This window comes from Tiliqua scincoides, chromosome 8 (genome assembly GCF_035046505.1).
Source record: "Tiliqua scincoides isolate rTilSci1 chromosome 8, rTilSci1.hap2, whole genome shotgun sequence".
Classification (NCBI taxonomy): domain Eukaryota; kingdom Metazoa; phylum Chordata; class Lepidosauria; order Squamata; family Scincidae; genus Tiliqua; species Tiliqua scincoides.
Genome location: NC_089828.1, coordinates 19878765 through 20022943, shown reverse-complemented (window position 1 = coordinate 20022943; position 144179 = coordinate 19878765). Strand labels below are relative to the sequence as shown.

At 43.8% G+C, this 144179-nt stretch overlaps 3 protein-coding genes across 4 annotated transcripts; 1 reads left to right on the top strand and 2 right to left on the bottom strand.

The window, feature by feature from the left end:
• The first annotated feature begins 7988 nt into the window (after nucleotides 1-7988).
• On the top strand, nucleotides 7989-48935 carry NRG4 (neuregulin 4). Its single transcript, XM_066635470.1, has 8 exons — nucleotides 7989-8052; nucleotides 9813-9933; nucleotides 23970-24032; nucleotides 27287-27352; nucleotides 34320-34413; nucleotides 45102-45251; nucleotides 47068-47147; nucleotides 48910-48935. Exons 4-8 carry the CDS (start codon nucleotides 27343-27345, stop codon nucleotides 48933-48935), a joined length of 360 nt encoding a protein of 119 aa, XP_066491567.1. The 5' UTR covers nucleotides 7989-8052; nucleotides 9813-9933; nucleotides 23970-24032; nucleotides 27287-27342.
• A 4708-nt stretch (nucleotides 48936-53643) lies between these two features.
• Nucleotides 53644-70391, bottom strand: FBXO22 (F-box protein 22). Its single transcript, XM_066636244.1, has 7 exons — nucleotides 70155-70391; nucleotides 66422-66554; nucleotides 65165-65258; nucleotides 64778-64873; nucleotides 61042-61206; nucleotides 58154-58319; nucleotides 53644-54790 (listed from the first exon to the last, which is right to left on the bottom strand). The coding sequence occupies exons 1-7, from the start codon at nucleotides 70250-70252 to the stop codon at nucleotides 54364-54366; spliced, it is 1179 nt and encodes a 392-aa protein (XP_066492341.1). The 5' UTR covers nucleotides 70253-70391; the 3' UTR covers nucleotides 53644-54363.
• A 3931-nt stretch (nucleotides 70392-74322) lies between these two features.
• UBE2Q2 (ubiquitin conjugating enzyme E2 Q2) lies at nucleotides 74323-113774 on the bottom strand. 2 transcript variants are annotated; one of them, XM_066635083.1, is made up of 13 exons: nucleotides 113364-113774; nucleotides 100356-100460; nucleotides 97145-97249; nucleotides 96443-96499; nucleotides 95424-95558; nucleotides 94403-94487; nucleotides 88058-88118; nucleotides 87139-87229; nucleotides 86832-86890; nucleotides 80942-80990; nucleotides 77498-77593; nucleotides 76952-77027; nucleotides 74323-76012 (listed from the first exon to the last, which is right to left on the bottom strand). In XM_066635083.1, the coding sequence occupies exons 1-13, from the start codon at nucleotides 113538-113540 to the stop codon at nucleotides 75981-75983; spliced, it is 1128 nt and encodes a 375-aa protein (XP_066491180.1). In that variant the 5' UTR covers nucleotides 113541-113774; the 3' UTR covers nucleotides 74323-75980. The 2 variants fall into 2 exon arrangements, with proteins under 2 accessions (XP_066491180.1, XP_066491181.1); XM_066635084.1 differs by having other exon boundaries at nucleotides 76961-77027.
• Between the last annotated feature and the right edge of the window lie 30405 nt (nucleotides 113775-144179).

Sequence of the window (144179 nt, the reverse complement as noted above, 5' to 3'; positions counted from 1 at the left end):
GCTGGTGGCCATCAGTGCCTCAAGTGTTAGTTCCAAACACTTTGAGCCTAAGAGCACTGGTGGCTCAGTGGTTAAACTGTAGATTTGTGAAGCTAGAGGCTTGGGGTTCAAATCCCACTGAAGAATAATTTTTTTTTTTTTTAAGGTGGGAAGGTGCTCCATGGCTGCAAAATATAAAGGTTGGTTGCTAGTTGCCAAAAGGGGGGTCAGTTGAGGCTGCAAAACTCCTCAAAGTTCAGTCCCAGGCAGGCTCTTTTTTGAACGTTTTTTTTTTTAAGTCCCAGGTAGGACTTGACCCACAGCCTCCAGCAGGGGGCTCACTCCAGGAGCTTAACTGTGGGTTAAGTCCTAACTGGAATTTAAAAAAAAAAAAAAGGTCAAAAAAGAGCCTGCCTGGGACTGAACTTTGAGTTTTGCAGTCTCAACTGGCCCCCCTTTTGGTAACTAGCAACCAACCTTTATATTTTGCAGCCATGGAGCACCTTGAACCACCAAGAGAAGCCCATTGCTTGCAATGAATAAAGCTTGAAAACCACAATTTTAAGTCTGCTGAGATTGTTCTTGAACCCTGATTCGCCGTGCAGCAGTGCCAGCCACATGCCAGAGCTGGCCCAGCGTGAGCCTGCGCTGGACCAGTGCCGCTGGGAGGCAGTCACCCAGACCACTGGTTAGTGGTGAGGTGAATGGGGGTATGGGGGGAGGCAGGGAGGAGGTGTTCTGGAGTGGGGGGGGGGAGGTGGGAGAGGGCGGGAGGGAAGCATGGCATGGGAGGGAGTGGGGCAGGAGGAGTGTGGGACTGAGTACAGTGGAGCTCAGCTGCACTGGATCCTGAGCCCCATGTCAGGCTGTGCAGCTTGACATGGGACTCTGATTCTGTGCTGGCTCAAGAGCCGCTGCAGAATCAAGTAGCCCCATTGCAGGGCTACTTCCCTTACCAGTGGGAAGGGGATGAAAGTCTCCTTCCCTGAGGAGCTGCTGCTGCCCAGTTGCATGTTGGATGTCATGGTAGCCATTTTGGTGGCATGGCAGCCCCACACTCTGGGTAGCTCAGGATTGGGCTGTCAATCAGTTAGGCTGCTATCATGGTTGCCTTCCATACAAAAAGGAAGGGCAGCTGGCTTCTAATGAAAAACAGGCAGAGAGCCTGCATCAGCAAGCTCTGGGGAGGCACCAGGCAGGACTGCCTCAGTCATGTGTGGATGCAATCATGGCTACCTTCCAATGAAAAAAAAGGCAAGGTGTCTGTGTCAGCGACTGCTGGAGAGGTAGCAGGCAGAGTTCATATACAGCATCATTCCATATACAGAAAATAGAAAGGATAGCAGCAGGGAGCCTGAGAAGGCAAGCCAGCCGCTATATAGTGCACTGGAGAGGCAGCTATTGAGCTGCCACAGGGAGGGGGCATGTTTTCTATCCTCATTTTCCCCCAGCTCAAGGGGGGGGGGAAGAGAGATCCTTGGCAGGGGCTAGAGCTAAAAATCTTGTAAAAGTAAACCTCCTGCCCCAGAAGAGGGCTGAATAACCTTTTTGCTTTCTGTTAGAGTTTTTCATTTTGTTCCCCCCCCCCCAGCAGTTTTGCTTTTTAAAATCCTTTTTTATTTGGCCTGTATTTTTATGTTTTATATCTTTTTAAAAATTGTATATTATTGGTTGCAAGCTGCCTTGAGCATCTTAGTTTTTAAGAAGGTCGAATGTAGATCTTTTAAACAAACAAACAAACAAAATAAGACCTGTAGTATGAGACATGGAGCAGCAAATTGGGAACCAGTGAATGTTTTCTGTTGTTTTTGCAATGGAAATATAATGTAGATAAGGCACTGTGTTCTTTATGAATCAGGTTCTGTCGAATAGGACTCTGGGAATTTGATAATGAAGACTTCCTCACCTGGCAAAATGTTTTGTGTAATTCAGAACTTTGCCTGTGCCTTCCCCAGAAACTGTTGCACAAATACACGCATGCAGCTCTTTGGGAGTTTTTTGCAAAGTGCTCCACAGGTAGTATTGTGAAACCACCTTTCCAAACCCAAAATGAGACACTCATTCCATGTTATCTTACCATATGCTCCCCGCTTCCTCTTTTTTCCCCTCCCCCTGCATGATCTTAATGTGGATTTATTTTCCCCTGCATATGGGTTCTTTAGACCATGGACACTTTTGGGTTTTTTTGTTGTTGTTGCTGTTGTTTTGTAAAAAAAAAAAGCATCTGTACATTATTTTTCTTACAGAAAGGGGGACAAGTTTAAAATCTGCTCTGGTCTGTTCAACAACAGGTGGAAGTTTGTGATACGGAAGTTTGGTGGCAACATCATTTCAGGGTCACCGAGCTCTACACGTCCCCAGCCTTGGACCTCACTACACGTCACTGTGCCTCTGCAGCTGTGCCTCCCCAGCCTTGGACCTCACTACACATCACTGGGATACAGTGGGTGCCCCATTGGCACCACTACACTGCCGCATAGGGAGTTAGGATGGTAAGTAAATGTGCATACTTCCTATACATTATGTCTCCTACATATGTATTGGTTCAGTTTCAGCAGTCTCTACAGGTATTAAAATGTACATAGTTCAAAAGAGCCAACTCTTCTCAGCCCAGCACTATCACACCTGTGTAGAAGCATCACAAAGGGTGTACTATGCCTGTGAGAATGCACCTAGTCAATTCTCCATAAGTCAGGGAACCAGTATATTCAGTGTATTCAAAAGCCTGTCTGTAGTTTTTTGTTTTTTTTTCCATTTTACCATCTGATGATCCGCCATGGCCTTCCCTGGTCTAACATTAGCTGTCCCCTCTAATGGCATCTCTTTTCCATACTTTAGAAGATGACGGCATTAGGTGTTGGTGATAATACCTGAAGAATGATTGCAGATAGAGATGAATGTACTAGGCAAGGCACAAGTTATTTAGAAAGATTTATTGTAGATAGCAAGAGTGAGATTGGTAATATTCATTTTTTTAAGCAAGAGCAGCAGTTATGGAAGAATAGTTTTCCAAGTATTGCTAAGTATCCCTGGAAATTTATCCTCAAAGACGACCCTTGGCGTTCTTCTCAAAGCTGTTGGATGCAGTAGCTGGGGGGTGGCCCCAATGCCTGAAGGCAGTTGCACTCGAAACTCTGATGATAAAAGAAGCTCTCAAGCTGCTACCAGGACCAAGCGTGACAGTAATATCACCCCATGCCTTGCTAAAGACATGAAAGGACTGTACCACCTGTCAAACAATCACATATAGCAGGTGCAGATTTTGTTGGTGGAGAATGAAGAGATACAACTTAAAAACAGGGGTTCACCTGAATCCTGCCACTCTCCTGCCTGAAACAAAGGAACCAACTGAACATGATTGTTTAGAGGCTATAGACTTTCAAGAAAATCTGGGAGAGGGTTTACTTTACACCAAGAGCCAATCCCAAACCCTGATGAAATTCTGTACCGTAATGGCTCGAGTTTTGTCAAAGAAAGTGTAACAAAGGATATACTGTAGTGGATCTACATGGGCAGAGTTAGAAGAGGGGGGAGACTCCCTTCTTTGTCAGTGCAAGCTGTGAAGGTCATGGCAAAGACTAAAGTCCCGAAGGAAGCAAAAAGGAAACTTGTTAACATTTTTTTTTGAACAGCAAATATATGTATGGGGACTCTTAAAGAGACATCTGACCAAGATCACCCAAGAGACTTCATTAAAGTGGCCATGTAGTATTTACATGCACAGGCACTGAGGTAAGATATCTTAGCATATTTGGCATCAAGGACAGTTAGGCACACTGTTACCAAAAAGGCGGTTTTGTTTAGGGGAATTATTTATATTAGCCTTCTGGAAACTTTTGGGACCATAGGCTGGATACAAGACAGCGTAGAGCAAAGAAATCTCTTGTTTAGCTTAATGAGACTGGGAGAAAGGTAACTTTCAATCAAAGGATTATATTTTTATTGCAAAAATACACAAAGGTAAAACATAATACACATAGAGAATCGATAAGTATAGATTTCTAGTACTGGTCTGGTGTACCTAACTAGTGGTGGATGCGTGTGCTATGTATTTTGGGGTGCATCCGAAAAAGAATCAGAAATGGACAGAAAGTAGGGAGGTATTATAGGGGTTCCTTAATCTGCTAAACCCAGTTGCTGACTAAAGATGGGGGAGCAGGGAGGAATAGGTAGGGAAGAAGGGGGGGAGTTTAGAAGCAACGATATATTTACCTGTCCGGGGGGGGGGGAAGAGTTGGAGGAAGAGTCTGGCCACTCCGGCCGGTGGGCAGTCAGAGAGAGACCGCATGTGCTCTGAGTTCTCTCTTATAAGATTTGTCTTGGACTTGGAAGTTGATCTAAACTGACCGGAAGTATCCCAGAGCTGTGGGCATGCTCAGTAACACACAATGGTACACGTGGAGTATGTAAAGAAAAGGTGGAAGAGTCCAGAACTCAGTTATCAGCAAAACTTGGCTCTGGGGGAGGGGGAGTAGCTTACTTCCTGTTGCTACAGGATTTGAGGCTGGAGGTGGCTTAATGGCTGTAATTTAGTTAACAATAGGTGGTAGACTTTGCTGCCAAAGTCCTCCTCCTTTAAGGTGTTTGCATATTCAGTGATTGACTTAAGCAATAAAGACATTTCCAGTGTCTCTGGAGAAAATGAGTCTTCCCAGACTGACAATCAACATGAGAGATGAGTGAGCTTAAGATTTGACTCCCTTTGTGGCCTGAAAGAGAAGTTTTAGGCCTGCATTTTAGTCCAAAATACATAACTAGATATAAAAACACAACTTGGAAGGGAAAAAGGGGATTTTCACGTAACACACCTGCGCAGTTGGGCACACTCAACTGCCCTTGAAAATATGTTGGGGCATTGAACTCTGTGCCTGTGAGTAGCAGAATGCTATGAAGGAGAATCTTATCTAGGAATGTGTTTGCAGTTAAGCTAGAACTAGCTAGTAGGCAGCAAGGTAGCATCCTTTGTGGAAATTTCCCTACTACGTAACCTTATATCATGTGTTTTGAGACTTAATAAAAAGCTGGGTCCGGAGCTGGGAGACTTCACTTCTCCCTTGATTTCATTCTTGCTCCTGCTTCCAGCACTTTCAACCTCTCTGAAACCTGTGTCTGTTGTCTAATTCTTGCTATGGCTTCTCTGCAACATCAAAGCAGCATCTTAAGCTGCTCCCAAGTAGCACCAAAATGCTACATGGCCACATGCTCTTCCAATTTCATTGATCAGGCTAAGAGCTAGCTGGGGGGGGGGGGGGATGGATAAAACTGAGCCCTTTGAATTGGTATGAGACACCTTGGCCCCTGGCAGGGATTATGACTCTGGGACAGTGAGAGGCAAGAAATGTACAACTGATAAAATGTGTGCAGAGTCTCTCCCATGTATTATTTTCACTTTTCAGTTATGTCGCAGACACTCGACCCTCGCCATTGGAGTCCCCCATTCATCCTGTTCTGCCTGGAAACTGGGTCCTGGTGAGAAAGTGATGAGCCTTTTCAAGCCAGGTGGGACAGTCCATACCAGGTGCTGCTGACAACCCACACAGCCATCAAGATTGGAGAGAAGCAGAAGCTGATACATCATTCTCGTGTGAAGGTGGTTCCACCTTGAGAATTGTACAGTTACCAGGGGGAGAGACCAAGGCAATCAGGATGGACTCAAGTTGTCCTTTAAAAGAAACCTTTGGGTGGAGATAAGTGGGAATCAATGTGAGGGTGTTGGAGTGATTGAAATATAATACTAGTATTTACAGTGAGGTGATTGCATAGAACCCATCAACGGTTTAGACATTTAGTGGGTCAAAAGGTTCAAAGATACCTATACCCAGGGCTTTTTTTGTAATAGAACGCACCTGCCCCCACCTTTTTTCCCTGCCTGCACCACCCCACCCCCTTTTTCCCTCCTCCCTGCCTCCACCTTTTTTCCCTGCCTGCACCACCCCACCCTGCACTGCTGGCTAGGGAGGGATTCAAACCTCCAACCTTGTGTTCCACAGCCCAGCACTCTCTCCATTGGGCTATAGGAAAGCCTATTGCCAAAGTGTTCAGAACTAATATATAAGGTCTTGAGCCCAACTGGTGGCCATCAGTGCCTCAAGTATTAGTTCCAAACACTTTGAGCCAGGTAGGACTTAACCCACAGTTAAGCTCCTGGAGTGAGCCCCCTGCTGGAGGCTGTGGGTTAAGTCCTACCTGGGATTTAAAAAAAAAAAAAAAGGTCAAAAAAGAACCTGCCTGGGACTGAACTTTGAGGAGTTTTGCAGCCTCAACTGGCTGCCCTTTTAGCAACTGGCAACCAATCTTTATATTTTGCAGCCATGGAGCACCTCCCCACCAAAAAAGAAAATTTATTCCTCATAGGGATTTGAACCACTAGCCTCTGGCTCCACAGACCAACACTTTAACAATTGAGCCACCAGTGCTCTTAGGCTCAAAGTGTTTGGAACTAATACTTGAGGCACTGATGGCCACCAGCTGGGCTCAAGACCTTATATATTAGTTTTGAACACTTTAACTATAGGCTTTCCTATAGCCCAATGGAGCACCTCCCCACCTAAAAAAATGGGGTGTTTCACTCCAGCTGTGGCAGGAGTGCTTTTGCTATCAGGGAGCTCACACGGGATGGACGTGTGTGTGTGTAGTTATTTACTACATCTAGTTGTATCTTATTACTTATTTCTCCAATAAATGGTTTAAAAATAAATAAGTTGTTAGTTCCTGCACCTTTTTTTTTTTTTACAAAAAAAGCACTGCCTATACCTGATCCCAAAGCCCCACTAGTAAGATTCTTATGCACCAAGACAAATCCCTCCTTTGCCTGGGTCCTGCATCATCCAAAGTATTGTGCCCATTATACTGACTGTCCACCACCCAAGCTGAAGGGTACATAAACTGGGCAAATGTAAACGTGGTGCCAATTGGCCAGAGCAACTCCTTGCTTTTTCTAGTACAACACTGACCACCTCCCAGACCACTTTCTTTCTCAGGTAATCTGTGAAGTTTACCTGTATTAGTCTGTGAACTGCACAAAATGATTAAGGAAGGAGTTTGAGCTTCCCTGACAAGGTGAGAGATTGTGGCTGTGTTTGCTCCTAACGGTGATTAATAACCTTAACAAGGGTTGTAGGTTTCCATCCCATTCTATCTCCTAAACTGGAGTCCTACAGGTCATTGTTAACAAACTGGCACATTGGGGGGCAAATGTGAACAGTTGTTGGCTATGCACTCATAGACAGTGATCCCACCATGAGCCAGAAGCATATGTTCAATATTCTGGTCTACAATGGATAAAGGGATGGTGAAAATTTCTTACAAAAGGTAGTCCAAAGAACCAACACTTTTTCAGTTTTTGCCAGTTACAAAGAAAGGTATTGTAGTGTCCCCTCTGATACCAGCATCCATCTCAGTAAGAATATAAAAATCATATTACTCACTTTGCTTTCCTTCAACAAAGGGAAACCCTCAGCTTACAGTTCCAGTAGGCAGAGATGCCAGGACAATACTGTGACCTTCTCCAACCCACACCCCCTTCCTGCCTCAGGTGTTCCTTATATCTCTGAGGGCCCTATTGCCTTCCAGTGGCTGCAGCTGTGCAGCACACGCTGCTGGATGCCCAGGCCTTAAAGGGGCCACTGCTGACACCACATCTACCTTCTTGCCAGATCTTCCAGGATTCCAATAAAGTAAGTCCCATTCTAGTCAATGGTGCTAACTCCCAGGAAAGCATGGAGAAGATTGTAGCCTAAATCTCATGCCCTTGCATCCAGACACAGCGCAGGGCAAAGGTGACCCATTCGCGTTAAAACAAAATCGCGTTGAGACAAATCAACCGCGTTGAGACAAATTTATTAATAAATTTTATTAAAATAAAATAATATAAGCATTGGCAGCATGATGTTCTATCTGCAGGACAGTGATTTAAGATAAACAGCTGAGTTATTTAATCTGTGCTTCCGGCCAGCCCTGCGGAGGCGTGGCTAGCATCTTGAGGCATCTGGAGGAGAGAAGTGGCCATATCTGCTTTCCTCAGCTGCACATGCTTGTCTCCTAAATTGCTGCTTTTCTTCGGCTGTGAATGAGGTGGGTGGGGCAGCGTGAGATGTGGAGGGTGCATGCTTTCCCCATCAGAAAAAGGGTCTCCCCAGTCCCCAAGCAGCAGCCATTAATTTTAAAAATATATATGAAAGGCAAAAACCCCACCATGATTTCTCCAAACAGAAATGTTTCTCCCTGCCCCGCCACAGCAATACCTTGTAATAATTAGCATGTTCCACAGTAGAAGAAATAGCATCCTCCCCACCCCACCAGTACAAGTAGAAATCTCTCCCTATCTTCCTTGTAGCTTGTCTTGACCAGCCCTGCTCTCCATGTGCTCTGGATGGGGGGAGGGTGACTAGAGATCCTAACTTCCAAGGAGTTATGTTTTACTCTACATCCGCGAGCTCTCTCTCTCCCTCTCCCCCATCCCTGCCAGAAGCACCACGCCCTCTTTTGTCCTGTGCATGAAAAAAAGTTGCCAAAAGGACTTCAAATCATCCCTAAGTGACGCCAGACTAGACAAAAAGAGGACAGGTTTGGAAAAAATTCTAAGGGGGGGGCAAACTGCTGGCTGGGGGCGGTGAAACCCCCCTGGTCCCACCTAGATTGCGTTGGTGGCTGCAATTCTACTCGCACTTTCCTGGGAGTAAGCCCCATTGACTCAAATGGGACTTACTTCTGAGTAGACCTACATAGGCTGGGTCTGTCAGCTTAACCAACAATTAACCCCTGCTAATTGGGTAAGAGGCACTCTTTCAAGTGGGTGTTCCTCTTTTTAGCAGGGGGAGAGTAACTGGCCCACCTCACCCTAGCACTGTCTGTTCTGGTGGCTGTCTGCTGGTGTTCTTTTTGCATCTTTTTAGATTGTGAGCCCTTTTGGGACAGGGAGCCATTATTTATTTGATTTTTCTCTGTAAACCGCTTTGTGAACTTTTAGTTGAAAAGCGGTATATAAATACTGTTAATAATTAATAATCTTCACCATTCTCTTTTCCCTCCCCCTTCAAAAAAAAAAGCCACTCTTGATGGCTTTGTCTCCAAAAATTGATTAAAAAATAAAAATACCCATTCCCTTTCAGCCACCCCCCTTTTTCCTCTTGCCTCCTTTTGGGGGGGGGGTACTGACTGGTTTCCGTGGCTCCCCGGGGAGCCACAGCTCACAGCTTGGGAACCACTGGCAATGGCTATGCTTGTGACTGCTGATTTAATAACTTGTGGTTTTATTTTTTGCTATATTTATATGCATGGATTGCTGTGCAGTTTTGGGCTGTACACTAGTTTGGGTGTTGTATAAGCAAAAGGCAGCTTACTATTTTTAATAAATAAACCTGCTTCATAACATTGTTCGAAGGATTAGAAGGGGGAGGGGCAGGATGAGGAGAGATCCATGTATGCCTCTCTGAGCTCCTTAGAGAAAAGATGGGATTAAAAATGGAATAAAGTAAGAATTGTCAAAGGGGTTAAAGGCCCAATCAGAGTGAGCATGATCCACTCCTAACTGGTAATGAACAGGCAAAGCATGATAAACAGCATAACAATGACTTCCTCTGGTGAGCTAGGGGTTCCAGCTTCTGTTCACTCCAAGTCTGATAACGTCAAATCTGTATATGAATTCCAAGTAGCAGCTTCATACTGGAGTCTCCCTTTGTAATGTCACAAAGCCCCTACTGGCAGAACTTCATAGAGTTCTGTACGTGGGGCCAGGGGCATTTAGGGGGATGAAAGATCACAAAGGGCCTTTCTCTAATGAAAGGTTACAGATTCTCCAAAAATAAGTCTATTTACTTTCCTGTTCTTCTCAGATTTCCTCCTCCCACCCACTCCGGCAAAGTGGTTCAGGAAAAGAAGTTGAACAGGCAGACATGTGGGACATGATCCAATCAGTGAAGAAGGCCAATTCTATGCTTGGGATCATTAGGAAAGGTATTGAGAACAAAACGGTTAATATTATAATGCCGTTGTACAAATCTATGGTAAGGCCACACCTGGAGTATTCTGTCCAGTTCTGGTCGCCGCATCTCAAAAAGGACATAGTGGAAAAGGAAAAGGTGCAAAAGAGAGCGACTAAGATGATTACGGGGCTGGCGCACCTTCCTTACGAGGAAAGGCTACGGCATTTGGGCCTCTTCAGCCTAGAAAAGAGACGCCTGAGGGGGGACATGATTGAGACATACAAAATTATGCAGGGGATGGACAGAGTGGATAGGGAGATGTTCTTTACACTCTCACATAACACCAGAACCGGGGACATCCACTAAAATTGAGTGTTGGGAGAGTTAGAACAGACAAGAGAAAATATTTCTTTACTCAGCGTGTGGTTGGTCTGTGGAACTCCTTGCCACAGGATGTGGTGACGGCATCTGGCCTGGACGCCTTTAAAAGGGGATTGGACAAGCTTCTGGAGGAAAAATCCATTGCGGGTTACAAGCCATGATGTGTATGTGCAACCTCCTGATTTTAGAAATGGGCTATGTCAGAATGCCAGATGCAAGGGAGGGCACCAGGATGAGGTCTCTTGTTATCTGGTGTGCTCCCTGGGGCATTTGGTGGGCCGCTGTGAGATACAGAAAGCTGGACTAGATGGGCCTATGGGCTGATCCAGTGGGGCTGTTCTTATGTTTTATTTTTATTATCCATTTTTAGACCACTTTTCCAAGAGATCTAAGTGATTTACAAGAAAAATTAAAACTAGAATAAACTACCATAACATATATTAAAACATCCATAATAACTAAAATAGTATTAAAACCAGTAGAAACAGCACAAATTGAAGCAGCCTCAAAATCAGGAGATTCTTGCCAAATAAAAAAGCTTTTAGCTTCTTCCTAGAAGCCACACATGTGACACCTGTACAGATCTCTCTGGGAAAGAACCTTAACACCTCCTCCCTGCCTCTTCTCCATGCCCCCCCAGACCTCTGTGTCGACCCACACAAACTTACCCTGCTGGGCCTAGATCCAGCATGGGAAGGCCAGTGCCACTCCTTGTGCTGGGTTCCCCGACTCTAAAGATGGCACAAATGTGCCCTACAGCATGTTTGCTACACCCCTGGGTCACTTGTGCTGGCTTAATCTGGAGGTTAGGATTATGCTGTGCATCAATTAAAGTTTCTTTTTTGTTATAAAAGTAAATGTGTATATTTACATATAAGTGAAACATTAGCTTTTTTTTAAAGCCTATTTTACTATTTTTTGATGGTGTGTGCCTATGTTGCAGGTGAGGCCATCTTACAAGAGGCATTCCCTCCTATGTGTCCTATGTGCCTACGTAAGGCAGTGTCCCCATTTTGATAAGTACTTAAAGTGTCCAAAGAGATGCGGTTTGTTTTCAGAAAGAAACAGGAAAAAGAACTGCTTATCTGATTGTGTGGTTTTTACTCAGTCCTCCTACTCCTAGGTTTTACAACTTATCATTTCTGCTCTTTGGTTTGAAAAGTGATAACAATCCCTTGACAAAGAAAAATGGCTTGCATGTGGTTGGGGACTGTGTGTAGGAGAAAGGCATTCTCTCTCTCACTCTAGTAAAACCTGACTGTAATCAGTTAATGTAATCTTGTTGTTAACAATGTACCTCCTTGCACAGGGAAAAAATGCCTTGTGGATCGTTTTCTGTGTAGGTATAGTTACCAGAGTAGCATCCAAGGAAAACAAAACCAGAGAAAATAATAGAGTCACCAACTTCTAAGAACTACAAAGTTTTATCACTGTATTTTACAGCTTCTCCTTGCTAGCTGTTGCATCAGGCTGAGCACAACCGAAAGGGGATAATACCAGCAGTTGCAGCAATAATAATCTTGGAGTGGACTTGGCATCAGTAGCAATATCGACTGGGTAGAGATCAAAAGATCAGTAGTCAATCATCCACCAAGCAAACCACCCACCCATGTGCAGGACATATGGACTGTAGCACACAAGAGCTTATTCTGAAACAGATATGTCAGTCTTTAAGGTGCATAAGAATTTTATTGTTTTTGCTGCAATGGATTAACATAGCTACCTGTCAGGCAGTGGCATACAAAGAAGGTTGCGGGGGGGGGGGCAGCCCTGGGTGCCAAACTACGGGGAGCGTATCTGAGAGGCTGCATCAAGATGGCAGCAGGGTTGAGCCTGGCTGCGGGTAGCCACAAGAGAATTGGTCTGATTTTATTTACAAAGTCATATATAAATATACATATAACAGAGTTTGCGTGTGCTTGTGCATGTATGTGTGTCTGTATTTTATTTTATTTCAAAATGGTCATCCTCTGCACTTTAACCATTCCTTTCATGTCATGACTGTTACTGTTTGGTCCTGGATGGATGCCAAAAATTTATGGGCCCCAGGTGCCAAAAGACTGCCCCCGAAGTCCTCTGAATCTGTGCAGGTCCCTTCCCTGGCTACTCTCATAGCAGATGGAGTCAAGATCAAGCTGCCCTGTCACCCCAACTCAAGGTCCAGAGTGGGTGAGGAATTCCTTACCCACTCCTTACAACATTCCTTACAACATTCCCCGTGTGAATTGGCACTAAATCTGCACATGAAGAGTGGGAGAAGTTCCTTGCTGAGTTGCCCTCCATTGAATAAATATATATATCCTTCATATATATATATGAAGGAGATTAAAACAAGTAGTTAGCCAAGCTGACAGGGGAGGGGGGATTGTTTCCTTATAGCAAATATGTATTTGCTATTTAAAAGACTTCTCCTCTCCATTTCAATTTGCAAGTTGGTTCACAACATGATTTTAAAAAACACTGCCAATACACATAAAAATGATTAAAACAAACAGCAATAGAAAGACCGTGGCAGCCAAAATGCAAACCAGTCATACAAAATAGAGTCAAGGGGTCTTAAACCCTATTAACATTTGCATAAATAAGTGTTTTAAACCTGTGACTGACACCATCAAGGAGGGTGCAAAACAAATTGTTGGTAGGAGGACATTCCATAGCCTAGGCACCATGAGGAGCCCTCCTGGCATTTGGGTTGCTGCACCAGATGCTGCCCTCTCTTACTGAAGGCTAGCTGCACTCCTCTTGCTGCTCCCTAGATTCAAAAAGGAAGAGGAAGAATGGTGTGGAAAAGAGGAGAGTGGTGGGCTAGAGCAGGGGTGCCCAAACCCTAGCCCTGGGGCCATTTGTGGCCCTCACGGATTCCCAATCCAGCCCTCAGGGAGCCCCCAGTCTCCAATGAGCCTCTGGCCCTCTGGAGCCTTGCTGGAGCCCGCACTGGCCTGATGCAACTGCTCTCAGCTCTCAGTCAACGGTTTGACCTCTCGCTTGAGCAGGATGAGGACTCCCTCCACTGCTTGCTGTTTCACATCTGTGATGCAGCAGCAGCAGCAAAGGAAAGGCTGGCCTTGCTTTATTGCAAGACCTTCATTCAATCATATAAGTGCCATCTCTAATATATTCATTTGTTTAAATTTATTCAAATTTGAAATATAAATTAATTCTTTATTTTCCCGGCCCTGGACACAGTGGCAGAGAGATGATGTGGCCCTCCTGCCAAAAAATTTGAACACCCCTGGGCTAGAGCATCATACACTGTGGTCCATTACTGTCCTCCACACTTCCCCTTCTGCTCCCTTCTCCACTTCCTTTTTGAATCTAAGGAATGGGAGGAAAGAGGAGCAGCAGCAGCTGAGGAAGAGGTGAGTGAGTGAAGGGAGAGAAGCACTGTCGCTTGTAGCTGAGCCGGCTACATGGATGCCTAGTCCTGGAAGGTTTGGGCACCCAAAGGCCTTCAGTAGAGAAGGAGGACCATTCCAGACTCCCAAGCACTAGAATAAAAACACATCCTTCATACATTTCTTTTTATTAATGTTATTTGTTTCCACAACTGACCTAGGGAGATTTCTTTTCCAAGTTTTTTTGTTTTGTTTTTACAGTTAGGCACCTGCTTCTGATCTAGAACCTCAATATATACCACTATACAAAGAGTGAACCACTATATAAAGAGTAGTGGTTGCTTGTGATTTTGCCGGAACCCCTAAGCGCTGCCGTTTAGGGCAGTTCAGATTATGTCCTGCAGACAGACTCGCAGCACAATCCGATGCATATTTACTCAGAAGTAAATCTCAGTAAGTTCAGTTGAATATATTCCCAGGTGTGCGTGTATAGGGTTGTAGCCATGAGTCCCCGCTACTGCAGCTTTGCCTTAAAGCGCTTTTGTCATGGCATGTGCAATGATTTTTTGAACAGAACCGCAAGCACCTTGAAGGCAAGAATTCTTTTTATGTCAAGGTTAGAGTGAAATGAAGCACTGTAAGATGAACACTTTTCCTAAGGGGATAGAAGTGTTTACCTTGTTGGTCTACCCCCCTCATCCCTCTTCTTACAGTGCTTTCTTCCACTAGCTTAGCACAAGGTCTCATTGGATCATGAAATCCAACTCTTATGGATGGCTTTTTTGGACAAAAATAGAGTGCAGCTGTTATTGGTTGTGGGAGATCCTTACATATTTTTTTCCTCCCAATACTTTCTCAGGTGTTTTTTTTTTTTTTGTGGTGGTGGTTTTAGCACAAGGCCTATCATAAGAACTGGCTCTCCACATGGGCAATCCTATACTCAAATTGAGACTGCAATCCTAGGAACACTTTCCTGGGAGCAGTAGCATAGCTAGAGGGGATGCAAAGCATTAGGTTTTGAAGGGAGCCTCACCACATCCTGCAACCGGCCCCTCCCCCTCCACTTCACAGCCATTCTGGACCTCTAGAGCAAAACAGAGGTGTATGCTCTGTTTTGCTCTCATGGCCTGAAATGGCTCCGAAGGAGAGGGGCCACTTGCATGGTGCAGTGAGGCTTCCTGCAAAGCTTAGTGCTTTGCACCCCCTCTAGCTACGCTACTGCTTGGGAGTAAGACTCATTGAACACAATGAGACATCTGAGAAACCACACATAGGATTGTGCTATAAGCCCCCAACTTAGCTAAACTTGCTTAACCATAGAATGTGTCATATGTTAGTCTAGCTCACAGTGGGGGGAGCAAAAAGGAGCTATAAAAACCCCAGGGAGGTGCAACTCTGTCAACCCCCTCCCCAGTGGTCAACCACTGGCAACCGCTTCCTTCAGCCATATAAACGAAAAGGACCTGCATATTGAATGGAAGGAAGGAGAACTCCTGTGTATGGGACATCTTGCACCAAAACATGAACTCTTGACTAGAATGGATTTGGAAGGGCTACAAACAGGCAGACTAGGAGAACATGAGCCAGTCAGAAAGAGCACTGCTTGGACCAATCATTGGCTTGCATGTGACAGGTTGTGCTTCGCCATCTAGACACACACACACACACACCCCACGCTCATTTGCGTCATTGCTGACCCTGCTACTTATCAATGAGTGTAGCCATTATCATGCTCCCCTCCTCAACTGACTGCCTCATTCAACACGGCCACTATGAATAGGCTGGTTGTGAGCGGTGAGAATCCTGTCCCCTCCCCATGTATGCTGGAGCCTCTGAAGTCAGAGAGTGGGAACAACGCAGGCCCTGAACTTAATAGTAGAGTACTTCTTCCTCTGCACCCTGAGGTCAATTGAAGTGAGAAATAACTAGGACAGGGAGTAGGGATCCCTAATACTAGCATCTATAACAGGGGTGTCAAACTCATTTCATACAGAGGGCCGAAGTTAGCATTAAGGGCTTCTGCTGAGGACCGGAAGTAATGTCATTAAGCAGAAAGTGACATCATTAAGCAGCTAATGGCCAGAAATCAGACCTTGTTCTCATACAGAAACTTATTAACTGCAAATGACAGAAGAGAAAATACACAAATCTTGATCACATTTCAAGATTTGGGAAAGCCCAATTTTCATGTTGGTTGCCATTTCAGTGGTAACACCTCAGCAGCTGAGAGCCTGAGGGCCAAATAAAAAGCTTCTGGGGGCCACATCCAGCCCCCAGGCCTTATGTTTGACACCCCTGATCTATAAGAATGTAGTCAAAGTCTTTATTGGGCAGCATCAGGGAGGAGAATTCTGAAAAGTCAAGTGTTAGGGTCAAAGTTCTTTTCCCATATACATTCTGAGGACAGCAGGCAGTATGTGCAAAGTGCTTTCTTGGTGTGCAAAATGCCCTTTCCCATAGTTCCCATCACCTACATTCTCTTTTGCTTGAATTGTGGGTGCACAATGTGAGGACAGAGAGGTGTAGCCCCATACCGTGCACCCTATCACCTGAGTTTTGGTCTCTGTGGCAGGGGTTCAAGTACATGAGGGCGAGAGTGCTGTGAATGGCTGCAGAGTTTGGTCTCTATCCTATGTTCTGTCATGTCGGGGTAGAAGGAGTAGGGGATATTGGGAGTTTTGTGTGGGTTTTCTTTTTTGCTCTCCATTTATTTCTTTTGCCAGCTCCAGTGTTGACCGGTGTTGGGGGAGTATAGGCAACTGCCATCTTTGTTTACCCCTAATACAATGCACTGATCTTCACAGTTGTGTCATGAGAAGTGTTGGGGACAGACATATCTCATTATAGGCAAACAAAAATTATAGGAACCAGCAGTGGCATAGCAAGCGGGGAGCAGGGGACTGTCCCAGGTACCAGGCTGGAAAGGGTGCTGCATGAGGGCCAGTCAAAATGGTGGCAGCAGGTACCCTTCTTTAGTGCCCTTCCTTGGTGACTCTGCCAAGCTTGGAGTGGTCACTTCTACATTCCAGAGCTTCTTTGCCAAACCTAGATGTGATGGCTTGATATCACGTGATGCCACAATGTCACCGCCTTGGACTTTGCAGCCCCTTGCGACACCACTGGGAAGCAGTAGTGCAGTTGCCAAAGAATTTTCCAGGCTACTGCAAAAGTAAGGCACCACAAGCAGTTGGGGGGGGGGGGGAATTACTACATCAGCAGTGGTAACAACAGTAATTTGGAACATGCAGCGACTGTACTGGTGACTGCCATCTTTTTTCATCAGGTCATCAGTGCTTGTTGGCTCTGAGTCCTAGTTGGCGGCACTTGGATGCTGATTTTGGGACCCACTTTTAAAATCCCAATTTATGTTGTGCTAAGTCATAATGCTGCTACTATGAAGAACTTTATCAGTCTCCAGAATTGCTTTTACTAGCCACCTGGAGATTGATACTGATTCCTGGAGACTCCAGATCAACCCTGGAGGGTTGGCAACCCCATTTGATGGACCTATGATCCGGTCAAAGTGGGCTTTTCTTATACAGTATTCTTAAAGACAGACCAGGGACAGACTGCACTTGCTCCCGGTGTGGAAGGGATTGTCACTCCCGGATTGGCCTTTTCAGCCACACTGGACGCTGTGCCAGAACCACCTTTCAGAGCGCGATACCATAGTCTTTCGAGACTGAAGGTTGCCAATACAAAAAAAAAATTCTTAAAAATAAACTATCATGTGATTACATAGAATGGTGAAGTCAAAGAAGGACCGGTCAGAAAAGATTTAATTCCAAAGGGAAAAGAAGAGGATAGATTTGGCTAAGAGGGTAAGCTCATTATTATTTTTCAGCTCTAGAAACCCAGGCATTTAAGGAGAAGAATATGCCGCAGTGAAAACTAGAAGCCATGGTGAGGGCTAAGAAATAAATTCTGTTTTATTCCTGCTTTATCAACACAAATGCAATCCTGGCTCCAATTCTTCACTCCTTGCCTAAATATTTACACTAGTCCAATTTGCTGACTTTGAGTCTGGGCTACCTGCCTGGCTGTGTTTGTTTAGCAGCTAGTTGAATCTGGGAGCCCTGTGCTAATACAAAGAGCAGAGCCTTAGCTAGCAATTCTTGTGCCCTCAGCCAACCTCAACTTTGGCATCCAAGAAACTGTTTTCCAGGTTTTTTAGCAACAGACAGTATGCCAGTTCTGTAAGATGCTGCCTGGAAATCTTACAAGCAACCCAAAGGACACCGCACACACATAAGACTGGGGTCATTCTATTAAGTAAACCAAAACTAATAGATACTAATAGATGACTGCCTCATAGGCAGCTACTAATTGAAACCTAGCTGAAGTTGCACATAGAGCACAATCCTAATGTTGCATTAGACAACATTGCACTGGCCCAGGAGTGTTGCAAATGTGCCATAAAGCATGTTCACGCCCCTTCTAGAGGCCCATGGACACCAGATCCTCGGCTAGAGGGGGTAAGTTTGTGTAGGCTCAGGCAAGCTGGTGCCGGGGGTGGGACAGGATGGTGGGAGGGTGTTCCGAGGATGGGGAGAGAGGTTTCTGGTTGGGGGGGTGGCCCGAGAGGCAGATTGGGCCCGGGAGGGGAGTAGGACTGGCTGCGGCAGTGCAGGCCAAATCCTGATCCCTTTTCCTGGCCTGATTGGCCTTACATGGGCTGCTCTGTTTCGTGCCAGTGATTTTGCTGGCACAGATCCAAGTATCCCCATAGGGATTGCTGGAGTGCTACACGGGGTAAGGGGGAAAATATCCCTTTACCCCAAGTTGCCCTCCTACCAGCACCTGCATTGTGCTGGATACACCACAGGCCATTTGGCCTGCCTGTTCCAGTGCAGGTTAGGATTAGGCTGCCCGGCCCATTCAATATCCAGTACATAACAAGTTCCATTAAAGAGCCCTTTCAGAGCACTAGGCCATATGTAATTTCTCTTTTTTTTTATTTGCTGACTTTAATGGGTCTTTCTCAGAGGAAGTGCACTGGTGGGGGAAAGGATAGAACAAAAGGGTGCCCCAGAGAAACCTTTAGGACTCCCTTTACTATCTCAATTGATGTGTCACAGCATTTTTTTTTTACGACAGGGGCTCCGAGTACAGTGATATCATTTTGCAAACAAAGTGAGTCATCCTGCTGTTTCTAGATAGAGAGATTATTTCCTACACTATGTAACAAAATGTTTCTCTGAAACAATCAGTTGCTGCTAGAGATTCAGCGATGTATGCATTTTTTTCACATTGGTTCAGCTTGCCTGTTTGTAATGCAAAACGGCATGCTCTCCTTTGTGTGTGAGCGGTTTCCATGGCTGCACATGCAAAATGCAAGTGGCTTGAAGGATGGGGAAGAGATCAGGTTTTTCCTCCCCCAGTGCAAACAGTTGATTGTATGTCGAATTCTGGAAGATGCTGGAACAAATTTAATTCAAAATAGTGCCGTGAGAATGTTTAAAAATAAACCTTCAGATATGTTGCCTTAGCCCGTCAGGAAGCTCGGGGCCCAATCCTATCCAACTTGCCAGCACCGGTGTAGCCGCAATGCAGCCCCGATGCAGGGTAATGTTCCCTTACCTTGAGGAGGCCTCTGTGACTGCTGCCCCACCACAGGATGCAGTGCACACCCCATTGGCACGGCTTCACTGGCACTGGAAAATTGGATAGGATTGGGCCTTCAGTCTGTAACTATTTGCAAAATAATGAAAAACATATCTCCAGGATAGGTCTGGCCAAAGGTCTTCTGGCCCCAAATGATGCCCCCCCCACCTCCTACTCCATGGATTGGAAAAGGAAAAGGGGGACAGAGTGAAAGAGGAAGTGTGGAGAAGAAAAGTGTGGTGGGCTAGGGCAGTGGTCTTCAACCTTTTCGTGCCAGGACCCCAATCAATCAATTAAGTGTGAGACTGGGGATCCACCATTGGTTCCATCCCCCTCTGGGGACTTTATCTGTCCACTCTCTGGAGATGTTGGTTCACTTTGAGGTAGTTCAAAGTGCCTTAGAAATTAACTTAACAACTCTAGCAGCAACTATTACCCTGCACATACCTGATCTCGGAAGCTAAGCAGGGTCAGGCCTGGTTAGTACTTGGATGGGAGACCGCTTGGGAATACCAGGTGCTGTAGGCTTATACCATAGTCTTTCAAGACTGAAGGTTGCCAACCATTTATCTGGTATGAATGGGTTTTATGGAGTGGGTGCACTGTGTCTCTGTTACACTGTCTTCACAACAGAAGACTAACCTTAAAGACTAACCAATATATATCAGCATAACCCTTTCTAGACAACAGACTGCTTCATAAAATGCATCTGATGGTGGACTGTAGTCCACAAAGCTGATGCTGGAATAAAATGGCTAGTCTGTAAGGTGCATAAGACTCTTTGTTGTTTTTGCCACAAAAGACTATCCCTTTGGAAATGGAGGTCTAAGGCAGGGGTGTCAAACATAAGGCCCGGGAGCCAGATGCGGCCCCCAGAAGCTTTTTATTTGGCCCTCAGGCTCTCAGCTGCTGAGGTGTTACAGCTGAAATGGCAGCACACATGAAAATTGGGCTTTCCCAAATCTTGAAATATGATCAAGATTTGCATACTTTCTTTTCTGTCATTAGCAGTTAATAAGTTTCTATATGAGAACAAGATCTGATTTCTGGCCATTAGCTGCTTAATGATGTCACTTTCTGCTTAATGACATCACTTCCGGTCCTCAGCAGAAGCCCTTAATGCTAACTTTGGCCCTCTGTATGAAACGAGTCTGACACCCCTAGTCTAAGACCTTCATTTACATGTTTTGTTGGTCCTTTTTGGTCCTTGGTCCACTCTGAGGTGCTGTTTAGATTTGGGACACCAACCATACCTCTCACCTCCAAAATGAGAGACAAAAATTTTCTGGGTAAGGGATAGTCAGGGACAATATGGGATGCCAACATCTTCCAGCATGGGATACCAACTTGGATTTGATTCAAAATAGTGCATGTGAGAATGTTTAAAAATGAGCTTTCAGATACGTCAGGAAACCAACTATAAGTATTTATGAAATAATGAAAAACAGCCACTCCTTCAAATGGAGGTGGTGATGATAAGTGAATTTCTACTGGAGAAACTTTCTCTAAAAAGATAATTCTATAGTACGGGTCACCTCAGAATATGCCCTACTTTGAATCCTAAATGATGTCTGTTCATTAGGTCAACTGAGGCTAGGGTCTAACCCACCATTCTCCTCTACACTTCCTCTCTGTTCCATTGCCCTCTTCCTTTTTAACCCAGGGAGCAGTGGAGGGAAGAGCAGCAGCAGAGATGCCAACAAGCAGATAACCACATGGGGGCATCATTGGGTGCAGCGAGACGGGGTAGCATTTGGCCCACTGCCTCAAGGCATTGGAGGGTTTGGGGCCAGTCTTGGATTCTATAGATGGCCCCCAAACCATTTTGTAGGGAGAGGCACCACTACCTGAACTGGACCAGGAAGGAAATGAGTAGCCAGCTCAGATGCCATTGTACAGGTGGTATATATACCCTCGCCATAGTTACCAGCATAGCTAGATTAACAGGGGGGGAGGGGAGAGGGAGAGCTAAGGATTTTGCAAGGCTGAGAAACAGATAAAATATCAGGTTAATCATATCAGGGATACCCCTGATAACTAGGGACACCTGAGAGCTACAGTGAATATGAATCAAGCCAGCCTAATTGTGTAAATAAGCCCTCAGAGAGGTTATGGTTTCAGCTGCAGGCAGAAAATAGTCTAAGCAATGAAGCGACATGTTGCATAAAGGTTTCAGTTAGGCTTAGGTTAAGTACTTTCACCCATATGCCTAAAAACAGTGAGGCTGCAGGCACTGAAATTATGTAATTTTTGACTAGCTGAGCAAAGTTGGTTCTGATGGGAGAGATCATCCTTGTCATTTTGGAAGAGACCATCCTTGTCATGAATTCTGAAACCACAGAGAAGAAAAATCTGGATGTATGTTACAAAAATGAGATACAGTATTTGGAAGTGGATGTTTTATTTAAAACTGTCAAACTGCATGCCTCTGTATTAGGTCTGAGTCTGTTTCCTCCTGATTCTCCATACCTTGCCCTCCATTCAATGATTTCAGTTACAGTTTTTAAAAATGTAGGTTAATACGTAATTTAGTATAATTTCTGATTATATAGAAATTATAATTATCCATAATTACCCTTCTAACTGGGCAAAAAGGCATTTTTTCAAGAGGTGTTCCTCTTACATTTCTCAAGGGGAGAGAGAGTAAGGGCCCAATCCTATCCAATGCAGCCCCGTGATAAGAGAACAAACATTCCCTTACCTTGAGGAGGTGTCCATGACTTCCTCACTACCACAGGATACAGTGCCCACCTTCCCACCCAGCACAAAACTGATGTGTGAACAAAGGAACCCAGTCCAGACTACTGCACAAATATAGCCCCTGGTGACCACATTTCTCTGCTCATTTTGAGGGATGAGGCCGTTTCATGCATACAAGGGATGAGTGTAAGGTGCTTCCTTCTCCTAAGTGAATAGATAGGTCTGTCAGGGCTGGCCATCCACAAGGCCAGTTGAGATGTTTGCTTCATGTGGTGGGCAGCGGGCATCTGCCTCCATCTGCCCAAATGTCTCCACCATTCCTGCTCCCTAAATTTGAGAAGGAAGAGACAATGGAGTAGATAGAGGAACTGCAGGGAAAGTCTAGTCCACCAGTCCTCCACACTTCCTCTTCAGCTGTATTCCCCTCTTTTGAAGTCTAGGAAGTCTGAGATGGCAGAGATGGCAACTGTTGCGCCATCAGTTAATGGAGACAGTGTTATTTGGCAGTGCGTCAGGTGGAATCTGGGCTAGACCTGGCTTGTGCAACCATGGGAGATTCATGATTTGTTTTGTTTAATTATTGAGAGCCGCATCCAAAAGTGTTCATTAGAGTTGCTATGACCCAATATCGTTCTTTTGGTAAATCTCATTCTATGAGAAAAAAAACTGAGAAATCTCCATGACCATGTTGACACAATGAAGCAAGGTACAGGAGTGTACCTTCTGTACTTTTATTCTGCATTAGGACTATTTTTTTTTTCTAATCTCCACCCCCTCAAAACAAAATACCTCCCTTTAAAGCAGTGGTTCTCCAACTTTTAGCACCAGGACATACTTTTTAGAATGAGAATTTGTCAGGACCCACTGGAAGTGATGAAATGATCAGAAGTGACATCATCAAGCAGAAAATTTTTTAACGATCCTAGGCTGCAATCCTACCCACACTTACCCAGGTGTAATTCCCATTTACTATCATTGTTAAAGCATATACATAGTAACCTGTTAAAAGTACAGAGCTGTAACATTTCTGCAAATGCAGTCACATACCATGGTAGCATCAAGTCTAATAGATTAAAAATAAAATATTGAAATGAATGGGGCTCACCTAGTGGGTCCCAACCCACAGTTTGAGAAACACTGATTTAAAGTATAGGTCTCTGGATTTGAATAGCTCCTCTCTGAAAAATGCAACAAACAGCTGTCAAAGAGAGACTTCTTTGTCACGCAAATAACACTTAAGCAACAGGTTTCCCTGAGGGTGGCTGCATTGATTTATTCAAATCACATGTGGGAATGAGTCTGAAATATAGGTGCATGTGCATAGATCTAATCAACTTTTGAGCAGGAGCCCATTTGAAATGTAGGTCATGGAAACACCATGCATTACTGGAAAGAGTATTTCACTGTAACTTTCTGGTATTCTCTTTTGCAAAGTAAGAGCAAGCATCTGCTTCATCAGGGTGGAAACAATTAAGCCGATATTAAATCCACATTTGTAACCAGAGAGCTGCTCTTGGCTTCGTCTGTTTATGTTGCTATTTGGGAGCTGCTTTGAAGTTCACTCAAATGTCACTGATGCGGCATTTTCACTTTACGATCAAAGCCTTGTTAGAGTGACATGTGTGCCATTCTGTGAGAACAAAGGGGCGTTTCTCCTGGCCCATACTTGGCCTCTGTGTACACTTTTGTTTATGTCTCAACCTCACCCACGTTGTACTAGGCAATCATATAAATCTTCAGCTTTATGCATTAGGTACATAATGCCAGACCTTTGCCGCTGAATAAGCACAGCCTTACCTGAAGTGCACAATTTTAAAAACATCTCTCTATATATATTTATATGTATTTGTGCGAGCCGTTGGGGATTTTAGCACTCAGGTAAGCCACTTATAGTTTGCTTTTTATTGATGCTGCTTACTCTGTTCAACTATATTTCCTTAAGTGCCTTTAAAATTAGTAGAGTATACAGGTGTGGAAGGGAGCCATAGAGATAAAGCCTTGATTGCACTACTATGTAGTCAGTTGTCATTTCATGTTTTTGTTGCAGTATCAGGACACGAAAAGAAGCAGTAAAGAAGCAGAGCTTTCATTGTCTGATTCTCTTTATCCGGTAAGTATAGCTCTCTTTCCCCTTATGAAGTAGTGTGCTATATCATGTTTAGAATGAAGGGGAGGGGGATAGATACAGACATGATCTCTTGTGCAAATGTAAAAAGTATTTCAAATGACAAATGGGCTAGTCCAACTGCGTCATTCAAAATTCTATGCTGTGCAGGTAGGTTTAGAACCAGGATGCAGATCAGGTATCCATTTCCTGCAATAAAAAAGGATACCTATTGTGGTTTGGCTCAAAGGCTTCTTTGCAAACATTACTGTACAAGAATGAAATGCTAAACTTTTAAAAGAAAAAAAGAAAATAACCTCAGGGATTAGTAACAGTCATATTTATTAGGTCAGTAATTCATCTAATTCAAAATATTGTTCAGCAGGAGATAAAGGCAGGTATTTAAAAAAAAACTCATCTTATAATTATCGGGTTTCTAACAAGGATTATAAGATATATTTTTTGGGGCCCAATCCTGTCCAACTTTCCAGCACCAATACATCTACAATGTAGTCCTGAGTTAAGGGAACAAATATTCCCTGGCTCCTGGGGAACTGAGCATGCTTAGTTCACTTAAAGTGTTTTTTTTTGGGGGGGGAGGGGAACTTGCTAGGGAGCCCTGCTAATATATAAAAAACCACAAAAAGAAACTGAGACACAACTGACATTTCCAAGATGGCCATTGTTGGGGGCATATTCAGTCCTTATCAGGCTGTTTGGTGGAGGAGACCTAAACTGTTTATTTACAAACTCACTGACTTCTGCATATCTAGGAAGCCGGCTAAGTATGTAGAAACTTCTTCCTTATTTTAGGGTAGCCCTTTTTTGCTTCCAGCCTACTCGACAGACTGGGATGGTTTATTTTCATTCCTCCTGCAAACATGGGTAAAATAGGATAGGATTTTTTGCAAATTAATTCAGTTCACAGAATATGAACTTGAAGCTCCCCAGTGACATTCACTGATTTCCTGATTTTTATCTATTTTTGGGAATTTTGGTGCAGAACCTATTCACAGCTCATTACCAATGCCTCCCTCAACTTTTTCGAGGAATATGGTCTCCTGTACAAGTTGCATTATGGGAGATAATACTTTGTGCTTCCCTTATGATGTAAATATTGTGGGAACGCAAAGGGACTTCATGCAAACATTCCAATGTGGCTACAAAAAACGACAATTTCTTAATGTCCACAGACTACATTATATGGTAAACTGACACAGTACATATGAGCCCTTGACGGCAGTGATTACATTTACAAGTGTGCTGGGAAAGGTTTTTTGAGGCTAGGCTACCTCCCTGGGTTTATTGAGGGCCATTTCTGAGATGGATTTTGCCTGCAGATCTGTTGTATTTGTACTAAAAATAGCAGGAAACTAGTTGAAGCATCATTAGAAGTTATGTGTGGCAAAGGTCAGGTTGCATAGTTTTGAGTGGTTAAAGTACTCAGTAGTGATTTGTGGAAGAGCATCTCTCTGAAGCAAGTTTTTTTTTTTTTTGTTCTTGGAAAACTGAGAAACATTTTCTTCAAATTTGCACCAAAAAAATAGGTCTGAACTGAACCCAATAACAATATTATGCTCCCCTCTGCCATTCTCCCTATATATATGTAAAATGACAAGAGAGCAGTGTATATAAAAAATTTTAAGAGTTTTGCAAATAGATTACTTGTATCCATAGCAAACAATAAGCCAACCATATCTTTATACCTACCATAAAACTGTTTGAGTTTATGTCATCATGAGCCATTTTGGTGTGGCCCTAAATCTTCTCTTCATTCTCAAATTCGCAATTCACTTTCATTGGAGGTCAGTCTAATAGCTGACCTCCAAATAATGAGTGTGATACAGCTTGGCAAAACAGACTGAAGAATGGGCACAAATAATTATTAGACCATAATTAGATTGCCATTCCCACAAAATGTTTGCATGGATGCTTCATATGAATAAGATCCTTATCAACAGGGATGTATACTAATAGGAAGTTAGAGTGCTTGAAGATGGAGTTGCTTTGTGTGCTCCATTGGGGGGTGGAAAGGTGGGGTAAAAATTCATCATCATCATCATCATCATCATCATCATCATCATCATCATCATCATTTTTCATCACAGAAACTTTGGCACTCTCTGTGCCAACCACTGTTAACTCAAATGGCAAACCAGTGATTAACAGGATCAGTATGGTGGCACAGTCCAAAAGGTTGACTGTTCTGGAAAAATCTTGTGATACTCAGTTATGGTTTACATTATCCCCTTCACCTCATCTTCCAGTTTAGCACCATAGCACTGAATGAACAATGTGGGGGGGGGGACTGCAGTCCAAGGGGATGCAACCAAGGGATACCTCAGTTTGCAGATTAGCGGTTGGATGGTTCGGAGAACAAGCCTCCAAGGAGCCTCAGCATCTTGAGCCTGGCAATTCCTCCTTTACTTCCTAATTTGAGGCTGGCAAACTATAGTGTTTCAATTCTTCCAATCAAATCAAATCCTGAATTTCACTGAGGCTCCTGAGGACCAGCCCAAACCATGGTTTTTTCTAGTTCAGACGAATGGCAAACCATGGTTTACTTCCAAGAAAAAGGAAAAAAATGGCCGCATGCAAGGGGAGGTGCGAGCGCACAAGCTCAAGGCTCAATGGAGACTGCTTTGGTAATGCATCCAGCACTTGTCATTATAGAAAGGTGTTTTGAACTAGATCTTGTAATTTGATCCATGTTAGTAAATGACCCTGTTACTGAACTGCAAGAAGATGTTTATTTCAGAATATGCTTGTTCTTTTTTTTTATTATAGTTTTTTCAAATTTGTTTTTACACTTTGTAATTGGAAAATCAAATGAAGACATTGCGGAGTAGGGGGAAGTTTCTTGAAGGTTTGTTCTTTGTAGTGCCAAACAAGCCTTTGTAGGCTTGGCTTTATATCATTGCTAGCCCAGTGAGTTCCCCCCAGTGATTTCCTTAAGTATCTTCTCTGTAGTTTTGGGTGCTTGCATTTTTAGAATTTTCTGAATATAGCAATTCTGCCCGGACAAAAGAAACAGAAAAATCAGGTGAATATTTTACAAATCTACCATTGATTTACAAGGGCTACCAGTGGTTACCATATGTAGCAATGTTGAGCAGGAGCTGTCGATCTTAATTGACTCTATGGATAGAAGATAATGGATATGAGGCGGACTTATTTGATGCATAGCTGAAAATCATCCAAAAAATTTGTTTAATTAGGCAGAAGACATTGGATTATAATAAGGTTTTTTTTGTCTTCAGGGCAGTTTTCGAAGAATAACCTGTGACCAAGAAGAACAAATTGTTGTCAGAATAATATGCGAACAGGTAATTTCATGAAGGTTTTTTTAATTCTAATATTAGCACACAACACCTTGGAATTATGTACATGTGTACGCATTTGAATGTTCAGTGGTTTAATTGCCTTTAAGTGGCTGGTCAGAATCGATACTGGTAAATCAATTGTCTTAACATTTATATTGTGCTTTAGGGTGCAATCCTAACCCTAACCCCTTATGTCAGTGCTTTCCAGCACTGGCATAGCGGTACCAAAGGGACATGTGCTGCATCCTGCAGTTGGGTGTCACTCATGGAGGCCTCCTCAAAGTAAGGGAATGTTTGTTTCCTTACCTCAGAGCTGCATTGCCCTTATGTCAGTGCTGGAAAGCACTGACATAAGGGGTTAGGATTGTGCCCTTAGAGTGTTAAAGGCACTCCACATAAATGGTTTCAACATAGGCCCAAGACATAGGCCCCTGGGAATACACCAGGTTCCACACACCCCCTTACACAGTAGTGCAGAAGCCACAACCTATTCTGTTCTTCCTTCTCCACCTACTGTCTGGATCTGAAAAAGAAGAGAGGATCAGACCAGAAAAGGAAGTATGGAGGAGAGGAAGTACTCTAGTCTATTGCCCTCCTCTCATCTGCTGTACTCCACACTTCCTCTTCTGCTCCATTTCGCTTCGTTTCATCTTGAGGAGTGGGAGGAAGAACAGCTGCACTACCAGGTAAGAGGTGTGGCATTTGGTGCACTGTCTGAGGCCCAAGAGGGTCTTGGGCTGGAGGAGGAGGAGATGCAGTGGTGGGGATGGGTCGACAAACAGTAGTTGGCTTCTCCCCATCAACCTGTCAATGGAGGTGAGCAATTCCGGCAGCCTCGTGGATAAGCCAGCTCTGCATGTTTATGTCTGTCTGTCTGTCTGTCTGTCTGTCTGTCTGTCTCTCTCTCTCTCTCTCTCTCTCTCTGTGTGTGTGTTTTGTAATCCTTGCATCAGTGTTCTCATTTAATTTAGAATGTAATGGTTCATCCTGATCACTGCAGTTGAAAGATGAAATAAAAATAAATACATAAATACAAAAGGAGTTCCACACAAAATGTTATGTCATTCTATGGCATCTCTCCAACCTTAATTCTCACCTCCCCCAGTTAAAGGCTCAAGCAGCCAGTTCCTTCCCAATTGTTTCATAGAACATTCCATGGCACTGGCGACCACTGAGCATGTCCAATCTGCTTGGGGGTGGGGGCGAGCTACCTTTCTTTATGTGCTTCTGCATAGTGAGATGTCCCATATGTAGAAACCACTACCTTATTTTGAAAGTGATCGCATTTTGCTGGCAGCCTGATAAGACACTCAACTGCTTAAGCTCCTATGACTATTTAGATGTTTTTACTCTTAGTACATGCACATACAATTCTCTCTCTCTCTCTCTCTCTCTCTCTCTCTCATCCTTGGAAAGTTCCCAGGTAAAGGGAACATAAGAGGCTGTTTCATCTTTGAGTAAAGGAGGGTAGCATTTGGCATGCCACCACAGGCACCAACCAGGTGGTCTTCAACTAGCCCTCCAGCCAACACATTACAATTCATTTATGGTACTCCACTCCTTCAACCTATGCTATAATACACCATGTAGGACAAGCAAATAACAGTACTTGTATTGGACAGCAATGGGGCAAGGTGGCGGGGAACAGGAGAGCAGGGTCCCTGCTAAGCTATGCGGTCATGCAACTGCACAGCTCACTGCCAAGCTCTGCACAACATGGAGCTCAGCAAGCTGGAAGTATGGAGATGATGCGTGACATCATCACCATCTGTGGCATCACTAGGGTTGCATCATCCGATGCGGGAAGCCAGTGCATCCCCCCCCATGATGGATCCCCTCCCATGCAGTGAGTGGAGGAGCACCCCAGGAGGTGGGTGTGGTGATGCACCATTGCCCCACCACACTGGTATTTTTGGCTATAACTTTTGATAGAATAGAGATATTTTAAAACAGTTTGTTTCACTGCATTCTGCATGAAATTATGTATCGACTGAAGTATAAAATGATGGTATTATTTGAAATTACCAAGATTTAAAAAAATTGTGGCCAGTAGTGGTGTCATCCCCTCCCTATGCTCATCTCCTGGTATTTCCCACACACCCCTAGCAATGCCACTGATCACCATCACAGTCCTGATGCACGGCAGGAAGAGAAGGGGTCTGCACACCTGCATAACAGGAGTGGGGAGGTCAAAAGGATATGGTGACTGTGTCAGGGAAAGGATGGAACAGAGCAGCAACAGAGGGAATAGGTTTGGGAGGGCAATGGGTTCGGTGACAGTGGTGGCTGCCAAATCCTAATCTCCTCCCTGGACCCAATCCCATGGTGTGGGTCTAAGCAGTCCTGTGGCTGCTATTTAGCTAGAGCAAGATGTGAGTAAACCCCCGGCACTATGGAGGTTTACCCCAGGTAAAGGGAACAATTGTTCCCTTACCCACAAGAGACAACCGCAACTCCCCTCTCCCCTCTCCTCCCTCCACAGGATGCAGCAGTTGCCATTTTGGCACTGATGCATCCGCAGTGGGGGGGGGGGGAAGAGTAGGATTGGGCTCTCAGGGCACAGTCTAGAGGGCGCCCTGGCCGTTCTTTGTGCCCATCAGCATCATGAAAATGCTGTAAAGCACTTCCGTGCTGATGTATGAGTTGGGAGGCAAGCCCACAAACATGCACTGACCTCTGGAGGCCGAATTGGGCCCCTTTTGCACCAGTGGATGGGTAAGTATGTGCAAGCCTTTCCAGGCTGGAGTAGGGGTCTTGGGGAGCATGGGAAGGGTAGGGAGGAAGCATTTCAGGGTGGGGGGAGGGTGGGACCATGGGTGGCCAGTGAGTGGGAGATGGGGCAAGGATCCAGCAGTAATGCCAGATCCTAGCCTTGTTCCTGGCAGCCTGGGCTAGCCCTGGGCTGCTCAGATTTGCGCCACCAATTTAGGTGGCGTGGATCTTGGTAGCCCTATTGGGGCTGCTGTAATGTTACCCAGGGTAAGGGGAAATACTTCCCCTTACCCCGGCTGGCCTGCAGTGAGCCCCAAACTTGTGCTGGATATAGTTCAGGCCTACCAGCCTGTCTGTTCAAGTGCAAGTTGGGATTGCACTGTCAGTCCCCTACTGAAGTACAGATTAGGTTCCAGGGATCTGTACTTAAGCTAAAACATACTTAAGCTGAAACATTCATTCTTGCCAGCCCAGCAGTTATTGCACCTATGCGAAGGATTACTGTGCCTGTGCAAAAGCTCCAGCACTGCTGTCTTTAATGCAAATGTCCATTTACTGAGACACCCATGACTTGGGAGCCAGTATATAAGATTCCTTTTGTCCATGGTGTCCAGTGTACATGAATAAGATTATAAACCAAAGAGGTCTAAGTCCCAAGTAGTAATAGGTCCCAAAGACCTAGTCTCCAAGAAGCAGGAGATTTATCTTTTTATTATCTCAAATTTTAGAATTTATGGACAGTTCTTTAAAAATAAAATAATCTTGGGATCTTTTTATGGAGTTTCTGGTTTTTGAGTTAAGGAACAAACTGAAGTCACTGAGAGGGCAGGTTAAGGCCTGAATGATTTCTGGAGGAAGTTTTGCTTTGTTTCTCTACTCTTTACAAAATGTAAAAGATTGGGTGTATATGTCCTAAACCTCTCTTCCTCCATGAATTTGTCTAATCCTCTTTTAAACCCACCTGAACTAAGCTATGCTAAGCTGGTGTGTTTTTCCTGTTTGGATAGACCTTTTGATAAGGTCATTCTTATGTTCTTATATGATGTTCTTTACCAGGTAAGTGTGATTGTCTGAGTCTTAGAAAGAATTTGAATAACTTCTTGAGGTTATTCCTTTGCTGTGTAATCTGCTTTGAGAACTTCCTTTGGTTTAAAATATATATACCTGTAAAAATTCCTTAAAATAATAATAATAGTAAATATTGCTCATCTCCAGAGGCAGAGATGGGCAAGTTGAGTTGAGTCACAAGTCCCCCCTGCGACTTGACTTGAAAACGAGTCCTAACAGGTGGACTTTCCGAGTTGCCCAGCGCGTTTTCATGACTTGAAAAGACTCAAGTCATGAGTCTTTACATTTAAAAAGCTAGCCGCGGCTCTGCGAAAAAACAAAGCTGCTGCCGGGTGGTGTGTGTGTGTCAGAGTTCTCTTTAACCACTCCCTTGATGTCCCCACCCCATCTGTAAACAAGGTGGGAGGAGTGGGGCGGACTTTGTGAGAGTGGGGACAGAAGCGGCAAGAGGGAGGAGAGTCACGTGCAGCAGCTGGGAGGCTTGCCAGATCCAATCCTGATCCAATCCTGATCCAATCCTCTTTACTTCCCAGCTTCCCTGCAGCATACTGTATAGTCTCCAGAACTTCCTCTGTGTTTTCCTAGCTGCTTCTGCTTTCCTGAGGTCACTGTCCCCTTTATTCCCCCAGCTCTTGTCCCTTTCTCCCAAGCCTCTCATTGTAACACCCAGTATTCCTGTCTCAGGCCCTTATAATAGCTGCATGTAGTTCAAGTTCAGCATTACTTGATTGACCTTTCTTTGTGGCTAGCGGTTACAGAATTTGTGAACATTCTGTGACATCACTGCAAGTCAGCCAATAGCTCAAGACGGCCTATAAATGTGTACAAAGACTGATGGTGCATCACTTTCTAGTGATGTGCTTATATCAGTTATAGAGATTCTCTCAAACTGTTTTGTAAATCATTAATTTTATCTGTCTCGATTCCAGCTCTCTAAGTATAGCACAGAGCCAGTACGTCAAGCGTCACATCATTAACAGTCATAATAAAAAGTCATCAGTCTAGTCTCGCGAAATCAGATGCAAAGCTCTCCAACCAACTTTACCAAATCAGTATAAAAATAGCGATAGAAATTCAGGTTTGATGAGTTTATTTTGTCAACAAAGAACAGTACCGGATGAACAAGCATATCTGGTTATGATTCTCTAAAAACAACTAATCACTGTGGAGAGTTCATCACCCTCCCTGGTCAAACTTGCTTCTGGAGACGAATTTTTATGTGCAGGGAACAATCAAGACCCAGGGGACATTTGTTTTTCCATGTTTGAGGAAGGAGAAATTGCCATGACTTTCTGCCTGTTTGAAAAGTAGCATATTCCCCCTGTGGCACTGTGTTTCCATATAAAGACCTTATGCTGCCCCATTTTCAGGTGACACTGGAAATAACAGTGTCTCTGACACCTAATGTGTAAGATAACACATCTGTTTCAAGTGTGTGGTGCCATAAACTGACTCTGTTGTAATGGAAAATGCTTGGTCAGTGTGTGAACTTACAAAAGTTATCTATTTCTTTTTTTTTTTTCTGTTTCCAAAATAGAAAACAATGATCGGTAAAGGAGAGCTGCTAGTTTGGCCAACATGTCATATTATAATAATGATTTAACAATATCTGTTTCCTTATGTAACACAAGTTATGTGATGTATTAGGAAGAATGTCCTTGGGGTGAAGGGCTTCTATGTTATAAAAGTACTTTGTACTTTGATATTCGCTATTCAGCTATGTTCATGACATATTTCTTGGGGATATTCCAGGCCCTAAAGAGGCCAACACATGTGAGTTCCCTTCAGAGATGGCCAACTCGTGAAACTGACTACGGGTGATGAGGCCTCAGGCAACAGAATGGTGGAGGCATCCACTGAATGACTCCATCCCATGTCCACCACCTCACCAATTTCTTCAGTTCCTTAAATTTGAAAAGGAAGGGCAGAATGGGCAGAAGAAGTGTGGGGGAGGGAAGAGTTACGGATATTCTAGCCTACCACTCAATCTCCTCAATACTTCTTCTTTGGCTCTTCTTCCTTTTTGAATCCAAGGAGCAGGAGGAGTGGCAGCAGCTGGTATGCCACCTGGTAAGGAGGGCAGCAAATCCTTGTCCTTCTCCCATTCCATGAATTCAAAAAGGAAGAGGGGAATGGACCAATACAGGAAGCAAGAATGGGAGGAGAGGAGAGGAGAGTGATGGGCTAGAGCAGGGGTGCCCAAACCCTGGCCCTGGGGCCACTTGTGGCCCTCAAGGCATCTCAATGCGGTCCTCAGGGAGCCCCCAGTCTCCAATGAGCCTCTGGCCCTCCAGAGATTTGTTGGAGCCCACACTGGCCAGACGCAACTGCTGTCAGTGTGAGGGCGATTGTTTTACCTCTCATGTGAGCTGTGGGATGAGGGCTCTCTCCACTGCTTGTTGTTTCACGTCTGTGATGCAGCAGCAGCAGCAAAGGAAAGGCCAGCCTTGCTTTGTGCAAGGCCTTTTATAGGCCTTGAGCTATTGCAAGACCTTCATTCATTCATATAAATTCATCTTTAATATATTCATTTATGTAAATTTATGCAAATTTATTCAAATTTTAAATGTAAATTAATTCTTTTTTCCCCACCCCCCCGGCCCCCGACACAGTGTCAGAGAGACGATGTAGCCCTCCTGCCAAAAACTTTGGGCACCCCTGGGCTAGAGTGTCAACCTTTGTTTTGTAATCTAGGAAACTGGGAGCAGACGATGGTGGAAGCAAGTGGGTGGGCTGTCAATCCACCACCTCAGGTATCTGCCTCTCTGTCAACTTCATAGATGAGCCAGTGTTGGCAAGCCCCTTTCACAGACTTTAAGACACACAACCCCACGCAAAAAGAGCCAGAGAAGTCAGCATAGTTTTCCCCAGCAGCACTTTTCTAGTGTAAAGCTTGTGTTGTGGACAGTAGTAGATCTTGTCCAATGCTTGCATGCTCCAGAAAATTCTGGAGACTGTGCAAGGGGATGGTGATGATGGTTGTACAATTGATACCAGCCGGAGCAGATGGTAAGTGTCTTTTCTTTGCCGCAATTAAAGAAAATTAGCAGAATTTTCTTTTGTGTAATGTGAGGGGGAGTGAGGTGTGAACAAACACTGGAGTGAGAGATTCTTTCCCATTATTGCATTTGATTCATGCAGAAAGAACAGGCTACAATAAAATGTGTCCTTGTATTTCTTTTCCCTTTAGATCATGAAGAACCCTGTGGCAGCAGTTACAGCTCTTTCTGTCTGAATGGTGGGATTTGTTATCTGATACCTACAGTTTCCAATCCTTTTTGCAGGTAAACCAAATGTTAGCAATCAAAATATCAGTTTGCCCTTCAGGTGTATTTGTTTACTAAAGGTCGAAGGAGTAGGCTAGGTCAGCAAAATGGCTGCTTTAAGAAAACCGATGATTTGGTGTGAGAGAATGAGTGCAGGATATGAAGGTTTAAAATAAATAATTGGACTATGTTATGGGCTTTGTTTATCACATTTACTAGGTGAAACAAATTTTATCCAGTATAAGAAATGCATGCTCTTAGTCCATGAAACTTCCCCGTTCACCAAATGATAATTTGTGAGCTCATAGTTCTAAGGACATGGGGGCAGAATGAAACTGATTGGCAGGAGATTTAGGATGGAAGAAAAGGTAGCACCTCCTTCCATGTTGCATAGTCTGGAGAACTCATTGCCACAAGATGAGGTGATGGTCACTAATTTGGATGGTTTTAAACTGTGGTTGGCCAAAGTAATGAAGGTCAGATCTGTCATTGGCTCCCAGTCATGATGGCTGGACAGTGCCTCCAGATTTGGTGGCGGTATGCTTCTGAATACCAATGGCAAGAGAGAAGTATGCTTTTTTTCTCCTGCTTGTAGCCTTCCCAAAGGCAGCTGGTGGGCCACTGTGTGAAACAGGATGCTGGTCTCGATGGGCCTTTAGCCAGATCCAGTAAGGCTTTTTTTTATGCTCTTAGGATATAGCCAACCATTTCTCAAACTGTGGGTCAGGACCCACTAGGTGAGTCACGAGGCAATTTCAGGTGGATCGCATAGCACCCAGCTCAGGTGCCATTGAAAATACAGAGCTGAAAATATAGGGTACAGAGCTGCTGGGTAGGGCGGCCTCTGGGAGAGAGGCCTTGGTGCTTTGCCCTGGATAGGTGGGACGATGGGATGCTAGAAAAGGGGAAGTGCTGTGTGGTTGGAAAAAGATGCAAGTCTGCGTTCTGCTTTGACTTCCAAGCTGGAATGTTTAAGTTCTGAGCTATGCAAAATAACAGCACGAGTGTGTTGTGCAGTGGGATCTTTGGCAGATTGTGGCTTAGGTTTGAAGCCTAAATTGATGATGTCACTTCCAGCCATGACATCATCATTGTGGCGCAAGGCCAACTCTTAAGTGAGCCTAGGATTCTGATCTGATTTGCTTTTGCATCTTTCCTGCCATACTTAAAACTCCACCCACCTGCTTCCCTAGCACTGGCACAGTCCATCCACCATAAAAGTTACACCACAAGTAGCCTTCCACTGATGCAAGGCCTTTTGCATTGGCATAATTTGTTCTACCAAGGTAGCACTGCATTCTGCCAGTGCAGGAGGATTTCATAGCTGTCCTCTCCTTCCTTGTGAGTGTTACTTGTGGACAGGACCACTGCGCAAATTGAAGTATTCTTTTCTAGCACGTTCTCATTCCAAGCATGCGCCTTCTCCAGCAAGAAGGCTAATTATAAATGGGAAAGGTTCTGTTTATACCCTGCTATCTTGGTAATCAGTAGCAATAGGAACAGCAATAATGGAAGGAAGTTCACTGCTGCTTAGTGGAATAACAGAAGGCCTGAATTATGGAATGCCTACTTAGACATTACCCCCACCCCCGCTCCTTCTGGTTGGCAGGGATTTAACAGTAACCCTGGGCAGGGCCAGCCTTGCTATGCAGCACCTTGAAACAGTTGGGCACGCAGGCGCCCTCAAGGGGGTGGTGAACGAACAAGCCCCCAGCCCAAGGGTGTCGGACAAAAGGGTCACAGGCCAGATGCAGCCTCCCATCACCACAATCAGCTGCTGAGCTGTGTTGAGGTGTCACTGCTGAAAGGGCAGTCCACATGATAATTGGGCTCTTCCATAACTTGAAAACATGGTCAAGATTTGTACATTTTCATTTGCAGCTAATGAGATGCTAAGTGAGGAAAAAAGTGCTTGTTTCTGGTTGTGGCCTGATTAATGACATCACTTCCTGCTTCACGACATCACTTTTGGCTCTTAGTAGGCATCATGAATGCTATTCGGGCCACTGCAGGAAACGTGTTTGACACCTCTGTCCCAGCCCATCTGTCCAACATCCTCTCCAAACTGCCAGTCCTCTGAGGGCTCTGGTCCTCTTCCAATGTGAGGATGGGAAATTCAAAGAGGATTGCATCTGCGGCACCCTCTAGCAAAAAAAAACCAAAACACAAAAACTTAACTACTTGGCTCCAAATTTCTGATCCCCACCTACTTGGGGCTTACAAAGCACCCAGTCAAGCAGGGAAAGGTGATTTGAAGCCCACCCACCCCTTTCCTTTCCTTACAATGAGCATAGCAGGCCAGCCTTTCTGCTCTGTGCTCTGTTTGCAGTGAGCAGGAGCAGAGGATGCTGGTGCCTTACCTGCCCTTTCCCCTTATCCATGGGGTGTGTGCACGTGCATGAGTGTCTGCATGGGCTGGGACAGAGGGGTCAGACCCGTTTCATAAAGTGGCCCGAATATCATTCATGATGCCTGCTAAGGGCCAAAAGTTATGTCATGAAGCAGGATGTGATGTCATTAATAAGGCCATGACCAGGGACAAGCACTTTTTTCTCACTTAGCAAGTCATTGAAAGCAGAGGCGTCATTCAGGGTGGCAGCGGACACACAGGCACATGCTGCCCTGGCTCTCTGCCTTCAGTCCTTCCCAAATGACTATTGAAGTGGTGGCTGGGTGTGCAGGGATCTGCGGGGTGTGTAGAGATCCCTTCCAGAACACGAAACGGCATTCCATATGCCCCTTCCCCTTCCTAGAGGCACATCTGCCGCCAGCTTCACTGCTGCTGCTCCACTGGCTCTCTGAATTTGAAAAGGAAGAGAACGGAGTGGAAGAAGGAGGGGTGGAGAGTGATAAACTAGAGCAGGGGTGTCCAAACTTTTTGGCAGGAGGGCCACATCACCTCTCTGACACTGTGTCGGGGGCCAGGAATAAAAAGAATTAACATTTCAAATTTGAATAAATTTACATAAATGAATACATTAGAGATGGAACTTATATGAATGAATGAAGGTCTCACAATAGCTCAAGGCCTATAAAAGGCCTTGCAAAAAGCAAGGCCCGCCTTTCCTTCGCTGCCACTGCTGCATCACATACATGACACAACAAGCATTGGAGGGAGCCCTTGTCCCACAGCTCATGTGAGAGGTCTAACAGTTTCCCTCTTTCTGTGAGCAGTTGTGCTGGGCCAGCACGGGCTCCAGCAAGTCTCTGGAGGGCCAGAGTCTCATTGGAGACTGAGGGCTTCCTGCAGGCCAGATTGGGAGTCCTCGAGGGCCGCAAGTGGCCCCCGGGCTGGGGTTTGGGCACCCCTGTGCCAGAGCATCGGAAGCCTAAAGATGGAGTGTGGGATTCTAATCAGTAGGGTAGCTACAGGGGGCAGTACAGTAAGTATTGCAGGTGCCGCAATTCACTGTGTAAGTGGCCCTTTCCACTCACCATTGAATGTCTGCTTGGGAGGGCCATTTACATAGAGCATTGGGCACCTGCAATACTTACCACCACCCCCATATCTATGCTTCTAATACCAATCACTGTTGGCCTAATTGTGGTCTGCAGAATCTTGGCAGAAAAAGTAATGTTCTGTTGAGGGAGGTGATGTGTTGCATCAGGTCATTTCAAGACAGATGATGCAAGAGAACTTTCCCTATCTGTGTGGACTACGGATTTGTGTACACTGTAAAATTACACCTTTTGAATAAACAAACATGCCCTTTTATAAAGCACATGAAGGAAATAATTCCTGTTTGCTTATGGATAATTCACAGTTACTGAGCTTTTTGGCAGCAGTGGAGATTTGTGTTGGAGCAGGAGGAATCCTTGTCGCTGTCACGTGGACTTCTCTCTGTATAGCACAACAGCTTCTAAACCCCTAGGGCTGCTAGCCATGCAGGTGACAAATCCCATGCAGATGGTCAAATATTAGCTTCTCAGCACTCCATACATTGTTTGGAAATAAGCTTCACTGAATTCAACAGGACCCAAGTTTGAATAAATAGCTCCAGTTTGAAGAAAGTTAGTCCCACCGAAGTACTGTATAGTGGTGAAAAATCAGTGGGAAAGGTTGTGACTAACACAAATTCCATTGATTTCAAACATAGTTTGAAGTAAATCCCACTTAAATTCACTTGGTCTTGCACTCTTGGCTGCAAGGATATACACTCTTATGCAAGTATGTATAAAATTGTAACTTTAAGTGCATCTATCTTTTTGATGGTGCAAAATGTGTTTTTCAAATGGAGTCCAAATTTTTGGGGCATGATCTTCATTGTTTTGGCATCCTTAATAGCTGCCATTATTTGTTTGTTTGTTTGTTTGTTTGTTTGTTTGTTTGTTTGTTTGTTTGTTTGTCATTGATGTACATAATGCTTCACAGAGTTTCTTCGGCTCTGCAAGGAGCCTACAGTCAAAACCAGGCAATAGGGAAGTGAGTAATACAGGGTAAGGAGACAGTAGTAGGAAGGAGAAGGTTAAGTTTCTTAGCAGCTAAGATTACTCCAGTTTAGTTGTCACTGCAGTGGTAAACCTAGCCTAGCCAATTTAAATTTTATTTTCAGGTTATGGTGCTGTAAGTGCTAAATGTCACTTAAGTGCTTCATCCAAATGTGGTCACAAGGTGTATAGATGGCATGTACATATCATGTTTTTTTTCCCCCCCATGATACCTTTGGATTCTGTCAAATAATTCCGACAAGAATTTTGTGGACAAGAGATAGCACAGAAAATAACGAGTGATCTTAGAGATCTTAGAGATTAATAGAGATTGTGAGGAGCTCCAGAAGGATCTCTCCAGATTGGCAGAATGGGCAGCAAAATGGCAGATGCGCGTCAATGTCAGTAAGTGTAAAGTGTAAAGTCATGCACATTGGGGCAAAAAATCAAAACTTTAGATATAGGCTGATGGGTTCTGAGCTGTCTGTGACAGATCAGGAGAGAGATCTTGGGGTGGTGGTGGACAGGTCGATGAAAGTGTCGACCCAATGTGCGGTGGCAGTGAAGAAGGCCAATTCTATGCTTGGGATCATTAGGAAGGGTATTGAGAACAAAACGGCTAGTATTATAATGCCGTTGTACAAATCTATGGTAAGGCCACACCTGGAGTATTGTGTCCAGTTCTGGTCGCCACATCTCAAAAAAGACATAGTGGAAATGGAAAAGGTGCAAAAGATAGCAACTAAGATGATTACGGGGCTGGGGCACCTTCCTTATGAGGAAAGGCTACGGCGTTTGGGCCTCTTCAGCCTAGAAAAGAGACGTCTGAGGGGGGACATGATTGAGACATACAAAATTATGCAGGGGATGGACAGAGTGGATAGGGAGATGCTCTTTACACTCTCCCATAATACCAGAACCAGGGGACATCCACTAAAATGGAGTGTTGGGCGGGTTAGGACAGACAAAAGAAAATATTTCTTTACTCAGCGTGTGGTCGGTCTGTGGAACTCCTTGCCACAGGATGTGGTGATGGCGTCTAGCCTAGACGCCTTTAAAAGGGGATTGGACAAGTTTCTGGAGGAAAAATCCATTATGGGGTACAAGCCATGATGTGTATGCGCAACCTCCTGATTTTAGAAATGGGTTATGTCAGTATGCCAGATGCAAGGGAGGGCACCAGGATGAGGTCTCTTGTTATCTGGTGTGCTCCCTGGGGCATTTGGTGGGCCGCTGTGAGATACAGGAAGCTGGACTAGATGGGCCTATGGCCTGATCCAGTGGGGCTGTTCTTATGTTCTTATCTTTTGAGTGAGAAAGGAGAAGACCGTAAAAAGGAATGACAGAATGCCACATTAAAACTGCACAATTCTACAACCAGAAAGTGCTGTTGCTGCTGTTCAAATATATTGTGTACATTGCGTTATTTGCACATGAACTTATAATTTGCATTGCTTTGTTTAGGCTGCAAAATGCCAAGGAAAACAGTTTACCTCCCCTTTTCCTCATTCCTTTTTCTTGCCACCCCAAAGAGCACTATTTGCTATCCCAGGAAGTTGAGTACAGTTCCTTCTGCTGTTTTCCTTCAATTCATTTTGCTTCTGTCCTGATCAGTGCTGGCTAATCCATGAGGCCGTCACCTCTGGTGGTAGATTGATGGGGGATGCACATCTCCATCCACTAACATCATTCCTTGGATCTGAAAAGTCAAAGGGAACAGAGCAGAGGATCAAGTTTGGTGGAGAGTGGTGCCTAGTATTAACACAATTGAGCTCTAATTATATTATTCACTTATTTATAATAGGACACCTCACTCTTCCTGATCAGTCTCTCCAGCTGTCAGTTTGGCGAGAGGAGGACATACATTGCAGCGATGGGGGGGGGGAAGATACCCCTTTTGGAAAACACTGCTTATTCTCTTTAGAGCTGTAATATTTCCATAACATGTTTTAAGAGATGATAGAAGAATCTTTCTGGGTACTAACAGTCTAGTCCTCAGCTGCCTTGTGTGCGGGGCTGCCGCAGTGCCAAAAATGGCTGCCACGGTACCTTCATGCACCGGGCAACCACCGGTGGCTCCTTGGGAGAAGGGGACATTCAAAAAATGCGTTCCATATCTTTTTGAACACACAATGTGCAAAGTCCATTTTTTTTTAAAGCTCTCACTTTTTATCTGGAATAATTCTGGGAAAGAAAATAGGAAGTTTCCTTTTCTTGTTTTCTCTCTTGCTTACAGCCAGAGTTTTTGGACCTCCACAGTTTCCCAGATATGAGAAAACATGCTTGTTCATGCTCAGTCCTGGTATGGTTGGTCAGCCAGCATCTGGACCTTTCTTCGATGCACACATGGGCAAACTGATGCTATGTCTGGGAATGAGGCTGTTATGGCAAACAACGGCCACCTCAGGAGAAGGTGCACAGGAGAAGTGTGCACAGGAGAAGAGCCTAACAGCTGGATGGCTAGCCATAGATGGGGAGTGGTCATAGGGCTGGATTGGAGGCTTCCACAGGCCAAATCAGCCCCCCCCCGACCTTAATTCACCCACCTTTAGCTTGTAGGAAAGCTGATGTTTTTGCCTGCTCAGGATCTAGAATTTACATACAAGGCACGTTAACTAAGAAAACCCCCTGATTTGTCTGATTAGAACAGAATTCTAAAAATATTAATATATGTTCTGATTAATACTGCTAATCAGAAAGAAAGCAATGGGGGGTAGCGTAGGCGTGCAGTGCGTATTAAATAGGATCAGCTCATAGAGCCTGCTACTGGCAACAAGAAAATGAAAACTCCTTCCCTTGGCAGAGGAAGACAAATTTCACATGTGCTCCCGGAAGCACTCTTGGGGTTCTTTCCTGTTGTTAGCGTGACTGCATGAAAGACAGAAGTGCCGTCTTCAATATGCTCCTGTTGGGTGTTTTTAATTGATCAATGATCATGCAGTGTTTTAAATGGCTGCTGCTGTCACATCTAGCTGAGGAGTATGCACTTGGTGATTGTTCTGCAGAAGACCTGCATAATCGGTGGGCCCTTTAGAAACAGTGCATGCGTTTTGGTAGCAATTTTGTACACCTTGCAGAACCACCTTTGCAGCATGACATCTCCCTCCACCATCCTGGGCAGGAGAAATCATAACCATGCACAGGTACCAAGACATGGGGAAACTGTGATGGCTCTTGAAATACTGCATGGTGTTTGCAACGCAGACACCTCATTATCTCACCTCATTATCTTGTACTAGACACTTAGTGCTCTTCAGTACCTAGCCTAATTTCTTTTCCAACAAAACGGATCATTTATAATTCTTCATAGTTGTGTTCTTCTTTCGTAGAAGGGAGTCAGAGTGGGCAACACATGGAGTGCACAGCAGGTGTTAACAATCACACCAAGCCCTGCCCTCCTAGCTGAATTAGTTTAATTCCTACTTAGCAGGGATCGCTGCGGGATTTTCCCCAATACCATCTGTTGTCCATTCATACTTGTTCTCTTGAAGGCCCACATGCTGACTAGGACATCCTAATAGAACCGGCCCATCCGTGAGGGCTTAGTCGGCTGCTTTGAGCAGCCGGCCGGGGAGGTGACAAACGGGCAAGGGGTGCCTTGCCTGTTGTGTCCACTGGCTGCTGTCTCATCCTCTTCTTGTGTGCTCTACCTGGAAAGCAAGCCTGAGGAGTATGGGGCGAAGCTTACCTCCTCTAGTGGCACTGTCTAGAATCACGACAGCAGAGCTAGAAAAAGTAGCTATTACTGCTGCCTCCACCACTGCTAGACCACTACCCCATCCACAGCTTCCTTTTCTCCCCCGTTTTTCTGTAAACTGGTCAGGTGGGGAGGATACTGGGGATGGTAAGTTTCCGGTCCTGGAATCTTCCCTGCCCAAATGGTTGGCACCCTTCAGTCTCAAAAGACTATGGTATAAGCCTACAGCACCTGGTATTCCCAGGCAGTCTCCCATCCAATTATTAACCAGGCCTGACTGTGCTTAGCTTCTGAGATCAGACAAGTTCAGGCATGTGCAAAATCTGTTTACAAAGATGGCAGTGCTGACATTGAGAAGCAGGTGGTGAACTTTGGAGCCACTTTGGATGCTCAGTCAAGTTGGACCCAACCTGTATCCTGAACGTATATATTGTAGGTCTTTCAAGCATTCAAAGGGTTGATAGTATTCAGGGGAAAGAACCATTTCCTTATGACAGTGGCTTCCACACTGTGAGCTGTGGCTCCTGGGAGAGCTGCAGAATCCTCATGAAAAAACCCACCTCCCTATACAAGGATACTATATAGGATAGTAGGCCTAATGGGCAGCTGTGGCTAATTCACACGTAGGTCAAGGGGAGCCACCAGTCAAAGGGAGCCACTCTCTTATGAGTTATTTCTTTACATACATGGCCACTAGAGGCAGGAGGCCGACTGCAAGCCGTGTTATTTATTTTCTGAACCAAAGGTAGCTTAGTTACTTGAAGAATTTCATACAGGCCTTCTTGTTCTTTGTTGGGGTTCTACGGTTGACCAACTCATAGTTCAAAGCTGTTGCTGATAAGTGCGATGCGGGCTAATTTAGCAGAAGAGGAAACAGGATGACCTCTCATTGCAGTTTCTCAGTTGCATCTCCTGCATAAGCAGTGAGAGAGTGCTTAGAAGGGACCCGCCACTGTGTCCTGTAATTCTTTTCCTCATGGGTACCCTCTGGCTGCAAAGGAAGAGTTGGCATTTAGCCACCAGGATTGGCACCGGATCTCAAACCTGCTGCCAGCCGCTCCCTGGTTGTGCATTGGCAGTTTCAAAACAGTTGATGCAAAAGGTGGGATGAGACATGATGTATATTGGAGGAGCGCCCGTCCTCATTTCCGAATCAACTTGGGAGGCCAAACTCAGATAATCTAGCGGGGGCAAATATGGGTGTTTGCTTCCACAGTCCCAAAGGGCAGTGAATAAAACGAAGACTAACATGTCACATGAAAACCCACTGTCACGATTAATCCTTAAAGCCTATTGCCAAAGCTAACGGTTGCATTGATTTTAAAACAACAGCAGTACAAGATCAAGAAATCAGTTCTGTCCAAAGGCTCAGGAGAACAGTTAACTCTGAATGGGTCCCTGGACTGTTGCCAAAGACTGAGAGTGTGCCTGGCTGGCTTCCCAGGGCCAGTTTGCTGGGTCATCAGATTGAAGGTGGGAACTTCTGCTCCCTTTTTCATCCACTGGAGGTGAATGCTGATGAAGAAGATGATGAAGCATATGGGAACCTTCCTTAAAACAAATTGAGAGTGGCGTTACAAAAGCATGCTTTGGCTGTGATGTTGCAATTATTCTTGTTAATAATTAATAAAATGCCATATCACCATGGAAGAATTTTACAGCCACTTCCTAGCAGACTGCCACATAGAAACAGATTGTGGGTTCTGTGTCCAGCTGGAGGTTAGTTAACGCGTCCAGCCAGATTCAACTCTGGTGGAAGAACTGGCCCAAGGAATCCAGTCTTGATTACACAAGTAGAAGACAATAAAAATCAGGATTTTTGCTGCAACCTTTTAAAAGTTGCTCCAGTAAAATCACATCCTGCTTTGGTGGTGGAATAAATATTGCACGTCTTCTGTTACACGTACTTGCTTCCTCTTCTGTTCTGGATACTTTAGGTGGGAGTGCATTTTACCACCCTGCATTTTGGACTTTTCAACGATGCACAGTCATAGCAAGTTATAATTTTAGATGCCCTGCATAAGATTTTTATTTTTTAAGGAATTCAATCGATGTGCTATGCTGGTTGTGGCTGTCACATGACTTTCAGGCACTCGAGGCAACATGCCAAATGTCACCACCTTCCTTGTGAGGCACCTTGTCGTGCCAAATGTCACTGCCTCCCGGTTGTGGTAGCACATCAGCCGCTACCTCCACCACTCCTCCTTCCACTCCCTGGATTCGGAAAGGAAGAGTGGAGTGGAACAAAAGAGCATTGGAGATACTCTTTAGCCTGTTAATCCAGACAGCTTAGATTTCAACTAGCAGGTGACAGAATCCTGCAGGTGGGTTGCCTAACTGAAGCCAAAGGCCTGTTGGCCTCCTTGCACGAAGGCCAACAGTTATCATGTTGGCCCAGACCAAGCTTCAGTACCTGTGGGCCCTTCCAAGGTCTTTACCTATTCTGATGCTGCTATTCAAAAGCTGCCTGTTTTTGTGGCCCATCTATGTGCTGTGGCGGGGAAAAGTGCCAGCAGCAGTTTATGAATTGAACTCTAGCCTGGCACCAATATTCAGTTAATGTAAACCTTTTGTTTCTTAGGTGTGTTGAAAATTATATAGGCCTTCGTTGTGGGGAAACTTTGATCCCCGGCATCAAGGACAACACAAGAGGTGAACTGTTTGCAGCAATTTTGGCTTCCGTGGTCGTTTTGAGCATCCTGGTAGCAGGAGCATTCTTCTTTCTGTACAGGTAAAAGAGCCACACTTAAGCTATTCAGGAAAAAGAGGAGCTTTTGTGCTGTCCTACCTGCTAACAGCGGCATACCTAAGGGGGGCAGTGGGGTACATTGCCCTGGGCACCATAACTTGAGGGGTATCTCAGAGGCCTCTGAAAGGCATTTCCAGTTTTCGCCGAAACCCAGAAGTGCCTTTCAGAGGCCTCTAAGTTGTCATATTGGGGTGTGTTAAAATTTTTTGTGCCCTATGCCTTAGCTATGTCACTGCCTGCTAATGTTTTCGTGTCCCTTATAATACAATATTTGTAATATATGCAAGATTATTCTTCAAGGTGAATGCAAAGATGTCATCTTTGTCATCAATCTTTATTTTTCTCCTTTTTTGTTCTTTAAAAAGCTTTTTTCTATTGCACCAATTAACATGTTATTACAATGAGCGAAGTGCTTAGTGCTACACTGTTATATCACATCAGAGCTCAGTCTTTTTCAACAGCAAAGATCTGAATGGATTAGTGGCACAAACTAACCTTCCCACTGCCACCTTTTGAAAATGTTAAAATATGACTTGATGTAATGACATAAAACAATTCTACAGTATAAAAATGTGCTTTACACACACACTTTAATGAATATAATCTCTAGAACCAGTCAAGGCTGCCCAAATTTTTTGGCGTAAAAGAGGCCAGCACCTTCTACCACTGTTCTATGAGCCTGCAAAAGATCGTTGTAAAACCAATCTCTGAACCGCTTCCAAGTGGTTTCAAAATATCCTGCCTAGTTGCCTGGAGAGAAGCTACTGCATAAAATTGATAGCCACTGAAACAGTTGTTAGAATATCATTGAGGGTGGGGAAGTGGGGTTTGTGGATTGTTGTGTAGGTTGAGATCTAGATACAGGGAAGCACCTTTTTGGTGTGATGAGGTAGCTTTGTGGGTTTCCGGTGTCAGCAAATCACATTCCTGCATCACCTCTTCAATTCAGTAAAGTGACGCACCACTTTCAAAAGATCTTCCTTGCATGATTTTGACTGTCCTGGCGCAACCCCTGCAAGGAAGATTTGTAGCTGCACACCAAATAAGGATTTGTGCTTGTTACAAATGATGCACGCTACACATGTGCAATGCACAGCCATCTGTGAAGAATAAGTCCCTGCAGCCCAATCCGTGCCTCCATTTCAGAGAAACTGGCTTAAATCAAAGTCATTTAACTGATCTAAGAATACCAGTCAAAGTGTACTGTGGGATTTATTCTGCAGCCTAAAGCTGCAGAATGTGGGATCAAACCAGATTTGACATTAGTTACCATGGTACTTACAGGGTCCCACTTGTGCAAATAACTGTCTTGTTTCTTGTTTCCATATTCTTCTCATGCGTGATCCCCCTCTTTCAGTGTGTCCTGACATTTTGACGGAGCCATCCCTTTCTCTCTGCCTCACCACCACCAAAAACATTGCATTCCTGAGTATTTCTATATATGGTTAAATGTTAACTCAGAGGTCTCCAACTGGAAACTGCTGTGTCCCCCCCAAAAAGGGCCTCCCCATCCCGAGCTGTGCTTACCATTCTACCACAGTGCTGCGTTTCTTTCAAGCTGATCTGGGCACAGGGATGTAGAACAGTAAGTACCACTCACCACGCTTTTTCCAAGCACCAGATCTGGCTCATGGGCCAGAGTTTGGAGAGCCCTGATATAACTGATAGAGAATCCATAATGGGAGAGCAAGCAGGATGTCCAGTACTGGATGTAGGGTTACTGAAACAACTTGCATCAATTTGAAAAAAGGAAATAAATTATTTTTATCTTCTTTTTTTCATAATCACTGCCTGTTAGGAAGGGCCAGATTCCGAGAAGTACAGCAGTAGAGCGTGGTGATAACCTGGTTGAGGCCAGCAGCAGCAATGGTTGTGACAGTAAGTACTTTTCAAATGTAGTGAATTCAACAGGGATGGCTTAGCAGCGTCTTGATGACAACAAAACCCTATTTCCTCTTTTCAGAGACAACGGAATAAAAGATAAATCAAAGCAAAAAACTATGAAACAACAGGCCCAGCAGTCCTAGGAAAAGCTAGAATCATGTTGGAGACTATGGTGAGAAGATGAACCAAGCAGATACTTGAGACAAATTGGTGCTGTACCAGTCAAAAGAAAATTGTCCATAAAATCTTTCAAGATCAACAGTTATATTTAGTGGGGTGCCTTCTTACTTTAAAGGAGGAAGAGGTGCTGTATGCAGATCCAACTATCTCATTTGGGAATTGCTCTAGGTTTTTCTAGGCCATTCCAGCTATTTTCTATTTAATTTTCTAACATGGGAAATATATGTATTCTAATACACTGAATGTGGGCATGAGCTAATGGAGATTTCTGCCATGTTGCACACCTGTTACCAGAAAGACTACACAGCAACAGAGTCAGGAGGGGGATGAACATACAATAATCTGAATTTTTCCTTTGGAATACATGTCCAGAATTTGACTTTTTATATATACCCCCACCAGATGTGGGGAAACATTCTTGTTTAAGAAAAGTAATATAAGGACATGGAAAACATTTCAATAAGGCTACAACAATAGCGCAGTCCTTGTCATGTCACTCAGAAGTAAGCCCCACTGAATTCAATTGAGCTTTCTTCCAGGCAAGTCTGCTTATAAAGCTTTGAATTATGGAAGGAGTGGGTTTAGGCAGTCATGACTTTGCTCAGTATTAGGGATGTATGCCAAAGACAAACCTTTCTTGATTCTGTTCTTCCAGTCCTGCCAACATTTTTTTTTTTACAACATTTTATTACTATGGAACATTTGAGCATTAACTTAAACCTCAGAGTACATAATGTCAGTTTCACTGGCCCATATTTAAAACAAAATGTTTTTTTATTTACTTACTCGGTACCTACAGAAAACTGGCTACTCCAGAGATGAGTTGCATTAAGTGTCCTGAGCAGAAAAGCGAATATTTATCTCAGTAACAATTAGCAAGTTCTTTGCTATCATTGTAAGGGAGGTTTATAAAGCAATACTGAAGGAAGACAACAGTGATACAGTTTCTAGTATCAATAAGGAAAAAGATAAAAGAATCATATATAGCGGGGTGGCCAATCTGTGGTTGGCGAGGCACATGCTGCTCTTTAACATATAATGTTAGCTCTTGTATAATAAAACAAAACTGTGTTTGGCTGAGCTGCTTTTTTGCATCACAAGCAACATAAAAGGTAAATAAGAAATGTTCAAACTTTATAATTATTTACTGGGCGTAACCCGAAAGTCCACTGGATTAAAACATGCGTTTAACGTTAATGGTGAGTCAATATATTTAAGAATTGAAATGCTTCTTAAAATATTGTGGCTCTCAAACATCTGAAGTTTATCGTATGTGGCGCTTATGTTAAGCAAGTCTGGCCACCCCTGATATACAGCGTCATCTCAGGGATATAAGGACACTAGCTGAATTTAATAAAGAACTGGTTGAAAGGAAAACTAAAAGAACGCATGACACCCTTAAGGGTCATCTCGTGGTTTTGTGTCTGGGAAAAAAAACAGGGCACACTTCAGGTCATCTGTAGGTTTTTATATGTAGGTTTAATTATTTTTGTAAGCCTTCACAAGTTAGAAAGATAGGATATAATTTTGAAAGAAAAAGCATCTCCTAATGATTATTCTCTTACGTAATTTTCAGGAATCCTTAACACTATTCCCAGATAAAGAAGACAGTATTGCTAATGTTACCGGACCAAATATATAAGCATAAATGTACAGTGCTCATGTTCTTGCAAATATCAAACACAGAATGTAACAGGTATGTGAAGATAATACAAGATGGACCTGACCTAGTTGTACTCACTGTAGTGAAATAAAATACTGTTGCATCATGCCAGGAAACTATTAGAAACCTGGAAAAATTACCTTTAGCCATTCATTTTTATAAAAGGTGTGAGGGCTGCCCCGAAAAGGGGGGGGGGTCTCAGGGCGTCATCTGGCAGGGTGCTGAGGGTCGGCTGGATGGTCTCATGGGACCCCTGGGTGGGGTGTCCACCTCCCTGGGGTTCCTTGCAGGGGAAGCCTCAGACAAAGCCAGGGGGAGGGGGTTCATGACACCCTTGTCATCCTCCCTGGAGGCAGGACCTGAGGCCCTTGGTCTTCAGGCAATGGCTCCAGCCTCCTGCCTTCCCTCTCCAGAACTGCCTGTCATCACAGGCCTCCCTGCTTTTATCCTCCCCAGCCACACCCTTGGCTCCTCCCCTTCCTCCCTCTCTAGGCTTAAAGGGGCCCTGACCCTGGCCTGCTTCCCTCCTCTTTGGTGGTTAATGGTGACCCGGCCCTGCTCACTGCTCAGGTCAGGTGAGCCCTGGGGGGACAGTCTCTCCCACCCAGCTGCCCTACGTCTTACCTGGTCAGCTGGAGAGGTGGTGGTGGCCCTATGGCCAGGCGGTTCTGCCCCTGGCCTGCAGCTAGGTAAGGCAGGGGTTGGACAAGGGCTCGACCCCTGACAAAAGGTAAGATCAACTATACTATTCCTTTAGGCATGAACATTTAAAAAGCCTTTGATTATATTGAAAGGAACTTTGCAAAAGGGGCACATGAAAACACAATAATAATACTGATCTTATGTGTGTTTCCAAATGCTAGAACTGGCTAAAGACTCTCAGGACCTTCTAAATGTGTAAATGGCACAGTTATTCCTTGATTTTGTTTCACCTAATTAGAAATCTATAGACCGATATGAGACCTTTAAGAAACAGAGTAGTTAAACACAGTTCAAGCCCCAGAACATTTTTATTTGTGAATAAATTGTATCCTCCTCTCCTTAATTGTCTCTCCACAGAACACTGAGAATTTAAAATAAATGATGAAATGTGACAAAATTTATCTATAGAGGTCAGACTAGTGACTACATTGTTTAACCTGGCCAACTACCAAACCAAATATAATGATGAAATCTCTGGGAATCACCTGCATTTCCTACTTCAAAAAAAACAAACAAAAAACCATTGCAAGCTATTGATTTTTTAAGCACCAACTTTAATTGAGATTTGGGGAAATGGCGGTTTTTATGGTTCTAGTTGAACTAAAAAAACACTGTCCCCTTAAATCTCTGCTTCCTAAACTATTAAAGAGCAAGTTATCCTCTCTTCTTCCTCTAGTGGGCAAACTTTCATTTACAGCCCAATCCTATCCCCTGGGGGCACCACTGCAGCACCATAAGGGACTGGGCGGCCGGAGTCTCCTCAGGGAAGGAATGTTTGTTCCCTTACCCTGGGTAAAGCCGCTGCAGCCCCAATGTGCCAGCTATTTTGCAGGCACAGAACCGAGGAGGCCCATATAGGGCTCCACAGGACGGGAAGGGGCATAGCATTCGGCTGCAGCCTGCACTGTCCTGGGCCCGATCTCCCCTCCCTTGCCCTCCCCCCCAACAGCCACTTTGCTGGCTAGTGTAAAAACATACTGCTGGCCACTTCGCAGAGACACTTTGGCCCTTGGCCCAGTGCCAATTGGTGCAGGCCTTGGTGCCAGCACCACGTTCTCACTACTGGCACAGAAATAGTTTACACTGAACATGTTCAGTTGAAAAAGCTTTTATAAGTGGACCCAATTAGGAGTGACTGCCTCTCCTCAATAGGACCGCCAAGGCTTGTGTCAGGGACAGATGACAGAGGGTGAGGCAGATTTAGGATGCTCTTCACCCTGCTGCTGCTTCCCAACCCTCATCTGCCATGGATGTGAGTCACATTTGATGTACTTCCTTAACATGCATGGTTTTCAAAATGCAAGCATTCTGGCTTTATTTACAGGACAGTGCACATGGAAAGGTGCCTTTGGTTGCCCAGTTCCATTAAACAGAACCAGACATCTATGCCATTCTTGTCCTGATAAAGGAAGTGGCTGTTACTGCCTTATGCTTACTAAAAAAAAAATTATCATCTATTACTTGTTCAATCCTCAAAGATCTCAGATGAAACAAAGACTGGAGAATAGCCAAGTTCTTGTCAACATCCAACAGGTTTTTGTTTTTTTTTTCAAAATAGAAGTTTGGGAAACTTAACTCCTTTGTTTTATCTGTTATAGGAAAAGGGCAAAAGTTGAGATTGCAAGATATAACAAAAAAGACTATTAATCAAGCTGAACAGATACTTGTCTCATACATCCTTATTTCTATTTAAAATTCATACACTAAAGAAAACCTCTGAGGATAGGTGCATCAATGAGACTTGGCATTTTAAAAATTAACCAATTTACTGTGGCCATTGGCTTTTATGGACTGAAGTATTCTTTTCAGTTCAAAGGTAGTAGACAGGACAAAAAGAAAATTGTAAACAGTGGGGCCAAAAAGCCTAGAAATATAAGATCTTAAATGTCTAGAATATAATGGGCTTTTGTCCAGGAAGGCTTATGCCACAATAAACCTTTTTTTTTTTTTTAAAGAAGTCACAAGAATGAGTCCATAGCTCAGTGGCAGATCATATGGTTTGTATACGGAAATCTCAGGCTTAATCCACAGCATTTCCAGGGTGGCCTAGGAAAGACTTCCTGTTTGAAACCCTGGAGAGTTGCTGCTAATCTGTGTAGACCATGCTGAGCTAGGTAGACCAATGGTCTAACTCTGTACTATGACAGTTCTTTTTGCTGGAACACACACAGAGACCCATCTCTGCCTCCTCTATGTGTTTCTTAGCAGAGGCCCTACGAAGTGTATCAGTTTCTGACATGGCAAGGTGATGGGAAGTGCTTCCCCTGTTGAACCTCTGCCCATTGAATTAATGGCATAAGAACCCTGTCAGAAAAAAAGGTGGCAGTCCTACTGGTTAGGTGTAAGTAATCCTTGAAGGGCCTCTGACTTGTTTGTTTCAAAACTGAATGGCTACCCACTAAGAACAGATCCTAGCTCAATGTGATAACTTCAGCAGAACATTTTGGCAGAACCATCACTAGATAATGCGCATACAGTACAATATTGTCCAGATTAGCCACAGATATAACTGATTGCTCTTTTCATGTTTATAACATGTTTCACCCTAACCCACCCCCTGCCCACCAGCTGACCTATCATTGTTTACTAAGACTGAATGTTACCTGCAAGAGAGGGAATCAGTTCTATAATCCTGGACAAATCCAATTAAAAAGACTTCCAAGTCACACTGTCACACTGCCCTCTCAGCCTCATTTATTGTTTTTCTTCTCACCCTGTGGATGTATAACAGGACATTGTCTTGGATTTCCAGCAGATCCACTCAGATATGCCACACAGTGAAATGTGTGCACCATGTTCCCAGCCATGGATGAACTATTCCTATTGCAATGCCACAGAACAATCAAAAGCAGCTGAAATGCTAGTGTTGCAAATGTTATTGTACTTTTTTTTTCAGTGCACCACACTGACTGGCTTGAGTGCCTCAGCCAGGGGTCTCCAAACTTTTCAGTATGAGGGCCACATTTTACACATTTCCACATTTTACACATTTATAAAACTGATTATAAAATCAGTTTTATATATGAATGAATGAAAATTAAATGAATGAATAAATGTTACTTGGATCTATGATTCAGAACAAAAGAGAAATGTGACAATTACAAAGAAACAACACCATGCTTAAACTGAGAAATGATATATAATGAGTAAAAAAAATAGCAAAAGCTATGACAAAAAATCCCAAGTTACTCCATGCCGGATATAATCTTATAGTGGGCCAGATGTGGCCCCCGGACTGAAGTTTGGAGACCCCTGACCTAAACAAATATGACCTAGGAGTCACGTTGTTATTCATGAGCTGGGAGAATCCAGATATTTTTCCAAACTTTCATTTATGTTATAGTGGAACTATGTTTCCCAGCATTCAAGTTGCAATATGTTGTTGCTGGGAAAAATGCAAAACTCACTTTAAACAAAGGAAATGGAGAAAGCGGCAGCAAAGCTTGGCCTTCCACCTATGGCACTGCCACCATAATTATACTTTTTCCAAAGAAACAGATCATACAATAAATTTGTTTTAGAGCAACCAGAATAACAGGTTAATCTCTTGTCCCTACCATTCTGCTACCATTTCACTTATTTATATACACATAAACAGTGATTTTTCACTAGTTGCTTTTCTACTTTCTACAGGTGACTCCAAAACTGAAGGTGTAAGGAATCAGGTCCACTGTAATCCTACTGAAATCAACAGGTTACTTAAAAATAATGGTGTTTAGGACTGATGTCTTCAGCACTCTTCTCTATATGAAAGTACAGGAGGACACACTGTGCATTAATGCAAGATTGCCATTTGCCCACTCAACCACCATGGTCATACAGATAGTTGCGGTTTATGGCTGCAGCATGGCCAATCCGAGACAACTGGACTTGGGGGGTCAGGGCCAAATTTGGGGATCCTTCTGGCCAATCTGTGAAGTCGATAACATTTTGGACCAGAGGACCTCAAGAAATATTCTGTTTATTGGAATGGAGGAGATAAAAACCAAATCAGATGGCTGCTATAATTGATAGCACAACCCAATTAGCAAAGGACACTTTCCAAACCACAAAGTTTTACTGAGATAAATCCTAAGGCTCTGACGGTCTTATTTTTCCCCCTAAATACAGATGATTAACACATAACACAAGCATCTATGGGTATTCTCTGTTTTAATTCCACCAACAGTTACTTCACCAACCCCACACACAGGTGTTTTAAAGATCCCACTTCATGTAACTTTAAATCTTGAAAGAACTTGCTAAGTAATAAAAGCAACAGATTTTTAACACAGCTGCTTAAGAGTTCATTCTGAGTCTAAGTTGGTCAGTGTATCAAAATTAGTCCAATGATTGCATGCAGAAATGGCAATACTTCAATTCCAAGTATACGCAAGTGCTGATGAATTTGGACTTAATGCCAATTCAAAACTTCAGGACTGAAACCCACATTCCTCTAGTGTAGAACCAAAAACACTGGCAATTTTAAACTTGCATGTGGCACAATTTATGTGCCATTTCTCATGTAACTGAATTTCCTGCCAGCTAGAAGTTCTAAAATCACTGAGACAATCATCACTTTTGTTGAAAGAGGTACTTCTGAAAGCATGTACAGTGTCCCAGATTCTTTAAGCATCTGGAACTGGAACCAGGCCGGTATCTCTAGTGATACGTTTACAGAAAGGTTTATGCTTGGTTTGCTTTGGCTGAGCCCAGATGGACGAGAGTCATTACTGTGGTGTAGCTGTGCAGCAAGTCATCCTTGGCATTATTACATTCACGGAGTATGAAATTCCCAGTCACAATTCGATCACATCCTATCTCTCCGTGTCCAAAAAAGCCAAAGAGGGGAATGTTAGGGAAGAATTTCCTAAAGGCATCAGCTTCAAGGTTCTGCTTGGTTTTGTAATGCTGGTATCCCCTCCCAACACATGCAAACATAAAACCGAGGCTGTTGTGTTCAGGAATGTTTGCGGCCTTGAGGCGCTGCATTGCAGCTTCGGCTGTCCTCTCGTTGACAACATCCTGATCTAGCAGCACAGATGCACTCTGGATCTGGGGTCCACTAAAAGTCAAGCCAACAACACCACAGGACTCGGCAGCCTGACTGTTACTGGAAGAGAGAAGAAAAGGGGAAAGGGGTTGTGTCAGAATATGACAGCACCAACAAGACCACATAGAGTACAAAACAAGAAACCGATACACAGGATTCCCAAAGTGTCCATAACAGACATTACAGAACCACAAATCACACCCTATTAATCTCACAAGGAACATGACTGTTCATCATTTCTCTGAAGGAGAACACTGTAAATTTATAGTAATCTTGCACTTTTGGGACCTGGGTGGTACCAGATTATCAGATAGGGCAGACTATGGGGATGTGTGTCCATTCATGCAGCACATACACACACCCCTCCTATTGTGCAAGCTCCTCTGGACTATCTCTTCCTTCCCTCTTAATCTAGCATCCTCATCACTATAGCAATGGGATCACTAATAATACTTCAAACTGCTTGCTTTGTCCCCATGCAGCTTCCATAGCCTGTCTTGTGCCTCTGCAGGGGTCAAGAAGGTCGGGAATCTGCTTCTAAGCTGAGTGCACAGGATGCCAGACAATCAGAATTTTATCGCACATGCGTCTGCCTGCCTTCCCAAAAAGCTTACTTGAAGGCCATAAACATTTCTGAACTCTGATAATTTCAGCTTTCGTTTCAATAAATAAAGCTTCCAGTTCTCAGGGGTTCAAACTGGGAGGGTGGACCTCTCAGAAAGCAGAGATCTGCAACTTTCTTTTCCACGTACTGCCTCCTGATTCATAACCAATTTTGTTCTTTGCCTGCTTATTCTAGAACAACCAACCAACCACATAGCTTAAAATTATATCCAAAAGATTGGCACTTAAGTTGGTGCACAATTGTATTTGCCATCATTGAACTAAAATTTTGCTGGCAAATTCAAAAGTTCCTCATTTGTAGACCTATATCTTGATTGGCTAAATTGGTTCATATTATTGCTGTTTTCAATTCTCATAATTTCTAATCTCATTTTGCAACTGAAGGATTCATGTGTACATTTGGGAAAAGCAGGGTTCTGTATGTCACTTTACGTCTTTGGAATACTCTGCTAGGAAGAGAAGAATCACACCAGCAACTGCTGTTTGAAAATCAACTGTGATAAATAAGTGACATGTGAAGTCGGAGAAATGTGAACTTTCTCTCTTTAGCCGAGCTAGCAAATGAGATCAATAGATAAAGAGCCGGTTCCTTGAGGATGCTACCCTACCAGCTCAAATGCCGACAAACAAATGATATATACTACTGAAATTCTACCGAATGTCAAGAAAAGGCAAGTGCAGCAACAATGCCCTTTTGGTCAAAACTTATTGGTGACCTTTAAGTAGAAAGATCTCAGTTTAGCTGAAGGTGAGGTGCATTACCTACCATTTTTCATGCCAAATTCACAAATTGCTTTTGGGAAGCAGGGCAGTGGTGATTCAGCCCCACCTGGCACCAACCTATATTTATGCTAACTGCCTGATTATGCAAGTCCTACAAGGCCCTTTAACACAAGGCCACATTTGGAGTGAACTTCAGTCAATCAAGGTTTTGTTTTGTGCTGAACTGCAAAATATCTACATTTCACTGGAAGGGGGAATGCAGGTAGATGCTAAAAAGATTGCAAAGTTGCTTACTGCCAACACAAAATGATCTTAAGGGTAATCGGTTTGTTGCACTAAAGCTGATGCAACCGACCTGCAAGACTACAGCCATCACAGACCTTGAGATAAGATGGGATGGGTGCATGTGTGTGTGTGGAGAATTAGTATATAGCAACAAATTTCACCAGGGCTGAAAGGAACAGATGGCAAAAGCTATGCTCTGCTTTCATATTAACTGCTATAAAGTTGTGATGCAACCCTAATTCACCCGAAGTGACGCCCATTCCTGCTGCACTCTGCCTTTAGTAAACAATGTAGTACAGACTTATTATAGAGGGACATATTGTTCTGACAACTGCAAGAAAAATGCTCAAGGGATGAGGGAAAAATGCTTGACCTAGAACACCACTGGAATGCTGAAACTGTATAGAGAAGAAGCACCACTGCTTGAGCTTAGTTTCATCTCTATACCATTAGGCTTTGAGAAACAATCACTGAAGAGGGATTCATTAGACAGGAAGTCAGAAGACATCACAGTTACTTGACATGCAGTAAATCAACCTTTTGGTGGAAATGGTCAATCAAGAGCTCAAGTGTAGTATAGTCCTTGCCACACACCCACACCAAAAGCCACTGCAATGGAGTCCAGAATTCTCACAGAGCTTGGGGGCTCCTAGGATGGAAGATTATTTGGCTTTGGAACATCCTCCCAAAAGAGAAGGCTGAAGATAGGATAGTGGTTGGTTAGGAAATTTACATCCAGGATGCATTTTTGTGTGGCTATTAAGCATCCTACAGTCCCCAAACAGTCAAAGAAAGCCAGGACTGAATGGCTCTCAACAAGCAGAAAAGGCACTAATCAAACCCACACTGCCCTGCTCTCATGTTCCCAAACACAGCCTCATGGCCAGAGATTGAAACCAAGGCAAACTGTGTTCAAAATTGTGACTTCCAAGTCAAAAAAGCACAAGTGGTTTTATCTGCAAGGTAGCTACAAATCCTCACAGCAGGTTAATAACCCAACCTGGGCTGACCACGTCAATCACCATCCAAAACAATGAAGCCCACAAGGCTCCACAAATATACACCAGCCATGAAAAGAAAGAGGTATTTCTTTGTGGCAAGCATGGCATTGGTTTTTCAATCATTTATGTTGCAATCAGGCTGTTTTAGTCATCTATTTAATATGGGCCTTTTTAGTTCAGCAGAACTAGAAAACTACCCAAGACAGACAACTAAGTGCCTAATTAATTTATGGAATTCATTGCCTCAGGATGCAGTGATGGCCATGCAGCTTTAAAGGGGAGTAGAGTTAGACAAATTCATGGAGAGGCATATCAGTAGGTATTGGTCATGGCAGCTAATTGGAACTTACAGAAGCAGAGACAGTTTGTCACTGAATAACCAATTGCTCAAAGGGTAACAGCAGAGGGGGCCTTTGTGCCCTACTTATGGGATTGCCTGAAGTATTGGAATGGCCACTGTGGGAAACCAGGTGCTGGACAAGATGTACTTTTTCCCTGACCCATCTGAGTTTCACATGTTCTTAAACAATTCTTCTGTTCTTAAACAGTTCTTAAACAGTTCTTATTACTTCTTCTGGTTTCAGAGACTTACACTGACCATCAGTCAGAAAATGGCTTAAAAAACAAACATAGCAGCTAAGATTTTCAGAAGCAGTTGGGAGCCAAGTTAGTGACCTGAAGCACAGTCATAGCCAACTACTGCTCTCAACCTATATAGCACAATGCAAAGTCTCAGGGGATTCTCATGCCCGAGGACAATGGAGCCCCACAGCTCTTTGCAGACACCCACTTCTCAGAAGTCAGAGATGTAAAGCTCTCCACATGAGCCCCAGCCAAGACGATACTTTTTTCATTCAAGCGGTTGACTATTTGGTCTAGAAACCGTGAAGCTCCTGACTTCCAAGTATTGTAGCCAAAGAGAAGCACCACTCGAAGATCAGGGTTATTCTTCAGGCCTGTTTACAAAAGAGGGAAAGTAAAAAAAATACAAAGTTAACAGCACTGAGGCTCTGGATGAACTGCATTCATTTGTATTTTCTAAGCAACTTCTCCAAAAGGGACATATAAGCGGCACTCATATGACAAAGGAAAAGCCTCTCCAAAAGACCTTCTGCTGTTATGATGGCCCCTGAGCAGTTGATAACCTCTCCCTCGGCAGATGCTGCCTGGGGGTGGCTCACGTAGCTTGTAACAAGATCTCTGGTTTCACATCATACTTGGCAACCTTAACCAGTAGTTAAAATGTTTTATGTGTAGGAATACATGAAAGCTGTTACACAGCAAGCAGCCCACTACCTTTGCACTCAGGTAAATAACACACCCAGAATACAGCCAAAGGAAGGATCTGATAATTTCCTGAAGTCAAGAAGACTCATAAAAACAAGTTGGACAAGTTACTCTTCACAAAGAGATGCTCCAGGTTGGACAACAAACCTATTAAACCCCTTTGTTTACAATGTGTTTCACTCGTTGAGGGTGCCCCCCCCCAATCCTTGCCTTTTTCTGCCATGGCTAGTGGCTAAGGCAACAAGGGAAGAAGACTGGGGCCAGTATTTTTAAGAAAGCACTCTCTGCTATATGTCAGTTCCCAAGGGGCTTAAGGGTGTCCTGTCCAGGCACACTGGGGAATACACAGAGTAATTTAGAAACCTCCATAGTAGAAAGAATAGCAGGGAAGAGAGGCTCAGGAAATAACAACAAAATTGCAGAATTGCTCCTTTTTGGGCATTGGTTACAAAAACGTTTATACAAAGGTAACCAGACACTTTTAAACCCTGCACAGGACACAGTGAAGGACACCAAACAACAGAGAAGAGGATGGCTGAGAAAAACGTGTAGTGTATTATTTAATCCAGTTCCCCTTCGCAAGGCTGGATACCCTTTATGCAAAACAGAGATGACAAGTGCTTCCCCATCCTTTTTTTAGAAAACCTCTGAAGGAGTAAGCTACTTATTTTGCTGCTGAACTGCTGTTCGAAAAGAGCATTATTCTTGATGCTTAGCCAGAATCTATTGGTCTCAAGTATAAAGCCATTTTGCTCTATCAGCTGCAAACAGGGGAAACAAACCACTTAATTCTGAGAAGTTCTGAAGCATTTCCACATGGTCTGTGCATGCACTCTCATAAGTTTTGTTTCCTTTAGTGAAAGGAAAGCTAATTCTTTCAGGCTTGGCTTACAGCACTTGTATTTAGGCTGTCTTGTACATGATGCAGCAAGAAGCACCGGTTTCCCACCAAGAGAAACCAAGCCCAGTTCTCCGATTATATCTGTATGATACACATTTTCAAACACCTGCACTTTCACACTGACACTTTTCAGTGTTAAAAACTAAATGTGCGAAGCAGCTCTTCACTTTCTCAGCTTTGTACTCAATCTCTATTCTGCCAATCACCAACCAAAAGCAGTCCCTGGCTGCCCATCAGTGACAGCACTAGGATGACCCAGATCCCTAAGTGTTCATCACTACTCGATCCCATCCCCCTTGCCTTCATTCCATGAACTGGGACAACAGCGGGAAGGGTAGGTGCGGAGGACCAGCCCGCTTGCAATCATTGGATTGCTGACTCCACCCACTTAACCTGGATTGGGCAAGTGGGTGTTCCTCCCACCTCCCCATCAGGCCCACCAGCTTGGCTGTATTAGTTTCTGGGAGAGGGAGAAGCAATCTGTCCCTGCCTCAGAGATCAACTGGATGCTCCAAAATAGTGGAAGTCCCGCTACTTTGGAACATCCCTGCCTATAGTGGCCTCTAGGATGGGGGAGAGAGGCACATCCTCTTCTCTTCCAACCCCAGAGGCTAATCAATATCTAGAGTTTGAGTTTTGACTCTAGATTTTCATAACTTTATATGCAAAATGTGACTCTAGATTTTCAGGCTTGGGGCCGTCAGGTCAGCTGTGCACCCTGAGGAGTACATGGGCTCTCGACCAGTGCCCAACCTCAATGACCCATAGCCCCATGATGCTTACCATGTCTCTCCAGACTGGGCTTCCAGGTCAAACACCACATTTCAACTTACACTATGTAATGCGTACAAAGCTTGAGAAATGGATAACTGTAGCATTTTTAATGTGTTCTGCTAATGTCAATTGAAGTGCATAGTGAAGGCATGATGGGAAAAGTCTTATCAAATCAAGTTTATGGAATCGTGGTCCACCATGTCATAGAGTCTCATCAGGAAACTTCCAAAACCTACTGCAAGACCCTGAATTTGTGCATACGGAGTCAGAGACCAAGGCCTTGAGAACTCCTAGGTAGCACTGTAACTTTGTGATAAAGGCAATAAACTTGGTATATATGAAAGATACCTCAGATTAAGATAGAAAGGGATTCCTAACATTCTTAAGACCCACTGAACTAAGTGAGACTTACTTCCAAGAATATTAGCTATGCCTCCCCATCTATTAACTTGAGATTTGGTGGATACCCCCTTTGCATATACCAAGCTGCATGTTTTTATCACAACATGCACAATTGTTTTTGCTAAGAGTTCAACTTGCACATTCAGCAATGGAACTCACAAAGTGCTCCACAGATGAAGGTTACAATCCTATAAACACTTTCCTGGGAGTAAGCCCCACCGAACACAACAGACTTCTGAGCAGACAGGCACAGGATTGTACTGTAAGGTTTCTAGCTGAACTGTGATGACCAGGAAGCTTCAAACATTACTTGCCTGCTTCAGCAAACTGGCTTTCATTGAGGCCCTTGGTCTTCGAGTCTTTATAAAAGTGGAAGGTCTGAATCTTCACCCCATCAATCTTGGGGAACAATAATGCAAAGCCAGCTTCACCATCTTCAACTTCCAGAGGCCGACTATTGCGAGAACCTGTTGGGGTGACTAAAGAAGACAGTTTAAAAGTTGGTGAATCTTAACCTGTTCTGAGACCTCAGCTGCTTCTAGACCAAGCTTTCCACTTGTTCTGTTTGGACGTACCACCTTGGAGGTACCACTTTTTCAACTACCACTGTCAGAAGAGACAGCTGCAGTGCACAAAAGTGGGCAGCTCACGCCACAGCTGTCCCTGCAAGCAAGAGAGGCAGTGGAGCCAAAAATCACTAGCCACATTGTGAAGAACCATAAGAGGTAACTATATTACTGGTTGAAAGCACTGTTGTGATCTATCTCACATATCAGTATATGCCTCTGCAACAAACATATGTCAAAAATGTCCCAAATAGCACAAAGTGAAACTAAAGCATTGTCAATTCAACACCAAGAGAAGGTTCTTCCTATTAATCCCTGACACATTTATTTGGCAGGAAGTTTGTTTTTTGAATATCAGTCATGTGCTTTTGAAGTCCATGGGTTAGCTACACACCATGGCCCATAGCTCAGTTGGAGACCACATGTCTGCAGGAAGTGTTGGGATACTTGGATAACCCCAAGTATCTCCAATTACACAGGATCTTGGGCTCAGGAACCAGCTAAGAAATTACTTAGCCAGAGACCATAGTGAACTGTGTTAGTCCAATGATCTGACCAGGGCTACAACAGCTTCTTCTCTCACATGTACTCAAATCTCAGAAAGAAATCAAGCAAGATTTTTTAAGAAGCACAAATACATCTGAAAAGAGAGGATATGAGACCATACTTCTCATAACCCCTTCTCAAGTAGACTACATAACATTAGTCCTGGTTAGTCCACTCAATAAGAGGGTTGGTAGACTGTCATAAGAACATAAGAACATCCCCACTGGATCAGGCCATAGGCCCATCTAGTCCAGCTTCCTGTATCTCACAGCAGCCCACCAAATGCCCCAGGGAGCACACCAGATAACAAGAGACCTCATCCTGGTGCCCTCCCTTGCATCTGGCATTCTGATATAACCCATTTCTAAAATCAGGAGGTTGTGCATACACATCATGGCTTGTACCCCATAATGGATTTTTCCTCCAGAAACTTGTCCAATCCCCTTTTAAAGGCGTCTAGGCTAGACGCCATCACCACATCCTGTGGCAAGGAGTTCCACAGACCGACCACACGCTGAGTAAAGAAATATTTTCTTTTGTCTGTCCTAACCCGCCCAACACTCCATTTTAGTGGATGTCCCCTGGTTCTGGTATGTGAGAGTGTAAAGAGCATCTCCCTATCCACTCTGTCCATCCCCTGCATAATTTTGTATGTCTCAATCATGTCCCCCCTCAGGCGTCTCTTTTCTAGGCTGAAGAGGCCCAAACGCCGTAGCCTTTCCTCATAAGGAAGGTGCCCCAGCCCCGTAATCAACTTAGTCGCTCTCTTTTGCACCTTTTCCATTTCCACTATGTCTTTTTTGAGATGCGGCGACCAGAACTGGACACAATACTCCAGGTGTGGCCTTACCATAGATTTGTACAACGGCATTATAATACTAGCCGTTTTGTTCTCAATACCCTTCCTAATGATCCCAAGCATAGAATTGGCCTTCTTCACTGCCGCCGCACATTGGGTCGACACATTCATCGACCTGTCCACCACCACCCCAAGATCTCTCTCCTGATCTGTCACAGACAGCTCAGAACCCATCAGCCTATATCTAAAGTTTTGATTTTTTGCCCCAATGTGCATGACTTTACACTTACTGACATTGAAGCGCATCTGCCATTTTGCTGCCCATTCTGCCAGTCTGGAGAGATCCTTCTGGAGCTCCTCACAATCACTTCTGGTCTTCACCACTCGGAAAAGTTTGGTGTCGTCTGCAAACTTAGCCACTTCACTGCTCAACCCTGTCTCCAGGTCATTTATAAAGAGGTTGAAAAGCACCGGTCCCAGGACAGATCCTTGGGACACACCGCTTTTCACCTCTCTCCATTGTGAAAATTGCCCATTGATACCCACTCTCTGCTTCCTGGCCTCCAACCAGTTCTCAATCCAGGAGAGACCTGTCCTCTAATTCCCTGACTGTGGAAACTGAAAGTATTGTGTAATGTTATGCTTTTGTAGCAAGCCCCCTCCCCATCATAGACCATCCTGAAATGGTATATAAGTTACAAATCTATGCATACTTCCTCAAGAGTGTGTTCCATTGGACACAATAGGAGTAAGCTTGCACAGGACTGCACTGTTACGAGTCCTTAAACAGTGGAACATCCCTGTTCCCCATCAATGAATGAATGGTGGAGCTTTGTTCTGCTCATGTAGAGACTGACATTCACACTGAAGCCCAAGGAACAGTGAATTATGACCATGAAAGTAAGCCCCACGGGTTCCTCTGAAACTTAGAAGCCTTTCTTCGTACATTTCCTTTTAAGGTGCACATATAAAATGCTTTATACACGCATATGATAAAGCTGTATTCTCAACTGAGTTAACGCCAAGGTGAGCCATGGTTTCCTGTTTCAGGCTTTCCATGTAATATGTAAAAAGCAAATCCAACTTGTTCCAAGAAACTGGAGGAAACATTATCTTTAAAGGGACCAACGAGCCCTTTAAAACTGATAAGCTTTCAAATATCAAAAGACTTTTTTTTGGGCATGCTTTCATTTTATTTCAACTCCAGATTCTTGTGCATGAAAAAGAACACTTCATGGTTTGAAAGCAAGCCACTTTTAAAATACTCTTTGAATAAAAGCTTTGCTTATGTGAGATCCCCCACCTCAGTTTAGCGCACCTGTGAATTTCCTAAACAATTACCTATGACAAACCATTTGGAACAGAGGTCAGTTTGGAGTGGGCAAGAGTTCCAAGGCAGGCACCTTGGGAGTACACATAAGGGTGACCATCAAGCTAACAGCTGAAGTCTGTGTCTGTATTATGAAGTTGTGTCTGTACACTTGGCTGAAGCAATTTATACTGAAACAGTCCCTCCTGGAGACACTGGCGCTCAGCTTGAGCTTGGGAGGTTCCACAATGGAATAGGGCTGCGGTTTTCAAACTCCCAGGGAGTTTGAAAGCCGCAGTAAGTTCTTGTGGGGGTGCGGGGAAGGCAGACTTGCTTCAAAAGTAAAAGTGGAGCTATCGCGCTCCACTTCCGGTTTAGCGGAAGCAGAGCGCGATCACTCCATTCACTTGTGAAGCTTTGGGGAGCCCTGTAGACGGCTGCAAAGGGCTCCCTGCACCCCCAGGAGGCTGCAGGAGGCTCTGGTAAGTGTACCCAAGACCCTGCAGCCCCCCCAAGCGGCGCGATCCTGGGGATCACGCCATTTCCTCCTCCCTGCCTCCCTGCTGCCCCCGCCCCTTAAGGGGAAACAGGCCAAGGCCTACAGGCTGGGGCGCTGCGACGCCCCAGTCTGAGAAGCGCTGGAATAGGAGAACTACTACCTAGTATGAATTGCCTTTTCCTAGTGAGGGATCTAAATCAGAACCACAACTGGACATACACTTGCACACTTACAGGACTCTGTCTTATTTTTAGAAGACGGAAGAAACAGTTTGGAAGTGTGGCCACAATGGAGATAAGAGACAGACTGCTGTACTACTGCTCCTTCTTACCGACAACTCCAGGTGTCACTAGACCAAGGATTTGACATCGTTTTGGTAATAGCTTTTCTAATGCAATGGCTGTCTCTTTACTATTCCTTCTTCGTGCTGTAATTAGAAAACAAGAATATTTGTCCAAGTTCATATGGGGTTAACAGCAGAGCAACTGGAAGTCTTCAAGATATTTTAATTATACCCCCATGAATTTATGCTCAGCAGTGATTTGAGACCTCATTTTCAACCTGAAAGTCCTCCAAAATCCTTCATCTACTTGAGCAAACCAGTTTGATTGCATTATGGTTTCCTTACATCATTCTGCCTGGTTACTGGTTTGTACATCACATCCTTTTATGTAAGTCAGTCTTTTTATACAGAAGGATATTCATGTTTAATACTTGCCTTTTTTTTGCCCGTGACTGTGGCTCTCTTCATGACCACTGAAAGTCTCCGCATCTGCTATATATAACACTGTTTGAGGCAGCACATGAACTTTCTGTAAAGTAGAAAAAAACAGCGTGTAAGGAGTTTTCAGCTAGAAGGAGGGCCTCTAGGCTTCCTGATGACAACATCACCAATACAAAGGTAAGTTTGTATGCATTTTTCACATAACAAAATTGCTTAACAAGGAGGTTTGGAGAATGTAACCCCATTGCTAAGCAAGGCATACCTGTAAAGTCAACAGCCCTTACATTTACATCACTTGAAACAGGAAACACCATGCAACAATATCATGACAATGTTGCCAAAATGACTTCTCAATGACTCTCCAGCATTTTAAAACAAAGAGGCACAATCCATCAAGACATTCTTATGCACAAGCCTTACAGAAATTAACAGGAGTCACAATTAGGGTCTGAAGGTTTAAAATACATGGTTGTACATAACTACTGCCACATCCACACACTGAGGTTAGAAATATGAGATGAGAAGGCACTTAAGCTTCACTATTAACTACTTAAAGCTCACTTCACACTACAAGTATGGCTTAAAAGCTCATTTTCTCCCACTCCCCAAGTGTTTTTTCCATTAAATTTCACTAGTCCTGCATACCAGCACATTTCAGAGTGATATAGCAAAAGCAGGGAAGCAGCTTTGGTCTGAGGAGGCTGCATACCAAGAGTGGCAGGGTAAGGATTGTAAAAGGTTATACAGGTCCAGCCTATTTATACAAGAATTTGACTCAAAAGGAATGGCCCCTGCAAATGAGAAGGAATGTGCTGATCCCTTTAAAATCAGTTTAAAGAACTGAACAGTCCTTTAACAATAGCCTCCTTAATGAGAGGGGAGCTGGCTAACAATCCACTAGACCCTTCTCTCTCCAGTGGGCCCCTCCCTTTCCCCTGAGCAGAAAGGTGATCATTTTGCATTGGTGAAGGGAGAGGCTAGCTTGGAGGAGGACAGATTGATGGATTGTCTTCTTAATGACTCTTATCTTACATCACAAAGGTCAGCAAGGCAGTTTTTAAATCACTGGAGCAAAGAAACTTTGTTTTTTAAATTGATTTGCTATAGTGCTTTTTGCCATCCACATGAGTGCTTGGAATGGGAACCCATGGGAATAATGAGGCTCAACCTGTATTATGTCTCAAAATACTGATAGAAATCACCAAAATCAACAAAAACAGATGACTGCTCCAAAATGTGCCATTCACTTACCTCAAGCTCTTCTGCTAATGCCCGGACCAGAGCGTGACTACTAGAGGGACCTGGTTCAACTGTAGAAACCCAGGCAACACTTTGCCGGGTTCTCAGGATTCTGCGGGAACACTCTCTCCATAACTGACAGACACTGAAAAACAGAGCCACTACAGATGAGCTTGCTTAGCATTTGAAGGTATTCAGAGTGTGTAATGTCTCTAAATGCCCTCCATTTCCAAGTAACAATACACCTTAAAAGATGTTTTGTTCAATGTACAGTAAAAAATATAACAAATTAAGACAACAAAGAAACATTTTCTAAACATATCATCAGATCTAAAATTTTGTTTCAGCACCAGCTAAATATCTTTCTATTTCAATTGGCCTCCCTCTCTTAATATTTGAGTGCCTGCTTTTTTTTCCTGGTGTATTTTTGTTGCTCTCTGCTTATTTATTGTATTCCTTTTGTGATTTTATTGTTGTTTTTAACTTTTATGTTGTTAATCACCTCAAGCACCTCCCAACTGGAGAGGAAACTGCATGGTATACCTTTTATAAACAACTAAAATAAAATGTATAGATCTGAAAAACCCATACAAATAGAGAAGTCTTCAGCTGGCACCAGTTTGATATAAAACTCATAAAACTGCATTCTACAGCTTGGGGATAACGCTACAAACCCCAAAATTTCATTCAGGTGCTTCCTCTTTCCGGTATTCACAAATCATGCTTGTTCTTCTGAGAACTCTGTCATATGCTGGAAAACAAGTAGTTCCTTGAACCTGCTGTATCAACAATTGTTAATCAATGTTCACTCTTCACTATCTGAAAAGCAAGATACAGAACAAAGAACTTCTCATCTCAAGCTCACAGACAAATTTCTCTCAATGCGAGCCTTGTTGACTGAAGAGGGGGCCAAACATAGTTATAAATACATGAAATAATGTCTGCTTCCCATTGCATTTGAAAAACTATGTCTTTTTCACATTTAGAAGAGTTGCTTCTGGCTGGCTTGGCATTCCTCACAAATGCTCTATGGAAGCAAGGAAGGCATTAGAGGCCAGAGTTTGCCTCATGTCCCAAGAAGAGAACTTTGACTGTGCCTATACAAAACATATTTTCTAAGGAACAGGTAACTCAGGATCAGTGGGAAAGGTGAGGCAGGTAACACTCACTTCAGGGATTAAGGGAAAAACAGAAAGATATTAGAATACCTTTCTTAGCCATGAAGCTCACTTGATGAATATGGGTCAGCCCATATCTCTCAGGTTAGCTACTTCACAGGGTTGTCGTGAAGATAAAATTAGGATTGGAGGAAAGCAGGATAAACATGCAGTGAATAAAATAAATTCCTATGGCATACTCATGGGGAAATGCAGCACTTCTCCATGTTATCAGTACTCTTTTACACCCTTCTCTACCAACTCTAACCAGGACTTGTAACCCACTTACACTTGAGTGATTATTTACTCATCAGTACCCATGGGATCAGAAGATGTTAAATAGGCTTTTAATTATTCCTTGCTTTTTGCTGGCAACAGAACAAACTTTCATTGACACAGATCATTAGATGTATCAACATATATACAACTACAGAGAAGCTTTGCATTTTGATTCTATTGTCTCCTTTTTGCAAACAGGGGGTTCTTTTTGCTTTTTAAAGTTAAAAGAACACCCTGTTTGCAAAAAGGTGACAAGTTAAAAAAGGTTAAATTTGTCCCAAAGCAATCCCAAACCCATTTATTCAAAATGAGGTCTCAAGATAATTCCATGAGTCTTACTCCCAAGTAAGTTCACAAAGCAGCCTTCAATTTATACAGTGTCCCTAGAGGTTTTATGGTCTTTTTGTTGCTTCTGCTTTTTGTTGCTTCTGTTGCACCCCTGGTGCAATCCTATACACCAGGGGTGACCAAGCTTGCTGAATGTAAGAGCCACATATGATAAACGTCAAATGTTTGAGGGTCACAATAATATTTCAGAAGCATTTACATTCTTAAATATATTTACTCACCACGAATACTAAACTTATGTTTTAATTCAGCAAACTTGAGTTTATATGTGGAAAATAATTATCAAGTTTGAAATTTTTTAAAATTTACCTTTATATTAATTGTGATGTAAAAAGGAGATTGGCCAACATATTTCTGAGAGCTGCACATTATATGTCAAAGAGCTGCATGTGGCTCAATGAGAGGCGGTTTGGCCATCCCTGCTATACATATGGATTTGGGAGTAAGTCCACTAAACTCAATGGGATTTACTTCTGAGTAGGTACACATAGGACTGTGCTAATAGGATGCTACTCCCCTCCAGGTAAGCAAAAGTGCCTCTTCCATCATTGGCATCTCTATGTAGGAAGGGAAATTCCCCTCTTGCTTGTAAACATAAGAAGAGCCCTCCCTAGTCCAGCTTCCACTATCTTACAGTGGCCCACCAGATGCCTCAGGGAGCACACAAGACAACAAGAGACCTGTATCCTGGTGCCCTCCCTTGCATCTGGCATTCTCAGGAAGCCTATTCTAAAGCCAGGAGGTTGTGTATACCCAACATGGCTTGTAACCTATGATGAACTTTTCCTCCAGAAATTTGTCCAAACCCCTTTTAAAGGCTTCTAGGCCAGATACCATTGCCACATCCTATGGCAAGGAGTTCCACAGACTAAGCATACACTAGATTCTGACTCTCCTGACAATTTTAGCAGATGTCCCATTTCTGGTGTTGTCTGAGAGGTTAACAACCCTCCATGCAAAGGCATGTAGGCCAGATGCCATCACCACATACTGTGGCAGGCAGTTCCACAGGCTAATGACATGCCGGGTCAAGAAATGTTTCTCTTTGTCCTAACTCTCCCCACACTCCATTTTAGTGGATGTTCCCTGGTTCTGGGGTGGTGTGAGAGGGAAAAGAACACAGCCCCATCTACTCCGCCCCAAGGCATCTAGGCCAATGCCACCACCGCATCCTGTGGCAGGGATTTCCACAGGCCAACTACACGCTGGATAAATAAATATTTTGTTTAGTCTATCCTAACTCTCCCAACACTCAATTTTAGTGGATGGCCCGTGGTTCTGGTGTTGTGTGCGAGGGAAAAGAACATTTTTCTATCCATCTTCTGCATAATGTCTTCCCTCATATCATGTGACAAGAAGTTCCACTGATTAACATTTCATTTTGTCTGTCCTAACTCTCTTGACAGTCAATGTTAGTGGCTGTCCCCTGGTGCTATGTGAGAGAGAGAAGAGTATCCTTCCATCCATTCTCTCCATCCCAAGGCATGTAGGCCAGATGCCATCACTGCATCCTGTGGCAGGGAGATCCACAGTCCAATTACACTCTGGGTAAAGAAGCATTTCCGTTTGTCTGCCCTAACTCTCCTGACACTCAGTGTCAGTGCTGTCCGCTGGTTCTGGTTCTTCGTGAAAGGAAAGAAAACATCCCCCTATCCACTGTATCTATCACCATATCCTGTGGCAGGGAGTTCCACAGACACTCGGTGCGTGGCTGTCCCTGGTCCTGCGCGAGGGGAAAAGAGTCCCCTTCCACTGGCAGGGGCAGAGCCCAGAGGAGCGGGCCGTGCTGCGGGCAGCCGCGTCCCCCGGGGCTTCAGCCGCTCGCTCGCGGCTCTGGGCTGCCCTCGGGCCCCCCTGGGGGCTCTGCCCAGCAGCCTCCCCGGGCGAGACAGCCTCTTCCCGCAAGGCTGGCCCGCAACCCCCGCCCCGCCCCGCCCGGCCCGGCCCGGCCCGGCCCTCACCAGGCCGCCAGGAGCAGCGCCTTGGTGGGCAGGAAGCCCAGAATCCGCTCCACGACCTCGGGGAGGACGCTCAGCACGTCCTTGGGGTCAGGCTCCATAGGGAAGCCAGGCCTCGCGCCGTCGCCGGGCAACCGTGGAGCGCCAAGCTGGGGAAGGAAGGGAGAACGGCGCCCCTCCGAGATCGGGGCGCGTCATTAAGGCGCGCCCACGCTCGCGCAGCCGCCGGCACCAGCGAGAGGAGGGGAGAGAGCGGACCGCGCCAGCACCGCCGGCACCACCGAGAGGAGGGGAGAGAGCGGGATCCGGGGGGGGGGCGGAAGGGACTTTTCCCATAACTTTATTTTGTGCAGCAGGAAGAAAGCACCGTAAATATGCCAATTAATAAGCACCAGTAATTAATTATAATGATCATTAACATAATTAATACTATTAATTAACATAATGTCCTGATAAATGCACTGATTAATACTAATAAATGAATTAATAATTAATAGTTAATTATGGTGTTAATTAATTAACGTAATTAATGGCATAATAACACCATAATTAACTATTAATAACACAAGTTATTGTGTTTATTAATAACATAATGTATTAATTATTTTATTAATAGATATATTAATAGATATAAATATATCTATTATATTAATAGATATCTATACAAATAGATATTTGTATTATGCAAATGTATTATGTAAAAGACATTTACAATTAATACATTTACAGTTTACATTTTTCATTAATGTGTTTACGTTTAAAATGCAAGTACAATAAACTATTTTCAGTCACATGTACTATTAATGAACACAATATATTAATTAACTGGTTGGCAACCTTCAGTCTCGAAAGACTATGGCAGAAGCCTACGGCACCCAGTATTCCCAGGCGGTCTCCCATCCAAGTACTAACCAGGCCTGACCCTGCTTAGCTTCCGAGATCAGGCAAGATGAGGCATCTGCAGGGTAACAGATTAATTCAAACAATATTTCCCCCCCAAAATTTCTTGTTCAAAACAGCCAATTGTCATGTTGTGTGTTTTGACTCCAGGGCAGGTGTTAATAAAAATGTATTGTGCAGGTGCTGCAGTGTCAACAGAGGCCACTGTCTTACTCTCAATTGGGCAAGCAGTTTTTATTTCTGGAAAATGTCTTAAAAACCAAAACAGCACTTTTGTGTTTTCATTTGGCTATTTTAACAGCCAAAAGGCATTTTCTGTTTTTATGCGCTTTATGCCTTATCTATGGGGTGTTCCCCACATACCTCAAAGGCTGCAATCCTCTCCCTGCTTTCCCAAGAGTATCCATTGACTATCATTGTTAAATCTGAACACTCTCTGGAAGTTGGTAGCAGACGGGGGCCTGGTGTGCTGTGGTCCATGGAGTCAAGAAGAGTTGGACACAACTTAACGACTGAACAACAACATCATTGTTAAAAGCATACATAATAGCATGTGAAAACCAGATCTGTAACATTTCCCCAAGTGCAGTCACATGCCACGTTAGCATCAAATCTATTAAAAATAAAATATGTTTACAAACTGTACCAACAAAGTTCAAGAAATGCTGGTATAGGATTTGCAGCCTTAGTGGTGTCACGTTGTAAAGAAAAATTCTCCTGGAATAGCTGAAGGTGCAGTTGGCAACCCTACTGAATAAGGATAATTGATTTCCCCTCTATTAAATACAAGAGAACTGCCATTAAAAAAAATTTCTTTGTCCAGTTAGCCCACTCTAGGCTATGAGCCCAAAGCCCTCCTTATATTTTCTTATCTAAAGTAGCACTAAAACTGGCCGTAGTTGGCTGAAACTAGTTTTTTTAAATCTCAAGCCACATCAGAGTACATAGTAAGCCCATGTCAAAGTACCATCTCCTTGATGGCTGCTGCTCCATCCAGTGCCCTGGATGGTACAGAGTCCCTGTAAGAGCAGGACAGTACCTGCCAGGGAGTACCTGAGCAGGTCCACCAGAATCCATGGGACAAAGAACATAAGCACGTCTCCAGTCTGTTGCCAATCTGTTACTGAAAGGGAGTCACTCCACCTAAAGGTCCTTGAGTAGGCTCAGGTGGTTAGCAAGATTCAAATGTGGGGTTTTTTTTTGTGGGGGGGTGTATATCCCCCAAGGAGAACATAAAAGATGCTGTAACAGAGCATCGTACAAGGTGAGAAAACCTGTCCTCTTGGTTCAGTTTCCATCAGGAGAAAGTGGTATCAAGGGCTAGATAATAGCAGATCAGCCTCAAAGGCCCACTTCTGGCTGAGACAGGCAACCCAATCCCAAGGCATGTAGGCCAGATCCACAAATGTTGCCTTACCTTGAGGAAGCTTCCATGTCTGCCCCGCTACTGCAGGATGCCGTGCATACCCCATCAGCACAGCTACATTGGTGCTGGAAATTTGGATAGGATTGGGCCCACAGTTGGCAGAGGCACTTGGGAGAAGAAGTCCTTTTAGGTGGTGGTTCCACGACTTTTGAATGCTCTCCCTAGAGGGATTTGCCCAATTCTCTCTATTACCCTTTTAAAACAGAACCTGAAAATGTTTTTATTCTATTAGGTGTTTCAAAAATGTGTTTCAGGTAAATCAGTGTTCTTCAAGCTTGGGGTTGCAAAGCCTCAGTTGTGGGGTCGTGGCAACTTTCAGGAATGAAAAAGATTGAAGACCACTGGAGCAGACCACCACCAGGTAAAGGGGGAGGCATTTGGAGTACCCCTTCAGGTATCAGGTGATTGTGTCCTGGTCCTGCTCAGGATCTTAGCAACAGTGCTAGAATAGCTTTCACTAGTGCTAGGCATTATGGTAACTTCTTCTGTTCTCTCTAATAAGAATATTTGGTTACAGTGTACAGTGCTGAGAGGGCATTATGGGGGTGGGATTGATAGTGGGGTCCTCAGTCTCATTTTTATATATTGGATCATGGCCTGAAAAAGATTGAAGACCACCAAGGAAAATAATGAATTTTTAGTGATTTGGGATTGTTTTTTAGTGTTGTGTTATATATGTGAAAAAAAATACTGTATATATTTGTTAATTATAAGCCTTTTTGGGGTGACCAGTCACAAAAGACAAGGTACTGTATATAAGTCACATGAAGATAAAGTTCAGAGACCAGATTGAGGACACTTCTCCCCTCAAATTTAAGAATGACACGATTTCTCAGCTGACATAATTGGGTATTAAAGTTACCTATGTAGTCCCCAAAGCAGCTTTCTGATTAATCTGTCCCTTTGTCCTCCCCCACCCACAAAGGGACAGCATTCCACAAGTAGCTTCTAACAGAACTTCTGTGGATGTTAGCATTTTTTCATAAAAACATTAAGAGTGTTATACCTGGATCTGCCACAAGAGGACCAGGGTGCAGCTACTTCAACAAGGAAGAGATTAAGAGCTAATAAAATCAAATAGCATAATATAGATCAACATTCATTTAAGGGTGGGCCCCTTGTTCACCAGGTTGGCTAGTTTTCTAGTCTACTGCTCTTCCCTCAGATGCTGCTTGCAGCCATAGGAGGAATGGGGGAGTACATTGTTTGGTGCACTCCCCTAACCCTCCTAGATAGTTGTACTTGCAATTTTCCACTTGTTTTATAGAGGGAAACATTCAAGAACGATCATCCACCTACATTCACCCCAGAATAACACCTTTTTCAGGGACTGTCTGCTGATGCCTCTTCTGCATCTTAAAAAAAATTATATATTGTGAGTTTTTTTAAACAAGGAACCATTTTTTTAAAAAAATTTCTTTTTGTTACATAAACTGGTTTGCAAACTTTTTAAAAGGCTGTAATACCTACCCTCTGTCTTGTGCTGTTCCAGAGAAGCTCTGTATTGCAGAAAGGGAAGTCAATCTGCTTCTTCATTTTAGATTTTCACAAAATATGGTTAAGTGTGGTACAGAAAACAGCCTGATTGGTGTGTTAGTAGATCTCTATCTGCTTTGATTAATATTTCAGAAGCCTTTGTGATAGGAATGCATCAGTGTGGTACTTAAGCAGATATCATAAATGTTCTTTGTGAGCTTTGAAGTTCTCATCTACTATGTTAAACACAACCCAAGGTATATCTAATTTTAGATGCCTGCTATTCCTTCTTTATCAAGACCAGTGCCAAGAAATACCTCACACTTCAAACTGCTGAGAGCAGTTCAGCGATGCCAGTCAGAAACAGAGTTCTTAAAATGGTTCTTTATTCATAAACTTGATGCAAGTTTACAGAGTACTGTACACTGCCAAATAATTCTGCAATGAAAAATGAAACTCAAAAACAAAGAACCAAACCAAATGTGCACCTGCCATCCTGCTAGTCCATTAGAATATTAAAGAATTCAATAATGTATTCAAGATTTTAGCCTCAGGTTTTAAAGAAGCTGTCAAAAGGTTTATAGAATTTAGCCTTTGACTCAAGGCTGCTATTTGAGCAACTGGCTAATAGGATTTCATAAGAATAGTATGTACAACCAAGAAAGGAGAGAGGCTGGAAGTCACCTACAGCACTCCCTAAAAGACTGTGTGAAAGTCTTTCACCAGGCAAAATCTATTTTCTTACAAACTAAAAAAACCCAGTATATATGACCAGATGCCTGAAGCTCCATCTATAGGCACCAAAGCACACACAAATTTGATATTTTCCCCCTCATGGGTAGCAGATAGAATCAAGAATTTCTGGACCTCTTAAAAAAAGTGCTTATGCCTTTGATTCAATTCCTATGAACAAAAAGATCTACTAAATTTCAACTACCCAAAAATAAAAACACACCTGTTTTTGTTTTAGGTAAGGCAATGATATAGCAATTACTGACCCACTGCAGTTACAGATTTAGATTCATTCCCTAAAAGGAAGAGCTGTTCTCATTAGTTTTCCAACAAAACCATGGTCATGACTATGGCAACTTTTTTTTAAGACTATAAATCAAGAGAGATTCCTGGGACCTGTTACTGTCACTTTAGTTTAAAAACATTTTTCATCTTTTTTTTTTAAAGGAGTGTCTTCTTGATTTGTGCCAATCACTTTTTAAGTTCCGTAGTCTACAAATGATTGCAACAACCCGTTAATAGAAATTGAATGCCTAAAGAAGAATTCTAGTATTTTTAAAATAACTTCAAGCTTTATAACTGTGGCTCCTGCTCGTAAAGGAGATACGAGAGCCAACAAGTAGCAGAACAGCCCAGCAAAACTGATGCCACAGTGGAAATGACTAGTTGCAAAATTCTATTGGCACAGCCTAGCTCCGTTGAAAGCAGAGCATCACATCTCAGAAACAGTTCGTATCCTCAACACAGCCATTAAAAAAAAGTTTAATGGTTTAGCATACAGTGTTTCTATATATAAATTTGGCAATACTAAAAATGCTTTCCATTTTAGGCCAGGAAAAAAGTCTGGTTTAGCAAGACCTGAAAACTTTGTAGCATATTTAACTAAATGCTGTTAAACTTGGTTGGCTTTAAATAAAATATATTGCAGTTCTTTGCAGTCTGCCAAAAAAAAGTGCATACAAAAGTCTGGTGGTGGGGAGTCGATCGATTGATCTTGCAGTAAACCAATAGCCTGGTTGGAGGAATTGATATTCTAAAACTGGGAGAGACTGGGATGCTTAATCCAGAGCGGCAACACAGCAAAGTCTTAAACTGCTGAGTCCAAGATACTTGATAGAAGAGTATGGCTGAAATGTGTACTGGATGTGTCAGTCAGATTATCCACTAATTATCTATTAGCTAGAATCTTCATTATGGCTGTTACAGGGGCATTCATAGCTTGAATCTGTGTTTGAAAGAAAATCTTTTGACATTGGTCCAAGTGTGGCTTTTGACATTGGTCCAAGGCCACAATACTAACCATCTTCTTTTGGAGGTGTGAACCAGCCTGTAGGAGTACAAAGAAAAGGTGAAGGGATCAATGAGACTGTAATTTTAAAGGCAACGCCCGTTATTAGAAGTGGATTTATGCTCTTAATTGAAATATCATACAGAGCAACAGTGTGTTGTAGCACCAGTGCCAAGACAAGCACTTTGAGTGCCCACTGAAATCAGCACAAGTTGGTGCTTATAAAAATCCCAATTCTACAAACTGGAAAAAAAATTATGGAAAAATACAGCACATTTGCACACCATTGGCAATAAATTTGTGTTTTAGCCAATTAATTGACTTGGGGCCCAATCCTATCCAACTTTTCAGCACCAGTGCAACCGCAATGCAGCCCTGAGATAAGGGAACAAATGTTCCCATGCCTTGAGGAGGCCTCTGTTACTGCCTCCCCACCACAGGATGCGGTGCATGCCCCATTGGCATGGCTGCACTGGCATTGGAAAATTGGATAGGATTGGGCTCAAAGTTAATTAAAAAAAATTTTTCCTGAGCACCCCAAGCCCAACACTGCCTTGTTGTGATACTGAAACTGAAGTTAGCAAACTGTTGTGATGCAAAGTAACTCACAAAATCAATCCACTATTTGTAGTTAGAAGTGCAGGTCATTTTTCTGTTTGCTGGCACATCAAAACCAAAACAGCTTCTCAAAAAGTCAGAATAAAAGTATGATCTTAGCCTGCTGTCCTGTAAATCAAGCAGTTAGCCGATTAATTTGATAGGTACAGGAACTATGACTGCCCTAGAAAAGGACGGAGTTCAAATAAGTTCTAACCACCCAACAAGGCAGGTTATGGCACCAAAATAAAGCTTCAGAATTGTGTGGAAAGTATATACGTACAAATAATGGGGTGGCTTAAAAAAAGAAAAGCATGTCTTGCATTTCTTCTGATGTTATACTTACAAAACTATGTGTTTTACCATACTATACATACATACCATACATACCATTTTTCTCATGTAACTGTACTAGAGATTTATAGGACTGCTGTGCTCTTGCTAGGTTATATTGGTTCTGAAAGAAAAAAAATAGAAGTATATTCAAACATATGTTCCAATAATGACTGACAAGTGACAAGAATCAGTCTGTCTTCATTTTGTTTTGGACTGACATGCTGACAGCAGGTTCAGAAGTTAGGGCCATTTAAAAACACAGGACCCTGTTAGACACTGTGGCACTGTGAAGAATTTGTGGTTAACAGTAACTCAGCATAACCACTCTGAGCTCTTCTGAAGGAACAAACAGCCAATAAATGACTTCAATTTTGGATCAAAATACGTAATTGTTGGGAGTGTTTCTGATCTCCCAAAATTACAGCTCTGGTCAAAAATTAAAGTAGAATGTAGCAATCAAATAGCAGCCAGCAGTTCAACTTTTATACTGCTTCTTAAAGCAGTTTTATACCAGAATAATTTCCAAGCAAAAACTTCCGTTAACAAAGCTCCTCAGCTGAAAAAAAAAAAAGCACATGGGCATCTATTTACCTTATTTGCTCCAAACTGTACCCTGGCTTTGCCTTTGACTAAGGTGGCATTGATCTGCATGATGACAGATTCTGTGGAGTAGGCACTGCTCCAGCCCTAAAGGGAAGAGGAAAAACACTTCTCCAGAATGAGTTTGCATTCTTTCAGCTCACCTGATCAAACATGCCAACCAAAAGGCATTCACTCTGCTAAACCAAGCGGACTGGAATTAATATTCTAACATTTAAAAAGAGTTATTTACTGGGGGGGACCACTACCACCATTGCACACCTCTTACATACTTATAAGGGAAAGAGGGAAAGACAGGCACATTGCATATATTTCCAAAACCTGACGAGATAAAAAGGAAAATACAGGTATAACCTATTTAACCACAAATTATTTATCCACATTTTTGTCTCAATGCAAAAAAGGAGCACCCACTTGAAAAAGTGCCTCTTACCCAATTAGCAGGGGTTCAGTACCCCCAATCCACAAAGTTCCCATCAAGCAGTCCCAAAGCAAGTTCCCCAAAAAGTTTTTAAAGTTACACAAGCACCAAAATGAAGCATCAACACACAGTATTTCCTTGTTGAAGCCCCCATCCCCCCCAAATGTTTTTAAAAAGTTACAGTACACAAGCACCATAAGGAGCATTTTTTAATAGCAGAACAAAATTCTGCATACAGTAGGGTACAGGTTCAGATGCGGCCTGCAATCCTATACACTTTCCTGGGAGTAAACACCATTGAAGAAAATGACATTTACTTCAGAGTAGATATGCACAGGGTTGTGCTGGCAGTCCCCAAACACTAAGGTGGAGGCAGTTTGGCAGTTTCAGATGCAGCCTGCAATCCTATACACTTTCCTGGGAGTAAGCACCATTGAAGAAAATGGCATTTACTTCAGAGTAGACACGCACAGGGTTGTGCTGGCAGTCCCCAAACACTAAGGTGGAGGCAGTTTGGTAAACAGACGAAGCTCCGCCCACCAATTCACAACTCTTCTGTCTTGTGCTGGTAATTTTGCACAGATATAGGCAGAACCCACACTGTGAAAGAACAGAAACGGCTTCAAAAAAGCAACCACGTGCTGAAAGCAGTACCAATACCACAAAGGGTACAGAGAAGAGGGCGCATAAGGTGCTGACTCTTAGTGAGAAGATCAAAATCCTGGACATGCTGAAAAGTGGGATGTTTGCAAACTGAGGTTGGGCGCAAAATTGGAAAAAAATTTAGCAACAGTTTGCATACTTTAATGAGGCATGTTACAGTACCGTATTTACAGTACAGTACCTGTAAAACTAAACTGTTCATATTTTAAACATCTGCCTGTGATCCTCTTCCTTTGTCCTGGGTGGTTTCTATTTAAATGTAAATTTCTATAGGCTGCCCAAATGTTGGTTTAGGCTGCAGCGCTATTTGCGTATGTCTTAGTTAATTTGTGTATCCAAATGGTAGACTCTAACGTTATTTGAGTAACTTACGAATGTACTTACGCAAATTGCGTAAATTTACAAAAAAAATGTCGTTTCCTGTTCCGGTTTAGATCTATGCGAATTTTTTTTAATCACGGAGGTCTCAAGAAAGGAACCCTCACGAATAACGAGTCTCAACCTGTAGAAGTGCCTAGTAGTCTTTCCAATCTAGTTAAGATTCCGAGCAAATACAATACCCAAATAGTTCTTACTAAATTAAGGTCTTTTCTTCTAGTTGGAAAGGACTATGCTCAGTTACAAGCAGGCACCCTCACTGCCCCTAGGCATACATTTTCTTCTATGGCTTCCCTGAGACTCATTTTGCAGGACTGAGTTCAGTGTCTAGATCAGGGGTGTAAAACTCATTTCATACAACAGGCTGAATAAGCATTCACAGCACCTACTGAGGGCTGGAAGTGATGTCATTAAGCAGGAAGTGATGTCATTAAGCAGGTCATGATGAGAAATAAGCACTTTTTCTCACTTCAGAACTCAGTTGCAAATGACAAAAGAGAAAATATGCAAATATTGATCATATTTTTAGATATGCAAGAGTCCAATTATGTGAATTGCCCTTTCACCTCAGCACAGCTCAGCAGCTGATGGTGGAATAGCCTGAGAGCCAAATAGCTTTTGGGGAGGGGGGTGCATCCACCCCCTAAGCCTTATGTTTGACACCCCTGGCCTAGATTTTAGGTTTCTTCCACAGGTTAATTATTCAAAGGAACAGTATGTATACACTGATGGGGCTTTAATGGCCTACGCCTGAATACAATAAAGAAAAAGTCAGCTCTGCATTATGTTTCCCAAACAAGAGACTCTTGAAACTAAATGTGTGAAGGAGACCGAGATGTTTAATTGTCAGTACCCTCACAAAACACCCAAAATTCTTTGAAAAAGAAAAAACCCAAACATGCCAGCTAAACCCAGCTTGGAAACTAACACAGCACAGTCCTATGCATGCCTACTCAGAAGTTAAGCCCTTTTGGTGTACTTACTCCCAGGTAAGTACGTATAGGGTTGCAGCGTTAACCCACTTCTGCCCAGCCCACAGGTGTACACATTTGATTCCTGTTGCATATATGCAATGTTGGGCAGAAACAGCTTAAATCTTTAACATAAACATGTCCTAGTAATTAACTAAGCAAACTCTCTTTGCCAGTCCTCATGTTCTTGCACCAGCAGAACACAGATGCTCTCACACAGTCTCATCTTAAAAAGAAGCAACCCTTGAGTAGACAGAAGAGGAGAATTTTATACCAGGAGGAAGGGGTCAAATGCATTATTGTCAGGAAACCCACCCACTATATCAGTGGGTTTCAAATGGTGTGTCTGGGACCCACCAGTGGGTCACGATCCAATTTTCGATGGTTCACGAAACTGACAGGGCAGATTAGGTCTTATGCATCAAGGGTTAAACAAGCTGCTACTTGTGGGGAGCACTGATGCCCAATCACCATTACAGAAACACCCCTTGATATTTATAAAACAGGCAGTAGCCTTTAAAGCCTCTAAAAAATTTGAGAACTACTGCACTATATCATATATCCCGTATGAATTTAGAGAGCAAAAGAAAGTGTGAATTCATGCAACGAGAAGCTTGTGTTTCTCTCCATCATCAACTCAATGCTGAACTTGGAAGTTACTTACTTTCAAGGTCATTGGTCACCACTGAAAGTTCCCTTAAATACAGGCCATAAGTAGTATATAAACTGGCAGCACCATATTACTTGAATTCTGAGTCAGTATGAAATTGAAAAGATTTAAAAGCTGGGCAGGGCCAACCCAAGGCCTCCCAGCACCCAAGCTAAATATACCAAATGCTGCCCCCATTAAATGCCACCCACCGCATATCCACTGGTGCACAAGCTACCTTCAGTACCATTCTTCCTCCCACCCCCTAGAATCAAAAAGAGGAAGCATGAAGAAGAGAGTGTTGGTTAGAGTACAATCGATTATTTTGCACAAAAGTTTGATTCTGTATTTACCTGTTTAGTAAGAAGCTCCATGCATAATGCACCTCCACCAAGAACATACCTGTGGGACAGAAAGGGACGCTGAGTTTCTGATAATGCCAGACAATGCCAGACATAGCGTCACAGCATGGCAAACACAGAAAGTGATTATACAGCCGTTAAACAATCCCATACATATGATTACCAACAAGAGGAGCCTTTTATTCATTAGTATTTACCAAAATACTGAATTAAACTAGTGGTGACCATCACAGCTAGTTGTGTGTGGTGTCTGTATTATAGATCTAAGACTCAAGATTGAACAGGTGAAAGTTTTTCAATCCTTGGACTCAAACTTCAGTTCCAGGACTGGTCAGAATAAACCGTCAAAAGATTTGAAAGTTCAAATCTTTTAGCAATGAGCAGGCAATCTGTTATTCCATGATGATCAAGAGAAATACACTGGTCTCTCCATGTCTTTACTTTTTCCAAGGTCTCTATGATGCTGAACTGTGAGACTTGATGAACATGATGGACTTGAAGTCATACAAAAAAAAAAAAAGTACTAAAGCTGTTGGTCTACCATGAAAATACATCTGCCCTCTGTACTCCTCCCTCTCATGAAAAGAACAAGTTTTACCTGTTGAAAGCCAAGGATATTTCTGTGGATTCCTGGATCAAGAAGAGGTCTGAAAGCTAACCACTATGAATAGATGATGGCTTCATTTTGTTATAAGTACATGCTAATCTACAGACTTGCATGCGCCACTTCAATACAGCACAAAGGGCTAGGCCAAACATTGAAATTAAGAAGCAGACTGACCAACAATAAGATCTTCGTAATTGCTGTAGCTCAATTTCAAGCAGATTCAATCACTGGATGATTACACTGAGGAATTAACCATAGCAGGGTGGAGGACTTGCTGACCTGAGGTTTCAGACTCTGCCAACAGAGGTTCAATTTTAGTCAGTGGCATGAGCAAGCTGTTAACCTGTGTATGTCATGCAATTACCTCCAATATCTTTTTGCTATAAGGAAATTAGAGAGGTAATTGCTGGGATCCCTACTAGAAATGCTTGGATTGAGAGTGCAATCCAAACAGACTTTGGCCAGGGCAGCGGTCTCTGCGTTGGCTGAAAGTGTTGTGAATGTGTTCACAGACACCACACAAGTAAGCAGTGGCGGTGGGGAGATCTGCATTGCCCCCCTGATGCTGCATTCCAAGCCCTCAGCCACTGGTGCAACTAGGCAAGAAGCAGGCCAGCACAGGTACATGGGGAGGGTTGGTGGGGAGGCAGCATTTCTGGGCCAGGGCAGAATGGAGGAGATTGAGCTGGGGGGGTGGGTGGGATTGGCAGATCAGCGGAGGCCTCTTCTGCATCTTAACACCCTTCCTGGGCAAGGCAGCCATGCTCAGGAGTGCTCGGATGTCCATGAGCTAAATAGCTGGCTGAGATTAGAGTAGCCCCATAGGGCACGCTGGCACACTACTCGGGGTAAAGAAGAAAATATTCCCTTGAGGAGTCCTTCATCTGGCTCCCATCTAGTGATGGATACAGCACTGGCCATGTGGTCTGGCTATGCCAGTGCCAGTTAAGATTGGACTGCCCGACACAAAACAGAATCCATCTTAAAAAGGAAGCAGGGGTACCACAGCAGCTACCCTGTAAGTTGTAGTTGCTTCTATGAAAGTTAAGAACCTTGGCATTAAAATTCCTTCAAACTCAATGAAAAGTAGGAGGTTTAATTTTAGGTTGTTCATGGTTCTCTTGCTTTTGTTGTGGCGAAAAGGCATGGAAGGGATAATGTACCTTCATTATATCCATAATTACTGTGTTTGCATTTTAACACTTATTGTAAATTATTGCTGTTACAAGATTCTATTGATTTTTTTCAGGGGACTACTAAAGCAGAAGACCGGCCCAGTTCTAGGAGCAATGTACCGTCCCTTACAGAGAAATTTACACCAAATTTCCTAAGATCTCCAAACACTTCAAATGGAGTAGGAAAGGTCTTTGAGAGCACGCCTAGATAGGAATAACCTCAGGTTATGCTGGGTCATTGAACCTTCTCTGCTTGAAGGCAACTCATCCTCCAATTTTGTTCTGGGTGCATTCTCAGTTTCAAGAGCCTAACTGATGACAGTCATCTTTTCTGCCTTGACTCTGCTGGAGTTCTCTGTTTGCTCCCTTGACACCTGGACACTTTGCCTTTTCAGACCCATCAGGAGTAGACCATAGCCTTGTCACAGTCATTTATTACCTCTCCAGTTCACAATAACCTTCAATCTAGATAGAATGAATAAATTTGACTTAACAGATCTAGAATTGCTAGTTCTAGAAGAATAGAGCTCACCAGGAGAGACATACGCAGCTTTGAAAAGGTCTAGAAAACTCTCTGAAATGGGAAGGCAGGTTCAAATAGGGAGAGAAGGTAGTATTTCTCAGTGAAAAAATGCTTTGCCTGCAGAATCCCTGGCTTTGTCAGCTAAGTGGCTCTCAGGATGGAAAAGATCTCAGCCCAAGACTGTGGAGAACTGATCTGGGTCAGGAACAACAATGGAGTTAAATGGACTAGAGGCCTGACTCAAAAGACAGCATCTTCATTTGTTCACAGGCTCTCACTCTCTCCCAATTAACACCTCCCCCTTCCCCCCCAAATATCCCAGTCTCTAACATGGTAAAAAATGGGTGTGGGTTTCAGTTCTTGTCTCAAATGAACTTCCCAACTACTGGGTTTTGTTTGCTTATGTCAGGGAGTTGCCGCGAGTGCCAAATCCATCGTATCATTGAGCAAGAGACACCAGAAGGTTAAAAGTTATGTCAACCAAAGACAAGCCCTCCTCATTAACTAGGTCTACTGGAATCACTACAGATACAAATCAATAGAGCTGGTGAGGGTAAAGCTGCAATGCTTTGGGAACTCAGGAGTATCAAAGCTATTAAAACCATGCTGTACAGTTGCTAAATCACTTTGGCATCATTTCTATAATAAGCACGGATGCAGTCAAAAGACATTCATCCAACTGCACATCAGCACTACGCACTGGTTTGATGCTATTGTCAGATAAAAATCCAGTTCATTTCTGCATTTTTGACTGTTGCATTTTATTGGTCTTCACTCAATTTCAATGGCTTCAAAATCATGGTAGATGGGACAAGCTAAACATTAAAAGTGTATCTGTTCTAACCCCCCTTTTTAAGCATTTCTCAAGTTGGTAAAGAAAACCAGCACCATCTTTCTACAATACAGTTGCACACAATTTACTCTGAAGTAATGCAAGTTGGAGTGGAAGGTAATTCCTTCCTAAACAGTCACTCTCCCCCCCTTTATAAGTATATGAGAGTATTTCAAAGACAAAGAAAATCCTGTTTGCAACACATCAAATGCTTCAAAATGCCATAACTTGAGTGTTTCAAAAATGCCACAGCTATTGCATTGCCAGGCAAAAATGTGAGCAACAGTGAGGAACTGCTTATGAGTATTCAAGCCACTATGCTTAAATTTAGCAACTGTAGTCAACCTGACTGTCTTCATAGCATCATGTGCGAATGACAGGGAAGGAGGTGAATCCTCACCCATAGACAGACTGCCAGTGGGTATGACCAAGCTGGAAGTACAACAGAACCACCTCCATGCAGAGATGTGGTCTTTGCAGGCTGCTGACTCTCAGGCAAGAATTTCTGAGTCAGAACAAAATGCAGTGGAAGCAAGGTTGGAGGCAGGAGCCAGGGGAATGAGTGGGTGGGTCATAACACATTGGTCTTTTAGTGAAACTAGATTTGCATCTCTTGAAACCAAACAATGAAATCCCCTGCCCCTAATCAGAACAGAGGCATGGAATAAGCAGATTTTCTTCTCTCCACTGCAGCTTGTCTCGCACAGAAAGCAGCAGTTTAGAGTTTGAAATTTTTTGCTTTAATGAATTTCACTCCTGGCAAACTGGTGCTGTAAACAGAGTCTGGTGCCCCCATTCTTCTGAAATTTCTATTTCAACACAAAGCTCTGCTTTCCTACTGTTCTTCTCCCCCAACCATGGGAAAAGCTCCAGTTCTTCAAACACATGTGTGCGCACACGCACACCAAACCTATCACATTTAATTTCTTCCTATGCTCCTTCAACCAGAACTTAGCTGGAATGCTGCCCTGTCTTCCACCTGCTCTGTTGGAAGGGACAGAAAATCAAAAAGCAATTCTCGCCTAAAGCTAAACACGCAGCCTTAAAGTGAGAAATTTCAAGCAGCTTTGGGGGGGGGGGAAGGAAAGCTTTCAGCGTATCTCCATATATGGAGAAAAGCAGTCACAATGATGGCAGAACAGGTACAGACCTTGCAGTGGTCAGAGCCGATCTGCATTAAGAAAAGCAGAGGAGCCCCAGGAGGGCTGTCTCCTCATGTGATACATGACATTTTCATCCTGCCCTCCTTCCTGCAGCTTACATGATTATCCCCATTCACAAACTAGGCTAGGCCAAGTGCTTGGCCCAACATCACCCACTGAACTTCATGGCTGTGTGAGGAACTCTACCTGGTCTCCCTGCTCTAAGTCTAGTTTAACCAGCAGAAGTGGAAGTCTGCTGTCCATTGTTACTATAAGGAACAAAAGTACTGTACAACTCATCAATTCACTCAAGGGATGCAAAGGCACGACAAGAGAACAGTTATTTAGCACTGGACAAAAACCAGTCCCTGAAGTCATCTTGAAGAATCATCCTGCAGGTGCCACCAGGTTCCAAGGTTCGACTGGTGGTGACAAGAGCAAGGGCTGTCTCAATAGTAGCTCTAAACTATGGAATTTCCTCCTTAGCGAATCAAGAACTGAACCCTCCCTTCTGGCCTTCCAGCAGGGGCTTAAGCGCCCAACCCTGAGCTGGGCCAGCGCTTGCTCTGAGTACACAAGCATGTAGTAAGGAACGCCTGTGACACCCTGCTCCAAGTCAGTGCCAGATGCTGCTGAGCCCTGTGCCAGCTGGACACTGCCCAGAGCTAGGTAAAAGGCTTCGGGGAGGTATTCTTGGGCGGAGGAAGGACTGGAAGGCCTGACATGGAGTCTCTCAAGTCTGCGCTGGCAAAATACGTGGCTTAGACTTGAGAAGCCCCACTACGCGCCTTGGGGCTTTCCCCGGGAAAGAGGATGGAAGTTCCCTTTCCCTGAAGAGACTTCTGGTGCGGCTACAGCAGTATTCACTTTGAGGCTGCTGTAGCTGGTGGCACCGTCGCCTTTAGGACTGGGCTGCCTTCCTCCCCAGACTGCTTTCACCCTTTAAAAACTATTACTTTTGGCTGTTTTTGTTTATGTGTTTTTTTACTGCATTTATTGTTTTAAACGGTGATTGTCAGTCACTCTGATTCCTTGTTTTTTCAAAGAAAAAGGTGGGATAAGTGTAAACATATGTACAAACCTGCTCTAAACGTTTTTCAAAGACGTATGTATACATGTTAAGCTTATGTGCCTCATATTCTTATACAGAAAACAGAAGCTACTTAAGACACCTGGCCTGCCTAGAGTAGTCTTTGGTAATTTATGTGTCAGGTGACATCAGTGGGTAGTTTTGCCTTTACTGGCAGTAACAAATGATTTTATTGTACTTTTAATGTTGTGTGAATGGTCATCGTTCTCTTCCTACTGCCATTTTAAATTGCCCGCACTGCTAATGTTTGTAATGCCATTGTCCCACAGTGTACGTGAGCTGCCTTGAATATCTTTGCTGGTGGAAAGGTGAGGTATAGAATCTTACAAGTAATTTTGTCTTGGTAGATCAAGTAAGGTCTATTGCTCAGTTATCATTACTTACAATGCATTTGACAATTGCATTTGACAATTTTCATGATAGAACAGAGCAGAGCCATTGCTCAGATGCAGGTTCCCAGAATACTAAGAACAGTAACTTCATCTTATAAAAATCAGAGACCAAAATCTTACCCGCCAGTGAGCACAGGAGAGACAACTCTCACAAATGGAGGGTCAAAAGGAAAGTTATCCTAAAAGAAAAACCAAAATAAAACATATTGTAAATTTTCTGCTTTGAAGAAGGGGATTTTGTTTGTTCTGGAAACAAAGGTCTTGAAGTTTATCTTTAAAAGATTTAGAGAAGAAACCTCACTTACAACTGCATAGTACACAGCTAAACACACTTCCATAGGAATAGCACTAAAAATCACTTTGAATGGACAAGCAAATTCTGTGGGGGGAAAAACACTTTTACATGGCTGCAAACTCCCTCTCTTACCTTAAAAGAGAAGTTGAGCAAAATATATTCTACACCTTCTTTTTCTTTTAAGACTTGAAGATCACTGTGCAGCGGGCTGTCAGGATCAACCCTAGCAATAAAGACAAGAAAAAAAGAAAAAAGCAATGCAACCAGAGTCAGTCAATTTTGAATGGTTATTTCCACTTCCCCCATGCAAACTATTCACAAAGTATTTTCTTCAAAATGCCAAATCAAACTTTTGCAGGGCAGCTAGCAACTCATTTATTGTACCAAGGCCCAATGAATGTGTTGATTGCAGGTAGCAATGTTGAAGGCACTGGGGAACAGGAACACACCTACAATTCAACTCCACACTTAGAGGTGTAGCAAGTACGCAAGTCTAGCTGGCAAAAGAGATTCTACTAATGAAATATGCTAGAAGCCACTCTGTAGTAGCTTGCTCTTGATATGCACAGTCATAATTCCCACATTAGATTTTTAGGTACAGGGCAACTCCCATGAAGCCTCCATCATTTTGATATTTGTTGGTCCATTACAGATGTAAACCATGGTTTGTTACTCTGACTCTATTTAAGATCCTAAATGTACAGTGAAACCAGAGTTTACCTGCCAAACCAAACCATGTCACCATGGAATTGGTACAGGAAGATGCCAGTAACACAAGCTTGTCACACTGCAAGTAAAGAGGCCAGACAGGGCAAAGAAACTGTCTCAATCAGTCTGGTTGGTGCAGACCCTTTTAGTTAATAAACAATATATCCATCAACTAAATGTTGCAGCCATAAAAATAAACATATGTACTAAGTAGCAACACTGTTTTTAGTCTTTGTTACAGAAATATTGATTTTTTTTTTAAGGAGCAATATCATCTATAGCCGTACCCATATAACAGCACAAACCATGGATGTACGGGGTAGGCAAAAGTGAATGAACTTACTTTAGAAGTTTCACATGCCACTCATACAGGCTGTCATTTACAAGTTCCACTGAATAAATCCCTGTAGAAAACAGGAAAGAGAGGTTACTTGATTCAATCATTTCCTAAACAAGCTACAAGGTAAAGGTAAAGGTTTCCCCTGCACAGTCATGTCCAACTCTAGGGGGCAGTGCTCATCTCCATTTCCAAGCCAAGGGAGCCAGTGCTGTTCGAAGACATCTTCCGTGGTCATGTGGCCAGCATGATTAAATGCCAAAGCACACAGAATGCTGTTACCTTCCCATCAAAGTGGTACCTATTTATTTACCTGCATTTATGTGCTTTAGAAGTGCTAGGTTGGCAAGAGCTGAGGCAAGAAACAGGAGCTCACCCTGTTCCGCAGCACTCAAACTCCCGGGCTGCCAACCTTCCAGTGGATAGTCACCGCGCCTCGCAAACACACTACAGCTGCCACCTGAAACTCCATGGGAGTTGAATGCAACAAAAAAAACAATTCTGCATAAGCAGGTATATTCCATTTGCTTGCTTCAGTATCAGGGAGCTGTCTGTGTGCTAGTAGAGTTCTATGGGCACATCCAAGCACACATACACTCCCCTCCAGACACCCAAGTGCTGAATTATATGTTTTAAAACATATGCAAATTTGGGAATCCTGTGGTCACTTTCTCTGCAAGGTGAGGTGTGCACATGAACAAGATTCGCAAGGGAGAAGTGGTGAACTTAACTCTTCTTTCACACAAAGCCTCCACCCCCATAACCTTCCTACTTCTCCTCCAGGCCAGGTGGGATGCAGGCTCAACTTCCTGCATAAAAAGCCATCAATATGAAGTTTAGCTATGGCTATCACACACCAGTTACTTGGGAAAACATTATACATCCCAGAGAACAACATTCGTCCAATTAGAAATTTTAGGTGATGTTATTTATGCAAATAGCTGGACTGGAGCATTTCAGGACACAGGTTTTCCCTGGAAACGTCAATTTTTAAAAATCAAAACTTGTGGCTCTGGAGGGGTTTGCCATTTCAACCCACCACACCCTCAACATTTTTGAGGGAGGTCATTTTTGTCTTCTCAATTTGCCATGGCTTCATTTTGGGGCCATTTATAGACATGTTAGGTTTCTGTTAGCTGGTTCTATTAGCAATTCAAACACTGGTTCTATTAGCAATTTAAAGAGGGTCTGCATTCAATTTACAGAGTTACACTGCAGGCAGAAGAATCTGATTCTGTCCCACATGAGATGCACCTAAATCAGTTCAAAACTGGTGCAAAGATGTGTCTGAACTGAGACAGAATCACTTTTTACAGTCAGCAAGTGAACTGGAAAGTTGAAAAATACTGAAGAACATGAACTGAACTCAAATTATTAATGGATCAACTCTCTGGAGAAGAGAGGAACAAGAAGGGAAGTTCACGCTGTTAAATCAAGTCTCCCGTAATAACTAAGAATTAATCCGATTACCAGAAACTGAAAGTCCAGAGCTGTCAGTTGGTTTGAAAGGTTTTTTAAAAAAAAAAAATCCTCAAAGTCAAGAGACCTTGCCTATATAAAAAATACTGGTTTGTGTAAACTGATAGCTTTCAAGACACATAGCAGTCATGAGATGCCACAAGGAAGGTGCAAGATCAGACCAAGCAAACTGAACTGATCTATAGTTGCCATTTATGGTTTGTCTCTTGCTCCATTGATCAAGAATGCTGAGAGCCAACAGATCAAGCACTTGTTGGGGGGTTCCAAGAACTTTATAGTTTTTAGACTGAGTGCCAGGAGAGTTCAAACAGGCAAAAGAAAGTATTTCTTTATGCAGCATGTAATTAGTCTATGGAACTTCTTGCCACAGGACAAGGTTATGGCATCTGGCCTAGATGCCTTTAAATGGGGGATTAGACAGATTTCTAGAAGAAAAGTCCATCACAGGTTATAAGTTATGATGGGTATATTGCAACTTCCTGGTTTAATAAGTAGGGTGTTTCAGAATTCAGGTGCAAGGGAGGGCACCAGGATGCAGGTCTCTTGCGGTCTTGTGTGTTCCCTGGTGAGACATCTGGTGGGCCACTGTGAGATACAAGAAGCTGGACTACATGGACCTTTGGCCTTATTCAGCAGGGCTCTTCTGTAGATTTCTATACTGCCTTTCTACACTCAAGGTACTTTACAAGGCTAAATGCATACATTATAGATCTCAATGGCACAGCCCCTTTTGCATAGGGTTGGCCTTTGAGCCACCTGTGTAAGAATCTTTGACACTATCTTATACCAGGCTAGGCTGCTGGTCCATGTTGCACAGGTTCGGCAGCACGGACTGGCAGCAGTTCTCTGGCACAAACTGTCACTGACTCCAAGTGGATCTCTGTTGCATGAGACCCTAGTGCTGAATGGCAGAGCTGTGATGGAATATTCCTGAGCACTCCACCATAGTCTCATTTGCTAGCCAGGGGTTGTCAGCTATATCATGTTCATGTCTACCTTCAGCCAGGGAAGTGAAAGAAGTTAGCAGTGGAAAAACAATGTTCACATAAGAACATAAGAACAGCCCCACTGGATCAGGCCATAGGCCCATCTAGTCCAGCTTCCTGTATCTCACAGCGGCCCACCAAATGCCCCAGGGAGCACACCAGATAACTGTCAGGTCTATGTTCTGGATAAGGCAGAAACACAGCCAACAAGGTGGTTCAGGAACAGGTGCAGATTGCTGAAGTCAGCAGGATCAGCAAACACCTGTGACTGCCTCACCCTGGGTGTGGCATAGCCTACACTGATTGGCCACTCCAACTACTTAATGTTTGGTCTATTGAGCTTCCAGTGCAGCAGTAGGAGTGTAGTAGGAGACTACTGAACGGCTGCCAGTAACGTGGGAGGCTGGATGTGAGTATATGCATGTTGATACTGACCATGGAATGAACTTTGACTGTGTATCTTGGAAAACTGATTTGGATTTGTTGTTTATGGACTGACTGCTCATCGTGCTGACTAGGACTGTTTACTGATTACTCTGTGATAACCCCTGCTCTGAAATATAACCACTGCATTCAAAGAACTCTGCTGGTGTATGCTGTTTTGTGTGCCTGCTCATCCAAGGTTCCATACAACTCTTTACCAGACAAAGGGTTGCAACTCTAACAATAACAAGAGACCTCATCCTGGTGCCCTCCCTTGCATCTGGCATTTTGACATAACCCATTTCTAAAATCAGGAGGTTGCGCATACACATCATGGCTTGTACCCCATAATGGATTTTTCCTCCACACATAGGTCCTGGTGGCAGAAAGAGCTTTGCAGGCAAAGCAGGAAGTATGCACAACAAAGCCTATGTCAAATGCAGTTTTGTCCCTCTGTGCAAGGCATTTGTGAACTTCAGTAGGACCCATGGGGCTTGAGAGGGAAACAGAATAATGACCAGAAATGGGGACCATGGCACACAAGAAGGGTTAGTTAACTATCACAGAAACCATACTGTGTCCCTGATGAAAAGGCCCCCACGCGATCGCTACTGGGAAAATTCCTATCCTAGCCAACTTTCCCACATTGATACAACTGTGAATATGGGGCATGTGCTGTATCCAGCAGTTGGGTGGTAGTCACGGAGGCCTCCTCAAGGTAAAGGATTGTTCCCTTATCTTGGAGCTGCATTGCCCTGACCTCGATGCTGGAAATTTGATTAGAATTGCACCCTAAGAGACTGAGCTGCATATGAGGACTTTCCTGTTTCATGTCTTGCCATGCTGTAAGTTCTATAGGTGGCCTAGGGTAGGGGTCTCTAAACGCCAGCCTGGGAGCCAGATGCAGCCCATGGCCAGTCTCTGATCCGCTGAGAGCCTTTGGCCCAGTTGACCAAACACAACCGGAGTTGTGCTTGTGGGGTGGGGAAATGGGGCTCCATTTAAGTGTGTGCTTTATTTCTTGGGCTGTGTTGGTGCTTGGGGAAATCCTGAGCACTTGAGACCATTCATTTATTCATTCATCTAAGTTCCATCTCTAACATATTTATTTAAATTTTATTAATTTTTTCCCCCAGCCCTTGACACTGTACCAGTTAGTTGATGCGGCCCTTTGGCTGAAAAGTTTAGAGACCCCCTGGCCTAGGGGAAGCATTTATCTGGCCTCATCTGGAATATGTGGATACCACTTGCCTACCTTACAAGGTTGTTCTAAGAACTAGATCCTCAAGATAGGAGTGATGCACTCTGCATATCAGAAAGCTCTATTCAAGCACAAAGTATTATTATGTGGGGAAAATGTCAGATATCCCTTCTTGTGTGCTATGGAGTCTCTCTCTCTCTCTCTCTCTCTCTCTCTCTCTCTCTCTCTCAAGTTCATACACACATATACAGTTAAGCCATGCATTTAACATAATGTGTCATTTGAGCCTCAGTGGGAGGTGGTGGGGATGCAGGAGGTTTAGTACAAGTGCACCAGCCTACCTTTATACAAAAAAAACCTGCAGTAATCAGTGAGGTTACTCATTCTCCTGAAAGCCAAGCTCTCGTGAATTATGTGAATGCTTTGTCAGAATAAGCCCCATGTTACAGCCATACAACAGTCTAAAGCCTGAGAAGCTGTATACCAGTGGTTCCCAAACTGTGAGCCAAGGCTTCCTGGGGAGTGCGAAACCCAGACAAGGGAGCCACAAATCCTTGTGAAAAACCCACTGCCCTATACAATGTATAGGATTGTAGCCAGAATGGGAAGCCATGGCCAACAGCCCAGTACATCAAGGGAAATGCCAGTTTAAAAAGTTTGGGAACCACTGCTGTACACTGATGACAAGAGTCTCCACCCTCAAGTCATTTCCTTCCCAAGACACACTGGTTGATATAGGGTCTTTGCTCTTGACAAACGCACCCTTTCTCCATGGGATTACTGCTATGCACCAAAAGCTTATACCTATAGATAGCCAACATCCTGGCAACTCTTAAGGATCAACATCTTGAGGATTATTCTTTCTAGCACTGCTAGGTTGCTGACCCTGCTAGGTTACTCAACAAGGCATGCCATAGTAAGTATGCACACTGTGCGGGTCTTGCAACTTTGTTGTTTATCTTAGGTTCTTTATCCTGAAATCAGGCACACCAGCTCCTGAACAGAAGCAGTTCAAAGCTAATGCATTTTATGTGCTTAAATAAAAACTGCAGAAACTAGCTAACCAGCAAAAATGAACATTTGGTACAGCCAAAGAACCAAGGTTGGAAAAAGAGAAAACTGCTTTGAATACCAGGGCAATAAAGTTCCTGGAGTTTTAAAGTCTTCCCCACAACATCCTCATTGACTGCATACTGCATCACAAAGTAGGCTTGGGTCTTTTGGCAGGATCTTGATGCCTGTGCAATGAATGAGGAAAATGTGGCAGGGAGTACTGGGCGGGTCCAAAAGGGACACAAATTAGGCATCCAGCACATTCAGAAGCTCCAGAAATTGAGACGTTGCACTGCACAAACACAAAACCTTGTGTAAGACTGCACAGAGACCACACAGAAGAATCAGTGGCACCATTTCAACCTCTAAATAAGGTAGTTAAAATTTCAGTAGCTACCAATTTTCAATTTCTCTGGCACAATAGCAAGGGCAAAGGTCAGCTTTTGACAGGAAAGTCCCTGGGAACTCACTGTAGTTTTGCAGCTGCACAGACACACGCCATGCATACACCTTTGCCAACACCAAACATCTGTTTCTTTGTACAGCATCAACATTAAAACAGCCATTAGAGCCTCTAGGTACAGATTAGCCTTGTGGAAAAATCACTACTAAAGATATTCTATACAGAAAAGCCTCTAAACTCAATAGAGATAGCCCTGCCCTGCAGAGAAAGAATGGGAATTGTATCGTTTGGACCATTTCAGATAGGAACAGACTGATAATTGGCTGGCTAAGCCGATTCATAGGAAAGAAGCAACTTTCACTAGGTTTACACAGTAAAGTACACAGTTTTCTTCCATAGAATGGGAGAATTTTAACTGAGAAAAAGGAAGGAACTAATCACAAGTCAAACATTTTAATCACCACAGACAGTAGACAAAGAAACTAAGATCACAACTTCAGTCATTTTAGGCTTGATGCATTGAATTATGCATTCTAGGTGTAGTGGTTCACAAACTGTGGGTTCGGGACCCACCACTGCGTTGCGACATGGCAGGGTAGATTAGGCTATGAGTATCAAGGGTTAAACAAGCTGCTGCTTGCAGGGGGCGGGGGAACACTGCTGTCCAATCACAGCAATGGAGGCTTGAGTTGCTGTTAAAGTAAAAATTGTTTTGAAATGGGTCCCAATGCTTAAAGGTTTGGGAACTATTGAACCCTATGCATACGTTCAAAAAGCATATAGAAACCTTCTGAATCTATAAATACCTGTCTTGTAACTCTGCGACCTATATATATCCCTGAGTTCTTTCATAAGTCTATCTGAAGCCTGGACAGATCCCGAGACTGCACCCTGAAAAAAAACAAACAGATAATAGCTTGGTTTTCTTCAGCTTTTGCAGAAAAATCACCAGAGTTGTTATTTTTGAAACGCTAGTGAGAATAGTGATGTACTTATTTTAAGATATTAACATAAAAACGTCTGAGTAGATGGAAGACATACAGAGAAGGGCATAACTGGTGAGTCTTCCAAGTTTTCTCTCTATGTACCCAAGCAGGGGAGGTCAATAACTTCCAAGTAGGGGAGTGCAATGAATTCCCTATTTTTCCCCATCCAATACTTCTCTGAGACACTTTTAGATAGGCCACGTGACCTTTGGGTATTGCTCATCAGCTTTGGTTAGCAAGAGAAAAACCAAGAGACCATAAGCCAATCATTCAGCAGTGAAACAGAAACTACAGGCTGCCAGTTTTTCAGCAGCACAACCTCCAAAGTGCTGTATTCCTTTCATCTGGAAAGCAACACCTTTGCTTACATAACCACCCTCCCCAAGGCATAGTAATTTCGCTGAACAAGGACATCTTATCCCCAACCCTTAGCTTGTAAATTAAATATTTTATCACTTTTTGGTGCAGGACAGGCAATGATAAATGGATAAAAAACAGTTAAACTTGTGTCTGTCGGTTTACACTCCCCTTTTTGTCTCTCAGCCAATGGGAAGAGTGTAGCCTGTGATGCAAAAATCTGGGGCTGCACTGGCTAATTCCTGGGAGGACTCAGGAACTGGGAAGGAAAAGGGGTTAGAAGAAGCTAGAATTTGATTGTCTGTTGAGGCAATCCCAATTTAACAAACCATAGTTAAAACAAACCATGGCTCTGTGTGATGAATGAGCCAGTCCAATGTGTGAACAATTTGGCTTCACCTTTCATTTACATTTCCTCCCCCCTGCCCTTTTACTACTACATAATTCAAACTGAACACACACTCTTATTTGTTTATACTCTTACATTTAGGTGGTCTTGCCTTTGATTCTTTCGGATTTTTTCCAAGATTGCAAGATTCTCTTTCTCAATGCCATCATCCTCGGACTTCTTTCCATCAACGGGTTCTTCCTTCATATCATAATGATCCAGATCAATGTCCTACCAGCAAATTAAATGCACTGCTTAAAATCAAGAAAAAGCCAAGGCCAACTCAAACCCTTCTGCCACCTGAGACAGCATGCCCCATACTGCCACTCCAAATGGGGCACCTTTCCATGACAGATGTCACAATTTCCCAACTGGAAACACACCAACCATGGCCTCCTCTACTCTTCCCCAATCCCTAGATTCAAAAAGGAGAGAACAGAAGAGGAGAAAGGTGGGAGAGGAAAAAAAGGTGGGCAGAGGAAGCTCCTAAGCGACTTGCCACCTGAGGTGACCATCTTTAGCTGGCCTCCTGAATAGAGTGGCCTGTCAGCAACATAAAGATGTCTTTCAATGGTTTGTTTTAGTCACTGTTTCTTAGACTGGGAGAAGGGGCACAAATCTATATGGGAATGCAAACTGTTTTATGTTTCTTACTGATGGAAGTTTTTGTTTCCTGTAAGATAGGACAATAGCCTGTAATGGGCTTACTTCTGAATAAAGTAAATCACATCCTTTTCAAACACCTCTACTTATCAGCAAAAACCAAGGCTCAAGGTTCCCCAAGGGTGGGATGCTAGAGCAGCTGAAGGAGAAGCACAGTGTTCCAACTGCTATAGGCTTGGTTATCTTATGATGGAAGTGAAATGGTATAGAAAGAAGGGTGCCCAGAAAATGGAGACATTTGACTTGGGGTGGGAAGTCTTCAGGCAGATACACATCATGATTCCTTGGTTTGACAAACCAGGGTTGAAATAGGTGGTATAGTATTTGGCACTGTTTCCAAATCACTCAGTTTTTCATCCTCTTTCTTGGGTCAAATGAAAGAACATGAGGAGGTGGCGGCATAAAAGATGCTTGCAGCCAAGTAGTACAGCCCCCTGCCACTAAGCACATACTTCACCCATATCTTCCTCCTCCTCTTCTTCCGATGTCACCTCTTCGGTTGTTCCATTCTAGAAAACAGCAACATCAAAAACATTTAATAAATAGCACTGAAACCTTTCCCAAAATCTCACTTTCTGGAAAGCAAGCAATTCACCTACTGAACAAAGGAACACCAAAGCTGCAATCCTATAGACTCTTACCTGAGAGTAAGTTCCTTTTGAAATCAATGGAACTTCTGCCTAGACATGCATAGGACTGCAATAAAAAACCCTGACTATACTATGATAAAGAAACTGTGTTGGTTATAACAAAGGGGTTTCCAGGAGCCAGAGGTCAGGATTTTCTTTACTGCATTGAACAGACAACAGACTTTTGCCTGCTCCATTATCCAATGACATGGCAGAACCAAAAAGGTTTTTACAGGTGCCAGCTCCATTATCCCATCACTAGCAGAGAAAATGGGACAAAAATTCAGTAAATAAATAAACCGCTGCGTAACACAGCAGACAACCACTTGGCTCTGGGTTGCAGCGACTTATATTCTGAAAAGCACAGAACTCATCTTTACACCCTACAAAGAATTTTGCATTCACATGTCTGGTTAACAAAGTGTACAGTGGAGGTCTAGCAGCCCGTGCCTGGGATAAGACAGTTATCTGCAAACACAGGAGAATGCCCTTCATTATTATCCCCCCCATATCACGAGGATTTACCTGGCCCGCTGGCAACGGCTGATCTAACATTTCAACGTCGGGATGCTGTGGAAGATTATACAATCTGCAGAGGTCACATATCAACCGTTTCAGTTGCTGGAGAAGCTACAAAACAAATTTAAGGGTATATCAATGATTTTTAAAAGTTATTGTCTGGCTGTAGTAACCATTACTTTTCCCTTGTGCTACATCTAATATGATACTTCAGGTGCCTATTAAGGCAGCTGAGTCTTCTACCTGAGGGCATTGCTCATCCCATCATAAGTACATTTCCTGAAGAGAGAAGTGTCACTACAGAATTCAGTGAAATTTTGAACTGCAGCTTGATGACCAGAAACAATGGCCATATGCTCAAATATATTTGCAGCAAAAAATCCCCCTGATGTGCATATTATAAATGTTGGGTTTGACTTCCTAGGTGGCATATGAAAAAAGCATTTTCCATTTGGTCAGGTCAGCTAATGATGTGGGTTTGTTCTTCTCCATTATCTGCGACTTGTCTTACTTGCTTGTGCCATCTGAAGACACCAGTTTTGTACAGTTTTACTTCTTTTGTGTGTACAGGTAAAAAATACTCATTAACTTGGGCCTCCACTGCCTTTACTTTCATGACACACTCAAGCCTTCAGCAAACGTTGTGACAATCTTCATAGGGAAAAAAAGGCACAAACACATGCCTTCCCCCATTAGCTACCTGCAATCTGAACTCGACACCAACAGTAGCACAGAACAGCAACAGTTGGGAATAAGGTGACAGCCTGGGTCCACCTGTGGATCTCCATCAATACATCAGGTGCTTTGCGTCTTTACAGTGTGCTCTACACAGAGTTTGAAAGAAGCTATTTTTAGCCTGCAAAAGCCTGTTTCCTTTTAAATCTCTCTCCCCGCAGAGGAAGGCTTAGGAAAGATACAACTGGCAAGGAAAGAAAACCCATCTGCACAGTCTTGCTAGTTTGGGCAAAACATACAGCAGTTACTGTGCAATTCTTTATCAAAGTTACAGTTGTAAAACTAAATACAGGTATCCCAACAATATTTTAACAATATTTATTCCCCAGTATTTTAAAGATGAGACCACAAAACATTAAACACTCATGCGGTGACACTGTTTTCCCAACATCCTAAGAAAAGCCAGAATTCCTTTTCAAGAATGAGCAAAAATATCTAGCCCTCATTTTTATAGGAGAGGAAAAACACACATAATTACGAGTGAATGTGCCAGATGGGACTTCTAGCAGTTGAGGTTCTCTCAATTCACATAGCTCCATCAGTAGATTTTAACTATATTGTCTCGGACATATGAATGAAATTCAAATATAGCAAACCTAGAGAGAAGCGTCATTAGCTAGTGGACCCTGTAGCAATAACCCTGAATTCTGCATCATCTAGAACAGGGGTAGGCAAACTTTCAACTTAAACCTTCAAATAAAATATATAGATAGATGACCTGCCTTTATCAACTAAAACAGGCAGAGATTCTAGATCAGGGGTAGGCAAACTTTCAGCTTTAGGAATCCTGGACCTTTAACAATTGTGTAGGAGAGAGAATTTCAGCAGGTGCAGCTTGAGATGACATGCTGCAACTGCTGAAATTCTCTCTCCTACAAAATTGTTAAAGGTCCAGGATTCCTAAAGCTGAAAGTCTGCCTACCCCTGATCTAGAATCTCTGCCTGTTTTAGTTGATAAAGGCAGGTCATCTATCTATATATTTTATTTGGCAGGATAACAGCTTTACCAGTAGAAGCCTGACCTTCCAAAGGCCCTGTTTTCAGCCAGCAGCTCAGATGCTACAGAAATCCTGCACTTGTGTGTACTGCGAGGTGCTCTCAAGCAGCCAATGAAGTCATATTTTTAGTTATAAATTAAGAGTGCTCTAATCATGCTGCTGTGATTTTGTAATGGGTATAGACCAGAGGTATCAAACTCGTCTCATACAGAGGGCTGTGTGAGTTAGCATTCATGATGCCTGCTGAGGGCCAGAAGTGACATCATCAAGCAGAAAGTGACATCATTAAACAGATGATGGTCAGAAATAAGCACTGTGTTCTCACTTAGAAACTCATTAGCTGCAAATAGCAGAAGAGAAAGTGTGCAAATCCTGTTCACAGTTTCAAGATATGAGACAGCTCAATTATCAAGTTGGAAGAGCCTAATTATAACAGGGGCCAGATAAATGGCTTCCAAGGGCCACATTCGGCTCACGGGCCTTATGTTTGACACCCCTGGTATACACAGTTTTCATGTTTTATCCTTTTAATATGCTTTAGATCAGGGGTGTCAAACATAAGGCCCACAAGCTAGATATTGCCCCTAGAAGTTCTTTATCTGGCTCCTGTGATAAATGGGATCTCTCAGCACTACCACCAGCTACTCTCAGTTGTTGACCTGTAAAGAGATGCATTAGAAGCAGCAGCACTGGGAGAGCCCAATTATCACACAGAGCTGCTTTTGCCAAGGCATCATTTCACAGAGCACCTCTCAGCTGCTGAATTGCAAAGTGAAGCCTCCGCATAAGCACCGCTGCTGAAAGGGCAGCTCACATGATAAATCAGCTCTCTCAGTGTGATGATGGAGTTCTCCCATATCTTGAAAGCACGATCAAGATTTGCATATTTTCTGTTCTGACATCTGCAGCTAATGTGTTCCTAAGCAAGGAAAAAATGCTTTTCTGGTCATCACCTGCTTAATGTCACAATTTCTGGCCTTCAGCAGGTACCACGAAAGCTATTCAGCCCACTGTATGGAATGAGTTTGACACCCCTGCATTAGATTTCCTCATGAGCTTTTTGGATACGGTCTTCATACAAAAACAGGGGATACATACCTATTGACTATCATTTAAATCAGGGATCTCCAAACTTTTAGGCCAGAGGGCCGCATGAAATATCTGGCGCAGTGCTTAGGGTCGGAAAAAAATTTAAATATAAAGTTTAAATAAATAAGAGATGGAACTTAGATGAATGAATAAATGAATGAGTGGGCTCATTCACTCAGCCTCTCTGGCCCTCAGAACACCCTCCAGAGAACACCTCTGGTCATGATGAGTTGAGTGGGCCAGAGGCTTTCAGGGGACAAGAGGCTGGCCGCGGGCCGGATAGAGGCTCGCTGCGGGCTGCATCTGGCCCCTGGGCCGGGGTTTGGAGACCCCTGATTTAAATAAATAATAAATTTAACTGAAATTTAAGTTAGTGAAAGTAAGTGATCTCTTACCAGAGTATTGCTCTTTTTAATATCCTCTAAACGCTCCAACACTGAAGTCAAGTTAGGGTCATCTGATTCTACAAACCATATTGGTGATGAAGAGGGATAAGACTCCTGTTAAATAAAATTACAAATATTTCAGCATTTTTGGAGAACAAGTACTTTTTAAGCACAAAATGTTTATAGCACAAAATGTCTGTCACCAGCCTGTTTGCAAGGTGAAGGGATTTTTTTTTTTATTAAAGCAGAGCCTTCATGCAGATCTTGACAGCTATCCTCAATTCAACAACAGAACAGTGAAGATCAAAGGTGTAGCCAACTATCTTCCAAAATGAGGGTAGGCCTCCCTAGGGAGGCTCAATGAGTTGTCAAGGAACAGCAGGCATCACTCAGCTATCGATTTGGTTTTCTCATCTTGTTCTATGCTTTCTATAGGTTTACAACAAGCAGTCTGTTCTTGTCTGCTCACTAAGGCAGCCTTATAAATGATGTTCCCAGAAGTCACAGCCCAGAACAAAAACTATCAGGCAAGCATGCCCATGTAATTCTAAGTTAGCAATTTAAGGACTAGAGAGAGAAGGAAAAACAGCAAAAAACTTTGGTCAACATTTCCTATTGGGGACCAGACAACTTTTAAGGCAAAAATATGCTTCTGTTTACAACCTTGCACTTTATAAAACTGCAGAGATGAAATTTCAACTGAAAAGCAGCCTATAAGATTATGATAAATTCAAAGAAAAATACACTAAACATGGCATTAGAGAGGCAGTTTTCTCCTGAAACAATGTTATGGAGATGTTTGTGCCACTCTGAGTCTAGAACTTCCTTTGGAAGTAGATTTCCCATTTTTGTGTATCTATAAGACAGACAAAGTCAATCTGACATGCCCAACATTTACTTAAGTGAAAGGAAGATCCCTCCCCACCAGAAACACACTAGGAAGCTGAGAACTGTGGAGAAAGAAAAATTCAAATGGTGCGCATCCAGCTACGGAGGTAGTCATCACATCAACACAGAACAAAAACTATCTAGCAAACTCCAGTGTGCCTCAGTTTTAAAGCAGTTCTCAGCATGGCAGATTCAAGTTACATCCTTTCAAACTTTCTGATCAGTATACCTGTTTAGATTTGCACTATTTGGAACATAAGTTTTTTCTTGTTTATACAAGATTTCCACCAGCATCCTACAAACTGTGGACAATGTTCTTTGTTTGAAGTCATAATAACATTTTTAAAATCAGTTTTACTTTTAAGTTTACTCTGACCTCTAGAAATCTACAGAAAAAACTGTAAGATGAGGGAAATGTTCATTATAACCATTCTTTCATAAGAATGAATTCTGTTCCGATGCAGGATATCATTGTTAGTCCACCGTCCCCCCACCATTAAGACAATCAGTTTTTTCTGCCCCTGGATTTTCTTGGAAGAATGAGAAAAGCTGTGAAATGTATTGGCAGTCCCACAATCTCACTCGCTGTAGGGATGTATATTTTATTGTATCCCAAACTTTTTAGCACTCTGACCCACTTTTCAGAATCACCATTTGTTGAGACCCACCAGAAGTGATGTCATTAACCTGGAAGTTATGTTATGACTAGCAGTGACATCAATTTAGGCTTCAAACCTAAGCGATCAGTCAAAATTCCCAATACACAGTTTGCTCGTACTGATATTTTGTATAGCTTGGAATTCAAACATTCCAGCTCGGAAGACAAAGCAGAATGCAGACTTGGATCTTTCTCCAACCACACAGCCCTCTCCCCCTTTCCAGTGCCCCATCTTCCCACCTATTCAGGTCAAAGCACCATGCCTCTCTTCCACTGGGAGCCCATTCTGCTCATCAGCTCTGTACCCTGTATTTTCAGCTCTGCATTTTCAATGGTGACTGAGTTAGGTGCTACGCAACCCACCCAGTGTGTCCCAACCCACAGTTTGAGAAACGCTGCTGTATTTATTTTTATGCGAGATTTACCTGTCACACTCAATATGCGCATTTTGTACTTGCGCGTGCATATCTAAGAGCAAAATTTAAACTGTGCCCTGGACCTTAAAATTTGGCACTGTTTCTTGATATATAACCAGGGATTCCACAGCAAGAGACAATGTCAACAGATGTACATAAAAATCTGCCCTTTCCCATCTCACCACAGGATTACAAAACCTCTCCTCCCTTCCAAAACAGACTGTTGCATGCAACAGGCCTACCTGTATCTTGAATCCAGGCAAGTTTATTAATCAGCAGTAGTAAAATGAAGGTTTCAGCAAATGTGGTAAGTCAAATGACCTTAAAAGCCAGATAAGATGTACCATAAATGTGTCAGACTGCTAACACTCCAATCCTCTGAAGCGAGATACTGATGGGGTGTGTGTACAAAGATAAGTTGGACTTTAAAGAGTATGTGCACGTAACCACACACACACACACACACACACACACACACACACACACACACACACGTTCAGGGCCTCCAGGCATATGGCGCCTTTACTACCATATGTCCAAAGGTATACAATTGCAGCAGCAACCTTACCAAAGTTAAACAGGGCCAGGTCTGGTCAGGAACTAGATGACCTGGGAACCTTCTGCATACTGCTTCATGATGGAAGAAGGGCTGGGGGAATATACATGTAATAGAAACAATGTTGCCAGCTCCTTTCTTAAAACAATCCCTCTGCATTTAACTACACTGGTATTGTCAACTTATTTTCTAAGTGAGGCTATTATCCACTGTGCAGTTGCTTGCAGTTATAAGTTGTAAGCTGCAGTCATAGCCCTTGGATTTTCCAGGACACGTAGGTTATGCCTGGGACACAGTTCATTTCTCACTGTTCAAAATATAGCTCAAACACAGGTTTTGGGATGGAGGCACACAGGCAAAGGGATCAACGGCTTCTGCAGAGAGCTTTATGCCCTCTAATGCATAGGAACTCTTCCAAAGGCTTAGTGATCATCACAAACACTATCTGCAATATGCAATTACGGCACAAGGTCACCCTATGCCAGTAAAAACCAGGTGATCAGCTGTCCATTGCTATGCCCAAAAATTCTGTATTGGCAACTGAAACACACTGCATCAGAACTATCCCCCATGGCATAACATGATTCTAACTGCCTATGACAAGCTGGCACAGCCATTTTCAATTATCCAGTGTGTGTCAATGGCTTCATCTGTTTATTGCGTAAGAACCACACACAAATACAATTCTGTGTCGCAGGGACAGTTGTTCCAGACGGAACAGACAATTCTCTCTTGAAGCAGCATGAGCTAAAGCACATCTAGTTTGCTGTAAACACCACAGCACCTCAGTACCAAAGACATGTCAACAATTCTAAGGAAATCGTAAGATTAGTTTAAGTCAGCATCTCCCCAAGCAGAACAGTACTCAATACAAAGTGTGAATTCCAAGGCAAATACCCTTTAGGGCAGTGTTCTTAAACCTTGTGCTAAAATAGCTTTCACTAGCGCCAGGCTTCATGCTAACTTTTTCTGCCCTCTCTAATAAGAATGCAGGTGGAGTCTTGGTATCCAAGAGGGATTCGTTCCCTGACCCCCCTCCCCATGGATACCAAAACCTGCAGATAATGAAATCAGCAGGTTCCAACTCACAGGGGCTCTGAATGCAAACAGAACAAGGTTTGAGTCATGTCTGGGAGGTCTTTAGTGGGTCCAGCCATGGATTCAGAACCTGCAGTTAGTCAAAACTATGGGTCCCAAATCCACAGATGAGCAGGTTGGACCCTGTATGTTACAGTGAACAGTGCTAGGAGGGCGTTACAGGGGTGGGAAGTGGGAATACAGTGTCCCAGGAGAGACCCTATAGGAATTAGCAGTGAGTCCCTAGTCTCATAAAGTATGATATTAATTATCTCATTTATTTATTTAGGTCATGGTATGAAAAAAGTTGAAGACCACTGCTTAGGGAATAATGACAAGAGACTCAGAGTTTCCTCACTCTCTTGAGAACCCTAAGGGAACTTCTAAGTGCAGCTGTCACAGTCCAAGTGTTTTTAAATTCTTATTTTTATTATTAATATTTATATATCACTTTACAAAAAAAGTAGTTCACAAAGTAGTTTACAAAATCAATAAATGGTTCCCTGTTCTCAAAGGGCTCACAGTCTAAAAGAGACACCAGCAACAGCCACTGGAAAAAGATGTCATGCTGGGCACAATTGCTCTCTCTCTCTGCTACATACAGAAGGATACCACTTTTAAAAAGGGGCCTGTTTGCCTTTTTAAAGTAAGGAACAAATGTATCTACAGCATCTCAGACTGTAGACTCAAGTGTACTTACTTAGGAGTAAATCCCACTGAGCTCAGTGTGATTTATTTTGAGTAGACCTGTGTAGGATTAGAATACATGTCAGGTGAACAGACAGATCAAGTGGCTTGATTTATACTAAGAGAGTATTTCAGATGTGCTTTTTGTCCTATTGTCTCACTTGGATCAGAAATACCCCATTTTATCCTGCCCAAATGGATAATCAATAAGTCATGTGGCAGCATCCCAAGATTCACTTCCACTGCATTTTCCCCAAATTCCTTGAATAGCCTTGCTGACCACAGTTCCTCCCTATCAACTTCTTCTACACCGCAATTAAGAGTAAAGCTCTGAAAATGCAACACCTCCTCCTCAAGGCCAATGTGCAAGGAAGATGGATGTCTAGTCAGTGCAAAGGGAGAGACTCTCTAAAAGTGAAATAAAAAATGCTTAAGCTTTCACACACACTTCAGGGTTGAGGTCTAGAAAGCAAAACGAACTGAGAAGTGGCCCTGGTGATCTTCCAACAACAAAAGGCATCATAAGGACCATGTTATGAAGAAAAGGAAGGACTGCGACATCTGAACTATTCTTTCAATAGTAAAATAAGGAGAGTTCCATTCAGTTCAATGGTCCTTACTTCCAAATAACATGCATAAGATTAACACAGTGCAGGCTGCAATCCTATACACATTTTCCTGGGTGTGCCTCATTGAACACAATGGGACTTATTTCTACGCCAGTTTTCCATGGCTCAAAGTGGCTTACAACATAAAATAGCTAAAAATACAAAATACAACTATAGGTACCTTAAAACAATATCATGTTAGCGGATTAACTATAAAAGCAGCATTAAAACAAAGAGTCATAACCAGCTGCTAAAAAACAGGACACCAGTATAACATCCTCTCTTCAAAGGCTAAAGGAAATAGATGTGTTTTTAAACCCCACCAGAAATTATCTAAAGAGGGAGTTGTCCTAAGATTTCTGGAAGCTCGTTCTGTAGACATGGTGCCACAATAGGGAAGGCCCTGGACTTTCCCACCCTCCCTTTCTGAGCAGTCATGCATAGAATGCTATTAATCAGTCTAAACAAGGGGTGTCAAACATAAGGCCAACAGGCCAAATGCGGCCCCTAGAAGCAATTTATCCATTTCCTGTTATAATTGGGCTCTCTCATATCTTGAAAATATGAACAAGATTTGCACATTTTTCTCTTCTGTCATTTGCAGCTAACAAGTTTCTTCATAAGAACAATGTGCTTATTTCTGGCCATCATTAGCTTAATGATGTCACTTTCTTCTTAATGATGTCACTTCCTCAGCAGGCACCACGAATGCTAACTTTGGCCCTCTGTACAAAAGTTTGACATCCCTGCTCTAAACCTTCCTGTTTAGCCCATTTTTGGTACACATTTGATCCCTATTATGTAAGGGCAACGTTGGGCAGAAATGGCTCAAACTAAAGCAGGGGTTCCCAAACCCCGGCCCAGGGGCCACTTGCGGCCCTCGGGGGCTCCCAATCCGGCCCTCAGGGAGAGTGCAAGCACTGGAGAGTCACAGCTTTCTGAACCAATGTCAAACTTTCACTGTTCTAGAAGCTCATCTTGTGTTTTCTGTAAGAGACAAGGTCAAAGAAGTCCAAACAGGTAAATGGATGCTTTTAATTTGGCTGTGGAAAGATAACCAACAGCAGAATATTCTGATGTACAGCAGAGATTCCCCACAATAGCTCTATAAATATCTCATCATGAGGCTTGCTCAGGCCTCTGCATATCAACTGAAGAAGCCAAGAAGATCCAACAGGGACCAATCTCCTACCAAATGAGCAGTATGGTTTGGCCACACTTTAACACAGGTAGTCAGTATTCCATTTACACAGCAGCTTGGGAGAGCTAAAATACCCATGTTTGTATAGAACAATTCGTTGTTCTTTCCAATATAATGATTTTTGGCTCCATCACATACCATATTAAAATAGCAACTGAGCCAAGCAGAGCATTAGGGCCATAAACTGATGTCATCATATACCCCAGGCAGAGAGGCACTGTTTTTGACTTTTGCCAACTCATAGTATCAGCTGAAAACCATCATGACCACCACTCCCACCCCAGATAAGTCTGCTTATTAGGAGAAAAGAGAAATTCATAGCTACTGGCATAGGATCTAATCAGAATTCCCATATTTCACCAAATTAAGCATGACCCTTCAAGAGCACCACCTCCTAAAGTTAGGGCATAGCAAGTCATAATTCTCAACACACAGAACTCAGCATCAAACAATTCTGACAGAAGTGCAGCCCAATCCCAGGTATACTTATACAGAACCCAGTCCCACTGAATTCAGTGGAACTTGCTTCCAAGTAACTATGCAGAGGACTGCAGCCTAATGTCATTTCGACCTCAACAATGCACCTGTTTGAAAATACAAATCTTTAAGTCTGCCAACAAAGAATCATGTCTGTCCATACCTGTGTGGTCAGAGTTGGTTGTCCCATGCAAGAAGTCAACTTCAAGGTTATTTCCAGAAAAAAAACAAAAAAAAACTGGAGTGGTGTGGAGGTGTTTTGTGACCCCACACACCTGTATGTGTATTAACAGTTACTGCACATCAATCTGTATCCATTAGCACTATGAGGATTAATTCTGAAATTCTTGAATTGGCTTTGATCTACAAAGTCCTTGATGGCTTGTACTGTATACCCAAGGGATAGGTCTTCCTTCTGACTTGCTCCCTTCACATGAAGGCTGAGCAACAAGCATACTTAGGGACAATACCCCAACTACCATACACAACTGTTTTCCCAGGAGACTCAAAGTCCAAGCTCCTTTTCATAAGCACATCACCACCCTTTGGCACAAGTTGACTTTTATAGTCAAGAACAAACAGGAGTCTGAGTTATCATTAGATATTTGATTTTCTCTGTAAACCGCTTTGTGAACTTTTTGTTGAAAAGCGGTATATAAATACTGTTGTTGTTGTTATCTAAATGTGAGTTTTAGATAACGAATATCAGCCAAAACATATGATTTTGTGAACTGGACAGGATAGAAATCTACAAAGAATATAGGATGTGTATGTTTCATTTGAATGCGTTCTAGAGCAGTAGTGTTCAACTTTTTTTCAGTCTTAGGAAGTACTTTAACCCCAGTCTGCTGCGACAGGAGACCGCATTTTCAAATTCCTCTTTAAGCCACATGTCCATTTTTCTTCTCTATTTCAGTCCCCCCCAACTCAGGGCCATGCACCCTCAGTTCCACTTATCAGAGCAAGCACCCTTAGTATTCTAGTAAGAATGCCCAGTCAGTCACACCTACTCCTGAAGTTTTCACTTGCTCAAAGTTCTCACTTTGCACTTCAGACAAAGTAACAAGGGTGTCTCTCCCCTTGTTTCTCATCTTCTCAAACACACCAACACTTTCATTCAGGGGAATGAAAGAAATCCCCTGCCTTTCTCTGTTGGCCCTGTCAGTTCACAGCACATGCCACATGACTTGCAGAAGAAAGGGGTTGATAGGAAGCACAAAGAGATTGACTAATACGCCAGGCCAAATATTTATGAACCCCTGCTTAGGGAATGACCTAGTTGTTAAGATGCAGACCAGTATTCTAGAATTACTACCTGCAGAGCAGGGGAGAAGAGGGAAAAGAGATGATGTACACCATCTGCACCATATCACCTTTCTAATAATCATACATAGATGCTGTAGAGACAGTACCATGTTAGCACTACCATACTTGCCCAAACAGCCTACTACCCATGCGGATCTTTCATCATGACACAACTAAATGGAAAGTAATGTGACATGTGGTTTGCTTCTCCTAAACCTGTGAGTGAAAAAAATCACGTAAGTACTGGAGAGAAACACAGGAAGATCAATGACACATAGGAGGCGAAGAGATGGGATGCCTGAGAGCAGGGGTATCAAACATAAGGCCCGGGGGGCTGTGTGTGGCCCGCGGAAGCTTTTTATCTGGCCCTCAGGCTCTCATCTGCTAAGCAGTGCCATGGTGTTACTGCTGAAAGGTAGCCCACATGAAAATTGGGCTCTCTCATATCTTGAAATATGATCAAGATTTGTGTATTTTTTGTTTGCAGCTAATGAGTTCCTAAGTAAGAAAAAAGTGCTTATTTTTTATTATGACCTGTTTAATGACATCAATTCCTGCCTAATGACATCACTTCTGGCCCTTAGCAGGCAACATGATTGCTATTCGGCCCTCGGTATGAAACAAGTTTGACACCCCTGCCTTAGAGGAAGCATGGGGTGTAGAACAGGAGAAAAGGCCATTGGTAACCATAGCCCACTTCTTGTGTAAAATAGACTCTGAATGCCTCTGGCTAGCTCCAGTAACAGAAAATAATCCAGAAAAAAAAATGCCCCAGCTCTGAGTAGACAGACCTTCATATTGCAACACTAGCGTGTAATGAACAGAACCATAACAACCGGAGTCTGGTTGCAAAAACCCTTTCTGATGTGTGCTACCAAAGTGAACGCCAGCATTTCAGCTAGCTGGAGTAAATACCAGCTACATCATGGGGTGCAACTGACTGATAATGCAGTCCCAAGGTAAGAAATCAAACATTCCCTTACCTAGATGAGGCCTCCAAGACTCCCCCCCCCACACACACACACACTTTGGGATGCAGTGCATGTCCTGTTGGGAAAGTCTGTGTCGGCACTGGAAAGTTGGATAGGATTGGGGCCTCGATCCAGGAAGGAGAAGAAGGAGCAGTGGAAGCAAGTAGGCAGAAAGAGATGATTGCAACCCCACTAATCTGTCGCCTGAGGCAACCTCTTCAGTTGGCCTCAGTTGGCCAGCCCTGGTGCAACCGATCAATACGATGGTTTGCAAAAGTCTTGCATACATTTGCATGGAATATTTGAGTTCTGGAGTTCCAGAACCAGCATTCAGAGCGCGATACCATAGTCTTTCGAGACTGAAGGTTGCCAACATGGGGCAACTGACTGATGGGTGTGTGCCAACACTCCAATATGCTTCATATTTTACTCTGTCAAGTGACTACTACTGACATATTTTCATCATCTGTGAAATGATACTAAAATCTCCAAAAATATCATTTTAAAGTTATAAATGCATTTGTTTTAAAGAAAAGCTTCAATGCAAGGATTTTCCAGCTCCCAATGCATTCAACTATAATTCGAAGAAGACTGAACAACCTTGGCCTACAATGTAACTTTCCTAGCAGCCTACCTGAAACATGAAAAGATGGAAGGAGGCAAGCTGAAGCCTGGACCAAGTCAGGGTTTCCCCATAGCTCACCAGTCTTTTGAACAGCAGTAATGACACCTGCGCCCCTCAGAGTGCAGCAATCTTACACTTTGCCAATCTTGCAGGACACCAGTCTGAAGTCATATAGCCCAGAGGTGGCCTTACAGTCCTCCTAGATTTAGCTGGTTACTTCAAATTAAACCTGTGAAACACTTCTCTTATTTCCAAATCTGGACCTTAAAAGAGATCATACTTTGATAAGAGTGGCATAGAAGCCAGAAGTAGAGTTCTCTAATCACAATGAAATGTTCTCTTCTATGCATCTCTTAAAGGTACGGGATTTGGCAACACAATGGCTTCTGTAACTTGTTCTGTAGGGTTCCCACAGCAGGGTTTATTTCTCGCCCTGCTCTGGCACTTTCCACTACAGAAGATTAAGTAGATGAAATTTTTCCTCTGGCAGAAACTGTGATCCTACATGCCCATCCACAGCTCAAAACCCTCTTGGTCCCAAGGCCTGTACTGAGTTGCTACCCTTTTTTGGAACAAGGTCCCTATGCTATTAAAGCTACACAACAGGCAGGAATGCAACAATGGCAGTTTTTCAGTAAAGAAAGGCAGCAACAGGAAAAGCTACATCTGTTACATTTTAGTGACTCATGCAAGTGTTAATCATACAGGAGCCATAACACCTGCTGTTCACCCCTCAAATCTTCTTCTACCGTCTGTCCTTTCTTCAGCACCTTGGAGTCTCATACAACAACCTTCCTTCTTCACCAGACCCTTCTGCCAGCAGATACCTTCAAAAGGCTCTGCAGCGCTTCCTCAACAAGCCTGGCCTTTCCTCAGTTCTGTAAATAGATGGGATGGGACCATGCGGCTTTTTCAAAAGCGTCATACCTGAAGCAAACAGTTCCCAATGCCCTCTTTCCAGCAAAAACTTTTCCCCCACCATCATTGTCCATTTAACCATGCAATTCTTTGCCTTCAAATACCAGTTAAGCTGTTAGCCAACCCACAAACCACACTAGTTATGTAGTTGAAACCTCACTGCAAAAATCCTACGATCATAAATTCAGTATTTATACTGGAACTTTCTCCAGGAATGCAGTCTGCTCAAACCCCCCCCCCCAAAAGCTGCATGACCTGCACCCACACTGTTTGCCTCTTTCCCAAATGTCCATCATTACTTTTATGCAATAAACTAAGTTCTTCTCTGCACTCTAAAGGGGTGGAAACAGGTTTCCTCAAATTCCTTATGGCCCATAGTTTTACAAGAGAAAGATCAGCCTGCCACATTGTAAAAGGTTAAAAAAAAAAGCACACACACACACACCCCCACCCAGTGTACAAACTGTGGTATTAGAATCTAGCATCCACTGATGCTATGGACTACCTTACTCCAACTGACAACTCCTGGCTTTCAAGACAACACTTCGTTAGCCAACAGAAAGGCAAGTTACTTAGCTCACATCACAGGTAAAAGCAAACTGTGCTGTCAACACATACACTCCTCCTCATATTTCCTGGGCTTCCATCTAGTGTGGGTAGAAACCTATGACTTAATTCCATGTCAAACTAGTCAGGGAGGGGCACTTTTTCGCCTTGCCCCAGAGAGGGGAGGGAAGAAGGAAGGTAAGAGAATACGCAGGACAGCATACAAGAGGAATGGACCGTCATCTTTCTACAGCTTACGGCTTCTTTAGTTGAAGCTTTTACCTTAATCACCCCTAAAAAAATCAGACACACTTAAGCAGAAGCAACACATTTTCTTTCCAATCATCCCTTCCTAAGCATGGAGATGAATAGTATATTTCAGAAAGAAAACGAAGGGGAAGGTAAGGTTGGAAGAAACACACTGCACCGGTTATATACTTGGAAAGGAGCAAAGAACTAAAACGTGTGTTTTAAACAACAGAGGGGGGTAAACATTCAGCTTCTAAGAGAAGGGAATTCACAAGAAATTGTCTGTATAACTATAAAATGCTAATATTGACACAAGGAACAAATGTCTGTGTCCACCCAATATCCTGATGAGATTTAATTACAGAAATATTTAAAGGAAAAACAGAGAGAGAGCCTAAACCCCATACCCAAGTTTACAAGCCATCAACCCTGGGCTTATGAACTCAAAGTGCCAGCTACACTTAACCCACTGAAATGATCTCCTCTTGCCTCCTCAAAGAGAAAGGCACGGCTGCTACAGAGCAAGTAAACTTTGGAGCATGTGAGCCCCCCTCATCTGTGTCCCACTATCTCAAACCAGGAATTCCAAATCTCACATTCTCAGTTTGTATAGTGCCCATCCCCAATTGACTCCCCCCACCCAGTATAGTCACCTCCAATCCCTGGGTGACCCAGCCGCCCCACCTCTAACCTCCCACACTTTACCTCCTACAACAGAAAACCTGGCCCTGTTTTCAAGACAGAAAACCCCGAAGTGTCAACCTTCTACCCCCAACATGGCAAAGCCCCAAGACTGTGGGGAAAGGATGGCACTTGACCCCCCCCACTGGAGGCATTCACCAGCCTCGGAGAAGGTGAGCCCCCCCACCTGTGTCCCACTGTATCAAGCCAGGAACCCCAAATCTCACATTCTCAGCTTGCTAGAGTGACTATCTCTAATCCTTAACTTACCCCCCCCTAAAATAACCATCTCCAACCCCTGGGTGACCCAGCATCCCACCTCTAAACTAGGTGGGGGATCAGCCTCACCTCTTAGATCCTCTACCTCCAACCACAAGGAGCCTGGCCTTGTTTTCAAGACCCTACAGTGCTAGGCTCCCACACCCAACATGGCAAAATTCCAAGACTATGGGGCAGGGATGGGGCATGCCCCCCACACTGAAGCCAGCCACCAGCCCCATTTGTCAGGTTCTCCTGGCAGTGGAGAGCTACCCAGGGCTGGAGTCCACCTACCCTGGGGTTCCCTTCATGCCCTCAGAGTGCCCCCCACTCCCCCAGCCTGCCCTTGCGGGGTGGGGTGAGGGGCACCCAGGGGCAGGCAGCCTCCATCCTTGGGTAGACCCCCTCACACCCCCCAGCTTAGCCCCACCCTGTCCTTCCTGGAGGGTCCCACCCACTACCCCTGACTCCTGGCAATGGGATGTGGGGGGCTACCCAGGAGTGGAGATCAGCTACTCCTGAGCGCCCTCATGCCCCCAGCCTGTGCGCTGCCCCCAGCCTGTCCATGCTGGAGGGTCCCACCCCATTACCCCTGACTTCTGCAGTGGGGTGGGGGAGGCTACCCTGGGGTGGAGCCCACCTCTCCCTGGGTGCCCTTCATGCCCTCATAGTGCCCCCCATCCAGCCAGCCCTTGCTGGAAGGTCCCCCGCCTCTAGCAGCAGGGTGTGAAGGGGACTGCACTACCCAGGGGTGGAGACTACCTCCCCCGGGGTCCCCTCATGGGGCCCCCCACCCAGCCTGCCCTTGCTGGAGGGTCCCACCCACTACCCCCCAGTCCTAGCAGTGGGGTGTGGGGGGCTGCCCAGGGGGGGCCCCCCCGGCGCAGCGCACCCACCGTGATGTTGCAGTGGATGGCGAGGGGCTGGGGCGGGGCGGCGGGCGCCTGGGGCAGGACGAGGAACTGGCAGTGCAGCTCGTCCAGCTTCCAGGAGACGATGCGGAAGCGCTCGTGGTCCTTGTCGAAGATGGACTCCAGCAGCTTCAGCTCGGCCTTCAGCCCTGTCACCGACATCCTCGCCTCATCTCCGGCTGCGGCGCGGCTCCGGCCTGGGCCTGCCCGCCTGCCAGCCGCGCCGGCGCAGGCTTCGCCTCGCCTCACCCGGCCCGGCCCCGCCGCGGGGTGGGAGCTGACGCCGGCCGCGGCCAGCAGCAGCAGCAGCAGCAGCAGGAAGGCCGGAGGAGCCCCTCAGCGGGCACCAGCTGCCACCCACAAGGCTCGCCCGGCTTCCCCTCGCCTGGCTCGGCCCTTCCTCCCAGCAGCCAGGCAGGGGTCAGACCCACCCACGGGGCAGGGTTTGCGCTGACCCCACACACCCCGCGCCTGAGGAGGGTGTGGGGCCCTTCTGGGGGAGGGAGCGGCTCCCGAGGCAGTGCTTACTCGCGAGTAGGCCCCCCACTCCAATCTGTGGTCCTTACTCCCAGGTAAGCGCGTGTGCCTCGCCCTCAAGGCCTGCTCCTCCCTCAGAGGTTGGGGGGCGTCCAAGCAGGCTCTACTCATGGTAGTTAATGGGGCTTACTCCCCAGGTAAGTGTGAGATAGATTTTGCGGCCTATCAGGCATGTCTACTCAGAAGTAGCTTTCATTATGTTGATTAGGGCTTACTTCCAGGACAGTGTGCATAGGATGTGTGTGTCTACTCAGAAGTCAGTCCCATTATAGTCAATTGGGCTTACTCCCAGGTAAATGTGGATAAGATTGCAGCCTAACAGAGCAAGCTTATGCATGTCTACTCAGAAGTAAATCTCTTTGTAGTCATTGGGGCTTACTCCTCAGGTAAGTGTGGGATAGGATTGCAGCCTAACAGAGCAATCTCAGGCATGTCTATACAGAAGTAAGTCTCATTATGTTCAATAGAGCTTACTCCCAGGAAAGTATGCATAGGATTGCAATCCTATGTGTGTCTACTCAAAAGTAAGTCCTATTGTAGTCAATGGAGCTTACTCCCAGGTAAGTGTGGGATAGGATTGCAGCCTAACAGAGCAATCCTAGGCATATCTACTCAGAAGTCTCATTATGTTCAATAAGGGATAGGAAAGTGTGCATAGGATTGCAGCCTAACAGCATAATCCTATGTGTGACTACTCTGAAGTAAGTCCCATTGTAGTCAATTGGGCTTACTCCCAGGTAAGTGTGGGATAGGATTGCAGCCTTACAGAGCAATCCTAGGTATATCTACTCAGAAGTAAGTTTCATTCTGTTCAGTAGGTCTTACTTCCCAGGAAAGTGTGCATAGGATTGCTTCCTAAGGATCCAATCCTCTGGGTTGTGGGCACTAGTGCTAGAGCAGCTGCAATGCTATTTTAGGGCAGAAGCTTATTGTTTTTCTTTAAAAATTGGTTGTTCCCATAAAACAGGTTGTCTTATTATTTGCTTGGTTATAAAGAGTGTTCTTCTCTCCTCAGACCTGGAAAGTAAAGTGAGAAGCTAGGTGAGAAGGCCCAAAGTGTGTAGGAGTAATTACATGCAACCTTTGTCTATCTTTGTTGGGCTTCGATCCTGTTCTCACTTACCTGGAACAAGACACACTGAACTATTTCTGTACCTGCACTTTTGTAAGTTTTACTTTTGTAAGTAAAAATGCTTTGAAATAAATAAACTCAGTGGGACTTTCAACTAAGGGTTACTAGATATAGAGGGGGACAGAGTGCCTATACCTTTAACCATGGTATAGAAGAGGGAATTTTGAAAGGTGCAGCCTTTTCAACCCTTCCATGTTGAACTGCACCTGCCAAAATCCCCTCTTCTATACTATGGTTAAAGGTATAGGCACTCTGTCCCCCTTTGTCTCTGGTAACCCTAGACTTCTGTATGAGTCAACATACATGGGATTGCATTGTTAGTTAGCCCTTATAACAACAAAAGGTCTTTTGGCACCTTACAAATGTATTTTATTATTATAAGCTTTTGTGGAATGCAGGAGTTTAAGGTACTTGTGGTCTTTAAGGTATTGTTGGCAACCTTCAGTCTCGAAAGACTATGGTATCGCGCTCTGAAAGGTATATAATCTTTATATATTTAAGGTATATAAGGTATTTAAGGTATATATATTTAAGGCTCTTTAAGGTATATAATCTTACATAAGATTATGTAATTATCAGGGTCTTCTGAATAATTTTGTACCACCTCAAAGTTTCATGTATTGTCTGAATTTGGAGGTGATTTTAAAATGGTTTATGACTACTTTCTTCAACTGTATGGAAGAATTCAATAAACTACTGATTAACAAATAAACTTTAAGGTTCACAAGTGAGGGACCTTTAAGGAAGTGCTGTATAAATCTAGTGCAGGGTGGGCAAACTTTCAACTTTAGGGATCCTGGACCCTGAACAGAAGACAAGCTGTACCTGCTGAAATTCTCTCTCCTACACAATTGTTAAAGATTCAGGATCCCTAAAGTTGAAAGTTTGTCCACCCAATCTAGTGCACAACCATCAGGACTAAAAGTTAATCTAAGAGATGTGGCTCTCTGCTTCTTATATTGGACCATATGGAAGCGGGTAGTGGTGTGCCTTCTGGCTCAGTTAAGGTAGGAGCTTATGTAACCCAAGGGAGTCTTGCTTCACACTTTTATGAGCATTGTTTCTTATAGGTATTCATGTAAACACTCAATGTTAGTGAAGAATATTAAAGTTATCAGCTTCAGTTCTCTGGCCATGGACAGTCCATAGCTCATACTATCAGCACTTGTTTGTTTATTGTATGGTAGCTGGTTATACTGTAATTTGATCATGCTCCTCCTTTGTTAATACTGTACTCTCTTTTTTGAGGCTTAGATTTAATCAAGATCTGATTCTACTGGCTGAGGACCTTGCATAGAATGAATACATAAATTTTGAAAATGGGATGGTGGTTGCCCTCAGCACTTTTTTTTTCAGCATGCAAAATGCTTCAGTATATGAGCTTAATGTGTCTCTGCGACAGTCCTGTAAGGTGAGCAAATGTGCAATCTTAGGTATGTCTACTCAGAAGTGAGGCTCACTGAATTCTGTGGACTTATTCCCAGGTACATGTGGATAAGATTGCAGCCATAGTGATGTTTGAGGAAAGGTTTGTACCAGGAAAAGTTATGATTTACAGCTCATTTATTTAGCCACTACACCACTGAAATTTTGTACAGATACAAAATTATGTTTTTCAGCCCAGTATTCTAACCATCTGCTAAAATCATGCAGGTGATACTTTTAAACATCACATAGATCTTGGTCACAGTTTGATCCTAAGCTAGTCACCATTACCACATCCTGTGATAGTGATTTCCATAAATAAAATGTGTTATTTGCAAAAGTACTTTGTGTTGTCTCTCCTACATCTCCTGTCAATTGATGCACACAAGAATTGCAGGTTGCTCTGCTGGTCCATTAGAAAGAATCCAATATGGCCATTATTCTGATAGTACCATTATTTTATTTGTTTTTCCATGTACAGTATATCCTGCCTGTTGGCTGTATAGATTCGAGAGATGACTAACAAAGTGAAAAGGTGCTGTAAATCACTGCCAACGTAAAAGCCCATGAAACACAAACCACCTTCAGAAAAACCATGATCAAAGAGCAGATACTGTTAGCAATAGCTAATATTCCACCAGCCAATTTATCTCCCCCCCCCCCAATCTTCCCCAAAGGCCAGCCAGATCTTCAATACCCACATAAAAATTGGGAGGGAGGGATGATGGATCTCCATCAGCAAGAAGTTACATGGGCAAGGGGTCAAAACAGAAAAGGCCTTGTCTTGCTGCTTTCAGAGTTTTCCCTGATTGTCTTAAGTAATGGGAAGATTTGTCTGGAAAAATCCTTGAGATATCCAGGGGCAAAACCATATAGGCCTTAAAGGAGAACCACCATTACTTTGAACTGATTCCAGAAACAAGGTAACAATGTAATTCCTGCAAGGCTGGAGAAATATGCTGACCCCATGAAGTCCCCACTAACAATCTTGCTGCAGCATTTTGGGCCAGCTGTCATTTCAAAATTCCTTTCAAGGACAACACTGCAATAAACCAATGGTTTCCAAACTGGGTTGGTACTCCCCAGTGGGTTGTGACCTGATTTTTGGTGGGTCGCAAAACTGACAAGGAAAATGTATTGAACCCTATGGAAATTGAAACAGAACAGTATGTGCATGTTTACTTGGGAGTAGATGAACATGCCTCAGATAACTTCTAAGAGCAGGCCAAGGGAAATGCATTGACACAAAAATTGTCCTGATCTGATGAATGCAGTCCACAGTAGACTCTTGAGAAGGAAGTCGCCCTACCCTCCTCCCTGACAAGGAAAATGTATTAAGCACTATGGAAAGTGAAACTGAGCCACATGTGCATTTACTCACCAGTAGGCAACTGTGCCTCAATCCACTGCACAAGTTAACATAAGGCCATCAGAATCCAGTGAACATGGAGCTCAACGAATGCTCTAGGATGCAACCCTACCCCTTCCCCCTCTGCTGTAGTAAGAAAGGATAAAAACAGAAGCTTGAAAAGCTGGTCGTGAAACTTTTTTTAGTCTCATAAAACTAGGTGGGTGCTGATAAAGTGGTTGTTTTTAAAAAGTGGGTCCCAGTGCTAAAAAGTTTGGGAACCACTGCAATAACCCAACCGAGATTTGAGCAAGGCACAGATCACCAGGGACAGATCTGCTTTCTCAAGGAAGAGATAAAGCCCACGCACCAGCTGAAGCTGAGCAAAGGTGCTCCTGGCTATGGCTGCCACCTTACTCTCAAGGAGCAACTTTGGATCCAGAACCCCCAAGCAGCACACCTGTTTCTTCAGAGACTGTTCAACCTCATCAAGAACAGGAGAAGCCCTCATTTTAAGGACCAATGGAAATGCCACAGTTGTGCTACTCACAACTTTAGTTGATCCTAATCAAGGTTGTGGCGTTTGGATGAGTTTTAATGGGTATTCCAGAGTTTTTGCTTTATGAGAGAGGTCAAAGTCATTCTCCATTTTTTCTGCACCATACTTAGATATGAAGCAAACTTTGTGACCAAGACAGTGGGCAGATGACTGTCTACCAACTTGATTTCCTCACTTGGAGTGCAAAAGTACCCAGAATAGAACCTAGCCAGGTACACTTTTCTGTTTTCATCTCCAAGAGGGAGAAGGTGTATTTCTGTAAGTTCACTCTGCCCTCTAGTGGGTATGAAACATTTGCAATAGGGAAAAAAAGAGTGCTCAAGCCAGATTGGAAATGCTTGCCATCTGCAATGAGTCACATCGATAGAGATTTTTGGCAAGCTCTGCATTTCAAGAAATGGCAATTGGTGGCAGATTCGCAGAATTTACGTGTTTCTAATCACAATTTACAGAAACATTACCTCCGTCTCTTAGGCCAGGGGCTGTTTGTGTATAGGAATTGTTTCCTAGTGAGTTCCTTAGGTTCAGGGCCAGGCCATCCATAAGGCCAACTGAGTCACCTGGCAGATGTTGGGGGGTCCACCTATGTCTATTCACTTCCACTGCTCCACTTGCTCCCTGGATTTGAAAAAGAAGAGGAGGATGGAAGAGGAGATGAGGAAGAATGGAAAAGGGAAAGTGGAAGTGTGAAGAAGAGGAGAGTGGTGGGCTAGAATGTCTCCAATGCATACGTACATAATACATATGGATGACATACATATATACGTCAAATTAAGGCTATATAAGAGGCCATGCAATTATAGACATGGTCAATGGTGGCAATATCAGCATATATGGACTCAGGATGGCAGAATCTGGAGCAATCCACGATGTTTGTGATGGTAGAGGAGGAAGTCTCCCTGAACACTCTCCGTAGCTGGTTTGATTCAGCATGCCCAAGAGCTATAGCAATGCAGAGGTATGTTTCTCCAATCCTATTACAGTTCAGGAAATGCAGCTGCTACCATGTTTGCACAGACTTATGTCTCTAGACATGTATGTACATGAAATGGGGGAATTACTCAACACCAGGTCCAGGCAATTGTGAGTAATTTGTACTGTTGGCCTGGCACAATGATTAAGGGCACAATACTAACCAGATCTACTCAGAAGTAAGTCCTATTTTGTTCAATGGGGCTTACTCTCAGGAAAGTGTGGTTAGGATTGCAGCCTAAAACTTTATAGTATACCACAGAAAAATTGCAAGTTCAACACAGAAAGGAATTTTTCAGACAGAGTTTATTTAGAAAAAGTGCATAAAGTTCAATGTGGGCACATCTGTAACTTGTATGCAACATATAGCTATAATTATAAGTCCATTAAATGGTAAATTAGGACTTCCTTTGCCAACAAGTGCAATACCCAAATCTTCTCAGGAATAGAAAAGTGATAAACTCAATAACAGGTATCATCATCACCCCATATTCTAGGTTTAGTTTGGCTTCTCTTTCCACTTTTCCAGTGCATATGAAAATGGTCATATATCAGCTGAAGTTGGAGAGAATTTGATTAACCAGTGATAGTTCATTTGGAAAGATAGTCAGGAGATGGCAGCAGAGGAACAATAATACAAAAGTTTCCAATAGACTTGACCATGCCCGAAGGAGACAGTTTGAATGCAATTTCTGCCCCAGCTGTGGAAGAACTATGGGGACATGACTTCTCCCTAACCTCCACCCATAAGAACATAAAAAGGAGCCCTGCTGGATCAGACTGAATTTCCATCTAGTCCAGCCTCAATCTTGCATCTGTTTTTTCACTGGTCAACCAGTGCCTTCAAGAAATTCAAGAAATAGAATCAACTGCCACAAAGAGGTAACAAATGTTGAATTAGACGGCTTTAAAAGGTCATTAGAGAAGTTCCTGGAGGATGGGTCTATCAGGGTTTTAAAGACAGGTTATGCTGGGTCCTGGAGCACTTGCTGGAGCTGGGACCTTTTGCAAGCTTCCTGCCTGCTGTGCATATACACACACCCATTTGGCCAGTGTCCACTCCCTGATGGCACATTTGATATTACTTCTGCCACTAATACTGTGAGTTCAGGTGTTGTTGACCAGATCAAGTGGGCTCTCCAATGCCTGTAAGCCTCTGGCAGTGCCTAACTCCCTGACAGCAGGCCAGTTGTGCAACATACAAACAGGGTGGTGAAGTGAGAGGCAGAGATATATCTAGGGTATGGCAAGTAGGGCATGTGCCCTGGGTGCCACTTGAAAGCTGGCACCACTGAGCAGCAGCTTCCTGGTCAACTTTTCACTTCTGCTGCAAACCGCCAAGCAAAACGCTGTGCTCAGGGGCCTATCGCAGCTCAGCAGAAGCTGAAAGTAGGCCAAAAAGCTGCTGGAAAAGAAACGGGGGATGGCAGTCACATTGTGAAGCCACCACAGCCCGCCTCTGTACCGAGCAGTGATGTCACAGTGTCATGTGACTTCACAGCGTCGTGTGATGTCACGATGTCATCACCCCAGGTGGCATTGCCCCTGAAAATGCCTCTGGTGGGAGGGGGGATTTTAGTTCAGCTTTAGTTATAGCCTGTTGGGTACCTGACAACTCCCTGCTTTGGCAGATACTTTGTTAAATTCAAAAAAGGTAGCCAGAAAGCCCACTGATTTAAAAATGTTGCTGCCACATGTTCTGGAGAGGCAGAAAAAGCCACTCCTTGCTGAGGTCAGCCTGTAGATGGGCCTTTATTCTTGCAATGGAAACTTGGATGAGAGTCCTTCCAGCCCATCTCTCCATTTCTCACCCGCTCCTGGTAACATCAGGTAGTCTAATAACTGAATTGCTTGTATTCATAATTCATTGGCCTCCAGGATCTCTACGCCACTCAAGATTAGTCTGCTTTCTCTATAAATCATTCAGCTTGTTACAGTTCAGTGCAGCTACAGAGAGATCAGAACCCATATATTTCACATAAGATGTATTCACTTAAGTTTTCTTTGTACCTAGCCCCACTTCCATGCGTAATGCTCTTTGTAGCGTCGCATCTCTGCAGCAGTTCAGCTGTCTTGAGTTTTAAAGATTCACTTACCACTCGTAGAAGGTGATAGGTTTCTGGCTGAGCTTCAGAAACAGAAGCGTCATCTTTAGCTACAGAAGAAGTACCTAAACTCAAAATACCAACGATCTAAAGAAGCTGAGCCACCACTATGTCATTGTGTGTCACTTTGAGTATTGCCAGCTTGAGGCCACAAGAATCAGCAGAAAGGAATGAGGTAAAGGATCTGAAGACATGCTGGGGGAATGTTTGTCAACAGCTAAGTGCAGGTTCATGCACAAGTCAATCAGGAGACAGGGCAAATACTTGAAAGATTTGAACAGGAGGTGAACTGGGAAGAATTAAATACTAGAACCTGAGTCCACTGACTGCTGACTCCACTGGTACTATGGCGAAAGTACTTGCTTGCCTTTGGGTCTGAGTAGATGAACTCAGCCTGAGTGAACAGAGGGATAAAATTCCACAGAACACTAACCTCCTTTTCTGACTGCAAATGCATATCCATACTTGCATCCTATTCCAAAGCCATAAACTCTCCATCCAAGCGGGACGCATGAAATCATGTATTAAATTCTCTTTCTGCTGTGTGGCAATCACAGAGAAACCTCTCTGTGCATAGTAGCTGCGTTTGACAAAAGCCGTTCAACAACTCTGTAAAATCAGTTTCTTATCAGGGAAGCAATTTTCCTTTGTGTTTCTCAATGTCCCTCAGCTAAATATTTCATTAGGGATTTGTCCCTCAAGTGATGAATGTCAATCCGTGTCATAAGGTTACCTTCCTAAGGAGCAAGGACACCTCAGGAGGATTCACAAAACAGTGTTCTCCTTGACATCAAGATATGATGAAGGGTTTGCAATGGTAAATGTGTGAAATAGGTTGGGTGGGGCCATCTCAGACCTGCCTTATAGGAGCATACCTTTGTTTTATGATCCTATAATATTCTATGGGTTAATAGGATGCTATCTTCTACTGAGTCCATCTTCCTTGGTCCATCTGGCTCAGTTTTGTCTCTACAGCCTAGTACAATAATACACCCACAACCAAATTAGCTTCAAAACAATATCTTCAACTCTCGATGCCACTGGCTACATTTTGCTTTTATGTACAGAATGTGACTACAGTTCAAGGGAAGCACTACACTTGTGGCCTTCTAGGGCCACCATTTCAATGTGAGAATAAATAAATGTGAATTAAGAGTCTGACATAATAAACGTAAACCTGCAATAGGGAGTTAAGAAATGATTTGAGGAGCACAGGGCTAAAGACACTGAGGCAAACAATGAAACCCTCTTTAAACACCTCAGAGGCAGGAAACTGTTCCAGAAGGTAAGAGGACCATTAGATGAAAGAGATGCTTAAGGAGGATATGGAAAATGCAGGGAATCTGAATGAATATTTTGCATCTGCCTTCAGAACTGAAGGTACAGGACACATACACATGCCTTAAATTACTGTACCTCAAGGAGGGAATCTGAAGAATTGAGTCAGAGTTAAGAGATGAGTGATGCTCTAAGCTGTATTAACAAATTAAAAAATAAGATATCTCCAGGGCCAAACAGCATCCATCCAAGAATTCTTAAAGAATTCAGATGTGAAATTGCTGATGGTCAAACAAAAATAAGAACATTTGTCCCAGAATCAGGTTCTGTGCCAGAGAACTGAAAGGTAGCAAAAAATAACACTTTTTTGTTTTTAAAGGATCCTGGCAGCCTGATTAGCTTAATGGCCAGTAAATTCCAGGTAAATTGCTCCAGGTAAGTTCCATGTAAATTGGTGAAAAGCATATTTAAAGTTAATATTAAAAGGAGCAGGTGGAGAATCCAGAATCTGACCAGACTCGTATTTGCTAAGGGCCCAATCCTATCCAACTTTCAGGCACCAATGCAGCCGCAATTTAGCTCTGAGGTAAGGGAACAAACTTTACCTTACCTTGGTCTCCATGACTACCCCCCCGACACACACACACATTACAGATGCAGCACACACTCAGTTAGCATGACTGTATCAGTGCTAAAAAGTTGGATAGGATTGGACCCCAAATTTCAGTTGGTTGCCTTCAGACCGTTCCCGGGTTTTGTTACCACATACATATTACAGATGAATTACAGGCAATTCAGAAGCAGGGGCTAGAGCTAGAACCAAAGAAACCCAGAACCAGGACAATCATTGTCCAGGCAAACATCTAGCTTCAAAAGGAAACCTTTATACCCTTTCCTGTGGCATATACCCTTTCCTGTGGAGGATCTGACCCCCTGGGGGTCTGACCCCCTGGGGGATGGGGGATAAGAATAGGCCCTCAGTTTGGCTGTACTTGTTGTAAGAGGCGACTAAACAGCCACCGGGTAGATGGGACTCGTTAGCCTGGGAAGGCAGCTCATCCGAGAGAAGGAAAACTCTGATCCCAAACCTCCACTGCCTTGTGGCTATATCCAGTTATGGAAAAGGCTTCAGGAGTCAACCTTGAGGCAAAATCAGGAGCTGGAGTCCCTGAGGCAGTTCATGGCTGAACACAGTCACATTCTGGCAACTCCTGTGACACCGTTGGAACCAACCGTATTGGCTTCGGCCTTTCCATTGGACCATTCCAGCAATGTGGAGAGGGGGGATTTGCTGCATGGGAAACAGTCTATCCTCCATATCTACTTGACCCAGGCTTCGCGCACTAGAGAAGGCAGTGTTCCAGAACCACTATTCAGAGCGCGATACCATAGTCTTCCGAGACTGAAGGATGCCATCCATGGAGGATCTGGTGGAGTGAAGCCAATGGATGGCCTGGGTGGGTGGTAGTGCCATGGATCCATGGATCAAGGCAGCTATGCACTCAGCTCGGGGCTCCTGGGTGAGGTACTCATGGCTCTTTGCAGCACAGGAGATAATTGTTACTGGACCCTTAAATCTTATGTTTTAAAAATGTTAGTATGAATCATCAAGTACAATAAGGGATCAAATGAGGTCAGCGTTATAAAATTGCTACCTTCTGTTATCTTCTGACCCGCTATCACGCAGGAATGAAGAATGCCAGTGAAACGCATCATTGCTTCAGCTTTGTCAGGTATTGGAATGAGCCAGAAAAATATCCACGGGACAAGGAACAGTGAAGCCATTTTCTCTCCCATTCTTCATGCATAATCTTTCTTCCGAAAGACCCATTATGTGAGTCAAAGTAATAACTCAACTGAAGGACTATGGACCATTGAATGTTGGGCCATGATGCAGAAGGTTAGAGGAGATTAAAAACATGGTCGCAAACCAAAAGCTTATTTCCCTGTGCAAAGGTATGGAAAATTGACAAATGAAGTGTGAAGAACAGACCATGATCTCCTGCCAAGAACATTTACATTTAAACTCAAAGAGCTGGAGATGACGGTCAGAGCAAGGGGACGTGGTCCATACACACGCTTCTTGATGAATGCGAAAGACTTCATTGGGTGGAAAAATAGAGTTTCTGTCATATTCCAAGCTGGCCCATCCTGAGCGCTACCCGGGCAGTGCCAGCACCTCCTTGGAAGAAGGGGACTTTCTTGCCCTTCCCCCAGATAAGGCAAGTAGCCCCGCAATGGGGCTACTCAATTCTACGGTGTCCCAAGGGTTGGCATAGAATGAAGAGCCCCCGTGTCGGACCAGCAGCCTGACAAGAAGGCTCAGGATCCAGTGGAGTGAATCTCTTTCCAGCTGGATGGGACCCAGCTCGTTCCATCTCCCTCTCACCGCACTCCCTCCCAGCAGCATACCTCCTCCCCACCCTCTCCCCACTTCCCCCCCACCCTGGAAGGCCTCCTCCTTGCCTTCCCCCATGCCCCCACCTATTGTTCAGTGGTTTGGGCGGCCGGCAGGCTCTTAGCTAGCACTGGCACTGGACTGGTGCTGAGGGCTGCAGATGTGCCTTATGGCATGTTTGTGACAGTGTGTGCCTGGCACTAAGCTGGCGCGCACTGTTTAGGATTGGGCCCTCAGTCAACCTCATGGATGGGCCAGCCTTGGTCTTCCTGGTTACTATCTGCACAAGAAAGAGCTAGTCATTGTGACACATTTTCAAACTTGGAAGAAAACAAAAGGCAGAGCGGGACTAGGATGGTTGCTTTGACTCATTAGGATCACAGCTGGTAAATCCCCATGGAACTATTTATGACGCCTACAAATGAACAAGATCCAGTCTAGCATTTAGAAGCAGGGCTTTCTTCCACCCTAAGAACAACCAACAGCTGCTTTTCAAGATGAGTGAGCTCTTGAAAAGTAAGTCCCATGTTACCAAACCCTGCAGCATAATCCAGCCACTTTTGGCCAGATTAAAGCTCTTGGCATTTATTATCAACTATTAAAAATGTAGTAAATAAGATCTTCAGGTTCAGAGCAAGCCCCAGACAAAGGTAGTTGAATGCTGCAATGCTGTTAGTGCATTCATCAGTGACCTGATCTTTGCATAAAAAAGAAGAGAGGTACCACTCAAATGCAATAGTGGTCACTTGGAGCAAGCAAACATATTAATCACATGAGCTCTGGACATCCTGAGTCTTTCTTTCTCTCTCCTTACCTCATCCCCCCCCCCCCCAAATTTCAAATAGCAGCTGTTTACAATTTTATCCATCCCGTTAAGTGGTGAAGCAAGGAGGGCCAAAGCAAGGAGGGCCAGAGTCCAGTCCATCAATCCATTAAAATTAACGGTCGGTGGGGCAACTGTCTGTGAAAGATGGAGCTTTCAGGGAATGATAATTGAAACTGCAAGCAAAGGATAGAGGGTTGCCAAGCCTGGTTGGGGTACTGCCAGCGACAGGGTAAAAAATATCTACAGTGCGCATTTTATATCCTGGAGAGACCAAGCTTGGTGGACAAATGCCAATCCCAGAAATTGCTCGGCACATGGAAATGTCACGACTGAACACGGAGAGTTTATTACGGGGTCCAGCAACAACAAGGCCAGCATTTTAAAGAGGCAATTTGTGATGGTGATCTTGCTGGAAGGCTTTGCTCTCTTTGCAAGATAGTGCTGCTACAGACATGCTTACCAGGGGTTGTCCTGATCCAGTCCTTTCCCATTCATATATGTTTGAAATGCAGAAATCAAACAGGCAAGTTTTTTGAAGCAGGATCACTGTGTCAAAAAGGACACATTGCTGAAAGCTCCACTCCAGTGGTTCTCAAATGTTTTACCACTGGGACACACTTTTTAGAATGACAATGTGTCAGAATCCACCAGAAGTGATGTCATTAGTCTGGAAGTGACATCATGGCTGAAAGTGACATCGTCATACCCTCATATGACATCAGATGAAATCAAGAAAGTAAATTAAAAGTTTACAATAAACATATGTTAAAAAATAGATTTAAAGGAAATAACCCTCCTAACCCTCCCAAGCAGTTGCTGATCTGTTTTTTTTTTTTTTAAATCTCATTAAAAAAAAATTCAAAGGCTGCAATCCTATCCGCACCTACTCAGGAGTAAGCCCCATTGACTATCATTGTTAAAAGCATGTACATTGTAGCTTGTTAAAAGTACAAATCTGTAACATTTCCCCAAATGCAGTCACATACCATAGTAGTATCAAGTATAATACTGTATATTAAAAATAAAAGGTAAAGGTAAAAAGAGGTAAAAAGAGTCCAAAGAGGTAAAAAGAAGGTAAAAAGAGTCCAATCTCTCCAGAGTGCATGGAGGCTCCTTAAAACAACAGTAATAGAGGCCCAGTGGAAGTGTATACCACAAAGGAAGAAGGGCTCCTCTAAGTCCAGGAGGGTGCCCGCATGGCTAACCAGCCAAGTTAGAGGCCGTAAAGGAAACTTCCTTCTGTAAATGGAAGTCTTGCCCTAATGAGGAGAATAAAAAGGAACATAAACGGTGGCAAAAGAAATGTAAGAAGGTGATACGGGAAGCCAAGCGAAACCATGAGGAACACATGGCCAGCAACATTAAGGGGAATAATAAAAGCTTCTTCAAATATGTTAGAAGCAGGAAACCCACCAGAGAAGCGGTTGGCCCTCTGGATGGTGAGGGAGGGAAAGGGGAGATAAAAGTAGACTTAGAGATGGCAGAGAAATTAAATGAGTTCTTTGCATCTGTCTTCACGGCAGAAGACCTCGGGCAGATACTGCTGCCCGAATGGCCCCTCCTGATCAAGGATTTAAATCAGATAGAGGTTGAAAGAGAAGATGTTTCAGACCTCATTGATAAATTAAAGATCAATAAGTCACTGGGCCCAGATGGCACCCACCCAAGAGTTATTAAGGAATTGAAGAATGAAGTTGCTGATCTCTTGACTAAAATATGCAACTTGTCCCTCAAAATGGCCACAGTGCCAGAGGATTGGAGGATAGCAAATGTCATACCAATCTTTAAAAAGGGAAAGAGGGGGGACCCGGGAAACTATAGGCTGGTCAGCCTAACATCTATACTGGGTAAGATGGTGGAATGCCTCATCAAAGATAGAATCTCAAAACACATAGACGAACAGGCCTTGCTGAGGGAGAATCAGCATGGATAAGGTAAGTCTTGCCTCACAAACCTTTTAGAATTATTTGAAAAGGTCAACCGACATGTGGATGCAGGAGAACCCGTGGACATTATATACCTGAACTTTCAGAAGGCGTTCGACACAGTCCCTCACCAAAGGCTACTGAAAAAACTCCACAGTCAGGGAATTAGAGGGCAGGTCCTCTCCTGGATTGAGACCTGGTTGAATACCAGGAAACAGAGAGTGGGTGTCAATGGTCAATTTTCACAATGGAGAGAGGTGAAAAGCGGTGTGCCCCAAGGATCTGTCCTGGGACCGGTGCTTTTCAACCTCTTCATAAATGACCTGGAGACAGGGTTGAGCAGTGAGGTGGCTGCACATTGGGGCAAAAAATCAAAACTTCACATATAGGCTAATGGGTTCTGAGCTGTCTGTGACAGAACAGGAGAGAGATCTTGGGGTGGTGGTGGACAGGTCGATGAAAGTGTCAACCCAATGTGCGGTGGCAGTTAAGAAGGCCAATTCTATGCTTGGAATCATTAGGAAAGGTATTGAGAACAAAATGGCTAATATTATAATGCCGTTGTACAAATCTATGGTAAGGCCACACCTGGAGTATTCTGTCCAGTTCTGGTCGCCGCATCTCAAAAAAGACATAGAGGAAATGGAAAAGGTGCAAAAGAGAGCGACTAAGATGATTACGGGGCTGGGGCACCTTCCTTACGAGGAAAGGCTACGGTGTTTGGGCCTCTTCAGCCTAGAAAAGAGACGCCTGAGGGGGGACATGATTGAGACATACAAAATTATGCATGGGAAGGATAAAGTGGATAGAGAGATGCTCTTCACGCTCTCACATAACACCAGAACCAGGGGACATCCACTAAAATTGAGTGTTGGGAGGGTTAGGACAGACCAAAGAAAATATTTCTTTACTCAGCGTGTGGTCGGTCTGTGGAACTCCTTGCCGCAGGATGTGGTGACGGCATCTGGCCTGGATACCTTTAAAAGGGGATTGGACAAGTTTCTGGAGGAGAAATCCATTATGGGTTACAAGCCATGATGTGTATGTGCAACCTCCTGATTTCAGAAATGTACTATGTCAGAATGCCAATGCAAGGGAGGGCACCAGGATGCCAGTGTTGGCAACCTTCAGTCTCGAAAGACTGGTATTGCGCTCTGAATGGTGGTTCTGGAACAGCGTCTAGTGTGGCTGAAAAACCAGGATGCAGGTCTCTTGTTATCTGGTATGCTCCCTGGGGCATTTGGTGGGCCGCTGTGAGGTACAGGAAACTGGACTAGATTGGCCTTTGGCCTGATCCAGTGAGGCTCTTCTTATGACACAGAACCACTTTTGATGGGGCACTTTTTTTTAAGCACCTATGAGTTTGGTCTGCATGTCTTACAGTTTCTCACTCAAGGAAGTCACCGAAGCGTATGCATCCAAGTGAGCGGGCACAACTTCTCTATCCAGAGAAGTGTGTGTGAGAGCCGAACTGGTGTCAGTAAGCCTGCATCTTTAATGAGAGCGAACCTTAATGCTGAAAGTTGCTGTGAGCAATTTATTCAAAGGATGTTTACAGTCGTGATTTAAGTGCGAGAATACATCTGCATGCTGATGAGCTGCTGAGAGCCTCCAGGTCTAGCATGGAAATGCCATTTGAGAAAAACCAAGGGTTGCAAACTCTGATCGAGAGGGTGGCATCTGAGACAGGAAGTCACAAATAATCCAGAGACAGGCATGCACCAAACAGGTACTTACTTTCTGGTACCTACCCTTGTTAAAACACTGCTAGGACTAGCCCAACACCTCCTAGCATCAGAGGCAGAGCACCAAATGCTACCACCTTCCTTGCATGGCAACACACTGGCAGCTTCCTCTGCTGCTTGTTCTCCAGCTCCTTCTCAAAAAGAAAGAGGGAAACAGAGTGGAAGAGAAGAGGGTGATGGGCTAGAGCAGGGGTGTCCAAACTTTTTGGCAGGAGGGTCACCATCTCTCTGACACTGTTGGGGGCCCCGGGGGGGGGGGGAAAGAATTAATTTACATTTCAAATTTGAATAAATTTACATAAATGAATATTTTAGAGATGGAACTTATATGAATGAATGAAGGTCTTGCAATCGCTCAAGCCCTATAAAAGTCCTTTCCCAAAGCAAGGCTGGCCTTTCCTTTGCTGCCGCCGATGCATCACAGATGTGAAACAGCAAGCAGTGGAGGGAGTCCTCAGCCAACAGCTCACGCAAGAGGTTGAACAGTTGCCTTCATGCTGAGAGCAGTTGCATTGGGCCAGCATGGGCTCCAGCAAGTCTCCGGAGGGCCAGAGACACATTGGAGACTGGGGGCTCCCCACAGATTGGATTGGGAGTCCCCAAGGCCGCAAATGGCCTGTGGGCTAGGGTTTGGGCACTCCTGGGCTAGAGACACTCAGAGACGCTCTAGTTCAGAGATGCTCTAGCTAGGTGTTTCTCAACATTTGACCCCTGCTGCACCACTTTGCATGGTCTACCTATTGGAAGTACCACTGGAAGTAACTGGCAATGATGTCATCACCAGTTACTTCTGAATTGGGAGGCCAGATGCCAAGCAACAAACACACAGGCAGGGCTTTTTCAAGCATATGAAAAGTTTACACTGGAGCTCTGTCTGCCTTGCTTCCTACCGCTGCTTGATGCATTACATTGGTGGTCTTGCTGCCAGGCAGCAGGGGTTGGGGGTTCCCATGTTTACAACCAGACACCACCTCAAGTACCATTTGTGGTACAAGTACCAATTGTTGAGAAACACTGCTCTAGCTGTCTACCTCTCCACACTTCCTCTCAGTTCTTTCTTTTTGAGGACGAGTAAGAGAAGGAGCAGTGCAGAAGGTGCTCCTTACAAACTTACTACCTGAGGTGACTGCCTCTCATGGATGGGCCAGCCATGCACACAGTCCATATTTCACTGCAATATTTACATTTTCTGGCACCAGCTTGCTTAGGGCAAAGGTCTGCACCTGGCCTCCCATGGTGCCCTCCATCTACCTCATGAGGGTGCATTAGGTTCTACCAGTGTCAACACCAGTACTGAGAATTCAGAGATCTGACTGACCAGGTGGTCATCTGATGGGTGCAGGCTCTCAGTTCCCAACCTGACTGACTCCTGATGCCGTTCCTGGGTCCTTCTGCAGAAAGGATCTTGAGATACAGGTGGGATCTCTGGATTGCAAGAGGAATGGTGTAGAAGGCACAATGACTGCCCTTCCACTGTGATGGACTTTGTTAATGTAAAGGGGCCAGTCAGGCACTTTTAGTCAGGCAAGAGGTGTGGTCTAGAGCAGGGGTGTCCAAAGTTTTTGGCAGGAGGGCCGCATCGTCTCTCTGACACTGTGTCGGGGGCCAGGGGGAAAAAATAATTAATTTACATTTAAAATTTGAATAAATTTACATAAGTTTACATAAATGAATATATTAAAGATGAACTTATATGAATGAATGAAGGTCTTGCAATAGCTCAAGGCCTATAAAAGGCCTTGCACAAAGCAAGGCTGGCCTTTCTTTGCTGCCGCTACTGTATCACGGATGTGAAACAAGAAGCAGTGGAGGGAGCCCTCATCCCACAGCTCACATGAGAGGTCAAACAGTCACCCTAACACTGAGAGCAGTTGCGTCGGGCCAGTGTGGGCTCCAACAAATCTCCGGAGGGCCAGAGGCTCATTGGAGACTGTGGGCTCCCTGAGGGCCGCACTGAGAGGCCTCGAGGGCCACATGTGGCCCCAGGGCCGGGGTTTGGGCACCCCTGGTCTAGAGGCTGAGCCATTGTCTTGCCTGAAAAAGCTACGCAGGTTGAGCCTGGGTTTTGCCTTGGATGGAAGACTGGAAGCCACTGGGTAGAGCTGAAGGAGTGTGGACTGGCAAGAAATGGATAACATCCTGAGAACTAGCCTGAGGTGTGTTTTGCTACTGCCTGTGGAAGCTTGGAAAGCACAAGGGCTGTGTAGCCAGAATGACGACAGCACCATGAAGGGAAACATCTGGAGAAACTGAGGATCTTATGAGTTTCTCTCATAGGATAAAAACTTAAGAACATAAGAACAGCCTCACTGGATAAGACCATAGGCCCATCTAGTCCAGCTTCCTGTATCTCACAGTGGCCCACCAAATGCCCCAGGGAGCACACCAGATAACAAGAGACCTGCATCCTGGTGCCCTCCCTTGCATATGGCATTCTTGTAAAAACCACATTTGGGGGAAAAAAAAGAGGTTTATGGTCTGCCTAGTTTAACTGCTTTGATTCTGTGACTTGAGTCTATAAGTCTTCGAGAAATGCGGTATATAAATACTGTAATAAAAAATAAATTTTAAAGAGATGGGTGCATGGTGGACTGGCAAACTTAATTCAGGCCTGCCGACTCCCACTTCCATCCAAATTTTTGATATTGGATGGGTGAGAATGAAAGATACAGGAAAGCTCTTGACAAGAAGCAATGGCTTTTTCTCCACTAAATGGAATCAGGGTCCTTAGCTGCTGCAGCCCATTGAGAAATTGCTGGCATCCAGGCTTGGTTGGTGGTGTGGCTAAATGAGTGATCGCAGATCGATTGAGGCCGTGCAGTTCCTCTTCTACTTAGCAGAACAAGGCCTGAGTCTCCCAGGATCTAAGAGTGAATTAGCATGTCTTTTCCTCTCCATCCTCTCTGAAAAAGAGATGACTTTCTGTCCTTTAAGTGGATAAGGTTAGTGAACATTTAGCAGAGGAGGCTTGGATTTCGGCACTCTTTACCACAAAGTGGGGGAAGAGAGGAAAATAAATGAGAAGAGAATGTAGCAAAAGGGAGCTTGACATCTGTTACCTCGCCATTACTGGCCACTTTTTTTGCACCCAGCCTCCACAGGCCTCCACGCAAAGTGAATAATTTCTCTGCTTCCTAAAGGGAACATCTGATTAAACCACTGAATAGCATCTGAAAAGTAACCAAGGGCAAATGCATGAAAAAATCACTTTTAAAAATGTGGGTTTGGTAATTTAGATTGAAAGCTTCCTGACAGAGTCTCTTGCGCTTTTAATGTGCAGTACCCAATACATCAGAGACGGAACTGTTGGGAAAAGGGGTCTATGGGTAGGGCAGTCCAATCCTATCTAAGGTCCTTCGCATATGTATCCCATGGTGAAATTTAACAGGCGGAAGGTCTCCTCGGGGTAAGGGGACATTTGTCCCCTTGCCATGGGGAAAGTCCCAGCTGCTGCGATGGGTCAATCGCTGGTGCAGGTCCAAGCTGACCCGTGTCTGCGGATCAGACCCTGAAAGAGGGATAGGATACAGTGTGTGCTGGTATGACTAATCCTGTCCCCTCCTGGGCCTGATCCACCCACCCCTGCCCCCATCACCACCCTCCCCCACCCTGATCTGCCCCCCTGCACAGCACTCACCTGCTCCAGCGGGCACAGCTCTGGTCACTGGTGCCGACAGGAAGGCTCTGGCTGCTTGAAGGCATTTTCATGACACATTGCAGAAGTGATAGGAAAAGTAGCCTCAGCTGAAAGTCTCACTAGAATCCTGGAGCTCTTAAAATGCCAAGATGATGTGTCAAGAAAAAGGGATTGGCAGCCTTTCATTTCTGCTGTGCATATAACCACTTCTTAAAAGGTATGCTGGTGGCATATTTATGGTGACTTTATGGGGTCTCTAAAGCAGGGCTGGTCCAGGGCTGGCATGCCAACTGCTGCTTCCTTACTCAATGATGCACCAGCCTCTGCTCCTCTCACTGCCTTCTGTTCTAGCTCCGCACTCTCTTCCCCCCAACATTTCCTCTTCCTCTTTGCCCCTCTCTCCTTTTTCCAATCCAGAAAGTGGAAGGAGAAATAGGAGCAGATTACAGAAAACTCAATAACACCAGAAAACTCAATAACACCAGAACCAGGGGACATCCACTAAAATTGAGTGTTGGGAGAGTTAGAACAGACAAAAGAAAATATTTCTTTACTCAGCATGTGGTCGGTCTGTGGAACTCCTTGCCACAGGTTGTGGTGCTGGCGTCTAGCCTAGACACCTTTAAAAGGGGATTGGACAAGTTTCTGGAGGAAAAATCCATTACGGGGTACAAGCCATGATGTGTATGCGCAACCTCCTGATTTTAGAAATGGGTTATGTCAGAATGCCAGATGCAAGGGAGGGCACCAGGATGAGGTCTCTTGTTATCTGGTGTGCTCCCTGGGGCATTTGGTGGGCCTGTGTGAGATACAGGAAGCTGGACTAGATGGGCCTATGGCCTGATCCAGAGGGGCTGTTCTTATGTTCTTATGTTGTTCTTATGAGCCACAGAAGCAAGAAGGCAGAGAGAGATGGGCTCCTCCCCATCTATCTGCTGCCTGAAATAACTGCTTCAGTTGGCCTCATGGATCGGCTGGACCTGCTGCAATGGAACTGTCCAGCTGCTCTTGTACACATGTCTGGTGTGGTTCAGTCCTATTGGAGTAAGCTCTTGCTCCAGTTCTGGGCATAGGCATGTTAGGAAACCTTGCAGCTTGTGGATTGTGTTCCTGTATGAACAGAAGTTGTGTGTGCGTGTGCATGTAAATGCACAATTGAAAACTGTGAATTACTGTACAAGATGTCATTTGGCTAGCTCTCTAAGCCCCTATTTTGTGACCGGCTCCACCTCCCCAAGCTCCATTTCACACCACTAGCTCCCAAAACTCTGGCAAAAACACACAACACCACAGACTAGCTTAGCCCCCCAGGAGCTGAAAGCCTGCCCACTCCTGCAGTATCAGCTTAATATATGCTAAAAAAAAGTGTTCCCATTTTTTTTTCTTTTTACGGAACTTGGAAGGACTGAAGCAGACTGAAAAGGGAGATTCAAAGCCCAATAAAATCAGCCTAAAAGATTGGCCTTGGCTTTCTTCAGAAGCCTTTGGGACACCTGATTCTCTGCAAGCATGTCTTTTCGAAACACTGAAGAAGAAAAGCATTTAAATATTAATAATTCCTCACGTGCTTCAGGACATTAGAAAGCTTTGCTGACTCCACGTTGGAGAACTGACCCAACAAGCTGTTCTTTACTCCTCATCGTTGTCGTGTCCCCCCCCCCAAATAGCAAGAACAATATTGATTTTTGCCAATATTATACATGGGTCAGGAGTCTCCCGGCCTTTTCCATCTTACTTAGCCAATAAGATGTGTTGTGCTGTTTATTTATTTATTAACAGAAGCCTGCTGTGTTACTTCCAAGTATGTATGCACAATGTTTCAGTCAGTTTTCTGTGTTCTTGATGGAAGTCATACTTACGGACCCAGGTCTAGCCTGTTCATGAGGCCATCCGAGGCAGTTGCCCTCTGCCTGCTTCCATCTACCCAGCTGCTTCTGCCATATTCCCTGGATTGCAAAAGAAAGAGGGCCTCTGATGCTCTAGCTCAGTGTTTCTCAACCAGTGGTACCGGTACCACCAGTGCTATTTGAGGTGGTATCTGGTGGTACTTGTGGGACCCTTGGACACCTGCCCTCCAGCAGCGAGACCAGGAATGCGACACAACAAATAGCAATAGAAGGCTCCAAAGCATGCTTTTCCGCGTCCACCCTGAGCCTCTTACTGGTGTTTGTCATGTCGCATCCGGCCTCCGAACCCAGAAGTAACTGGAAATGATGTCATCACCAGTTACTTCTGGTGGTACTTCAAATAGGTGGACCATGTGAAGTGGTATGGCGGAGGACAAACATTGAGAAACACTGCTCTAGCTCACCTCTCCTCCACACTGCCTGTTCTCTTCCATTTTCCTCTTCCTTTCGAAAGCCATTCAAGAAAGGAGGGGATGTTTAGTGTATCATCTCAGGCGCTGAGAGATTTTGGGTTGCTCCAAGAACATTGAGCAGTACTTGTTGTATGAATAACAAGTTCATGGCATTGAGTAGTACTAGATAGTTTGCCCTTGTAATCGGTATAAAACTGCCCATCTGAGTTCCGCACCTTAGGCGACTGCCTAGTTGACCCAGTGATAGCACCGGCCATCAGTGCACCAGCTCCTTAAGATTTGAATTTTATATTATGAAATGCGATTAAGCACAATAGACTCCATTTATGCTTTTGTATTCTGCCATGCTTTAGTAGGCAAGTAGCCCCGCCCTCCTTCGCCATTACATTATGGTGGCAAGCCAGTGCCAAGCCTTCTAACAGCCCAATCCTAACCAACTTTCCAGTGCCAATGCAGCTCCAAGGTAAGGGAACAAACATTCCCTTACCTTGAGAAAGCTTCCATGACTGCCCCTCTGCCGCAGGATGCAGTTGGCATGGCTGCATCGGCATTGTAAAGTTGGTTAGCACTGGGCTGTTTGTTAACGGGTTAAAGAAACTCAAGCTGGACATATTCCTAGATGAGAAAAGAGGTCATGGCTGTGGTTAGATTTAGCTGAAGAACCCAAACATGCCGGAATATGTTCAGAACAAGCAAGAGGTGAGACCGCAAGAAACAAATGGATAAGGATGCAGCTGCAAAAGAGCTCGAGAGCAGAACTCTTTCTCCAGGGGTCTGCAGTTTCTGGGAGGCTTTTCTCCTGTTTGCACAAAGTGTACTGTAAATGTAAACCTGTCAAGCATGCAGATTGCACTTGGGGTGTGTGTGTGTGTGGGAGCAGGGTACTGCCCTTACATCCCCACTGAGAAAAACTGGGCTTTTTCAAAAGAACTGCCTCTAGTTTCTAGAGAAGTCTAATCTGGAAATGTCAGCCTGTTTATTGTTTCATGTTCCCGGGGCACTTCTGATGTGCATAAATACTCCATAATCTTGATAATTTCATTATCTCAACCAGAGTCATGGTACACAATCCAGGGTACACAAAGGCAAGATGAAACTTCGTTTATCTGAGTGGGAAACAAGGGAAAAGCTTGGGAAACTGGACTTAGTATTTTGGGCACACTGACAGCCCTAACCCACAGAGAACTGAAATGAACATCACAAGTGCAAATTTTTGCCTATAGAAGGAATCAATCAACAGCATGACAAATAGTTTAATATGGCTATACAGAATTGCAGTTGCAACAGCCAAGGAAGGGGGCCAGCTCTGCACTTTCCCTCTGGCTTTAATGAGTCCAGGAAGCGGTGGGTGGGTGGGGGAATAGCAAGATACTTAGGGGAGTTTTTGCAAGGGGTGAGCATGTGCCAACACCATCCCAGTAGTACTCTTGCATTCCAGTGCATTCCACTGGGCCCGTGGCCCAAATGTTTATAGGGAAAAAACCTAACTTGTGGAAAATCATTGCAGAACAACCAGAACACTGTGTCACTCTGTGCATGCCCCAGCACTCTGCACATGTGCCAGCAGGGCTCCCGAAGACTCCTTTTAGGCATGAAAAGGGCTCCAGGGACAAAAAAGTTTGAGAACTGGTGATCTTGACTGTAAGCCCCATTGACAAATAAATTAAATATTTCAATTTTTATGCATTCAATAACCTGATGAAAGACATTTCCACAAGTACAGACAGGGAGGAACAACCTGCGTGTTGTGTGGGAGATCTTTGCTTTGATTGCCTGCCTTCTTCTATGCACTATTTGCCAAAGAACACACACATAGACCCCAGTGGGTGTTTGTCCCATATAGGGGAAAAATTGATTTATGGTACAGGTTGACATTAATGGGCATTATTTGCCTATTTGACCAGCAGGTGGCAGTGTAGAGGCATTGACTATATCAATATTGGACTGATTCTAGGGATTTGGAAGCAATTCTGGTTTGACAGCAAACTGAACGCATGAATCAAAGACCCAGTTAGTGTCTGTTAAGGCGTTTCTGTTAAGGTATTCTGACTACAAAGAACACACACACACACACACATAATTTTTGCTGCTCTTGGTCATACATTGGTCATATCCATGCAGTCTTTTCAGTCTTATGGGAGATGCTTAATTAGGTTGTTTGTGTTGGCGACCTCTTCAGTTTCTGGAAAATCGCACCAGCGACCAAAGCAGTAAATGAAATTATATACATACATTTTGACAACATAATGAATAAATGATAAGTGATGTCTGAATTTTCTGCAGCATCTGTGCCTGGCCTTCGAACCCTCGAAAAGCAGAGATCGGGGAAAACAAAAGTGAACAGTCGCATTTATCAGCAATGTCAGAATTTGTCTTCCACTACAATACGGAGGTGCAGTGGACAGGTCTAGCCCTTCTGCAAAGGGGTCATCCCACAATCCTCATCAATAAATTTCTGGCACCTTTGGACATTACAGGGGGTTTCTTCTGTAACCTTTTTGATCATGCTTTCCTACCCCCCCAGTAGCAACTCCAGCTTCTGGGGGCTCCTGGGACAATAGCCCTGTGTCACTGTGTCACATGCCCCTATGCTTTGAAAATTATATGCACATATCAGTTACCCCCACCATGGAGCCTAAGATCTCAGCAACAAACAGACACATTCCCTCTTTCAGGCTATTACCCACAACTTCAGCAGCAACAGTGAAGATGGACTCTGACTGGTCCACTGCCCCAGTTCCAGTTAATTTTCCTGATGGTTCAATGCGCACAAACTTTGATTCATGCAAAAAAATTACTAAAATATTGTATAAAACTACCTTCAGTTGTATAAAGGGTATATGAAACATAAATGAATTTTGTGTTTATACTTGTGTTTATATTATCCCTCCCCAAGATCTCATTATGTATATGCAAATATCCCAAAATCCAGAAAAATAAATCCAAAATCTGAAACCCTTCTGGTCCGGAGCATTTTGGATAAGGGATACTCAACCTGTATTTACGACACTTATTGAGTTATTTGACATTGTAGCCCACTACCCTCTTGTTCTCCACACTTTCATTCTGTTCCTCTCTTTTCAAACCTAGGGAGTGGTAGGGGAACAAGCAAAGGCACCAGGGGCAACTAGCATGCTGCTGGGAAAGGGGGGAAGCAGCATTTTGTACGTCAGGGCACCACAGAAAGGGTGGTGGTAGCATTTTATGCTCCACCTCAAGCACCAGGAGGTAATGGGCTGGCCCTGATCCCAAAGGATTGTTCTGTGAACAGTGTGCATGGCATGCCCTGATCATGTTGTCCATAATCATGCAACCTTCCGCTTGGCACAAAGTAATGCAGCACATCAGATCTAGCATTCAGTTCTGCTACACCTGATTTGTGGAATGTCAGCAGTCCCTTTGTTTCCCTTTGCAAACAAAAGCCCCTTTCCTGCATTCTAACAAGGCACAACTGCCGTGAAGGACAATGCAGTATGAGAGTAACTACCAAAATGGAAATTGCCTGCATAATGATTTCCTCCCTGTCACAACTTATTACAGGCTGCACAAACAAGTCACTTCTGACATTTCTAATGAAAACCGAATCTCTCCACGTACCAAGATGCTATGAGGCTTCAGGAATTAAAACTCCATTGAATTATAGATACAGTGTTGTTGTTTTTAAACTTGCTGATTTGAAACTTTTTTTCCTTGTTTGCCTGCAGGGCGCTTAGATAATGTCATCAAAAATTATTGTTTTTCCACACAGTGCAGATGATAAGACCAGAGGCACCAAATGAGCTTAACAGGAAGACAAGATCAGGAGATCAAGGAAGCCATCCCACTTTCCTTGACTTGTAAATAACTGAATGTTCATCATAATGTACTGGGAAAGACAAAGGATGTAGGTCATTCAAGGATCCTTTATAAATACAGTTTAAAGCTATCTCAAAAAAGAAGTCTCTCTGTGTGAAAGAATGAAATACAGGTTTATGCAGGACCAACTTTCAGAGGGGTAGCCAAGTTCTGGCCCAATCCTATCCAGTTTTTCAGTGCTGGTGCAACTGTGCCAATGGGGCATTCACTGTATCCTGTGGTGAGGAAGCACTCACAGAGACCTCCTCAAGGTATGGGAGCATTTGATCCCTTACTTTGGGGCTGCATTGAGGCTGCACTGGTGCTGGAAAGTTGGATAGGATTGGGCCCTTAGTTTGTGGTAGCAAAAAGAACAAGAATCTTGTCACACCCAAAAGTCACACCATAAAAACATAAGAAGACCCTTGCTGGATCAGGCCAAAGGCCCATCTAGTCCAGCTTTCTGTATCTCACAGTGGCCCACCAGATGCCTCTGGGAGCACGCAAGACAATAAGAGACCTGTATCTTGGTGCCCTCCCTTGCATCTGGCATTAAGTGGTAGCCTGTTTCTGAAATCAGGAGGTTGCACTTACCCATCATAGCTTGCAACCTGTGAACTTTTCCTCCAGAAATCTGTCCAATCCCCTTTAAGGCATCTAGGCCAGATGCCATCATCACATCTTCTGGTAAAAGACATGCCTCCCACCCTAAAGCATGGCCTGATCAAGCAAAACCATAGCAAAAGAGCCATTCACATCTCGCAAACACATAATTATTTTGCACCTTTCCTAGAAGATACTAATTCAAATAATTGTACATGGGTTAAATCTAAATATATTCTCAAAGTATCTCAAAACTAATCTGCACGAAATTAGTAGGGCTTAATGGGCAAAGAGTCACAGGATCCATTATTGTTTACCATTGGAATAATTGATTCCTGTGGATTTTATTAAATTATTTGAATCTAAAATTCCCCAAGGGGGGGGTTAGTTCAAGCCAAAGGCCCATCTTGTCCAGTGTGCTATTTCCCACAGTGGTCCACCAGTTGTGTCTGACAAGCTCACAAGCAGAAGAAAAAGGTATAACCCTCTAGTTCAGTGTTTCTCAAACTGTGGGTTGGGTTGCGAGCCAATTTCAGGTGAGTCCCCATTCATTTCAATATTTTATTTTTAATTTATTAGACTTGATGCTACCATGGTAAGTGACTGCACTGGGGAAATGTTACAGATCTGTCCTTTTAACAGGCTACTCTGTATATGCTTTTAACAATGATAGTAAATGGGATTTATTCCTGGGGAAGTGTGGGTAGGATTGCAGCCGAGGATTGTTAAAAATTTTTCTGCTTGATGATGTTACTAATTGCTATGGATAGACTTGTCCAGAACCATAACAAGGGTAGAGTCTGAGGGGCACCTGCCTTGGACGCTATGCCAAGAGGGTGTGCATGACTGCTTCTTAGGTTCTGCCCTAGTTATAGAGGAGGTGCTGGTAGCTTTGTGCCCCCCTGGATTCTTTCTCCCGTAGAGGCTCCACTTGTAGGAAAGCCTCCACAGCAGAAGGAAGGGAGGTGCAAAAGCACTGCAGTGAGTGCCCCTCCTCTGGGGAGAACCCAGAAGTGACATCACATGACATGATGTCACTGCCCCAGATGCCAGGACAGTGCATTGAGTCTCTCAGCTTGTCCTCCATGAATTTTGTCTATTCCGCTTTTAAAGCTATCACCAGTTCCGACCAGGATTGTCACTCCTGCATGGTGGTTGAAAAGAAAAAGGAATCACTTCTGATTGGAAGCGCATCTCTGGAGCATGTCTTTGCATTGATTGCCAGAACTTATATACTTCTTTTTGCCCCTCCTAAATCTCCTGCCAGTCAGCTTCACTGGGTGACCTCCTGGTACCAGTGCTGGGTGTGAACGAGGAAAAATGTCTCTTTCCCTGTCTGTGCCACCCACCTTGTGGGCGTATTCAGCATTTTTTTCAGCACACATGTGTATAATGCATTCTCATGTACATGTTCTATTCAGTGTTACTTGGGCAAAGTGGCAAAGTCTGCAGTCAGGGTGAGGAGGAAGAAAAAGGCAACCTGTCAACTGGATGGAAAAGCAAATCGTGGATGAAAATCTCCACAAGGAATTGCGCTCACACAACCATAAATCTCTGTGAAAACATGAACGGCACATGATTTTAAAAGGAACATTTGCTCTAACTCTAAGGCAGGTGAATTCTAAGCGTTGCCATGTATCAATTTTCTCCATTTGCTTCAGATGCTCCAGCCTGGAGCACATTTGTAAACAAAGCACTGTCACTTTGTTTACTACTTTGTTTTGTTTTTTCCTTTGCTTTTGAAGGATAGCTGCTCCATTTAAATGATACATGCTGTAATTTGGGGGAAGTCATTATAAATAGGAGGCCATGGGCAGCCACGCAGGTCCTAATTTGTAATCAAGGTCTGCCTTAAGGTTATACCAGGACATTTGGAATCATAATCATTCAACACAGAAGAGGAGAAATAGCTTATGTTGGCAGGGCTGGATTCAAGGCTGCAGTTGGCAGTTTCTTCTCTACTGCTGCAGCTGTCTCTGCATTAGGGCTGGCCTCTCCATTAGGCTGCCTGAGGCAGTCATCTCAGGTGGCAAATTGGCAGGGATGCCCACGTCCATCTGCTCACCTGCCTCCGCTGCTTCTTCTCCTTCCACTCACTGGGATTCAGAAAGGAAGAGGGGAATGCCGTGGAAGAGGAAGTGAAGAGGAGAATGGCGGGCTACCGCAGTACTACCCAGCCACTGGCACTTGTCCCACTAGTGCAGGGGTGTCAAACTCATTTCATACAATGGGCCGAATGGCATTCATGATGCCTGCTGAGGGACGGAGATGATGTCATGAAGTAGGAAGTGATGTCATTGAAACAGGTGATGCACAGAAATAAGCACTTTTTTTTCTCACTTAGGAACTCCTAGCTGCAAATGACAGAAGAGAAAATATGCAAATTTTGATCATCTTTTCAAGATATGGGAGAGCCCAACTATTATATAGGCTGCCCTTTCAGCAGTTTCAACACACCAGGTGATGCGCGCGGAGGGGGTGACGCCACTACTCACCAAAATTTTTAAAAACGTGGTATTTGCGAATAATTGCATCCTGTTATATATCAATCAATGCGTAATTTCATGCAGAATGCATGCAATGAAACGAACTGCGTTGAAATATCTCTATTCTATCCAATTTATAGCCAAAAAGCCAGTAGGGGAAGGAGCGATGGTACATCACCACACCCACTGCCCAGGGCGTTGCCCCACCCGCTGCACGGGAGGAGGTCCATCATATGGGTGACATGCTGGCTTCCTGCACTGGGTGACAAAAACCCTAGTGATGCCACTGGATAAATCATCGTTTAATCGGAACAATAGTGTTTGTTTTCATTTGATTAACGTCTGGCCATAAAGGGTCCCTATGTTGTTTCTGTTGGTGAAAAAGCTCTCCACCTACCTAATAGTTAAATTCCTCTTGCTGTGTTTATCATGGTCCTCAGTTTCAATCCATACCATGCCCAAAGTTGCATAACCAAGAGCTAGATAGCTTTTTGTGTGATCTTTTAAATTTTAATCAATACCTTCCTTGCAAGAATACCTTTTACGAAGCTGACATGTACAAGCCTTCTCTCTCCTCCTATCCCATACTGTTCTGGCAATTTCATAGTTCACCTCTCCTATCCTTCCACTGATGGAAATTGGAACGTGATAAAGGAACAGCCCCGCTCGAATGCTGGAACAGAGGAATGCTCATTTTCTCAAGAAAGCTAGAGCTGTTTTTTGGTTGTTTGTTTATTTAATGAAGCCATTTTGCTCAAAAGAATTCTCTTTTCTTCCAGATCACTGAAAGAATCTATTTGTCGAAGTACCAGAGCAATTGTGCATTCATTAATAGGGAGTTCACACCTGACTGTGATACCAACACTATCATCATGTATCCAGTAAATGCAATATAACGTCTCAAAATTCAGTCACTCTGGTGGGTCCAAGGCCAGCCCATCCATGAGGCAGTTGTCTCAGGCAGCTGATTTCTAGAGGCACAAGCTGTCCTCTTCCGCCTGCCTACCCACCTCAGTCGCTTGCTCCTTGGATGCTAAAAAGAAATGAAGCATAAGATGGTGTGGAGGAGAGGAGTGTGGTGGATTAGCCACTTAGACCCACCTAGCCATCTGCATCTTTGACCTCTACCAACATTAACCTGGCTCTCTTTACATTTAGTGCACCATACATTTCTATCAGCCCAGTTCTACTGGAGGGAAGTGCTGGTGGAACACGTGCTACGCTGGTGCTGGCTGCTGCAAAAACACTGTAAAGCAGTTTGCAGCAGTGCAGGGAACCAGTGCACCAGCAAGAAGGAAGCAGGAAGAGCCTTCTTAGGTGCTCCGGTGTACCAACGGAGAACTCCTGGATGAGGGGGCAGCCCAATCATATGCTTCCCACTGGAGCAGTGGCGCCAAAGCAGCTACTGCTGTATTCAGTGGCCACCAGGAAGCTGCCAGAAATCTCCTCGGGGGAAGGGGACTTTTGTCCCCAGGGAAAGTCCCAAGCCCACAATGGAGGTGCTATTTTGCCAGGGCAGACTTGAGAGACTCCATGTCAGGCTTTTTAGCCTGACACAGAGTTCAGGATATGGCAGAGCAGAGCTCAGCTAGTTCCACCCCTCCCACCCTCCTCTGGCCCCCAGAGGCCACACTGCCACCCAGCTGTTTTACTTACCCTGGTGGTGGCACA

Coding starts and splice junctions, on each gene's coding strand:
- NRG4 (XM_066635470.1), top strand. Junction 45,252..47,067: donor GCATTCTTCTTTCTGTACAG/GTAAAAGAGCCA, acceptor ACTGCCTGTTAG/GAAGGGCCAGATTCCGAGAA. Junction 47,148..48,909: donor CAGCAGCAATGGTTGTGACA/GTAAGTACTTTT, acceptor CGTAATTTTCAG/GAATCCTTAACACTATTCCC.
- FBXO22 (XM_066636244.1), bottom strand. CDS start 70,252: ATGGAGCCTGACCCCAAGGACGTGCTGAGCGTCCTCCCCGAGGTCGTG. Junction 64,874..65,164: donor CAGTCACGGGCAAAAAAAAG/GCAAGTATTAAA, acceptor TTCTAATTACAG/CACGAAGAAGGAATAGTAAA. Junction 54,791..58,153: donor ACATCTCTGACTTCTGAGAA/GTGGGTGTCTGC, acceptor TCTCTCTTCCAG/TAACAGTCAGGCTGCCGAGT.
- UBE2Q2 (XM_066635083.1), bottom strand. CDS start 113,540: ATGTCGGTGACAGGGCTGAAGGCCGAGCTGAAGCTGCTGGAGTCCATC. Junction 95,559..96,442: donor AGGAGGAAGATATGGGTGAA/GTATGTGCTTAG, acceptor ATTTGCTGGTAG/GACATTGATCTGGATCATTA. Junction 77,028..77,497: donor TACAGTTTGGAGCAAATAAG/GTAAATAGATGC, acceptor TTTTTCTTTCAG/AACCAATATAACCTAGCAAG.